The sequence below is a fragment of the Dreissena polymorpha genome, chromosome 4, assembly GCF_020536995.1.
Source record: "Dreissena polymorpha isolate Duluth1 chromosome 4, UMN_Dpol_1.0, whole genome shotgun sequence".
Classification (NCBI taxonomy): Eukaryota; Metazoa; Mollusca; class Bivalvia; order Myida; family Dreissenidae; genus Dreissena; species Dreissena polymorpha.
Window position 1 is genome coordinate 128,674,757 of NC_068358.1, and position 116,400 is coordinate 128,791,156.

At 34.5% G+C, this 116,400-nt stretch overlaps 4 protein-coding genes across 14 annotated transcripts; 1 reads left to right on the forward strand and 3 right to left on the reverse strand.

The window, feature by feature from the left end:
- Positions 1-2,404: 2,404 nt before the first annotated feature.
- Positions 2,405-7,363, reverse strand: LOC127876427 (acetylcholine receptor subunit alpha-like). Its single transcript, XM_052421708.1, has 3 exons — positions 6,856-7,363; positions 4,295-4,389; positions 2,405-3,773 (listed from the first exon to the last, which is right to left on the reverse strand). The coding sequence occupies exons 1-3, from the start codon at positions 7,219-7,221 to the stop codon at positions 2,912-2,914; spliced, it is 1,323 nt and encodes a 440-aa protein (XP_052277668.1). The 5' UTR covers positions 7,222-7,363; the 3' UTR covers positions 2,405-2,911.
- Positions 7,364-14,487: 7,124 nt separating this feature from the next.
- LOC127876428 (protein FAM81A-like) lies at positions 14,488-53,074 on the forward strand. 2 transcript variants are annotated; one of them, XM_052421709.1, is made up of 6 exons: positions 14,488-14,602; positions 39,521-40,121; positions 42,677-42,925; positions 45,949-46,191; positions 46,816-46,926; positions 48,142-53,074. In XM_052421709.1, exons 2-6 carry the CDS (start codon positions 39,738-39,740, stop codon positions 48,355-48,357), a joined length of 1,203 nt encoding a protein of 400 aa, XP_052277669.1. In that variant the 5' UTR covers positions 14,488-14,602; positions 39,521-39,737; the 3' UTR covers positions 48,358-53,074. The 2 variants fall into 2 exon arrangements, with proteins under 2 accessions (XP_052277669.1, XP_052277670.1); XM_052421710.1 differs by having other exon boundaries at positions 14,513-14,602; positions 39,732-40,121.
- Positions 14,938-34,384, reverse strand: LOC127876426 (protein FAM81A-like). 4 transcript variants are annotated; one of them, XM_052421706.1, is made up of 8 exons: positions 34,316-34,384; positions 28,661-28,932; positions 27,997-28,149; positions 26,592-26,684; positions 21,283-21,531; positions 19,292-19,534; positions 18,486-18,596; positions 14,938-16,397 (listed from the first exon to the last, which is right to left on the reverse strand). In XM_052421706.1, the coding sequence occupies exons 2-8, from the start codon at positions 28,919-28,921 to the stop codon at positions 16,119-16,121; spliced, it is 1,389 nt and encodes a 462-aa protein (XP_052277666.1). In that variant the 5' UTR covers positions 28,922-28,932; positions 34,316-34,384; the 3' UTR covers positions 14,938-16,118. The 4 variants fall into 4 exon arrangements, with proteins under 4 accessions (XP_052277666.1, XP_052277664.1, XP_052277665.1 ...); XM_052421704.1 differs by having other exon boundaries at positions 34,183-34,331; XM_052421705.1 differs by lacking the exon at positions 34,316-34,384 and adding an exon at positions 33,571-33,686.
- Positions 53,075-55,325: 2,251 nt separating the features above from the next.
- On the reverse strand, positions 55,326-106,320 carry LOC127877598 (heterogeneous nuclear ribonucleoprotein K-like). 7 transcript variants are annotated; one of them, XR_008048494.1, is made up of 18 exons: positions 106,225-106,320; positions 91,190-91,270; positions 74,220-74,335; positions 73,591-73,647; positions 72,762-72,805; positions 69,487-69,568; positions 68,051-68,164; positions 66,537-66,665; positions 65,581-65,813; positions 65,036-65,268; positions 64,253-64,388; positions 63,672-63,798; positions 62,280-62,357; positions 61,265-61,434; positions 59,598-59,644; positions 59,362-59,401; positions 56,515-56,555; positions 55,326-56,120 (listed from the first exon to the last, which is right to left on the reverse strand). XR_008048494.1 is itself a non-coding variant. In XM_052423621.1 (17 exons), the coding sequence occupies exons 2-15, from the start codon at positions 91,203-91,205 to the stop codon at positions 59,602-59,604; spliced, it is 1,578 nt and encodes a 525-aa protein (XP_052279581.1). In that variant the 5' UTR covers positions 91,206-91,270; positions 106,225-106,320; the 3' UTR covers positions 55,326-56,120; positions 56,515-56,555; positions 59,598-59,601. The 7 variants fall into 7 exon arrangements, 6 of the variants coding, with proteins under 6 accessions (XP_052279581.1, XP_052279582.1, XP_052279583.1 ...); XM_052423621.1 differs by lacking the exon at positions 59,362-59,401; XM_052423622.1 differs by lacking the exons at positions 59,362-59,401; positions 59,598-59,644 and having other exon boundaries at positions 69,496-69,568.
- Between the last annotated feature and the right edge of the window lie 10,080 nt (positions 106,321-116,400).

Below are 116,400 nucleotides of genomic sequence, written 5' to 3' on the forward strand. Positions count from 1 at the left end.
TTCGTAGTTTCACAAAATTTAACGACAAAAACAGAACTCTCCAAATTATTAAATCGTTTCGCGTTGCAACGCTTTATAATTTTTAGGTTTTAAAATCGTCAAAAGATGCATATAATGGCTATATTAGACCATGGTAAATGTTCAGTATTACTGTTTCCTCACAAATATCATAACTAAAACGAAAATTTACGAATCTGAAACAACTTTTTTCAATTTTGTCAATTTACCAAAGCGTGAAAAGATCCCTTTAAGGCCTTTGTATAGTGGTCACATGCAATGTATCAATTTTATGAATCTTAAATGACATTTTTACAGTACATTGTATATGATGGGACTAAATAATCTCAACTTGCTTCCTATCACATTTGAATGTTAATGAAGGAAAGATGACTCTGCAGGGCTTAAAAGTAGATAATTAAATGATAAGGTCGAAGGAGTTTCTTCCCTTCAGTCTGAAATAGAGCAATTGTCTTCAGTCTGATAACTGATTGCAAGTTTGTACTAGGTTAGAAGTATGTATTATCACCACTAATCAGCTTATCATGGTATGCCTTGATGGTGGAATGTTTTCTCTTGGTGGCTAACTATTTGTGAAATAATGGCACAATTTACAGTGTTGGATATTTTTCGGCAACAAATTTAAATGACAAATAGTAAGATTGGTGGTGGCAATATAGCTTTTAACATGCATACTGATTGTCATGTAAAGTACATTGATAAGCAGTAAAAGTCTCTTATAACTCATTTTATGAGTGGCCAATGATTTATCTTATTGTTTTATATGTGCAAAACTGTGATAAATGTAAATATTGGATGAGACTATAATAAATAAATAAACTACTAATTGATTCCAATTAATTCGCTTATTTTTTTTTTAAGTAAAATTATTGCAAATCTGGGTTTTTAACCTATATCCGGCGTTGGTTGAAATCATTCGCCATACACGTTCCGTATTGTTTTCTCACGTCGATTGATGAAATGTATCACAACTTATCTCATTAAAAAGACATCCGTGAACACGTGATTTCAAACTTTTTATTTCAGCATTTCAAAATCAATTGAAATCAATTAGTGCATGTTTGATGTGTTTATTGCGAACGGGTTTATTGCAAAACGGATTGTTATTAAAAGATCAAATTCCAATAAGACACTTCATCCCGTTTTGCAATAAAAGTATCGCATTTCTTGGTTTCCTTCAAGTATGCAATTTGTCTTTTTATATGCACATTATGTGTTTTTTCGCTCACATTTACACATGAAATTGATCACTTTCCATGTATGTCATTTTTTGAACGAATCTTACACCTCTGTCTTGTTTGAAAAAGTAAATCCGTAAATACAACATTTGAGACATTCGTTTGAATGGCGTACCACTCGCCATTCTGAAAATCCACCCGGAAGATATGCGTTGTATCATCAACGGTAGTAGCTTTCGTTGAATTTCCAAACCTTTGCATGTGAAAGCGTTTCTCTACTATGCTTCGATCTTTCACAAAAAATATATAATGTAATTACATAACAACTCCATACTGCACATTTTGACGAAATAGAATATCAGAAAGGATTCAAATGTGTGAAACGTCTTCTTTGATACGTAAAACGGTTTTGGGCTGAACTTTTAAATTTGTTTATTTTTTTCATTTACCTAATGAGGTCATTTACGCTCGTTGAAGACGCATACAGCCTTTCGGTAAGGGTGGTCAGTTAAGGGTGCACAAAGTTATGAACAAGGGGACGAAAAAAAACGAAATTTGTTAACACTAGTTCTAAATTTGAACGAATGGTAACTTTTGACAGGAATAGTTGCGTTCCGTTAGCGGATCATATCCGTTCGAAGGGATGTAAGGCGATGGCTTTATCTTGTAAACTTAGTTGCGAAAAAAAAGCCTTATGGTTATGGAGGAACGAAGTGGGAGTCGCACATTGAAAGAACCCTTCAATTGTTGTCAATCAATGTAATTATTATAGTAAAACTTGACAGCGTTTGCTGATCAACATCTGTATACATTTAGTTGAACATTTTATAGATCCAAACACTGTCTTAAAAACGTTGTAGGAACGGAAAATGGAACGGATGGCGTCGTTAAACCATATTAATTAATTTATTTTCGGAACAAAGTAGGTTATACTTAATAATGACACCGTTTATTAAAAATACGTCATAATCAAGTGTTATCAACGAAATATTTTGATTTCAACTATTTTTTAATAAATGAATGGCTTAAGTCAACATTCATGTACAGATTGCTTAATAGTACGAACTTTAAAAATATTTATACGCTTTAAGCTTATTGGTATTTAAGAAATTTTGTATCGGCCCCAGCTTGTTCTCGAATAACCCACAATCAGGTATAGCTGCGAATTAATAAAATCACGAGTGCGAACAATCGTGATACATCGGCTATCTCGGATTCCTCCGTAAAAATAATATGGAATAAATCGTCTGCTGATACAGAGTGGAGTGCGGAGACAACAATTTATGACAGTTAATATCTTAGTTTAATTCCAAATAGCATTCAACAATAAAACATAGTTTGATAACTTATACGTTTTGTGTAAATTAAACAAATATATTTTATCACAATATAATCTTTTTTGTTACAAATATTAAAACAGAAAAGTTAAGTTTGTCGCGATGCAACATGTTGAGTTTATGCACGTGCATTATTTTCCCGTAATTTCAAAGGATTACGCTTCGCCCACAATTACTGTAGATGAATCCACACTTAACACTTCGTCGATGCAAAACAAAGGGCGTGTCGAATTAGAATCTTCGAATAGGCACACATAGATTGAATAATAAATTATAACATAAAAAAGCAACAGCAAACTATAAAAAAAGTATTAAAGTAAAATACTGCACGTGCAAATCGCTACGTAAATATTGTAAAGTGTATATTGTAAATTTAAATCAAAAGGTCGCCAACGTTGTTGCGGGAGGAACCGGATCTAGTTCAAGGCCGCCGGCGCTCTTCGAAGCATGACGCAACAAAATCGTGAAGAACACGGCGGTCGTTGCACAGATGAGAATGAAGAAGACGACGAACAGATAGATATCCAGCTTCTCTAGAAACATGGCCCATGTATACGGCACGTCGTCTGCTGCAGCGGACACATCATTCGAAAACTCAGACTTCTCGGTTTTCTCTGTTGTTTCACATTTTCCAGTTTTCTTGCCATGCGCGTTTGGATCTTCGAATTTTCGGACGGAGTTGTCGCATTTCTTCCTCGGTTTGAAGCAGGTCCAGGTACATTCCTTCTCGCCGATGGAGGCGACGAGTTTCGCCTGCATGATTGTGTAGAAGACTGAGATGACGCTCAGCACGAGCAGGATGACGATGAAGAGGACGAAGAAGGAGACCTGCAGGGAGTTGTGGGGAAGAGTGTCGCTGATGATCGTCACAAAGATGCCATATGAGAGGAAAATTGTAATTGAGAAGGAACCCTTCTCGCCGGAACCAATCGGAACCAGGAATATGCAGATATTAAGAAAGGCGAGCATCAGAAGCGGCATGATGAGTGTGAAGGTCGTAAAGTTCGCGCGGCGCTGCAGTCGGAACTCGATGTCGATATTGAAGGTGTTGTATAGAAGGTACTTTCGGCGCATGGCGGAAACAATGGTCCAGGCGGAGTTCTCGGAGTACTCATCGAGATCTACGGCGAGATAGTGGTCGAGCTGCACGGTTCGAACGGTCTCGTCTGACACGTAGTAGGTCAACGTGCACGTCTGCTCGTCGAACGGATAGTACTGGATGTCCACGTTGCAGACGATACTGCAAACGATAAACGAGCCGGCAGCGATTAACAGAAACAACTGCGTAATAAACACGGTATACCTCTCAACCAAACTTTCTCGATTAAAATGATGTCAAATGTTGAGGGAGTTCTGGGTAAGAAGGGGTTTTCCTGAATTTAATATAAAGGGACACGAACAAGGATAAGTGCATATGGACTTCGTAACCGCTAAGAGGGCATTTGTTTAAGAGGGTTTTATCTGTGCAAAATTAATAGTGTTTTATTATTTTTACACTCTACAGGTACATATTATTTAATAACTTAAATGCTTTGATTTTGGAAATGGCTGTCTAACCAAACCTTTTGATATTAGTAAATGACTATTTACATTTAAACTAAAAATATAAATATTAAAATTAAATAAATAAATAAACTTCTAACAACAGTCTAATTTGAAAAAGTTTGAAAAAAAAAAAACTACTAAAAGAAATCTGGACAGTTTAAAGATTAATTCAACGTCTGCTTCTAATATTAAGATATCTTCGTTTTCCAAAGTAACCTGTATATCCCCTCGGGTACCCAGGACACACGCCCGTCGTTCAAAACAGTCGCCTGGTCTGTAGACTGCCCCACCACACCATGGCCGTCGTAGGCCTGAAACGAGCGGCGCGCATTTAGATTAAAATATGAGTCGCGTTCTGACGAAACTGGGCATAATGCATGTGTGTAAAGAGTCGTCCCAGATTAGCCTGTGCAGTCTGCAGTCAGGGACGAAACTTTTCGCTTTTATGACTTTTTTCGTTTAAATGAAGTCTCTTCTTAGCAAAAATCCAATTTAGGCGGAAAGTGTCGTCCCTGATTAGCCTGTGCGAACTGCAAAGGCTATTCTGGGACGACACTTTACGCACATGTATGCATTATGCCCAGTTTTCTCAGAACACGACTCAAATTGTAATAATTTGAAATATATTACATATACATGCATTACATATATAATATCTACAATGACTCCTTGGGAATCCTCGATGTACACACAATTAACTCTTACATTACATTTACTTAACATAACCATATCTATATGATAAAGACCAAAAGCTTAGTCTTCGTAAAATGTTGCGCCTAGTAAACATTATTTTCTTTTATTTTATGCTTTCCGATGGTTTATAGAGAAATATTAGTGAATTAAATCTGGTATTTCACTGTTTCAAACAGTGAAAAATAACAGTGAAAATTATAGATAACTTTCATTGTTTTAGCGGAAGGGTTAGCGTTCAGTTAAAATACATGGGGGCGCCCAACGGGGAATTATATTGTCCGGAATGGCAAAAATATAAAATAATCATTTGTAAGCATCAAATAAAAATTACAGTTGTTGGATTTGGTGGAATATCAATTTTAGCTCACTCGATATCATAGAAAAAATATTATTTTCCATGATCACTCGTGAATTAGAATCGACATTCCACCAAATCAAATATGCTCTATATATGATATATCTTTTGATATTTTTTTTACTCTTTATGATATTAAAGAATGTAGTAATTTTCCAAGTTGTACAATTGAAAAATTGAAAATGCTATATGTTTTTATGATGTTATTTACTATTGATATTGCATGATAAACTACTAACCCAGTGAGCCATCAGAACCAACTTAAGGGGCTACCTTTATTCTTCTAAATGGGTGTTTTCAACAAATGTAAATAAAACGAAAATTTGCATATTTGAAAAACGAAAAAGCAGGCGCAACTATTTATCTTTAATAAATATTGAGTTTATTGAAATAATTGTCTGTCTCTGGGTGTAAAGTTCCACTATACAGGAAATATGTCAAATACTGTAAACGTAATAAATGAACAAGCACTTACACTAAGCAGATCATCATCTTGAATATATTTCAGCCTTGTCAAATTAGATGTCAAAACGAAACTAGCACTGTTTAATTCATTAGTAGCGCCAATCATACTATATAGTTCAGAAGTGTGCGGCATGTATTACATTTATGACAACTCTGATATTGATAAATTGCATTACAAATTTTGCAAACAAATATGTGTAATCAATCTTCATCTAACTATGCTGTACTAAGTGAATTAGGTAGATGCCCTTTAACCGGTATATGTAAACTTAAGGCATCTCGTTATTGGATGAAGATTGTAACTTTGTAAGTAACCAAAATTGAATACTTTATCAAGCGTTTATGGAACAGATGAATATTTTCATCAATTTAAACATTACGAAAAATAATCGATGGTGCCAAGCTTTGACAGACTTAGCTTTTGATATATGCCTAATACACCTGAATTAACATGCGACATTGAAGGTAACTCAAAGACTGATTTTTTTTTTTTACAAGAATGGAATGATACCTTTGCTTCACAAATTAAATGGAATTCTAATTTAAAAAATATATAAAAAGATTCTAATATAAAAACTGTATTTATTGCGTTTCATGATTGCAATTCAATAATTTAAATTAGCAGATTTCGATTAAGTTGCGATTGTCTTGAAATAGAAGTTGGCAGATATAATAGGATATCCCGAGAAGATCGGACGTGTAAACTTCGTAACCAAAATGGATGTAAATAAGAATATCACTTGTACTGGGTTGTCCATTAAATAATGCATTGCGTATAAAATACAATATCAGAACATTCTGGCCTACCATAAGTAAAAACATATCAATGATGTCTTGTACAAATGTTTTACAGTTTATAACTTTCGCCAACGCTTTGGTTTACCCCGGTAAATTTTTCAAACTAAGATTTGAGAAAGTGAATCGTTTTGATACTGTATAATGGCATGTTTACACACTTAAATGCATTAAATAGTCTTACATATTATTCGTTATTATGCAAGCATTTCTTTATTGCTATCTAGGTTTATCTGGAAATATGTGATATTATATGATTCTCTGTATTAACATTATTTCGTTTGTATATATATAATAATTATATTAAATACTTGGCCAAAGGCGGGATGCCGCATCGCCATTAAACTATGAACTATTGATTTGAACAATCTGCATTCAACAAGAGAATATAGCATTAAAGATGCCAACACAGCATCCGGTATTAAGTTACCAACTAAACACAAACGCACGCAAATAAACAATCACTAACTTTAAGAATAATGATGCTGGGTTTCCACATCTGTTCGATTGGCACATTCAAAACGCGGATGCCCGTGTAGTTGTCGGGGTTCCAGATGAGCACCTCGTCCCGCCAGGCGATCCTGAAGTATCCGAGCATTGAAAACTTTTGCTCCGAGGTATCGAACTCCAGTAGACTCTGAGGTACGAACTTCGTGTTGATGTAGATGGCCGCTGATTGGTTCTTCAACGGCCGAATGCGCGTGTCGTAATCATCGAGCTTGTCTCTGTACAGAGACTTGAGTGTCTGAATGTCGGCGCTCGAACTTGCCGCGTCCGGGAAACATACTAGCAGGCAAGCCAGCGAGCTCGCGAGACATAAATGTTTGTATGACATTCTGAATAGTGGAACGAGAAGCAAAACACTAGGCTGTTTAAATCATGGTGACATAACAACGGAGTTTTATATCTCTGGAAATGCTATACTGGTCAAAATAAAAAACGTTCATTTAAAGTTTTTGTTAGAAAACGTTTGAAATTTCCAAACATCACTGAGAAACTCATTTTTTGTTTTAAAGATAAAACAGCAAAAAGTCACATCTTTCATACAATAAATTTACGAAATCCTTGGCTCGTCAGGGTTATTGGCAAGATTTGATATTTTCAATATTAATGGAAGATCCACGACGCATGTTTCTGACATATTCATAACACAAGTATCGCGGCAATAACGCAATAAGCGGTGGGGAGTTACGTTTTATTATTAAAAGGGACCTTTTCACGTTTTGGTAAATTGACAAAATCTACAAAAAAATCGGATTTGCATATTTTCGTTGTAGTTATGGTATTTGCGAGGAAACAGTAACACAGAATATTTACCATGCTCTACAATATCCATTATATTCATCTTTTGATGTTTTAAAAACCTGAACATTATAAAACGTTGCAAACGCGAAATGATTTAATAATGTGGAGAGTTATGTTGCTATCGTTATATTTTGTGACATAACGAGGATTGCGTATATAAAGTATAAAATACACTATTTACTGTGTGAGCTCGCATGGCCGAGTGGTTTATGTGCTAGAATTTTTACTCCCAGGGTCAGTGGTATGAGCCCAGTTGATGATTACTTTTTGTAATTTTCTTCTGTTTTTTTACTGGAGCTATTTAGTTCCTATGTTTACATTGATCAATTTAAAGAATTTAATGACAAAGTTCAAAACATGTCGAAATCTTTGTAAAGGTCCCTTTAATCATGTTGTTACTTGTTTTTGTTGTTTTTGAATCCTTTCGCTCATATATAATGCATGGTTCAACGGACACACGGAAGATATTCGTAAGTTGTTCTTCCGGACTGCATGTCGACAGGATGTTTTTTTTACTTTGTGCCCATTATTAAGAACGGTTACCTTTTTTACAAACTGTCATATGTTAAATGATACGAATTACACATTAAATTGATACTCGAGGTTTCGACTACATTTATGATTTGATAACTTGTGTTGTCATAGACAGGTTTGGGGCAGTCGTTTTGGGTTAAAATATCTTTGAAAAACAGTGTAGAACGTTCCATTAGTTGATCGAACCTAAATGTTTGCATTTGAAATTGAGTGACGTCTTTGTTTATACAGACCGGTTAATAAGACATTTATTCACAATGTTAGTTTATATCTAATATTGCATCTCCCACTGTGAGTCGTATGAGATGTTTGTCCATCTTTTGTATGCTTTGGTGACCTTATTTAATTAAAAATATAGAATTTATTTAAGATATAAATTCTCAACATCCTGGAGCGATGGTGACATTATAATTCGGATTGTATTGTATTATTTGTATTGACACCAATACCGCATGCCGTCACAAACGACAGAGTTAACAAACATGTTCGTTTAATTGGTTATGCATACTATTTAAAATCCATAACTTTGGTCCCAATACAACTGTTTTCGATTAAATGCCTTAAATCCGTCGATTGAAAAAGCAAACACTTCAATGTGTCGCCATTGCTGTTCGCACTACGGTCCTAAATACCCGTGAAATAGGTCAGTCAGCCGGACACACTATCGCATCGTTAGTTGGGATTGCAAGAAAACTATTAGTATCGCAAAATGCTAAAATAAGTTTTATACCGCGAACCTCTGACTCGTCTACGCGAAATAGTTAAAATTTTGGGTAGTATTCGTGTTTGTTTAATTTTATTAATACATTTAAATATAAATTGTTAAGATCTTAATTCGAGACCCCTGTACCATAAGTGCAATTTAATTACCGCTTTCAACTGTTGATGCCAATTGGAATAAAAGAAATGTATTAATTTAAGTATTTCATTTAATTACCGGGACCATTCGCATTGAAATACATTTCAACCTGCACCTCCCCCCTACCCGCCTCGAATGTGTCGGTACAAAAGCAGTTTTAACATTTGGTCTTTCTATATTAATCACCGTCCGTCTGTTATCTTCAGAAATACGCCTTCCTAAATGTTCTGGGACCCAGTATGTTCCAGTTGTCAGAACGAAAGAAAAATAATCACAAATATATTAGTATTTGATATAATCTTTTCGTACATTTTGAACCGTTGGACGCACTTGTTATTTACTTGACAAACGCTCACACGGGATAGATTTTGTCTTTTGTTATAGATTTGAGACCAATGTAGGAATAAATCTGTTAAATAGCTGTGTTTTAAAGTACCGGTAAATAAAATAAAAAATGTTTCTACCTGTTCGATGTACTTCGTTCATTAATTGCGAAAAGCTAGGTCATTTTGACAGTTGTCTTTATTCTTCTGACATCGATACCAATCTGGAGTTCAGTCCATTTTTACCCATCACGTAAGTAGGGCTACTTAATTCAATCGTTTTGTTGTTTGAGCAGCCCATGGTGGCACTAAGGTGACATCACCGCTCCAAAAAAAGAAGTCGGAAACACAGAAGTTCTGTTTTCCCGTCTCAAAAAAAAAACAAACTCGGGGAAACACAAAATAAGTCTGTTTTCACAAAGACCTATTCTATATGTCTTTGGTTTTCACAAGTTAAAAATTTTTTTCGAAGGAAAAAAAGGTTATTACATTGTTGAATGTCGGCGGGCGGGCGTGCGGGCGGGCGGGCGGGCGGGCGTGCGGGCGGCGGGCGGGCGGAACGAGCTTGTCCGCGCTATAACAATGGCGTTTATTGTGAGATTTTAAAGTCATTTTTATTTTATTTTATTTTTTTTTATTATAAATTATATTATTACTAATAGACTGTTGTATCAGCAATGATCCATCTTTGTATTATGTATTATGTAATATTATGTATTATTACCTGATGTCTTATATAAATGATAATTAATTATTTTTTGCTATTTCCTCGTAGAAAAAGAAATTTGCAATGTTTTAAACTGTTACCGGTGAATATCGAACAGTTGCCCGCTGGAATAATGACGTCATTTTGTTGAAAAAATGACGTCATTCTACAGTTAAACAGTCAAAATTATTTATTTTATCGATTACTGTTGTGTGTAAATAAAAATTTAGTTTGCTGTTATTTGTATGTTGGAAATTTGATCAGGTAATAAAACACTTATTTCATGGATGCTTGGTGAACAGTCAAAACTGTTGTCCCTCGGTATCAGGGCTGACATTTGGAACAGTATACACTTATTTCATGGATGCGCGGTGAACAGTATACACTTATTTCATGGATGCGCGGTGAACAGTCAAAACTGTTTCCCAAGGTATCAGGAATGACTTTGGTACTGTTGCCCGAGGCCGAAAGGCCGAGGGCAACAGTTCCAAATGTCAGCCCTGATACCGAGGGACAACAGTTTTGACTGTTCACCAAGCATGCATGAAATAAGTGTTTTATTACCTGATCAAATTTCCAACATAGAAATAACAGCAAACTAAATTTTGATTTACACACAACAGTTATCGATAAAATAAATAATTTTGACTGTTTAACTGTAAAATGACGTCATTTTTTGGACGAAATGACGTCATTTTTTGGACGAAATGACGTCATTATTCCAGCGGGCAACAGTTCAAACTGTTGACCGGTCAACAGTTCGATATTCACGGGTAACATTTTAAAACATTGCAAATTTCTTTTTCTACGAGGAAATAGCGAAAAATAATTAATAATCATTTATATAAGACATCAGGTAATAATTTTGACTGTTCACCGCGCATCCATGAAATAAGTGTATACTATATATTTTTCCGCCAAACGACGTTACGTTATTGTATGACGTTGACGTCACTTCCTTTGTATTTGTTTATATTAATGTACTACTGATGAAGGCTACGGCCGAAACATGTTTAGTACCAGAAACATTTAAATAATCAGTGACGTGTTTGTACGATTTATTCAATTTTATTAAAGTCATTTGGCACATTTGTTTACCATCATCGGACGGTGTGCCATGCGAAAGAATTACGCCGATATCTCCAATGCCAAGGTCACACTTCGAGTTCAAAGGTCAAAAATAGCCATAAATGATCTTGTCAGGGCCATTACTATGTCATTCATTGTGAGATTTTAAAAATACTCGGTACATATGTTCACAATCATTGGACGGTGTGTCATGCGAAAGAATTACTTCGATATCCCCAAAGTCAAGGTCGCCTAGACTAAAATAGATTTAATTTGACATAACGGGGGTAACTAGGAACTATCAGTAACAATGCACATTTCGAATTGTTTCCTTTATCAGACTTTTTTTTCAAATTGAAAACCTGGTTTTGTGACAATTTCGTCCCTTGTTTTTTCTGACTCAGGAAATCTGTTTTCCCGATTTATTTTATTAAGTCTGGGAAACACAATCGCTATATAATGCGCACAAGATAATCGGCCAATCACAGACGCGGATTATATGGAGGAATCAAGATACTAAATTTAGAAGTAGTGTTGTCCTTGGTATAGTTGTCCTTGACCGCTGCTTAAACTTCTGGATACTTTGGACGTTTTCATTGGCTGATTATTTTGAGGGAACAAGATAGTATGCTGTTCCCTCAATATAATCCGCGTCTGTGATTGGCCGATTATCTTGTGCGCACAATATAGCGATTGTGTTCCCCGAGTCCCAAAAAAAAGAAGTCGGGAAAACACATGTTCTCTTTTTCCGCCTCCAAAAAAAAATTAACTCCTGAAAACAGACTGATTTTGTGTTTCCCCGAGTTATTTTTTTTGGAGACAGGAAAACAGAACTTGTGTTTTCCCGACTTCTTTTTTATGAGCGGCGATGTCACCTTAGTGCCACCGTAGCAGCCTATCGTAATACAGACCGACTTAAATTCATTTGATTCAAAACATATATCGTGCTTTGTTATCAGATTTCACACGCACTACATTTATACTTCAAGGCTGTGCATACGAATGAACAAATCGGTACACATAGCATATCTTTTTATCGGCTTACTACAATGCAATTAAAATGCACCTACTGCCATTAGGGGTTTCGATTATACAAGATCTCATTGAAAATCTTACTTCAAATGAAATGTCTAATTTGCATATAAAATGAAAGTGTACTGATAATCATATTAACAAGAGTTGTTTTGTGAAACACAATGGCCCCATACTGCGTTTTAAGCCATATATTTGACCTTTGACCTTAAAGGATGACCTTGACCTTTCACCACTCAAAATGTACAGCTTCATGAGATGCACATGCATGCCAAATATCTAGTTGCTATCTACAATATTGCAAACGTTATGACCAAGGTTTAAGTTTTGGGACAGACAGACACACACATACAATGACAGAAACACACATACAATGACAGACAGACAGGCCAAAACAATATCCCCGCGATCATTCGATCCGGGACATAAAAATGAGATTTTAAATAGCCTAGTCAAACGTATAATGAACCTCAGTGATTTCTTAAATGTACAGAAATACAGCTGGTGTATTCATTAAAATACATATATTTATATTGCTATGCATTGAAACGTAAATGCGTGCCATTTAAATTAAACTATACATAATGCTTACACATGCATACATAGTCTTCGGGAAAGAGCTTATACATACATGTTAGCAAAAAGACATACTTATTTGTAGTACATTACTCAGGGTAGTTAGCTGAAATACTCAGTACACCAGAGGCGTTGATATATTATTATACCCACTAAACAGTTACATATTTAACAGTTAAATAATTAATTATAATGTATTGGAACAAAATTTGGTCCGTTCGGAATATTCATGTATGCATATTATATGATATAGAAAGATATCGAAACGGGATACGTTGACTGGTGACATTTTGACCTGATAAGTGTACAAGTATTTGACTCGGTTTCAACGCAGATCGAACAAAGCCTGGTTTCGTACGAAAGGGCATTAATTGGGAAACATAAATAAAGCATATTATGACAGATCAACATGTTATGTTATAATAAATCGTTAAAAAGAACGCACAGACGGCTGCGTAAAAACACAATTGCGCAATATCCTGATTACGTTTCAACACAGTGTTGTTGCTACGAGATAAAATTATGCAAGAAAGAGAACGACTCTGTATTGTTTAATACATGTCCATGTTAGTCTTAATTACGACAAAAGACACTTGCATAAAGCATCCCGCCTCGATGACAAACGTTCTCCTAAAAATAATTGTATATAATTGCCATAGAAGACTGCTACAGGTTTTCGAATCTTGCAAATAGTCACAAAAGTAATGCTCAAACAATACTGTATTATTTGGACTAGCATGTCTATCCGTAGTATCGGCCTTCTTAATGAATACATTAGAATTTTGGACGTGAAAAATACAAAAACACAAATGTGTTATATGCAAATCTATAGTTAAACGTATATTCTTGGACATAACAACGAAAACTTCATTTAAATCGGGGTTGGTTTGACAAAGTACTGGCTATACTTGTAGTAATCTGTATCACATACAATGGTTCTCATAATATCGGCCCTTCTGATCTGTAGCTAAAGTTTATTACTATTCGCATGTGATTTTTCTAAAAATGTATCTAAATGGAAAAACGAAACTCTTGCTCATGTTGTTCTTAAAATATTTTTACATTTTATTAATAAATATTAAAACGATTGATAAAGCAACTACTAATCCATAAACAAACTGACATAATTGTATGCTACGTAATTTAAAAATCATAGCATCACCCTGGAATAAACATGACTAACTTTCAGATGAACAGCGGAAATCATGAGGGTGATCGTCGTAATAGTCATGGATAGCCATCAAATAAATTACAAAAAAATACAATTGCAAAAGCATTAACTTTTCAGTCCTCTTTTTCGTTTAAGTCACAAGGACCGATACTATGAGAATATGGGATACTTTAAAAATAATTACAATTACAATGTTAAAGAATAATATTTGCGGGGATCCTAGGGGCTTGAACCCAGGACCTCAATGAAAAAACAGCTAATGCTCTACCACTTAATATCACCGACTTAAACGAACCGATGCTCTAAACATTGATTTAAATCAGGAGTACTTTTTTGATTTATGAAGTTTTATACATAGAATCCTCGACGATTTGTTTGAAAATGTTTACTCTGCCAAACTAGTCCCTATAAAACCGTGGTCGTTTATTATCATAGCTGTGTGTAACCTTATTCGGGTTTTCGGACAGGATATAGACTGTATCGTGAAAATTTTACTTTAAATTTAATAATCTATTGATCAATAGCATGTCCAGTCAAGCACTGACATTGTTTACAAAACATGGCGGCGATCAATTAGTAACATCGATATAGGAAACGATTTGTCAGTATTTGTATAATCATTGTTTCCGTTTGAGTTAGCAGGTAAAAAGCTAATTACTTTATTTACTAATTCACACATAGTCATACAATTTTATCTTCCAAAATAAATAAACACCATATTTTAACGCGTGTTTTCTGTGCAAATTTGTAGTGGTTCGTTGCCAAGAAAAAAAGGAATCTCACTGAGTGAATCTTACGAGTACAATGTTGTATTCATTTCATTATTAAATTGTTTGTGATATATTGCTGTATATAAATGATTAATGCAAAATTAATTATATAAACAAATATATGTGTTAAGTTTAAATTTCTGCATAAGTGACTGAAGATATTTTGCAATGATGTGTAGTTGGCTGGACATAAGTCTTAACACAAAATTGTTATTTTCGAATCACTTTTAATGCTTTCGAAATGTAGGCAATATAAAGTTATGTGAAAAAAGAAGTAAAAAGCATTTGACAGTTGATAGACAGTAATGTAGTGATTTAAGGTCACTTCTAAAAGCCTTGCTGTTGGTCTAGCTCTTTTGCGACGCGGTTAGAGTGTCTGAAATACCACTCTGGATGTCCTGGGTTCAATCTCCCGCTTGAGCTCCATATTTTCAAAGCAATGGTGACAAGGATTAGGACCCCCCTCTTAATGTTTCAAGGCCCCAGACACTTCTTCTACAAGTGTCGACCGCTACAGAAGCAGCTCCGTTTAAATCATTACACAAAGCTCATACCCATTTGCATGTTCACAGTTTGTGTTTGCCTCATCACTAATATTGTGAAATTATGGAGCTCAAGCAATTGTGAACCCACAATTTCCAGAGTGGTAGTCAGACACTTAAACTGCGAGGCTAAAGAGCTAGCACAACAGCAAGGCTGTTGTAAGTGACCTTAAATCACTACAGTAAACATAAATGAATTTTGTCATTCATTCATAATGTCTGAATATACAAGATTTTGGGCGGCATCATTGTGGCACATTTTTAGACTTTCCAGTCAGATTACCTTATGAAATCAACATTTTAGAAAAACAAGGATTTCCAGATTACTTTATCACTAAACCGGTAATTACTACAAAGCAAGGCACATAGTCTTACTGCTTGAAGTCCTTGTAGAATTGTCTGACTTTTCCCAGATTCACTCTTATATTTTTGAATGCAGATATATCTCTTACTGTACCAGATAGATTAAACCTGTGTGCACCAAGTGCTTGAACTCATGATTTCAGTATTATCACAGCGTCACTTAAACTGAGTGGACTGACATTGTTTTGTAAAATAAAAGTGGTATTTGTGGTTTAAACAATATAATAATATTCATTGTAAAAATTGAATCACAGGTAAAAAATCACATAAGAGTTTCAAAGATAATTAGTCAGCAAACAAACTATCAATATAACAGCATAATAACAAAGCTATAGCATGGGAATTATTCAGAAACATAAATTGAAATATTGACATATATTACATATTTCAAAATGAATGTACAGCTTTTACACACAAATACATAATGTTAATTAAATAAGTCACCAGTATAACAGAAAAACCTAGACTTCCTCTGACCTTCAATCACCACTCCATTGACCTATCAACATTTTTTACGACCACTGTTGTGCCTTGTTCTTGCGGTGGCATCTCCATAAACAGTGCTTTCCTGATTGTACCCAGATCTCGTTTGATCTGGTGACCCATCAGTTTCCTTCTACCTTCAACAACCCGTTTAAGGTTGGCTAGGCTCTCCTGTAGCTCTGTGAAGCCATTTCTGAACTCCAGTTTTGCCTTTGCTAGTTCAGCATTGTTGTAGGAGAGTGAGTCTTGGATTGTTGCTAGGACCTGGGTCTCAATGTTCTGTAAAAAACATGGAGTATAAGCTGTGTGTTTTCATAATATGAAAGGAATTGTATTAATTATTTCATCTTCTATAATGTATATGGGCATTCTGTGTCAAACATTGTGATTTTCAATTGAAAGTGAACAAGTTTTCTTTAGATTTTCCAGAGTTTAATGGTTTTCAAATACAGTTGTAACAAAATTAAGAAACATAATTATATGTGAATCTCCTCTAATACTTTTTAATTGCTCTTTACCAAACAGAAAAACAAATGCCATATCATTAAAGTAATTCTAGGCAAACATAATTACATGTTTATTTACCTCTTTATTGTTAATTACATTTTATACTTGTTTTATATTTAATGTGATTTATATTCAATAACACATATATATTTTGGTTTGAATACAGTGAACAGCAACACATAATAGGAGTGAATGCATTAAATACATAATACTACATGTATAAGTAAATGTGAGAATCATGAAGTAGACATATTTTCTATAGGCTTAGAGTAATACAAAGATGTATAAAAATATGATATCTAAATACATGTAGCTACAATGATTACTACCGGAGAATGATAAACAACCTGAAAACAGAAGTGGTTACTTTGAATTGAAATTGGCATATAACCTTTCTGTGCAATCATTGAAAGGGATCTTTCATCTTCTGAACTATCAAGTGTATATAAGAAATGTAAAGTAGTACTTAAATAAACATTAGATGTATAGTTATATATTTAAATGTGAAAACAATTTTTATGTCCCCCACCACTATAGTGGGGGAAATATTGTTTTTGCCCTGTCTGTTGGTCTGTCTGTCTGTTTGCGCCAACTTTAACATTTTGCAATAACGTTTGCTATACTGAAGATAGCAACTTCATAGTTGGCATGCATGTGTATCTCATGGTGCTGCACATTTTGAGTGGTAAAAGGTCAAGGTCATCCTTCAAGGTCAAAGGTCAAAAAAAATAAATCAAAGTGGCACAGAAGGAGACATAGTGTTTCTGACAAACACATTTCTTGTTATTTATGTTATAATAGTTTGTCAAAAGAGAAGAACAAAAAGGTACAACTGAATTAACAAAAATCACACAGAAAATAATAAACAGCATGAAACAAGGGCATTTAAATGTGTTTTTTGCCTCCATTTGGACTTTAGTTAATACCCACTAGTCTTTCTTTTATTTTAAATATTTTGTTCAAATTTTACTGGTCAATGCATCAAGCTTGGCAAACTTTGGGATACATTTCACAACCCCACATTGTCAGATATTTACACACGTATCCTTGTATGACATTATTGTTATCCGTTTGTTTGTTAGGTAATGTGTTAATGTATTATATATAGCAAATTCTGGCAACTTTTTTTAAATCAATTCGAGTCCAGAGACAAGCTGGGATTTTCTGTACCATGATCTTGCTTGTGCTTGTTACTATGCTTTTTTTCCAAGTTTCATACGTATATACACTATAATAATACGATAATACACTCTTTTAAAGGGACCTTTTTTAAGTTTTGGTAAATTGACAAAATAAAAAAAATTGTTTCAGATTTGCAAATTTTCTTTGTAGTTATGATATTTGTGAGGAAACAGTAATACTGAACATTTACCATGCCCTAAAATATCCATTATATGCATCTTTTGACGATTTAAAAACCTGAAAATTATAAAGCGTTGCAAACGCGAAACAATTGAATAATTTGGAGATTTCTGTTGTTGTTGTTTTGTGACACTACAAGAATTGCTTATATACATAGAAGTGTATAAAATACATTAGTCATTGTATGAGCACGGATGGCTGAGTGGCTTAGAGGTCTAAGCGTTAGGCTTTTACTCCAGGGGTCAGTTGTTTGAGCCCTGTTAAGGGTTACTTTTTTTTCTTTCTTTCTTTTATTCTAGTGTTTTTTAAATCCAATGTTTACATTTATCAATATTAAACATTTAATGACAAACTTCAATACATGCCTAAATCTGTGCAAAGGCCTCTTAAAAGTGTCTGCATTTATGATACATAATCAGTCATCAATTACATTTGGCTGCAGTGAAAATATAATTTATCAGATCATCCCCCCACAATGCCTCCCCCCCCCCTCCTTACTTGGTGCAGTTGTTTGGAAGTCTGTCTTTCCTTGGCCATCTGCTCTTCAAGCCTGTTGAGGCGTGACAGAATGGCCACCATGTTCTTGTCAATCTGCACATCCACTTGGCCCTTGAAGGAAAATTAAAAAATCAATATATGAGCCATGCTGTGTGAAAAGAGTGTTTAATGCAGATAAGCATGTGGTGCAAATCACACAGGCTAATCAGGAACGACTCGGCTTTTATAGCAATTTTTGTTTAAAGGAAGTTTTAAGTGAAATTGGAGTATAGGCAGAAAGTGTTGTCCCTGATTAGCCTGTACGGACTTCACAGGCTAATCAGGGACAACACTATATGCACATGAATTAAGCTCCCTTTTCCCAGATCTAGGCTCATGTTATGTTGATGTTTATTGGCCAATCAGTTTGATGTTCTGGAGGGTACAAATTAAACCTTGAGACTGTTAGTCAAAGTTTTTTTTCATCAAAACATCATTGATTCAAAATATAACTGATAATTACATGATCGGACAAATATTTTTGAACTTTTGATGAAAACTGTTTTTTGTAATGCTGCATCTTTGGGTGGGGATTTCTTTTTGCTTTCTGTATTTGGTTGTTGTAACAACAATTCTTTGACTAACGGAGCATGCTTAAGAGGAATGAAAATTAATTTTGTTTTAAGATCTCTACATCAAACTACACAATATTAAAAAGAAAATAAGTTTGATAATTGGTTGACACAGGCTAATTAGAGACAATTTTTTTCTCATATTTATTAAACCTTATTTTACCAGAGAAAGGATCAGTTTATTAAAAAACTTGCCATTAAGTTTCCCCAGCCTGCGGTTGCCTTGTCAATCATGGCTTTAAACTTGGCATCCATCTTGTCAAGGTAATGCTCGATGTTTGACCGGTTCCCGTCAAGGGATTCACGCCATTCGGCCATGTTATGTTGCTGCCGATCCTCCAACATTTGTATTCGATGGAGAGTTTCCTTGTGGAGACTGCCCACCTCAGATCGCTGCACCCCGTGTTGTCGCTCAAGTTCTGCTGTGATTGACATCATCTGGAAGATTGATTCCTTGTTTATATTTAACCCTTGCCAGCTCAGAAGCAAAGTGAAAAGGTCTTAATGAGATTCTTTAAGGGACTACAAACATGTCAAAGTGCGAATGTGAGTGGTAAAGGGTCAACATTTAAATCATAGTGCATGATCTCACCCATGAAACCATGTGATTCATTATTTGTCAGTCGTTATATTTGAAGACATTAATTATTAAGTTTCTACAAATCTCAGGTGAGCGATCTATGGGCCTTTAGATTCTCTTGTAGTGTGATATTACCTTTTTGGGGTAAAACTGGAAGAAATAAGGTCGGTATGTTTTTTGGATGTGTCAGTCATCAAAATTAGCAGTTCGAGCAAGGTACCCCTAGTTCTTGTATAACTCAAGACCAACAAAATGTTACAATTCCGCGTATGTGAAATAAATCATCTGAGCAAGCTCCGTTTACCATGTTATGTTACCATGCGGAACTTGCTGGCTTGTGTTAATTTGATCACTATTGTGTTATGTCATTTATAAAGTTTTATATTTAGGTACAGTTGCTTTATAACGTGCACAAACAAAGGCCAGTAACATTAAAATGAAATGGCACTCTGTGCCTGTTCTTAAATAGTTATAAAGAAGCCTTGAATCATTTGAAAAATATATCCATGCATTCATAAAATTGAAAATTGTGTTAAGCCATTACCTTATGTGAAATTTCTATAATTTAATTACTCAATAATCAACAGCATATTTTCAGTGTTTTTTTTCGACTATAGGGGAATGGTTGCAGGGCCCATCCAAAGGGGAAAAACACGTCGTTTTTTAGGAAAAGGGGAAAATTAAAAATTTACTCTTTTATATTTAATGATATTTATTATATGAATACACATGTATGCATGAATGTAATATTCACTGCTGAATGTTTTTGTCCTATTTCTTAAATATATACCAATGATTTTTTTCAGCATGTGTTTCAGACAGTTTTTTAAATCGATAAAATGGACAATGTGAGCATTTTTTATCAATAAAATGGACCAAATTGGAATTTTTTTATCAACGAATATTGACACAATATACCTAGATACATCAGGCCTTTCCCTGGCCATTTTGGGAAAAAATGCAATTTATGTTAAATTAACTGATTTATGAAAAACTAACATAATATAACTCTTTATAATAATTCAAGATCATATTAATTATAGTTATATACTTTATTAGTTGTTTATGAAATAAATTTGAGATATATCAGGGCTCAACATTAACCGAAAAACCAACTTGCCCTACCAGGCCAGTACTTCCAAAATCTACTCGCACTGAACGTAAAGCAACTTGCCCAAACAAGAAATATCACATCAACTGTAAACCTCATATTGTTTGATAAACCAAAATGATACACCACAAAACCTTTTTTATTTTTGAACATTTAACAAAATGATTACAGCAATTTAAGTCTAAATTAAATGCTCTTTGTTCTTTTTTGCACTTTTCTGGGAAGACAACTAGATTATAAAATAACTTGCCCAGACCCAACTTTTACTTGCCAGGGGCAATAGGACAACCATAAATGTTGAGCCCTGTATATTTATCACAAGACAGTTATTTCAGAAAAAAAAACAAAAAAAAATTTTTTTTTTTACTTTTGGAGGGGATTTTTTCTACAAAATAGGGGAAAAATATATACTCTTTTTTGAGGGGAATGGGGCCGAATATCGGCCCCGAAATTGCCATAAAAAACCCCCTGATTTGCACCCCTTGAAATTGTTACCTCTGCTTCAAGCCTGTGGATGTCACCATTCATTTTCTCCCGCAGTCCGTATATCATTGCCTCAAGACGACGAATCTCACCCAACAGTAAACCAATGTCCTTGGAGTGTTTTCCAATGGCGGTGTCACATCTCACAATACGTCCACGAAGGTCATGCAACATAGTCACATGATGGACCTCTAGTTTGTTCACCGCTGCATTTGTGCCTATCACTGCTATGTCACGTCCCTTTAGCTCAGCTTCCAGACCCTTGAAATACATTTAAGCCTCTCTCTGGTAAATCTTGTGAGTGTGCAAAGTGTTGACCCAGAACAGCATGTGCAGTCCACAGGCTGATTAAGAACACTTTTGGCCTCTTTGGAATTTTTTGCTTCAAAGAAGTCTTAATGAAAATCTAGTTTAGTTGGAAAGTGGTGTCCCTGATTAGCCTGAGTGCACTGTACATCCTAACCTTGGACGTCATATTGCGCACATGCATTAAGCTCAGTTTTCCCAGGACAAGTCGCATTTTAACTTCTGGTTGAATTACATAAATTTTCCTTTGGAATGTAAGATATCTACTATATATGACAAAAATGTTTTTGATGGCACAGTCATCTTATATGTTCATTGGCCAGCACAGTCTCCAATGAAGCCTTGTTTTTTCAGAGCATCACATGGCGCATGCGTTCTAGTTGTTAGTGCACATTTTGGTGTTTGTGCTACTAATTTTTCCAATCAACTTGTCTGGAGACAACCATTTTAATAAAACAAATACTTGCAGTAAAATTATAAATAAAATTACCATTTCCAATTTCGCAAAACGCTGTATTGACACTATTGAAAATTTTCCAAGTATGCTAATTTGTTAAAAGCTCTTTCTGGAGTGCTTTATTTATTCAGGTACGTTAGTATTGATTTGCACATTATTCAACAGTTATGCAATATAATTTTGTTATGCAGTTACAGCTAGATATTGCCCCAGATGCTACAGTCCCTTCAAAGACTCTTTTGTTCCCACCAAAATCATTGCTAAAGCTTGCAGAGTCTAGAGTCATTGGTAATAATGTAATGTATCTAATGTGTTATGGTCAATAATTGTGTTTTAACTGTTAAAAAAAGCGTTTAATAGAATAAATAAAACGCAAATAAAATCTTAAAAAATATATACATATATATTAACATAAATGACTGAAAAATGAGTGTTATATTGTGTAATGCAATGGTGCCAAATTTCTGTCGTCAGATCTAAAATGAAAAATGTTCAAAGAGCATGGTCAGTTGTTAATTGTAATTTGTATTTTAATATGGTTTGCTCACAAATCTGTGTAATTGTGTACAGTAAGCTTTTGTAATTTAAAATCAAATGTTCCAGAAAAATAGCAACAAAAGCATAAATGTGTACAATGTTGTCTTCGATAGTCAAATAGCGCTACCGGTAATTGTTTATAATATTTGCAAACAGTAACACGTATATTCTTTATAAAATTGATCAAATTTACAAATTTACTGATACATGAGCAGTGCACCACATCCAAAGACCTATAGATTACACAGATTGGAAACTTCGCGCCTTATCGGGCTATCTCTCGGCGGGGTCACGTGGTCGAGAAACTGATAAGAACACTTGGGATCAGCAGACGATTTATTCCATGAATCAATCGGAGTAGTCCGGAGATAGCCGGTGTATCACGATTGCGATAAGATAGCGACGCGTCAGTAGCAACGGCTACGATTATCGAGAAAAGTTATGCGAAAATGTTACGGCGCTGTAGAAAGGCGGCTGTAACTTGGTAAAAAATGATCCGATTTTCATAAAATTAAGTTTCATAGAAACATGAGTAATTATGTTTTTATAAAATCTCGATTTTATTTACCTACAATAAGAATTCATAATGCCGCGATCATTGAAGCAATTGCGCTAAGAACTTCCAAATCGCGGCGAGAATGCTGTTGAATAGTTTATTTGAAAGGCTTTTGCTGATAAAATATTCTTGTATAATTTGGTATTTCAGACAGTTAAAACCTTATAAAATATTATTATTTCAAAAAGGATAGATATATGTGGACACATAGATCTAGGTCTCTGATTAAAACAACATTACAGTATAATAAATGCTATGATCGTTCGATCCAAAAACGGTTTTAGTTCGACTTATTTCAATATTGATTGTGTAGATTTTTTTCAATTGTTTAATTCTCTTTTTATTGAGATTTAATTCATGAGTTATAGGTTATTAAAGTTTTGTTTGTAATCCAGTTTTTTTCTTTTGGTAATTAAATTAAGCTTTCAGTATCGTGGGCTAGGATTTCGCGAAAAGAAAAAAACAAAAACATTTCACGCGCGTGTTAATCGTCGGATCAATTAGCGAACTGAAGATGCTTTGTGTGTTTTTTCTTTACTCTTGAGAATTAATTAAAGGAAGGGATTCTTACTTCAATTATCAGTTTGCGTTGTTGATTGATTTTAATTGTGTGATCAGTGGCCGCGGCCGGCGAATTCATTCTTTATATGTCATTGTGATGTCCAATTAAGGTAAGTCTTTGTTGTGAATGTGTTAGATTTTAATATACTTGTTTATAATAGTACGTTATAAACACAATGAAATGCTGTATAAAACTGTTTAAAAAAAGGCTGTTCTCGATTGTGTATCTTATAAGTTGGACATACTAGTACATATTTTGGATTTTACATTTTTAAATTCTGTATCATTTGTGCAATCATGTCGCGTAACAGAGACCCTGATTTTTTCGCTTGGAGTGATAGTGATTTAGACCTTGATGAGCTTTTTGAAGGGGACTATACTGACAATGACTCTGTTTGTACTGATAAACATAGTGTTAGTGTTGATAAGAAAGATATATATGTGTGTCCAATTTGTTCACGAGAATACAAGACTATATATATTTCTTACTGTAAGAGGTTTTGCAATTACAAAACTAATAAATAAGAAAACTGAGAAAAGTGCAAAAAATGAAAAGAAAACATCCGCCAGCCTGAGAGATGCTTTAAAGTCACTGAATACCGGTAATTTGAAATAAACTGGGACTATAGGTCTGTACCAGAAGTTTAACATCAGGACTATCAGTATGGGAATATTGAAACTAATAACGTGTGCTCTGCTATTGCTTACGCTTTTAACAATGACAATTTGTGGTTTTTATAGTCATCTCACAGCTTTTGTGTTTTAATAGTAAGCTCACAGCTATCTGTTAAAATATGTTTGTATATTAACTTGCATGTGTAACATTGACAGGAAAACTGGTAATACTAATAAAATAAGATATTAAATGAGAATCTAAACCCATACATTGTACTTTCATCTAGTTCTTTTATTCATACCAAGATAAACATATTACCCAGAATAAAAATCTAAAAATCTTATTTCTTCAATTTGAGGTGAATAATGACAAAGTTTTTCACAATGAACCAAAGCACGTTTGACAACATGTGTGTATAATAGGGTAAAAGAGCTTAAAATTGTACCATCTTTGTACAAGGCCAAAATCCTTTAAAATGAACATTATCCTACAGTTTAATTAATTCATACCAAGATTAACATATCACCAAGCATAAAAATCTGACTTAATCTATTTGTGATGAAAAATGAAAAAGTTTATCAAAAAGAACAAAAACACGTTTGACAGCTATCTTGTACAACAGAAGAAAAGAGCTTAAAATTGTACCAACATTGTATAAGGCCAAATCCTTTAAATTGAATATTTTCTTGTAGTTTGTTTAAATCTATACTTAGATTAACATATTGCATAAAAATCTTACTTCAACGATATGGGATGAGAAATGGAAAAGTTTTCACAAAGAAACAAACCACTTTGGCGACAGGTGTGAAAAATTATTGAATGAAATAACAGTATAAAATTGTACAAAATGTACAAAGGCAAAATCCTTTAAAATGACTTATTTTCGTCTACTTTTTATTAATCATACCTAGAATTACATATCACCAAGCATAAAAATCTGACTTTATCGATTTGGGATGAAAAATGAAAAAGTTTATCAATAAGAACAAAAACACGTTTGACAGCAATATTGTACAACAGAAGAAAAGAGCTTAAAATTGTACCAACATTGTATAAGGCCAAATCCTTTAAATTGAATATTTTCTTGTAGTTTGTTTAAATCTATACTTAGATTAACATCTTGCCTAGCATAAAAATCTTACTTCAAATATATGGGATGAGAAATAAAATAGAAAAGTGTTTCAACAAAATACAAACCACTTGATTGAATGAAATAACAGTATAAATAGTACAAATTGTACAAAGGCAAAATCCTTTAAAATACCTCATTTTCCTCTACTTTGTATAAATCATACATAGATTAACATCTCACCTAGCATAAAAATCTTACGTTATCAATATGTGATGCTTAATGAAGAAGTTTATAGAAAAATGCTTCGGGCCTTTCAATTTTTAAAAAATTATCGAAAATGAACGAATCCAGTGTTCTCTTTCAAATTCCGATAAATTAATAATTAATTAGAATAATAACTACCAAAACCTAAAGAATTATCAAGACAGAAAATAAATACTTATTTCTTATCACACAAAAAATATTCAATATGTCTTTTTTCGGAGACCGACTTTGCTCACTACGTAAAGTTCGTAACGTTGCGCTTTCAGGCATTCATTGCTCTGCAAACTGACAACCGAGCGCTAAAAACACTAATTAACACATTAATATTGTTAATAACAATATCAAAATAATATAAACTAACCAGATCATGCTCAGAATACCCTACGACATCAAATATTAACGACTAATTACGAAGAATAATTGTTTGCTTTATAAGAAAATGGCCGACAGCAGCTGGAACAGGGAATAATCTACAGGTACACCGGCATCTCCAAAATCAATGTCACGTGACCCGCGTCCGCCGATAGATATTATCGCATATCGCTATAGCGGAGACGAGAGATTCCAATCTGTGTAATCTATAGGTCTTTGCCACATCTAAGCATTAAACAATGATTGGTCTTGTTAAAGTATTTGTCAAATATTTTAATTCATAAATGCATTTTGTTCTAAAGTATTAAAAGACAAGTGAGTTAACGCTATGGACAAGTTATTTTTCGTATTTAGTTGGCCCTTGACAAGTTATTTTTTTTTAGATATTACTACCCGTGAGCGCTAGGGACAAGTATATTAGACAATGTCCATATCTTGTCATACGGATGAATGTTACAGTTTTGTTTCTCCAGCAGAGACTGTTGACAGCTCTATCATTTTCTTCTATCATGAAGAAAGAGGTGGCAAACCATTTATGACACTAAGTAAACATTCTCTCAATGCCCATATCCTTCCTTACCTCAATGTCTGCGTTAAGTCTCCTGATAATAGCCACCATGTACTTAATGTGCTGCTGTAGCAATTCTCGACCGTGGTCATCTAGTTCTGCAGCCTGCAATGATCATATTGATGGTTTATGATTATATTGATGGTTAATGATCACATTGATGGTTAATGATCATATTGATGGTCAATTATCACACTGATTGTTAATGATCACTTGACTTTTAATGGTCACAATTATGGTTAATGATCATATTGATGGTTTATTATCACATTGATGGTTAATGATCATATTGATAGTTATTGCTCATATTGATGATTAAGGATCATATTGATGTTTAAGGATCATATTTATGGTTGATGAGCAGGTTGATGGTTAATTATCACATTGATGATTAATGATCATATTATTACTTATCGTAATATTAATTGTAAATTTTCATAATGATGATTAATGATCATGTTGATGGTTAAGGATTATATTTATGCTTAATGAGCAGGTTGATGGTTAATTGCCACATCAATGGATTATGATCATATTAATGTTATTGGTCATTTTTATGGTGAATTATCATGATGATGGTTAATAATCATATTGATGGTTATGATCATATTGATGGTTGATTATTATTTTGTTGGATATGATTATATTGATGATTAACAATCATATTGATGGTTATGATCATATAATATTTATGATCATATTGATGGTATCTTATCATATTGGTGGCTGTGATCATGATGATGGTTATGGAGCCATTGATGGTATGATCTTTGTAATGTTTACTGATCATATTGATGGTTATTATCATATTAATGGTTAATGATAATATTAATGGTTAATGATCATATAGATGGTTAATAATCACATTGCTTGTTATGATCATTTTAATTGTTAATTTTCATTTTGATGGTTATTGTCATGTCAATTGTGAATGATACTATATATTTTAAATGATTATATTGATAGTTAATGATTATAATTAATGTTTAATGATTACATGGATAGTTAATGATTGCATTGATGGTTTATGGTCAAATTGATAGTTATGGTAATGTTAATGGTTAATAATCATAATGATGTTTGTTTTCATATTAATGGTTAGTGATTCTATTTGTGGTTAATGATCATATTAATTGTTAAGTGTGAAATTATTATTATGAATTTACAACAGAAATGATACAAGAGTGCCAAAAAAAGCATGGTTTTCATCATACAGTATCTCAAACAAACTTTTTGAGAATTTCTACAACATAATAATTTAGCTATGTTTTGAAATCAACCTCATTGTCCATGGGACTTAAGATTTATTGCCCTTGTCTTTTCAGTTTCCACTTGTTCTCTTAAAACTTTGTTACTGCTTTTTATAGAGACTAATAGATATAGGGGACATAACTGCCTTACAATAAGCTCTCGTTACCTGTTGGTTGGCTAGGCTGGCTATCATACTGTCTTTGTTGGCAAGGATCTGTTTTAAGAGTGCCTCGTTCATAGATTGGTTTTGGTTTCGAAGGTGATCAGCTATTTCGGTTTGACGGCTAGAAACTTGCATTTGATGGTTTAACAATTGGTCCTGAAATTTTTTACAAAATTGGGACAGTATAAAATGATTTCTGTAAAATGAAAGTTTAACCAGTATTGAATTGCGTAGGTATGTTATGAAGAATGAGATGCTAGTTATGAAATGACACTATACGGTGAAATTTTTGCAGGGTTACCTTACCAAATCAGCTAATTAAAAACAAAATACCGAATTAACTTGATTCAAATGTTGGGAATAACTGCAAAACAGCTAAATGGTAAATAATTCACTATTCACACTATTATAACACTATTAATTTTAATATTCATTATTAAATTTCCTCTCAAAAATCATAAAAAATTTGCTAATATCCGTTATCAAAACTGTTACTTCTCCAGGAATTGTTTAACCCTTTCCGGCTCAAAAGCGAAGATAAAATGGCATAAAACCGGAACAGCCTGTGAGTCCCTCGCAGGGACTACAAATTGGTCAAAATGTGTTTCTGAGTGGGAAACAGTTAAAAAACAAAATATCACACTCAGAACTTGTTTCTGTTTCATACTTGTCTGGAAAGAAGGTCATCCAGTCGAGATTTGGTCTCATTATCACGATTTCGGTCGCTGGTTGGGGAGCGGCGCCGTGGTGGTGTTCCACCTCGCATCTGTAGCATTAGGGTTTCCTCCTCAGTGTGGGGATCCCCAACTTGAATTGCCGTGAACTCCTGTTTCATGCGGGACCTCTTCTGTTGGTACTGCTGATTTTGTTGTTGTCCATACCCCTCTACTGGAGGGAAAACTTGGCTAGATGATGTTTTGTGACTCATTTTGGGTCAGCCTGTAAAAACATATTTGGGTAATATACTTGACTAAAATGACTTTTAAATTTATGAAATGAAAATTGTGAAGACAAAAGTTTTGTTTTGATAGTTGATTGTGACATTGATGACATAACTATGTGCTCCAATAAATATTCTATCTGATGAAAAGTATCAAAGGTATCAAAGGTGTCTACCGGTAGGTTAGGGCTTGAATTCAAGACCATAATTATATTTCACATAAGAAATTGAGAATGTTAAAAGCCCATGAAGCCCAACAATTGCAAACAGCTTCAACAACTGATACAGTAGTGCGGTTGTGCTATAGTGACATTTTAAGTGATATGTCATGTTTATGATGTGTAAACAGTGACATCACCTTTGTATGTGTACAAGCAACGCAATAGTGAAAAGGCATTTTATATACTACATAGTAAGTGTCAAATTCTTGCCAGAAAGGTAATTGGCACTTCAAACCTGCATTATCACTCAGACATAATTAGCCATTTACCACACGTCCTTACTGTTTAAATATGTCCTTAAGAACAAGGAAATTACTAAATAATATGCATATAAGGTGTAACGAACGTGTATTAGAATCAGAAATCTTTAGTTGGTAAGGTGTGTTTTTGCCCTCTACTAATACCTCTTATCATTGTACAAGTTTCTAAATGAAAAGGATTTTCTGTAAATCTGAAATTTGCTTCTAGTAACTTATAGTGCAGGCTGCTTTCTGGTTACCGTCTTTATCCTAATAAACGCTCCCGCCCTAATAAACGCGCCCCTATTGTACAACAAAATGAAGGAGTGATCAAAATAATAGCGCCCCCCATTTTGCGGCTGCTAAGGGGTAAAGTAATTGCATTTTATTGACGGCAAATTCTTTTTTTATCGACAAGGTACAGTACAGCTCAGGCAAAACCAACAAATTTCGCGATCCGCGGAGTTTGACGACAGGTGTTCGCGGAGTCAACTCGATCAACCATCGGTTCGCTGAGTCGCCAAGACACGCCTCGGCATGATGCCGAGGAAATTGTTGGTGACGTGAAGCCGAGTCACTCCGCAAACACTTTTATAAACTATAATTTACCTTGGATAGAAACTGATTACAAGTTCCGAATAATAAAGTTTATTAAATGTAGATTAACTTCCTTCGGACATAAACTATCAAAGCCAATCCCCTCCCCAAAAAATAAAATTAATTTGTATGTAGAACAATATGGGATTGTTAGCGTTGTTGTTTTCAAATTTCAACATGTATATCACACCGTGACATTTTTTATGTCCCCCACCCACTATAGTTTGCTCCAACTTTAACATTTGCAATAACTTTTTCAATATTCAAGATAGCAACTTGATATTTGGTATGCATGTGCATCTCATGGAGTTGCACATTTTGAATGGTGAAAGGTCATGGTCAAGGTCATACTTCAAGGTCAGAGGTCAAATATATGTGGCCAAAATTGCTCATTTTATGAATACTTTTGCAATATTGAAGATAGTAACTTGATATTTAGCATGCATGTGTATCTCATGGAGCCGCACATTTTGATTGTTGAAAGGTCAAGGTCATCATTCAAGGTCAAAGGTAAAAAAAAAAATCAAAGCGGCGCAGAAAGGGACAAAGTGTTTCTGACAAACACATTTCTTGTTTTTCTGTTTTTTTTAAAGCAGCATATAAAACAAAACCGTGTTCGCACCTAGCTGTAGGATACCGCACCTGGAGGAGTGATAATTGCGTGTTTGATAAGGCAATTAACAGTTTGAAGCCATGGATAACTCAGAACTGATTTTAATAATCGTATTCTCCCGAGTCTCTTGATTCCACGATACATATGTTTCAATTGTCTCAATCGCATACATGCAACTTCTCACGTCTTTATCCGTTAGTCGATAATCCCGAAATTCCGATTAATATTGACGATAAAAGTGCTCAAAAATGTCATATACACAAACGTTTGCATTTTTGAAAGTATCAAATGAATTTCGGCATATGCTATTTAAAGATTTGATGAAATCAGCGCCCAATCAGGACAGTTGACTATTCCAACATGTGTAAATCACATGACATGGTTTGCACTCTTCGTGTACAGCTATTTTCGGCTATAAATTCTAGCCACATAAACATAGTGCATGTGAAATAAATGAATTTCCTGATAAAAAGCTCTTGACAATTGGTGTGTATTTATTTGTATATAAACATTTCATAGCGGGTACAACATTGAGATCATTAATTTTAATTCCCATTAAAAAGTTTCGTTGTGAATTTCAACTAAATTACCAGGGAATCTCGCCAATTACTTGGCATTGACATTTCCTCTTAATAAAATATCATTCAAACACGCTGCATTGTTACCATTGCGCTGTTTCAGTTCCTTCATCAGTGAAACAATTGTCGAATTATATACTGACTGCACACAAGTGTCATGTACAGTTCATATTTGTCTGCAACGACCAATAAACAACGTAAAGGGGCCTTTTCACAGATTTTGGCATTTTTTTAACTTATTCATTAAATGCTTTATATTGATAAATGTAAACATTGGATCATAAAAGCTCCAGTAAAAAATCAAGAAAAAAATTTAAAAAAGGAAAAGAACATTGCCCGGAGCAGGTTTCGAACCAGTGACCCCTGGAGTCCTGCCAGAGTCCTGAAGTAAAAACGCTTTAGCCTACTGAGCTATTCTGCCGAGTACACTTTTTGGCGTATTTTATACCTTATATAAGCAATCTTCGTAGTTTCACAAAATTTAACGACAAAAACATAACTCTCCAAATTATTCAATCGTTTTGCGTTGCAACGCTTTATAATTTTTAGGTTTTAAAATCGTCAAAAGATGCATATAATGGCTATATTAGAGCATGGTTAATGTTCAGTATTACTGTTTCCTCACAAATATCATAACTAAAACGAAAACTTACGAATCTGAAACAACTTTTTTCAATTTTGTCAATTTACCAAAGCGTGAAAAGATCCCTTTAAATAGCAGCCCAATCAGGACGGCGGTATTCCCACTTAATACGCCTACATCACCTGAAGCAATGTGTAAATTTAAATTTAGATGCACATGTACACAAGTCATTTTCTGAAAATCGGGACGAAGTGAAAGTTATCATTTAAAAAATAAACCAACATTTGATTTTATACAAATTGTCAACATGATTTATATTTGTGTTGTCTTTGTATTTTAGCAACTCTTATGCAAATAGATATCATTTTTTCAATGCTTAAAGCAAGTCTCGTTTCCGAGATTAAACTGAGTATGTAAATTTTTTCGATATGGTTACTGACCTACAAAATAATTGTTTTGATAGAAGACATCTGATGGTAACTGTATGAAGTATGCAGAAAAGCTGAAGAAATGTTAAAACAATCGCGTATAAATAAGAATATCAGGGTATTATCTGTATCTGTTTCTTCTATTCGTTAATTTGAAATTCTTTTAATTCTTTATTTGAAAATTATTTAACATTTGTTATAGTATACAATCAAATTTGTACATATTTCTCCTCAGCGAATCACCGCGTGTCAAGACGCGGCGTGATTCAGCGGATCAATGCTGAGGCAGAAACAGAATGATAATGGGGTGCAGTATTCTGGTAAAACTAATTGTGATATGTTTACGATTGCTTAATGAACTTTGAACTTTTCCCAAATACCGGTTAACACATTTTAGGTGTCGGCCCATATTATACCTAAAGGGGGGTGAAATAAACGCCCCCCTTTGTGATTTGCATCGCGCCCGGGCGCGTTTATTAGGATAAAGACGGTATTTTAAATTGTAACTCTTGCTGTGTAAGCCTGTGTTGCAGTAATGGTGGTTTGTTTTGGGTTTATTATCACTCTTGATTTTCTTTACCCCTACCCACCAACAGGGCATTAAAAGGAAATGAAGAGCACCATACGGACAGTATCTAATGCTCCACAGTGTTTTTTGGTTAAATTTGAGGCCAAACTTCCCAGTCTCAGAAGGTATATATTTTTTCCTAAATGACTGCACAGAATTCCTTATTGAAGGTTTCCAAAAAGATTTATATAAACTAAGTGCAAAATTAAGTTTTTCTCCTGCTACATGAGTTAAACTATAAAAAATATCATGTTGAAGATACCTTTTGATACCTTTTTTCTCAAATGTATAGTATTTTAGAGCAAATAAACACAACTACATTGCCAAGTTTGTGTCAAAATAAAGCAATTTTTCCCAAAAGGCCTTGGCCCCACCCCCAAACTTGTTAAAAAAACAAACACTGCTCCAATATGACTACATTTCTGATACTTCTGTTGTTTTGGATTAACCTTCAATGTCTTTGTGCTTTGTTGTTTTTGTGGGTTTGTAACAACCAGGCACAACTCTCGAAGATGAGACTTTTGGTTCAAAACAAAAAAATTGGCTTTTTTAATTTGTGTGTGGTCCTCAACAAGACAGAACAACCATGGAACACATTATAACAGCCACAGTGACTTATTGATTTTAAATTACACTCATGATTCAAAGAAGAATTATCAAAATAACAATTTGCAACGTTTTCTTCAAATTTGCTCATGAATGGCACTTATACATACAATATTCAAATTTCTGGTGCAGAGACAAATTTAAAAGGTGTATTGTATTTGGAATCAATGACAAATAAAGTATAGAATCAATATTTGTAGGTACCAGTATCTGAAGTGCCTTTTTAGTTGTTGAGATTTCACATGTAAATTGGAAGTGAGAAGTCTTTTATGATTCACTTTCGAGACTATTCGATGACGTGAGAAATAACTTGCCGAAATCTGATAGCAAAGCAAACAAGCATAAAGTGCAAATCAGTAAAACCAGCTATTATATTTCTTACACATAACATTATTTGACTATCAATTCCACAATCATTGAATTTGTTTATGGAGCCATTGCCTTCAAGATTTCACATTAAAATATGATAATAAATAAATATATTGTAACAATTTAATTTCATAATTAATTTCCTAGATGAAGCTAAGTACGCTGGATCTTTAAGTTTAATGATTTCTTTTATATTTTAACTATATATATTTTCTTGTTATACTTAATTTCTTTTTTTCCGAAGTATATATTTGTCAAACCATTCAACTATATAATATAGTAATATAAGTGTATCCCAATCTTTACATGTATATAATAGACATTATCTGCAAAGCTATATCATTACATAATGTAAAAGTAATCATACATATACATTTAGAAATAAGTTTAAATTAGATTAAACTATTATATTATAATATCTGAAAATAATAAATAATTTCAACTTACTGTTTCAATTTTATAAATTCCTGTCAATTTATTTTTTGTTAAAATAATAAAATTCCATTATTTTTTTTAAAGATGAGCATCAGTTTTCACACTGTCAACTAAAATACTTAAAATGTTCAGTATCTCCTCATACATCGGACAAGGTGCTGTATTTCGCTGTTTTGGCCATTATTTATTGATGTTGACAGGTTGCTGGTAAAGGCTTTTCAGAACTTTTTGATAACCCATTGCAGGGGATTGAATGACATTTGGAAATCAATAAATATACTTCAATATACCATTTAATGTGGATAAATAAAATGAAATTGATATTTGTGATGCTTTCATTGAGCATTATTGTGATTGTGTAGATAAGCATAAACTGTTCATATCTAGATGTACTTTCCATTCAATCAGTGAGCTAATTAATATACTCCCCTTTGCACTATATTGAATAGTTTAGATCTTTACTATGTCTAAAAAAGGACATGTTTTCTGAATGTGCAATAAAGCATTTGTTGTTTATGTAAGAACATGTGAACATTTTGAAAGTTTACCCTTGTGGTTAAGAAAAACAAGTTTCCAGGAACACACAATCAATATTTCAATTGTTTAGGGGTTCCCTGGTCAATTGTTTGAGCCTTGAATAGAGCTTTTTCTGATAATTGCCTGTCAAAATAGTTTTCTGGTAAATATAAAGATGTATTTGAACAAAACATATCCCCACATTATATTCATAATATGGCAATTAAATACTGATCTTATATTTTACAATGCCAACATTTGTTTTCTGTAACACAGTTCCAGTTGGATTCAAACTCACACCTACAGAAATAACACTTTTTAATATTTAAGGATGATCTACAAATCCATTACCAGACATTTTATCTAACAACACAACTTTTTGCAATTTTTTATATTGTTCTTCAAGGACTTTACCTAAGTTTGGAAAATATGTACAGACTTACATTATATCAATGATTTTAAGTGATCAGGGACATACAGACTTATATAAACCCATTATGAGTTAGGGCTTCACTTTTTAAAACGGGATACATTTTGGCCATGCTCTGTGAAAAGGGGGTTTAATGCATGTGCCTAAAGTGTCGTCCCAGATCATTTTCCGCTTTTATGATATTTTTCATTTCAAGAAAGTCTCTTCTTAGCAAAAATCCAGTTTCGGAGGAAAGTGTCGTCCCTGATTAGCCTGCATGGACTTCACAGGCTAATCTGGGACAACACTTTACACACATCCATTAAACCCCATTTTCACAGAGCACGACTCATTTGTCAAATCCATTCAGTTTTGTCAATATTGAGCTAATAAAGTTTGAGATGAGTTTTGTCAATATTGAGCTTATAAAAGATTATAGCTGTTAATAGGTGACAGAAAAACTGCATTACAGCTTATCATTTAAAGTACAGATAATGGTTATCATGTCGTTGGTGATTGAACACTTGGTCATCAAAATCAGTTGGACATGACCATATTTGGAAATCATAACATTTTTCTCAATTAGATTACATAATTCAAAACCTTTGCATATTGGTTAGGGACCCATCACACTAATAGATGAAATGTTGTATTGTGAAATCGAGTTGCAGAAACAACTGTGAATGAAATTTAATTTATAAATTAATATTTGGCATCTTGTATTGACATTCTATGATTACATATTCAGGGTTGTGTCATGCGTAAATTTAAAAGCATAACAGCTGGGGTGAAGACCCTGGCAAACATGTACACATGCATCTTTTTTATATACAAAGTGGGGGAAAAAGATAATTTTTGACAAATATTTTGTGCCTATTTTGAACAAGTTCTTCTGCTACTTGGATTTAACTTTATATTCAGATTAATTAGTATGTGTCCAATTGGATACTTTAGTTGATGTTTTCTCTTTGAGACAAAAGTTGAACACATTTCTTGTTTAATCTTCAATATAATGTACTTTCTCTGAATTAAATTTATAATACTTACATAATCTTTTTATTGAGGTTCATTCTTTCATGGGACTGTTTTAGCTTTGTTATTGATTCAATTATTTATGTTGAAATAATTGATATCTTGTATAATAATAAGGTAATACCCTTTAAAAATAAAATAAAAAATGCAATTATTATTTTTTTCATTAATACTGTAAGTGTTGTATTTTTAACTGGCATAATCATTAAGGGCACAAAGCAGGAGTTTATTTTTATCGAGACAGGAAAGCGACAATTCAGTTTTTTAAATAAAACTTTATTAATAAATAATTAAATCATTTATTGACAACTTAATATAGCATTTATAATACATGTAGATCCATGCATTTGCAAGGTCTTTAATAAATTAGATGGATTCATGGTTTTGTCATTTTGCAATATAAATGGATGTTAAATTGACAAAACATGAAAGGTAGTAATGGTCTGTGAGTGTCAAATTTATGCCCCATAAGTCTCTGCCTTTGTTAACTGCTTTTTTATTAGGATCTTTGTAAATAACATTGCTCAAATTAAATCTAATGATCAAGTTTGTAGAAACCGTTGTTCAGTTGAAAGAAAGCTCTTTGTTGGTGCGAAACAAGGATGAATTTGTATTGAAGATAAAAGCAGATATATTGAAAGCATATGTTTCAAAGTTTTGTTCTAAAAACAATTGATTTGGACAGATTATATAATTACATTTCTGTATAATTTTCCATGCCAAAGTAGCTTTTTTTAAAAACATGAATTGAATTTGTCATCACTGCACATTTTTTAGCACAATATTTAGATCACTCCTTTTTTATGCCCCCGAAGGAGAGCATATAGTGATCGGACTGTCCGTCTGCCCGTTCGTCTGTTTGTCTGTCCGTCACACTTTGCGTTTAGGGTTCGAAAAATGCTTATAACTTCTATGTCGCTTCAGATAGCAACTTGATATTTGGCATGCATGTGTATCTCATGGAGCTGCACATTTTAAGTGGTGAAAGGTGAAGGTGAAGGTCATCCTTCAAGGTCAAAGGTAAAAAAACAAATCCAAGGGAAGTAATAAGCTTTAACGGGAGATAATTTTCTGTACAACAACATAGCGACGCAGTAGGAGGCATTGTGTTTCTGACAAACACATCTCTTGTTTTATTATAAGACTACAATGTTTCAAATTTTTAACATATCTGGATTAATAAACAGCAAATTGCTGGAGGATAGGTTTGAATTGCATAGTAAACCAATTAAAAAAAATGCTATACATGTGCCAAAATTATTAAGCAATTAAAGGAACAGTTCAATGTCTCAAGTATATGTTTCAGAATTCACAATTGTGTGTTGCTTGTATTTTCTCGATTCAAGCAACACTCTTCATGACAAAAAACAAACAAAATATAAAACACAGTTCTTGTAATAGTTTTGAGTTTTATAACCAGTATTCCTTATACTTGATAGCTATATGCTCCTTCTGTATATAAAAAATTTGCTGTATTGTCTGCTGAATGTAATAAAGCGACAAACCAGTTTAGGGTTCACTGAAAATAGGAGGACTCATGTTGTTCTGTGCATACACCCTGCAATTAAGAAATTTGTAAACATGCTACATGTGTGTGATTTATGACCATACTGCAAGTCTGTGATTTATAAACATGCTGTTATTTTTGTGTTGCCTGATTATGGTCAGGGGACATATAGGTGTTACTTGCTTTGTTGGTGTCATCGGTGGCGGCCACGGCATCATATTTTTCAAAAAAGGCTCATAACTCTGTGTCCCTTCAGATATTGCTTTCATATTTGGTATGCATGTGTATATGGACAACACCTTTCCATGCGCAAACAATTTTTTACCCCTGTGACCTTGACCTTGAACTTGAGGTCAGCGTTCAGGTTTCGAAATCTGCGACCGCGATTCGAAAAAGTCTCATACCTACGGTGTCCCTTCAGATATTGCTTTCATATTTGGTACGCATGTGTATCTGCACAACACATTCCATGGGCATGAAATTTTTGAACTTGGGGTCTGCGTTCAGGTTTCAAAATGTGCGACTGCGATTCAAAAAAAGCTAATAATGTCTGTGTCCCTTCAGATATTGCTTTCATATTTGGTACACATGTGTATCTGGACAAGACCTTTTCATGCGCATAAAAGTTTTGACCCCTGTGACCTTGACCTTGAACTTAGGGTTTGCGTTTAGATTTCGAAATCTTCGACCGCAACCCATTATTTTGTTTATGCCCCCGGCATCTATGATTTAATTTAATTTAATTTTTTTTTTTTTTTTTTTTTTCATTACTATTTTATTATTATTATTAATTAAGAATTAATATCTCATCCCCGATATAATAGTAAACATTTAACACAGGTATCTTACCATCAGGCAACACATCCAACTTGCGGAGTTCTAGTGTTTTATGAACATGGTGCCAATGTGTGATTTATAAACATACTGCAAGTCTGTGATTTATAAACATGCTGCATTAGTGTGGTTTATAGACATGCTGCAGTAGTGTGATTTATAAACATGCTGCATTAGTGTGATTTATAAACATGCTGCATAAGTGTGATTTATAAAAATGCTGCATTACTGTGATTTATAAACATGCTGCATTAGTGTGTGATTTATAAACATGCTGCATTAGTGTGTGATTTATAAACATGCTGCATTATTGTGTGATTTATAAACATGCTTCAATTGTGTGATTTATAAACATGCTGTGTGATGTATCTATTGTCTGATTTACCTGCATGGAACATCCATGTTAATATATTTGCATTTTTACGGATTTAAGTTGTCCACAATTTGGTGGGATAAAAACAAGCATTCACTTGTAACGAAACAAACATTTTATTAGATAATTGTGAAGATTCAGAGGCAAACTGAAAAAGCTAATGATGGAAGTTATATCAAATTATAAAAAAAAACTCATTTTGTGAATTTAGACCAATGGTGTAAGTAAATCCAATGTATTTGTTCATGCTTATTTCTCATCAATTCACAGAGAATTTGAGAATACTTAAGTACCATTAGTACACAAATCTCTTAATCATCTTGATTGAATAAGTTCTTTATTGCTGCAATATATATGTCACTTCACAGTAATTACTGAAATACAGATTAGAAATCGATGATGAAAAGCCAGCCATTATTAATGTTGTCATGATAGTTGATAAAAAGAAAATTTGAATGGTTACAATCATCATACTGATTTTTAAGATATTATTTTATGATAATGCAATATTATGAGAAGCTTTATTTGCCATTTGTTCAACATATTTACTTGATGTCTGCACTGAATAATGGTATTCTCCTTATGGTACTTGAAGAGTTTGAACAGTGATTGAACATTGGTAAAATATTGTGTTTACTTTATTTGGAGATGTGAACATTTCTTTTCATTTCCTTTTCAGGTGCCTAAATTAATACCATCTAATCATTGTGTGTATTGGTATGACAATTCGAGCTGAACAAGTGAAACAACTTTGAAAGGCTTACATTGGAATAAACTCAACATATTTCTGATTCATTGAGTACCAGTGCATGTATAAAAAGTAGTTTCAAGTGAAAAATTATAAAATAAAAGAAAAGAATACAACTTTTATTGCTACTGTATTAATGTAGGCAGTTATGGCGGGAAGGAAACGTTCACAGTTACGTGCCCCTTACGACACAGACGAAGGTTACGAGACATTCCCCCCACCGCAGAGGCCTCAGAATGGAATTCCAGAGTACGACAATCGCTTTAGCTCACCTCGGGTACAGGAAAACCCGCGATCTCGAGCAACATCAAGAAATCCGTCGCGTTTGGATCTTCTCGAGGATAGGATTGCACAACAGGAGAAGAATACACAATCTGTGATAGAGAGGGCGTTCAAAACAAAGGAGGATGTGATAGAGAGCTTGAACTTTACGCACGGGACATGGCAGGAAGAGAAGCACGCGCGCAACATGCTTCAAGAACACATTCGGACAATCACTGCGGTGGTCAACCGGCTTAACAACGATATCGCTGTGAGTTGGTTTTGATTGATTTTTTTACTTTGATTGTTATAAACAGAACATGGGGTGCATAAGGTAGAACTGGTTGGATTTATAGACATATTAGAACTACTGCCCAAGTATGTAACTTTTTAAATAAAAGCCTGATTGAAATCTGATATTAAAATATTAACCAATCAGAATTCGTGCTACATATGAGCTTAATGATTTCCTATTGGTGAATGCTTAGACTCTGTCTAAAATTGACCCTATGCATGTTTGGGATCATTTGGCCTGATATTATGTACAGATAATTATAATATTATTGTTCAGCTTAGAGAAAATAAGTAGTATGAATCTGGCTCAGTCAAGTGTGTCCAAAAACTAGGTTACCAGATAGAATCTTAGATAAACCTTGTAACGAATGTAGATTCAAAATTCATTTAGTTCTCAATTTTTATGAAAACTGTTCAGAATGTATTTATCTTGACTATATCTAGGCCAACTTCGAAATCTGGGTTGAGTGCATGCTCAGTAACCTAGTCAAATATTAGAAAAAAACATTGTTACTAGTCTAGATGCCACTTTGGGGAACTAGTCTTGATCAAACTTGGTCACAATGTTTACTTTTTACAATATCTAATCTGAGTTTGGAATTTGGGTCACATGCATTCAAAAACTAGGTCACCAGGTCAAATCTGCTTACTAGTTTCTTCTATTTAATTTTTCAATATTTACTCTATTTTATGCATTTACTCCAATATAAACTTGTGTTAAATCCAATCATTTTTCAGTTGTAACTACTACATGTTGATAGTATATCTAAACAAGAAATGGGGTGGCCGCAGCCCCCGCGCTGCAGCTTTTGACCCAGGGGTCAGATCAAAATTCCAAATAGTGCACTGTCGCACATATGCTCATAGCTGCCATGTGTGCAAGTTTCAAGGTTCTAGTGCTTATAGTGTAGGAGGGCCAGGACGGACGGACAGACGGCGGATAAAACCACATGATCCCCCCGCTCCAATTTGGAGCAAGGGAATAATAAGAGTTTCATTTAATGCCCAAAATTAGTGAAACATGGTCAGAATATTATTGTGTTATTGTTATCTTCCAAAGCGTCTTTGAAAATTTATATTTCAAAATCCATTAAAAAAAGAAACAATTATTAGTAAAATAATGGTGTTAATGTTTATTACAAAAGTAAAAAAAAAAAATGTATTTAATCATATTCTAAGAATGTGGCTTTAAAGGGATCTTTTCACGCTTTGGTAAATTGACAAAATTGAAAAAAGTTGTTTCAGATTCGCAAATTTTCGTTTTAGTTATGATATTTGTGAGGAAACAGTAATACTGAACATTTACCATGGTATAATATAGCCATTATATGCATCTTTTGACGATTTTAAAACCTAAAAAGTATAAAGCGTTGCAACGCGAAACGATTGAATAATTTGGAGAGTTCTGTTTTTGTCGTTAAATTTTGTGAAACTACGAAGATTGCTTATATAAGGTATAAAATACGTAAAGTCTGTGTACTCGGCGGAATAGCTCAGTAGGCTAAAGCGTTTTTACTTCAGGACTCTGGCAGGACACCAGGGGTCACTGGTTCGAAACCTGCTCCGGGCAATGTTCTTTTCCTTTTTTTAATTTTATTCTTGATTTTTTACTGGAGCTTTTACGATCCAATGTTTACATTTATCAATATAAAGCATTTAATGAATAAGTTAAAAAAATGCCAAAATCTGTGAAAAGGCACCTTTAAGTTATCTGTCTTGTTTATTAACAAAAGTGAGAAACACTTTTACCCTTTCCCGCTCAGAAGCAAAGTGAAAATTGCTACCTGCAACCAGCATAAAACCAGTACAGCCTGCGAGTAACTCACAGTCTGTTCATGTTTTATGCTGTTTGCTCCTCATCACTCTCTTTGGGTTTGTTTTAAACTGTCACTTTTCTACGGCTCAAAAACCAGTTCAAAACAATCACTTCATGACCTGCACTGGCTGCCAATCAAGGCTAGAATCGAGTTCAAAATTCTTATATGCATGTTTAACTGTTCAATTGGTAATGCCCCTGCCTATTTGACCAAACTTCTATCCACTCCGATTTCTAAACGTAATCTTAGATCATTAGCATCATCAATAGGCTGTTATAATGTACCTTTCAACAAGAAAAGATCATTCAGTGATAGAAGCTTCAGTACTGTAGGTCCAAAACTATGGAACAACCTACATTTGAGTTTAAGACAATGTACTTCAATAGACACTTTCAAAAAACGACTTAAGACATACTTTTTCGGTGATTTTTTTACATATTTTTAAGGTAAACCGTGATGTACCTTTGTATGTTTTTAATTTGTGTTTAGATTTTTTTTTTATTGTACAACACCATTGAAAATGTTTTATACGTAGAAATAGGCGTTCAAGCAAATGCTCAAGTTTCAAGTTTGGGTTTGAAATGAGGCTTTTAAAGTGGAATCTAGTAAAAAAAGGTCTTTACTTTACAATGATTTTGAAAGGGACTACAAATGGGTCAAAATGTGTATTTTTAAGAGGTAAATTTTTAAATGTTTAGTCCTATTTTGTTGTTAGAGCTTGGAGGAAACCATTAGAGCGAGAGACAGTGCAGCTGTTGGAACCAACACAGCAGTAAAGAATCTGGAGGTACATCATGTGGCTACACTGACCGACCTTCGCGGCAGAATTGTGCGCTGCGACACCTCCATCGGGAAATTGTCACAGGAGATACGACAGTGCTTTGAAGCCGTCAAACAAGTGGGCCAGGGGCAGTCAGATCAACAAAACAGACTCCTGGACAGAATACACGAGATGGAATCCAAGGTCAATATTAATTATATCAATTTGTTGCATAACAGTGGGTGTTAATAAGATTCAAAAGAGAACATTATTGAGTTTATATTACTTAATATTGATTATTTCAAAATCTTAGAATATAAATTTTGTAGGTTAGTAGCTTTCAAACAAATTTTTAAAGGTCTTTTATGTTTCTATTGTCCCCTTCGAAGAAAGCGGCTAAGATTGATATTTTCAATAATATGGTACAAAGTCACAATGATGACGTGTAATGTGTAACACCCGCCTTTCTACCTAAAAGGTCAAGGTTGCATTAGAGGTCAAAGTTTTTTTTTCTCTATAAAACAGCTTTTATGAACTGCAGCTTTGTCATTCATCATCGATACAATAACTTAACCACAAATTATCATCATCAGGAGTTGATATAGTAGTAGTAATAGTAAGTTTATTGTAAAGAAAGGCCTCAGCCCATAATACAACATGAATACATAATATATATACAGATAATACAAAGAGTTGTCCATACGTATATATTGACAATGATATTTGACTTGAAAAAAAACCAACAAAATATAACTACAAAAAAATACACGATATTCATCCTCTATTACAGATTCATTTTCCGATTGACAATGTGCACATATTCAAAGATTTCTAGGTATTTCTAGTTGTCTACCTAACTCTATTTGAAACCTATGGCTCGAATAACAAAATCTTGTTGACACTGGCCTGCAATGATATGGCATTTCAATGTTTAAATATCGTTCACTGTTTAACAAACTTTTAACCCTTTGCATGCTGGGAAATTTGTCGTCTGCTAAAATGTTGTCTGCTGAATTTCTAAAATTAGCATTTTCTTCGATTTTTTTCAAAGAATATTATCAGAATAGCAAACAGTTTGGATCCTGATGAGACGCCACGTTCTGTGGCATCTCATCTGGATCCAAACTGTTTGCAACGGCCTTCAAAATTCGGTTCCCGCACTGAAAGGGTTAAATTGCCTGTAAGTGTCACATCTAGAAGAGTCATTTATGTTTTTGTGCCAGGTTTGATTTGCAATATCATTCAGAGGTTGTTTAAAAAGGAGCATGAATAGATCAATATCATTAACATCCTGGGAGATCCAAATAAAGCCAAACCCATATTTAAAAAGAAGCTCATTTACCTCCGTAGCCCAATTTTGCCTTCCAATATCATCAAATGACTTTAACATTTTATAACAGTTTTTTGGATATCTTCTATCAGGCATCTAGAGAAGTTTACACCAGTGTTTTATACATTTTGAGTGATAAATGACGTAGATCGGTAAACGGCCACATTCTCCTAAAGCTACACAGTTATTGATCCCAGTTTTAACGCCCAAGAAGTACTTGCAAGCTTCTATTTGTGCATGCTCTATTAAATCACTATATGCAAACCCCTAGATTTCTGATACGAATGTGAGTATTGGTGTAACCATTGCATCAAATAATTTAAAGAATTCTGTACAGCAGAAATATCCAAACTGACTTTGGTATTCTTTAATGGCAAAGAATGCTGTGTTGTCTGTGACACAATATCCTTACCTGAAAGGTAAAGGTCACAATTAGTGGTCAAATGTTAAATTTGGTTCTGAAACAGCTTGTTCAGACTGTAACTTTGTCATGCATTATGTTACAGTTTACTAACTACAATGACCATCATTAGAAGAAAATGTTTTTTTTTGTGTGACAGGCATATTCTTACTTAAAGGGGCCTTTTCACATATTTTGGCATGTTTTGAAGTTTGTCATAAAATGCTTTATATTGATAAATGTTAACATTAGATATAAAAAGCTCCAGTAAAAAATCAAGAATAAAATTTAAAAAAAGAAAAAAAAGGTAACCCTCACTAGGGCTCGAACCACTGACCCCTTGAGTCCTGGAGTAAAAGTAGTACCCACTTAGACCACTCGGCCATCCTTATGGATACAATGACTGATGTATTTTATACTGTATATAAGCAACCCTCGTAGTTTCACACAATATAACGACAAAAACAGAACTCTCTAAATTATTAATTCATTTCGCGTTGCAACGCTTTATAATTTTCGGGTTGTTAAATCGTCACAAGATGCATATAATGAATATTTTAGAGCATGGTTAATGATCAGTATTACTGTTTCCTCACAAATATCATAACTAAAACGAAAATTTGCAAATCTGAAACAACTTTTTTCAATTTTGTTAATTTACCCAAACGTGAAAAGGCCCCTTTAAAGGTCGAGGTCCAAATTCAAATTTGGCTATGAAACAGCTTGTTCAAATGATTTATGAAGCATAACTTGATAACATGAGAGGTAAAAAATTTAAACTAAATCATAAAGTACATCTCATTGAGGTATAGCGTGCAGTGCTTAAGAATAATAATCCTGACTGCCATATTTTTAGAGTTATTGGCCTTTCTTAATTTATAATATTAACATTTTGAATGGGAATTTCTAATCTTATCAGGTATCAACTTTAAATTGCATATGTTGATAGATCCTAATGATGGGAAGTGCATTGGACGGGAACCTTAACTCCTTCATTTGTCATTTCACAATAATTATCTTTGTTAATATGTATGCTAAAATGTTGTCCAGAGCATATCTCAACTATAATAAGAGTAAGCAAGAAGAAAATAGGTATGAAGCTTGCAACAACTTGTTGGAAAACAAGACCTTCAAACTGATCTAGCCTCTGAAAAGCAGCATGATTTCCAGGCATGACAGATACACTTCTAAGTAAAGCACAACACTGCTTACTCATACACACCTCTCTGAAAACCATGTACTTTGGAAGCACATGTTACGTCCTGTGACAGGCCTTATTTGCCCTTTAAAAACAACATTAATGAGTCAATAAAAATTGCATTATTTTTTAGATTACAAATCAATTGTAAATTTCTCTAGTATAAAAAAACAAACTTATTGATGATGTCTTAGTTTTGTTTGAAAGAGCTTCAAACCTCTTGCTCGTGCAATGCATTTTTTGCATATACAATGATTTTAATTGTACAAAAAAGTTTAATATATTATGATATGTTTCAGATTGTTTCCCTGTCTGGAAATGTAGAGCGAAATTCCAGTGAACAGAAGATGAAAGTGCAGCACCTGGAGAGTGATTCGAGCCAGCAGATGGCCCAGCTTGACTCTCGCACTCGACAAATCATTGACGACCTCAAAAACAGCATCACAACATATCAGCAACATGCAGATGTGGAACGGGAGAAGTTGGAGGAGAAACTGTTTTCCTTGGTAGAAAACCAGGCTCAGATTCGCGACCAAATAGTGGTATGTAGCCTTTGGCAGGTCATTAGTCAGTATATTTATTGTCAGTAATTTATTTCTGCGCATTTTGCTGTTTAAGAATTGTTCAAAATATTTTGTTGCTTGTATTCAATATGTTTATTTATTTGCTCGCAAGCAAAGATAAATGTTATTTGAATGTTTGATCAAATTTTTATAGTTGTTTTGTAAAAAAAAGATTTTTGCTCAGATCCAGTATTGTTAAAATATTGCCCTGTGACATTTTCCCAAGAGGCCAAGACATAACCATAATTTCTCAGGCTTGGGATGCCCCTTGTATCAGAAAAACCTAAATGGTACACCACAACTTAAGTTGTATCATATATGCCTTGTTGTGGGAAAACTGGGCGTAATACATATGCTTAAACTATCGTCACAGGTTAGCCACTGCAGTCTGCACAGGTTATCTTAAACAAAACTTTCCACCCAAACTGGATTTTTGCTAAGAAGAGACTTATTTTATACAAAAAATACATTAAAAACTGACAGTGTCGTCCCTTGTTAGTATGTGCAGACTGCACAGGCTAAACCGAGATGACACTTTATGCACATGCATTAAGCCAAAATTTCCCAGACACGGCTCAGTAATATTATCACTGTGTTTGTCAGGACAAAGTGGAGCGCAAGGTGGATGAGCTGCAGTTTGTGATGGAGGAGAGGATGAAGAAGATGGAGCAGCAGATCCTGCTGGAGAGCCAGAGACTGACGGAGATGCAGCAGGTAGGCAGTGAGAGTGGAGTTGGATATGTATGGGAATTAAGTGTTTAATAAAGTATGAAAGTATTTGGGGAGTGTAGTGGAGAAAATAGAGATAATGGCATGGGGAATAGAGTGGAGACTATATGTAGATGGAGGAGGGAATGAAGAGTGAACTATAGTTAGATAAGTGAATGACTCACTCGGATACAGGTTCATAGTGGGAAATTTAGTGAGAATGCAGTGGTAAGCATAGGAAGAGTATTGTGATAAAAGAGTATGCAGTATAATGAGAATAGAGTGGGTGAGTATAGAGTGAATGAGTATAAGAAGAATAAAGTAGTAAATGTTGTTAAAAGTGGGTTTTTAAATATCACAATAATGGAGTGATGGAATTGAGTGGAGAATGAACATCATGATGAAAAGACAGATGCTGATAGATATGTTGGTAAAGTTGATGAGATCAGGTAGGTATGGAAGACAGGATGTGTAATCAGCTCGGATTGGCTAGGAAATTGGGGTAGAACAGGGTATTGAAATGCATGCACTGAAGTGTGTACAATAATGAATGATGAACAATACAAGTTATTTGTTTACCTTATGGTTACATGTAGCATTTGTTTGCTTGCAATAATAGAGCAAAACATCCCAAAACGTTTTGTTATTTAACGAAAGTATAATATTATACCTTGGAACAGTATCATGAATATCCTTAATTTTTGAGCTCAACTCAGAAGTTATGAGTTTCCCCTCAGCTGATTACTAAGAATGTCAGTCAGCTCATGACTACCCTTTCGCCCATAAGAAGCAAAGTGAAAATGGCTTTTGCAACCAGCATAAAACCAGAACAGCCTGCGAGTAACTCGCAGTATGTTCAGGTTTTATGCTGTTTGATGCTCATTAGTTACTAAGGGTTGGAAATGAAACCTTTAAAACTTGACTTTAGGAAGAAAGGTATTTAGTTAAATTTAACTTTCTAAGGGACTACAAAGGCGTACAAATTTGTATCTAAGTGGAAAATGGTACTCTCAACCCTTACTATAGGCCAACTCACATATTCATGCTCAAACTCAGAGTCAGACTCAAAACCCCTGTGAACAACAAGCTGAGCATAATAATCAACTTCACCGCAAAGAAATCAACAAACCCTCAAAGTTGAGAATAGTGAATTAAAAATGTATTCCATACCAAGCCAATAATACGCAATGATGCTCATGTTATCAATATTCATTTGCCCAGGAAATGCAGAACAAGGTGGTCTCACGACTTGAAGGGTTGATACGTCAGCAGCATGACGAGGTTGCCAAGGTGAAGCGTGATCAGCGCGAGGGATTCTCTACAGTGCAAGAGAGCATTACGAACATGAAGACAGTGATGGAGGGCAAACGGAAACTGTTGGAGGATCAGCTACGCAAGGAGATCAGCCAGATCAGGAAGATGGTCGTGCTTGTGTGATAGTTGTCAAGGATTTCTGGTGATGTCGAAACGATGTTTATCCCACTTTTACAGCGAATTTGGTTGATTAAAGCCCCGTTGATTAAATATCATCTATAATCAACGGCAGGAAATGACGTCAATATTTCGACAAAATGACGTCATAAATCCAGCAAAATTATCCAGTCAAACTAATTCTGTTTAAATAAAAAGGTTTACTAAATAAAAAGTGGGATAAATATAATAATAGATGAGTGTTGATTATAGATCAGGTTCATCATGCTCGGCACGAAAACGAAAAAGCACTCGCCAAGGCTCGTGCTTTTTGTTTTCTAAGCCTCGGATGATAAACCTGATCTATAATCAACACTAACCTATTATTCTCTATATCTTATTTCTTGTAAATATATATTCTTGGTCTGGGGAAAACAGGACTTAATGCATGTGCGTAAAGTCTTGTCCCAGACAAGCATGACTGTGCTCCTCACAGGCTAATCAGGGCTGACACTTTCCGCTTTCATGGTATTTTTCGTTTAAAGAGGGTTTAGGTGGAACGTTTGCAGGCTAATCAGGGATGACATTTTAAGCACATGCATAAATCTCTTTTTACAAAGCGAGTTCAAATGAAAAGAAGATGCAACCATTTCACCCTAAACATACAAATTGCCTTGGGAGCTTTATGGATAAGACCCCAGGATTTAAAAGTTGTAAATCTAGGCATTGATAACTTATTTTGATTATATGTAGTCAAGTGTTTCCAAGCATGCTCTTTTGTTTAAAAAAGGATATTGTTTAACATGATTTAAGAAAACCAGTATACATCTAGCAGTCTGCTAACTTGTGACACTAGGTTACACAATTAAAAATAGATTATTCTATTCTTAGGACCAATAGCAGCCAAAACAAGTTACGTTTTGAATACAGTACACATAATGAGAAAATGGTATGTGCTTAAACTTTACATATTTTCACTTGCACAAGTGTTTGTAAAAGTATTTGTTATCTCAATTTTCTTAGAAAAATAATTGATTGTATATCCCCAAAAAGAAACAAATATTCTTAATTTATAACTTTTAAATCACTCTAGCAGATATCAGCAATCTGACTGCCTAAGCTTAGCTGCAAAGCAACATTTGAAACATTTTCACAGAGTAGATCATTAAAAATTATGTATCTTTGTTTCTTAGAACATTTCTAATGCTAGCCTTTATTCTTTTTTTTATAAAAAGGAGACCTTTTTCATCATGTCTTAATCTGTTTTGAATGTAAAAGGTGTATGTTCATAACTGAGCAGAATCAAACTGGGCCACACTCTGGGAATAATGGGCTTAACCCTTTGCATGCTGGGAAATTTGTCGTCTGCTAAAATGTTGTCTGCTGAATTTCTAAAATTAGCATTTTCTTCGATTTTTTTTCAAAAAATACTATCAGAATAGCAAACAGTTTGGATCCTGATGAGACGCCACGTTCTGTGGCGTCTCATCTGGATCCAAACTGTTTGCAAATTCCTTCACAATTCGGTTCCAGCACTGAAAGAGTTAATGCATGTGCATAAAATGCCGTCCCCGATTAGCTTGACTAGCAGTCTGCACAGGCTAATCAAAGATGACCCTTTCCGCTTGTAAGAAATTCTTGGTTTTACAGAAGTCTCATCTATTGTCCTTGATAAGCATGTGTGGTCTGGGCAGGTTAATCTGGGACGACACTTTATGCACATGCATCATGCACAGTTTTCCCACAGTGCTGCTCAACTATTTCAGATTAGGTGTGCAGCTCTACATTAAATGAAGTTGTATTATTATGTATTTGTGCTCTATGTTGGGGATTTTAAATAGTAGTAGTCTGTGATACATTTTAGATGTTTTGTTCTGTTTAATATCATACAGCATTGATAACTTTTACTGTTACAAAAGCTTTATGTTTTATTGAAATGTGTATTTTAATACATACAGTATGTTTCATTTTCATTGAATCAGACATAATCACAGCACAGTGTTCTTTTATGTACTTCAACACAAATATAAAATTATATATTTTTTAGAAAGTCTTAAATAATAGCTTTGTCATTGTATGTATTAATATATGTATAGAAAAATGAAAAAACATTTTGTACAACTGTTGTAAAACTAAGATGTTTTATGCAATATGGCTTTGTATGCTTACAAGAGGAAAGTCATTTTTACCATCAAATGAGTTGATGCAGCCAAATTTTGCCAGAACTAATAAGCAGATCTTGTATTTCTTATTGACAAATAAAACTGCATTGTTTTATTTTTGCGAATATATAATTGATGTGATGATTGTTCTATTGTCGGTGATGCAGTTACACTTATGGGTTATAATTTGTTGCATACTTTTAAGTACTGTTAGATGTCGATAATAAGGTAATTTAGTTCATGCATTGGATAATGCAGGTTGTCTGTGCTATTCAGCAAATATATTTTGTTCAAAAACATGTGATTGAAATGAGATGAACGTGTATTTGTTGTATAAAGATTATTGAAAGCACATTCTTGTCTAGACTGTAGATCAGTTAAGAATGGAAACTTGAAATTATTTAACCCTTTCCCACTCCGAAGCAGTGGAAATGATTTTTGCAACCAGCATAAAACCAGAACAGCATGCGAGTAACTCGCAGGCTGTTTAAGTTTTATGATGTTTGGTGCTCATCAGTATCTTAGGGTTGGATATGAAGCCTTTAAATTTTGAATCTAGTAAGAAAGGTTTTTAGTTAAGTTCAACTTTCTAAGGGACCACAAATGCATCAAAATATGTACCGGTATCTAAGTGGTAAAGGGTTAAAGACTATCATTGATTTTGTTTATGATGAGAAGTCCGCAACTTCCTGCAAGGTATGCAGGATAATCAGATATTTTAATATTATCTTTTAGTCCAAAACAATAGCTGTATATAGTTAAAGTTCAGTTTGTAATTGACTCATTTTATCTTGTAAACGTTGCACAATCATGGTTTGTGTATTGGCAGGCACATTGTCTTCCATGTCCCGCGTGGTGTGCCAAGGTGAAGGTGGCACCACAGTGTTCTTGTGCTGTGTACTGCAGCCACTATTCTGTGTTATTGTTTGAAATTGCCATCACATTTTTATTGTCTCATTCCTCATCCAACGAATGTTAAAACAACAAAAAATGAAAATTGTTGCAAGTGTGTATAGTTACCTGTGTTTAAAAAAAGTTTATTAGAGATTCTTGTATTGGCTTAACATTTTGCCAATTTTTTTTTCTTTGTTATTCAATATGAAGTTCTGAATTAACCTTCCTAGTTAAAAAAAGCTTCATTCATGTTTTATCAATTGACTTCTTTTGTTAAAATGCAACTATTTAAATTATGTGTTTGTATATAAAAGGTTTGTATTTAAATATTGACAGACAGCAAAGGTTATTTGACACACAATCTGTCAATAGAAATGTGTTTTACCATCACATTAATTTCATCAGTATTCATTTGTTTGCGTTGTTAGAGAATATTTCTATAGTTTAATTTTGATATTTTAAAGGATGAATTTATTTTTATATATGTAAGTCAGGAGTATATTTCATGAACAAAAGGATGACTTTTAAAAGATCATAATCGTTCATGTATTGTTGATGAATTTAATTTCGTTGACATGAAATTTTGTAGATTCATCAAATTGGATTAATTGGATCTTACATTTGTGGATTTGTATTATGCAGTATAAAAGAATAAGCATTACACATTTGATTTTATGGTTGAGCTTAGAAAAAATAGTGTCTAAAGAATTTTATTGGTTTTCCAGTGCTTAAAAAACTCCATATATATCGTTCAGAGTGAGTGTGTTCCGACATAATTTACAGTTAAAAGTATCACATGTCTATGTTCATTCAGTATAAATTATCGATGTTACTCATAATGGACAAACATACAGCAAAAGAGGTTTGAAAGGTTAGCAGATTTTTTTATATTTAATTTATTTATGTTGTAGATTATTACTTATGCCCCCTTTTTTGTTTGCTGAAACATTCCACGCAACTGATACATTCCAACATGAACATTATGAATAGTTTAGTCTTGCAAACAACGGGACAAAATTGGTCTCCTTTGCATTTTGTTAATTTTTTTAGGTATTATCAAAATTATTATTGATATGAAAATTGTCAGATATTTTCTAATTTATATATCAATGTATTTGCAAATGATAATTGCCATCATTTAGTTTTCAATACATTGCAACAATGTTTGCCTATTAGTGTGTAGCCACTTTTTTGTATTGCACTTGTTTTGCCATAAAATGAACTAAAACATTACTCTTTATGCACAGTTTTTTACCATGTTTCACACCAGCATCCAAAATTTTGTATACTTATGTCCAGTAATTTATATTATTTCGCGTTTTTTTTTTCACTTGTATGGAACTACTACTAGTGTTAGTTTATACAAAAATCTGTCACATCGGTGCAGAATATGGTTTTATTATGAAATTGTTCTATGTTCTCAACATTTGACACCAGATATCTTGATCATGGTTTATTTTATGCTTTCCTGTGAATTAAAGTTAAATACGTGGCAAATACCTGTTTTTCAAAATCAAAATAATCACCAAAGAACCAACATGAATATCCTCATAGTTGTAACTTTTTGTTACTGCCTTTGTTCCATGATGTTGATCCATTTCTGCAGTCTCTTGTTGTACATATCTTTTTGTCGTTTGGCTAATTAACAGTTCATTGTAGATAGATTAGTCAATAAACCATCCATCAGTGGTTGTGTTTGTGTAATTTTTTTTATAGGATTCTTTTTTTACAAGCACTTGCCAAAAAAATTTAAATGTTCCTATTATCAAAGCAGGAAAAAAAGTACAAAATGCATTGGAGGTTTTAAAAAGCCAAGATAAAAGCATTTTCACTGTGATCTATGAAATTCTTTTTTAATTACACTTCTTGTTTTAACTAAATGCAGAAATGACTGATGGCCAGTGTTTACGCAGCCATTAAAAGCTAGAATTGTTAATTAGTGAAGATGTAAAAAAGTGAGATATTTTCATTATAATAAGTCAGTTTTGAATCAGGCACAGTTGTTGGGTCGGTTTAATTTAATCCAGGCACCACAATGCATTGAAACCAAACTTTGTTCTGTTTATCTCAAATCAGCATAAAAGTAACACCACAGCATGGTATCACATACACAAATGTACATTTTAAATTCATCCCGATATTTTTAGTTTTTCACTCAATGGAATACAGAAATATCTCATTAAATAAAATAATTCATGTAAACTTTGTCTCCACATCTACTTTGTCTCGAAATCTTCATCAGTTATGAAACACAAGTCTTAAATGGACTGATAAAGGTTTTGTGTGTGGTGTAACAATGCAGACTGTCCTGATCACTAGGCAAACATTTGGACAGGATTTTGTCTAGTGCCCACATTGTCCAGGATTGGTTGGCTACTCGAAGAGTGTTCTCAAGATCTTCTAGAAGAATCGGATACTGGTTCAAATACTGGTTCTTTCCAGAAAACTGATTCAAGAAAGACTTGTAAGTCTAATGCTTTAGGATAGTGTTTTTCCCAGGAGGGCAAAGGGGCATGGCGCATTACTTTCAAAAAGGGCATTTTAGCGCGCAGTTTAGGCAAAACAGGGCAAAAACGTTCCCTGAATACCTGAATTACGGGGAAACATGTAATCGCATCAGAAGCAGTTGTGGAAAAAATAACATATAAACAAGCACATTTAATGGTAATAGATGTATTTAACTTACTATGATTTATATTAATATATTTACCTTGCAATGTACATTTAAGTTCCATGCTGTTTCAATAAACTGTACAGCACGACAAACATAATAAAGCAATATATGCATATGGATCTGATTATACACAGATCCACTAACATATAAATGAAACCATGTTTGTCTTATCCCATTTTCTAACAATAATCTCGACAGATGTTTAAAATAACATTGCGAGTAAATTGATCGCTAACACTCGTTTCCGTGACATACATCAACCGAGTAGATTACAAAAAATAAATAAATAATGTTGTTGCTATCTAAAACATTTTTATGTATCGTTGATTATCACAGACATTTCATAAATTCCTTCTCAATGTATAATCTCCATCGTTAATTCGATCGTTTACGACGTTATTTGCCATTTTTGCCGAGTCACAATTTAATTCTGTATAGTCCGCCATGTTGATAAAATGTCAAATGATGTAAGCGACAGGTGCGCATAGCAACGTGTAATCATATACACGATTCGCATTTTGTTAAATTGGTATACGTCTCAGTATAAATTATTTCAATAATTAGATCCAATTATCTTAAAGACGAAAACGATAAAGAATAAATTTGTTTGTGAAATTAAATGTAATTATGCGTAAAAATATATGTTTTTATATAACTGAATAATGCATGCAAAGCACAATTGCCACGTGAATAACATCGAGTTTTTCATCAAAAGTCTCCGAAGTAATGATTATATCGTGGAGTACACATTGCCAAGCGAAAAGTGCTCTTGGTATAACATAGCGTCCTGCATTATCGATGATACTGACACGGGGTTATTCATGCATGACTAATTCACAGCTTTGGAGCAGTCAGTAAGACCTACCTATAAATCGAGCACTGTTATAGATTAAATATGCTCATTAAATATAGTCAATTAGACGTTGACGTCTCTCGAGTAAATCAAGCACAGTCGGAGCGTCACAGTTAATCAAGGAAGCTGATTTTACGGACCAAGTTAGATCGTAAGGCAATAAAGATGTTATCGATAAGGGCGCGTGGCAAAATTTGCCTTTGAAAAAAAGGGCACGTGGCGAAATTTGTCTTTGAAAAGGGCAGCGTGGCGATCCGGGAGGGCGGCGTGGCTTTTCGCCACGCTAAAATGGCCTGGGAAAAACACTATAGGAGCAATGGAAATGAATGAGTTTGCACAAACCAAATGAGTTTGCACAAACCAATATTAAATCAGCATAATAACATGGATAAATAAACTACAACTTTCACCATGATGAGCTACTTTTATTGTAGACATAATGACATGATCTGTACAAAGTTATTTTTTCAACAATAAGTAACACCCATGATTAAATTCTACCGTTTCACTAAAAATAGATTGGCTTAGTAATATTTAACTTGATTCTAGAGTAATGTTATGTAACAGAAACAAACACCTTTGATAGGTAGGTTGAAGCGTTCAATCAAATATGGTATAAATAATATACCTGGGTAACACCATGAAAAAAACTTGTGCAAACATATGACCACTGGTCTCAAATAGTTCACGCTCGGATTTAACGACACAGTCTTCACTTGGCCTTGTGGTGTTGGAAAAAATATGGAATGCCTGAGGTTGAACCTTATCGTTACCAAGTTGAGTGCCAAGTGGCAAGTTGTAAACCTGATATTGTTACCTTATATAGTGTCAACATATCTATTAATAAAAAACAAGGATCAACTCTAAACATCAGGTTAATTACAAACATACAACAAATCCATACTTCTGCAGAAATTCACGGACGCAAAACAAAACAGATTGTTCTAAGAATTACAAATCTTCGACATTAAAATATATTCAAAATCAATCTTATAAAACAATGATTTGTGTTATGAAATAGTGAATAAAAATGAAGCACATCAGAACAATGAAACACTTTTGACAGGTGATAAAATGACTATATATACAATCAAAGTTTTGGGTCCTATGGTCGATGCAAATTGAAGTTGCTCCAATGAGAACTATAGGAAAACGGATACAGCTGCCCTTCTTGCCACTCTGTCATCATCCAACCACCCTGCCTAAACTGGAAAAAGAAAACAAGTGAACTTGCCAGTTAGTTAGTAATAAATGTTGACCAAAACCTTACTTTTAAACAAGTGATAATGGCAATGCGAAAACACGATTAGAAACTCAATAATTTAAATGTCAAAACTGACATGTTTGCAAGATATATAAATAATAATCGGCTTACTTTTTGTAAAATTGTAATTTTTACAAGCAACAGTCAGTGAGATCTGAAGACTTGAAACTTTTGTTTGTTTCCTTAATGCATGTTTCATTTAAAAGTTTCAATTCAAGTGTTTTTAGTACTTGTACTATTACCAGAAGGTGCATATCAACATAAATTCATGAAGGCACACATGCAATATATCACAAGTTGTTTCAAAGTTTATAACGCCCGATTTCATATCCCATACCTTGCAAGTTTTGAAGTTTGTTTGGAGCAAATTTCTTCACGCTGAAATAAGACAAAAACATAACAAAATTACTCAACAACTGGTACTAAAGAAAGAAGCACAAATTACAAGGGCAAAAACCGCTTTTCACGATGGATCAACATTAAAACAATGATGAAATAGTAGCACAGCATATTGTTTCATCAAAGCAATATTTCCTGTCATAAAGATTTCTGATCTCAAACATTTCCTATTCTGGTGGCATCCCACAGGCTAGAAATCATTTCAAAATGGCGACTCCTTATTCCTCCTCATCTTTATTTTCATGTCTCCATTGCAATCCTGTGTTTACCGACTTCAGATTGATCCCTCAACAGTCGTTAACTCTCCCAGGTCCACACAAAGTCCACCAAGAGTAGCGAATAATTTGTAGAATCCTTATTTTTCTTTCCATGTAGCATGTAACTCCAAATCCTTCCTTCTATGTCAGAAACTTCCAACTAATGTTTTCCAAGAAAATCCACAATCAGATGCAAATACTATGAACTGAATGTTTGCTTTTCATGTAGCATGTAGAGTTCTTAGAATCAGGAACACCCGAAGACTGATTTCAAATGTAATATTCACAAACAAATGATCATGTTTTTGAACATTATTTCAACAGTTCATTTTCAGTTGAAATTGGTATTTTTGACAAATTTGTAGTCCCTAAGAAAATTGAATTTAATTAAAGACTTTTCGTACTAGATTCAACTTTAAAGGCTTTATTTCCAACCCTTAGATACTGATGAGCAGCAAACAGTATAAAACCTGAGCAGCATGCAAGTTACTTGCAGGCTGTTCTGGTTTTATGCTGTTTGCACATAGCCATTTTCAGTTTGCTTCTAAGTGGGAAAGGGTTAAATAAATTAATAAAGATCATTTCAAAATCAAAATATTTAAAATTAAAATCATAAGGGCATGTTACCTATAACTACCGCAGACATGGTTTTGGTATCCTATACATACATCTGTGCTTCAAAATTTAATAATTAGAAGTGTTAAAATTTACCCCGCCAAATGTAAACTTCAAATTTACCCTGCACATTTTTTAACTAGGGTATAAAAAAGCCATGTTTCCAACAAAACAAACTCCACATCAATATCAATTAAGCCCAACGTTCCCTGCATATCAATTTATTATCCCTTCCAACTTGTTGCTGTCCTCCATTCCTACAGTCCCTTCATCTCTCTCTTATTTAAAGTGCATTTATGCATTTTCACATTTTCATGTACATGTACTAGTCAGTATGAAGAAAAATATATTTGAAGACATGCATCCTCTTTTTCATAAAAAAACCCAATTTTTTTGTTTTAGTAATACAATACTGTTTAGAAAAGTTATCATGCTGTTAGCTATTCACAGATGGCAATGTGGAGGCATAATCTTTATATACAGATCAAAGCATTAATTTAAGCCTCACTTTGGGAAAACAGGTTTTAATACATGTGAGTAAAGTGTCGGTCCAGATTAGCCTGTGCAGTCCGCATAATCTAATCAGAGAAGACACTTTTTGCAAAGAAGAATTTTACTGAGAAGAGATTTCATTACAACAAAAAATAAAATAAAAGCATCGAAAGTTGTCCCTGTTCAGCCTGAGTGGACTCAGCAGGCTAATCTGGGATGACACTTTAAGGACATGCATTAAGCACTGATTTTGCAGAGCAAAGCTCTCATTTATTATGAAGCTATCAGTCTTCACGGTAAAATATTTAAACCACTATCCCGAATTATGATGCTTTATTGGAAACAGACAAAAAATCCAATAGCCAGACTATATAAATTATTAATTTCTAGTAGCCCGATTAACATTTAACCAGTCCCGGGCTGTCGGGATTATAGTTAGCGTGAAGACTGAGCTATTTACATACATATAAGAAGTAGCTCACATAATGGTTTATTCTCAGACTCTATAGAGTATGCTGAATTAAACAAATTAAAATCTTGCATATTAATATGTTAACAAGTCTAACTAGCAAAACTGACCTACAGTTAGTGTATTATGAGCAGGTTGTGTAAATAATGCGTGTTAAATGCACTTGGCAGCCAGCCAGAAATGTATCCCATGGTCTAGCCAGGATTGCAGCCCTTGGTCCAGGTTACATGCTCTGACATTCTTATCCAGGATAAATGCGCTAGGAGGTTAGTACAAGCTGCAAACGACCACAGCCCCATGGAAGCCTGTATTTTGTTGCTAGTTCAACTGCACAACAACAAAATCACAAGTCTTCCACGGGGTTGGGGACCAGGGGGTTACAAAGCAGGCAATGATCCCATAGCACCATGCTGAGAATGAAGAGTAGCTGGATGTTAGCCTCTCCAAGGGGTTACAAAGCACGCAATTATCCCATAGCACCATGCTGAGAACGCAGAGTAGTTTTATGTTAGCCTCCACCTGTCCTGAGAGTCATTGTAATGAGCCATCCGAATATAAAATGTGTAGCAGAGTTAAAAACCTTTAACGAAATAGAAAATCATTAATGAAAGTCTTTGAAGACGATGGATGAAATGACTCTGTGCATGTAGTCTTCGTAATCTGATGCTCTCAATTTCTCAGACAATAATCTTTTTCAGATAAGACCTAGTTCAATCAATATGCCTTCACAGCTCCCTGTTTTTACTGCCAGAGAATTTCTTTAGAACTCCGGATATTAAAAAAATTCAGGAGTTTAAATATAACCAGATCATAAATGTTCATTTGCAAATGTGACACTATGTATTTAAAAATGTCCATTGCACAGAACCACAATCAATTTTGCAAGAACATGCAGAAGAAAATAAAATAAAGCTTACTTAGTTCCCACATGCAATCAGCAAGAAGAAAATACCTTTAATATTGGATTTTAACTAGCACTTTCTTTGAACTGTCTGAGTACAGAAAATGAATCTTGTAATGTAATGAGTTTTCTAAAATGTTACAAGTTAACAATAAAATAAAAAAAATAATTTAAATGTTTATGAACTATGTTTAATTTCATGTTCATTTTAGTAGCAAAACAGAATGCAACAGTATTTGCAGCAAGTGATTATGCGGTTAGATTAAGACTTTTAGTAAGTTACTTACTTCTCTAATGGTTTTTGGCCCTTGCCCCAGCCTGAAGTTCCCTTGCGCTAGAAGGAAATATCATATAGCTACAGAATTGGAAAGCACAGTTTTAACCAGTTTATGCCTAGTGGACCCTCCCATCCTTCTAAATTGGATCAATTTATTTCCAAAATTAGGTATGTCTAGTATATTTATTTCTATTTTTAGAATATTTCTTACAGAAATTCCTTTAAGCAAACAGTGCAGACCCTGATGAGACGCTGCATCATGCGGCATCTCATCAGGGTCTACGCTGTTTGCCAAGGCCTTTTTTCTAGACACTAAGCATAAATGGGTTAATCATTCTAACATTTATAAAGCTTTTTTTTTAAATATCTCTAGTCAATAGCCAAATGAAGTACAAATAGGCCAGACTTTCATCAGCCAACCACTCTTCTCCAGTTTGTTAGAAAAGGTGTTGTTTTACATGATCTGTTTTCAATTAAATGTCTGCTCAGATTTTTTACACAGTGTAAAGAAAGTGCTAGCTGACAGTGTTATATCTGCTATATGAACACATCACCATTGTAGAAAATGTTTGTTAGATACGTTCTTGTATTTAATTTCATACATATAAGAAATATTAAACCTCCCACCAGCAGTGAGAAGAATACCACTGCTAAGTTGCAGGATAAAACAGTGGTGTGAATTTCACTTTGAAATGAACAAAATGTGACTTGTCATTGTTAATAAGCATTTTATAAACAAGGATTTTGCTGTGTCTTTTAGAATAAATGGCATCATGTAGAAATGAGAGGAACAAAAAATAATTATCTCTAACACCTTGAATGAAAAAAAGCAAACCCATTTGCCAGTTACTAGACTGGTCCATATACCAGAATGTGAAATGTTAAAATGATTAACAAGAGCTATCACAAGACATCATGCTCGACTATTCTCGTTTTGATAGTAGGGCTTGATTCTGCTAAATTGCAGGTAAAGGTTATGGAACATGGTAAGTGATCTCACACAATGACCCCAAACACATAGCAAAGTTTTAATAGAATGCCTGTTTTATAAACTGTGATATGGAATAGCGGCATTTTAAAATAGCAAATTTTCTAATAACAAAGAGAGACATTATTCTGCTTAAATGCAGGTCACAGGAATACATAAAGACGCATAATTCTGTTTGAATGCAGGTCAGAGTAAAAGACTTTGGTTAGTAACCTCAGATAAACACATGTTAGAAGTTTAAATTGAATAACTGTATTAGAATTTGTAAGATGTTGGACATTTATCTTACAAGAGTGTTACCCAGACATAAACATTTAGATAAGTAGTATAGCTGTTCAGTGAACGGTAAAGCAAAAATAATACTGCATCAAATGAAACAAACTCTTTTGCCATATTCCTATACTTGGGCTAGTATTCAACAATAATTCTAAGACTTAAGTGTAAGAAAAAAGAATACTTTTTAAATTTGAATATTAAAAAAATGCTATAATTTTGAGTCAAACTCAGCATTAACTGCCTCAATCTACATCGTATTTCATGTAAAACATTCTGTTAAGGACATTATCACAAGCAGCAGCATGTATGTATTAAATGGTAGAAGTATTTTTGGGGTTCTAAGTCTACTCTTTATTCTTAAGTCTAAGTAAGGTTAGGTGAATATGGCCCCTTAACAAAATCTAGGCCCCCACCTCATCTGCAGCAGGTACTGGGCATTCTGTATCTGTTCCTCTGTGCCCGTGATGGTGATGATGCGGTCATTGGAGCCCGGCAGAGCCTCGTCTATCACAATCTGGGCGTCAGACTGACGACGGATCTCCATGATACGGGAACCACCCTTGCCAATAATGGCGCCCGCCATCTGCCACAGAGAATGCATACATGTTAAATTGAAAGAAGTTTGAAATTGGAATCATGTTGAAAAAACATATTAAAAGCCTTGCTCTTTGACAACTGTGCTTAATGCACGTGTGTAGTGTTTTCCCAGACTAGCCTGTGCAGTCCACACAGGCTGATCAGGGACAACACTTAAGGCACATGCATTAGCCCAGTTTTCCAAGAATAAGCTCATAATGTTGTGGTCTGATCTTAACAAGGTTTTAATCGAGTATCGGTAGATTTTAACTAAATGATTGAACACTGGTTTTGAGTGGGGTTTATGTATACAGGAGAACAAGTTATATGGCTGTTCACGATAAGGTACATATTTAGAATGAATATTTCAGACAGGGTTTTATGTGGATTATTTTAAACTAAATCTATTCTAGGCAACTTTTATGTGGATTATTTTAAACTAAATCAATTCTAGGCAACTATTAGATACCGAAGTCCAGCTGTACAATCATATTACTTCTATCAGACAATGTTCTTTGTAGGGTGGTATAGTTACACTTTAGGCTTAATACTGCTGATGATTAATTATTAGAACATGTCAACTATTATATAAGCCTTGCTCTGGATAACCAGCCTTGTGCATGTGGGCAAAGTTTCTTCCCAGATTAGCCTGCGCAGTTCTCACCAACTAATCTGGGACAACCATTGCCACTTTTAATATTTTATATTTTTAGTTTAAAGAAAGTCTCTTCTAAGCAAAAGTTCAGTTTATGCTGAAAGTGTCTTCTGAAATTAGCCTGTGCAAAATCTGCGACAACACTTAAAGCACATGCATTGAGCCCAGTTTTCCCAGAACGGGACTCGTATACTTACATCCTTAGGGATGGTGACCTGGGTGCTGGTTACGGGGTCATTGCCTCCAAACATCATGCCCTGGTTACCCATGCCTCCCTGCAAACACAGGCCATGAAAATGTAACCCAGCTGATCACAAAGCAAATTTGTGTCCAAGAGGAAATATCCATAATTCTGAATAGAGGATCAGAACCCATCCAAAACAAAGATATATCATTCTTTTACCTTGCATTAACAGAACAGGATCTTTTTATTAGAGCACACAATTAACAATTTTGCAAAATTCTGTTTAACTCTCATGACTTCTAAACTCAAAATACTATCACCAACTGTTCAAATTACTGTCACTATTCTCTGATTATCACCAACTGTGATTTCTTGATACCATGCTTCTTTATTTAGTTCTTCTCCAATGTTTGATCTTGATATTAACATGTCCTCTCAATTCCTGATAAAGCATTATAGTTCTCCGTCATACAATACTATGAGCAAAGAAATAGATTGACCTAATGCACAGACTTTTCATTATTGTACTTAGTAATACAAGGCAATGACCTATTTCATTAAAAGACATAACAGAACAAAGTTTGCGTTTAAATACTTAATGAAGAAAGGAAATACATTTTACAAAACAGTCCATGTTTAGAAGTAATCAACATTATGCGTCACAAACTATGTACTTCATTCTCAATAGAACGATCTACACTACAATAAGACTAGTTTACAACCAGCTGTCTTAGACATAATGTTTTTACATCATGCACGTTTGTAACTATTAACAAGGCAAAACATCATGAATGTAACTAACGAGGTAAAACCACACACCCAGTAATGACTCAAGTGGCATTAACTTCTTTTATTGGTCACAATTTTCCTGATCCATGTTCTTCCAAGACAACATTTGTTTTGCGTATACAAGACAATTTGCGCACAATAAGGTCCAATTTCAGCCTCTCATAATTTTTATGCTTTCACATTACTCAATTAAAATATAATCATTACAAGGAAAAAATAAATTAATATTTGTCAGAAGAAAATTCCCAGGAAAAAACAAAAGCAAATGGACATTTAGTAGTTTTATTTTACATTAAGTTTAAAATGTAAAATGCAACAATTTTTGCAAGCAATATGGTGACATAATAAAGACTAAGCAGACTTTTATCTATGCCTCGTCAATTCTAGTAATAATGTTAAATATATGTATCATGTAGGGCTTTCCCTGGCTCTAAATTTCCTAACCTATTTTTACCGAACAACAAATCACTGTTATTTTTGGCTTTTGTATGAGTTAATGAAGAAAACGTTGTAGCCAAATATAATGTTCTTAAGCCAATTTTGCTTATTTGTAGCCATTGGCAATCGGCAACGCAAGACCTGATCATGTTGTTGGTACCCGTTCTCTAAGACTTGCCTTCCTTACCATGTTGTCATCCTGGAAGCCGCCTCCCCCCATGTCACCTCCGAAGCCCCCCTCTCCGAAGCCCCCCTGGTTACCACCACCGAAGCCGCCTTGGTTACCCATGTTACCACCACCTCTACTGCAACGATACAACAACATGGATTTGCAGAAATTGTATCCTCATAATTTGCTGTTAAGCAGTTTTCTAATGTCAAAATAAATTGTGACTTAAAATATTTTACAACCATTATTTCTTATAAAAACAAAAAAGCATATGCATCCTCAGGACCAATCTTTTTTAATCCTAACAATATCGCTGGACAAGTTATGATATGGGCTGATAAGGGAATGTTCAATATAAAAACAATAATGTAAGTTTAAATTTTTTTGTAAAAAAGGTTGTTGGTGCTAACCAAATGGTTATCAATTTGGTGACTGATATACTCGGCAATCACAATTCATTTTGCTACTTGCATCAAATACAGCTTATGTTTCACATTAACGGAAAAATTCACATTAACGGAAAAACACATAAACAGACAAATTGCAAAGAAAGAATAAACTCCGAGACAGTGCCCTTGTCTGACACCTACCCCATGTTTCCGCCCATTCCTCCACGGACGCCTCCCATTCCGCCTCCTCGACCTCCGAAGTTGCCACCCATCCCACCTCTGCCAGGCGGCCCTCCCATTCCTCCGCCTAGGTTTCCTCCCATGTTACCTCCCATGCCTGTGAAAGAAACAAGAGATCTGAGCCCATATTCACTAACCCATTCTTAGACTTAAGAATATAAAAAAAAATCGAGACACAAAGATCTTAGTTTAATTTCACTCAGAAGAAAAGTTGAAACTGATAAGTCAATAAATATCCTTGATAAAAGTCAATAATGCATAATTTGCTTACCAAAGTTTCAAGATCCCAAACACTGATTTTTTGTGGAATGCATGCTTCTTTCATTATTTCTTTTTAAAGAAGTTTCACAAACTAATGATAACGTAACAGCATTTCTGTTTCAATAAAAGAATTAATCTATTTTACTTGATTGAAGTAGGAAAACTGTTAATTTTTCCTCATAACCGAATTTAACACATTAATCGATTAAGGTCAGTGCCCAGCTAATTCCTATTAAAACCAATGAGCCTTGTTCTAAGAATAGGGGGCTTAATGCATTCCCCTTAAACAAGATTTTGTATTTAAAAGAGACTTCCAATCAACATTTTTTCATATAACAGCTGAAAGTGTCATAACTGATTAGCCTGTGCGGAGCAGCTGATCTACAAGGACGCTTCACGCAAATTTATTAAACCCTATTTTCACGGACCCAGACCCATATCAAAACAAATGAACTGAAACCAACCCTATCCCCTTGTACTCACCTCCTCCCATCCCACCTCCCATGCCGCCACCAAGGCTGGCCATCTGGCCGCCGCCGAAGTTTCCCCCACCTCCTCCCATCGCCCCACCGCCTCCCATCACACCACCACCGCCCATCGCACCACCGCCAAGGTTGCCTCCGCCTCGCCCACCAAACCCTCCGCCGCCCATCCCACCACGACCTCCACCTCGCCCGCCCATGTCTCCCATACCTCCACGGGGAGCACCTCCGCGCCTGCAAACAAACATGTCCAATCTGGTCAGAGTTTACAAAGTAAAGAAATCGGCATCAATACTTTGCAGCCATATTTTCTGAGGGGCCTGGACCATTTTCAACTTCAAACTTAAAATTACAAATGTGACAAAACTTAGCATTCAACAGGGTTGTGATTTTATCAACTCTCCTGGAAAGTATACAATAACTCATAAAGGCTTTGACAAGTTAAATCAGCTGAAAGTAGGACTAGACACAGATTGTTTATTTGTTGTTTTAAAATACAAATACTAAACACAAGACAAGATTATAATTCTGAAGTTGAGCACATACCCGCCCCGACCTCCCATTCCACCGCCACCTCTAGGGCCGTCAAATCCCCCGCCACGTCCACCACCACCAAAGCCTCCACCGCCACGTGGCCCCCCTCTACCACCACCACCACCACCACGGCCGCCCTTTGCTCCACGGAGACCATCAGCCATTGAGTAGCCCCCATACTCGTTGCAGAACATCTCATCAAAGTTGTTGGGGTCGTAAAACTGGTTTGGGCCTTTTGGTGGTGCCTGACGTAGAAATCAAACTCATATATTGTTTGAACTTCTATTTTTTTTTTTTTTTTAAATCACATGTACAAGTTTAACCTGCCTATAGTCTGTTATCATGATACAACTTTGGATAAACAATTTCAATGATTTACCTGATTAGTTGGTTCGTGAGTTATTTTACTGATTTAGAAGAAAGGGCCAGGCCTCTTTGGATTGGAACAAATAGTGTTGTTTTGAATAAAATTGCCTACAAATACTATAAAATTGAGAAATTGTGAACGTTTTTTAACATTATAATTGATAAGGTTCAACTGATAGAGCTGGCTATGGAGATGAACCGAACTATTTATAACATGTTTCTCAACACATTTTTTTAAAGCTTAATTAAGGACATTAAGGCAGTCATTTGGAAACAAAACTTTTGAGCTTTGGATTGTTCCAAATTTTGGCAAAATAATTGACCAAAAATAAAACAACTCAATGCAATAGGTAAATGGTATGTGTCTGAGTTCAAGACAATTTGACATTGAAACACTCCTAGAAACACTTATAAGACTTTTTATTTAGATGTCTAGAGGATTTTTTTTTGAAACCGTGTGTACCTTCTGATACGAATTTTAGGCTATCATTTGGAAAAATATACGTTTTGATATTTTGACCCAGAATCAGAGCAAAACAAAAACACCACTACTCATGATTATTTTCATCTATGCCCACAGGGCTTTCCTAAGTGCCACTCACTGTCTCTAGCAGTTCATAGATGGTGTCAATGCAGTTGACGACAGACTTTGGTTTGCCGCCTATGGCTACGACACGCTCAGTGGAGCCAGGACAGCACTGGGAGTACACCTTGATGTTCGTACCTGTTTGCTGTAATACAACACATGTACCAAAGTGTGACAATTCATCTCTGAAAACAGGGCTTAATGCATGTACAAAAGTGCACAGGCTAATCGGAGACAAACTTTTCCGCATTAACTGGATATTTACTGAGAAGACTTTTTTTATATAAAGATACCAATCAAGCAAACAGTGCAGTCCCAACACTTAACGCACATGGATCAAACCCTATTTTACCAGAGCAAGATTATTTGTCTGAAAAGGTAGTTTGTGTATGTAACACTTATTGTTGTCTTTATAGGCTTCCATCTTGCTATTGTTTTATCAGCTCAATCTTGTGAAAGTTAATAATCTGTACATGTTGATTAGCTAGATTAACAATAAACAAGTGTTTTTCAAGTTTTTCAACTATAGAAATATGGCAATCACCATGTTGCATATACACTTAGTGACACAAACCAGTACATTATGTCCATATGATTGCACATACATATAGTTTCCATGCTGATATAAACATCCAAATCCAGGGTAACACATTTTTACCATGACTACACATCAGCGCTTCCACTAGCTTTAAAAAGTTGCAATTCCTGACTTCCAAGCCTTCAGTTTTAGACGTACCAGATGCTAAGTCCCAATTTTATTTCCATGAATATTTTAGTAAACTACACTATGTGTTAATTGCTGGATACATACATGTTCCAACTCTATCCATTACCCTGTAATCCAGTAAAATTACCATTTCTATGTTCAAAACCAAACTATGACCAATATTGACACCGTCTTTAAGAATTTTATAAACACAAACGTTCTCCATTTTACGCAAGTGCATATGCAAACTTAATGTGGGATGGGTGAATTCCCATTTAATATGTGTAAATCAGGTGAGGCGATGTGCGAGCATCAATCACTGTTCATATTTTGTTATAACGACCAATAAACAAGTGACTTTAATTTAATTTATTTATTGTAAATTTACGTAATTTTTCTTAAGTTTCAATGGGTCAATACTTTCTCATTGTGTGCATCAATTACGCATTCTCTTTACTTACTGTACGCTTAACATCACATTTTAATGACTGGAAAAATAACTGAGAAATTCTCGTGATGCATCTGTGTCATCATAGATGATTATGTAATGTGACTTAATTATTAGACATGCATGTCATGCTATCTCTTATCAGTGGATTATCTATTACCCCATGTGGCGTTTTTGGCATAACACCCGGAGATAACAGAGTGAATGACCAGATTTACTGGTGTGACTTGTAAAATCTGTGTATTAGAAAACAGTAATTATGCCGATTATTGGACGTCCAAGTGACTTCCACCATTTGCAAAACCGACGTTTGACTGCTGATTTTTAAGCATAATTTACGCCCGGACGACCATTAACAGAAGCGCTTTACACATACCTCCCTGAGCTCCTTGATCTTGAAGCCTGCGCGTCCGATCACACAGCCAGCCTGGCTCTGATGGACCAACATGCGAATCTCACATTGAAAGTCATTCCCCTGCATGTTCTGGTACTGTGGACAACAAATTCATTATGAAAATTGGGTAGCATTAAAAGATGAATATAGCCTCGTTCTGGGAAAACTGGGCTTAATGCATTTGCTTAAAGTTTAGACAGAAAATGTCATCCCTGTTAAGCCTGTGCACGCTGCACAGGCTCATGTGGAAGGACACTTTATGCACATGCATTAAACCCAGTTTTCCCAGGACGGGGCTCAATTTATTGAAGCTTCCTTCTGTACTTGGTGACTTTGGAGTTTGAGAATGCTCCCAGGTGAAAATCCAAACCCCAACATAGGCACAATATCTATTGAACAACTTAGGCATAGGGAATCCTTAATTTGAACACATAAAATACATCTATTAGTATTGCGACAATTAGAAATATTGCAACAATTCCTTATTTTTGTATTTCGAAATGTGTAAACACTGGACTATGCTTGTGAAGATTTTGTGAAGAAGGCTAGCAGCATTTTCAGACTTATAAAAAAGTTTATTTCAATAATAATATGCTTTATGCTGGAAGTTCAGCACGAAACATTTGTATGTAATATAGGAACAGTAAGCAGATAGAGCCTTGTTTTATGGTCAAAATTTTGCGCCTTTCCCAATCTCAAAATGTTATTTTTCCCCCCAAATTACAAAACTGGCTTAAGTTAGCAATTTTAGCGTTTTTTTCTTCTTTTTTTTTTAAATTCGAAATAACTGTTCATCTATGATTTGAATCTTAGAAAGTATGATATTGAAAGCACTATTATTCTCAATTGTATAGTGTCTTGCAAAAAAATCCCAATTTTAGTTCAAACAATGCAATTTACTCAATCCTAAAAGGCCTTGCCTTATTCCAAAATTTGTGGTAAGAAACAGTATGATAATTAGTTTCCCACTTACCCCTAAAATGAGCCTCGTTCTGAATAATCTGTGTTTAATGCATGTGCCTGAAGTGTTATCGCAGATAAGCCTGTGCAGTTTTCACATGCTAATCATGGACAATACTTTCTGTTTGTATTTTTTTGTTTAATGCAATTCTCTCCTTAAAGAAAATTCAGTTAGGGCAGATATTGCGCATACTTAACCCTTTGCATGCTGGGAAATTTGTCGTCTGCTGAATTTCTAAAATTAGCATTTTCTTCGATTTTTTTCAAAGAATACTATCAGAATAGCAAACAGTTTGGATCCTGATGAGACGCCACGTTCTGTGGCGTCTCATCTGGATCCAAACTGTTTGCAAAGGCCTTTAAAATTCGGTTCCCGCACTGAAAGGGTTAACGCACATGCATTAAGCCCAGTTTTCCCAGAACGGGGCCCCAAGTATTTATTGTGTCTAGTTGCGTACATCCGTTACCTCCTCCAGTGTGGGGATCACGTCCTCCAAGCAATCCAGCGCTGTACCCAGCTCAGCGCTGATCGTCAGAATCCTAGAAATCAACCAGAGGTCAAAGGTCAAACTGTGGTCAACATGGCTAGGGGCTGGACAAGGGTCAAGAGAGCTGGGTGTCATGGCAAACAAAAAAAGGTATTTTTACCCACATGAAATACGGTGCGGCTGCGGGCATAAGAGAATGGAGTTTTAAAATTTGGTCAAAAGCAATTAACTAAATAAATGTTAAATTCAATTCATACACAATGTATTATTATTTATTGCTCTGATTTCTTTTTAATAACAATTGACTTGTAATATTTTGAAACGGGTCAATAAGACGTATGAGAGCATTTTGGAGAATATTACATAACAAAATCTAAAACGAATTAAGCGGCAACAAACATTACTGGTTACATATGTTCAATTGAAGAATGGCACCATATTGGCAGTATACTGGATATTGGGTTTGTGTTGAAGCATTTTCTGCCTTGAGAACTGGGCAATACATATTGCGTTCCATACCCCACCCCCATCTTCCAAATACATGCATATTTGAATTGGAAATGCATAAAGCGATAGAGGTTCATATTAATGAACAGGTTTTCGGAGGTTCGGAACACGAAACGGTTTGTTGGAGATTCAAAAAACTAACAGGTTTTCTGGATATTTGGAACCCAAAAAAGGTTTTTCGGAGATTGGGAACCCAAAAATGGTTTTCTAACATAAGGAACCCAAAATTTGTTTTTTTGAGATTTAGAACCCCATAATGGTTTTTGGAAATTCAGAACCTGAAAATGTTTTTGTGAGTGTCTGAACGTGAAATTTGGAGATTCAAAACCTGAAAATGGTTCTTGGAGATTGGGAACCAAACAAAAATTTAACATGGCCAACATGGAATTTCTGGCCCAAATGGAATATTATGTTTTTGGAGTATTTGGGTATGTAGAGTTTCCCCCCTAAAATCAGTGCTCCAGAGAGGATTAAATTGCAAATGACAATGAAAATTGTGGTTAACAGGCATTGGTTGGAAGAGTTTGGATATGCTTCCTAGTTCAAATATCCATTATTATTAGGGATGGCAAAATTATTCGAATAATCGAATATTCGATTGAATGGTCAGCATTCGAATAATAAAAATGATATTCGCGTATTCGCATTTGTTTCCAAGCGTAATTTCACCAATCTTTAATGACCTTCAAACCGCTTACTAAAAAGCAGCCGAAATCACTTGGGAGTAACATGTTTGACGTGACGTTCTTCGTGTCAAACTGATAACGCGGCCCGTATAAGTGTTGATTGCGCTATGCAATATACACGCTCTAAGAATGGCCCCCGACTGTTGTTTGCCAATGGGGTGCCAATTAACGGTTTCAATTGACTGGCGAATAATAATTCAGTTTTGTGATCACAATATGTACAGCCATTAAAATGTGTGAATTACTCAAATCGCGCAATGCAATATACTTACTATAAAAAAGGGCCCGAACTGTTGTTTGTCAATTAGGTACCAACTAAGGGCTTCAATTTACTTGCGAATAATTAATTGAGTTTTTGTGATCACGATTTGAACAGACATTTAAATATTTGAATTACTCAAAAGAAACAGATGATATAAATAATACAATCATCAAGGAATCATAATTCAAATCTGAAAATGCCACCAGCCCCTTCTGCAGTATGGAATACTTTACACGGTCTGTGGATAAGAAGACCGCAACGTGTAATGTGTGTAAACTTAGTTTTACATATGCGCGGTCTGCTACAAATCTGTGGAATCATTAAAAAATAAAATTCTATGACACGATGTTTTTCATTCTATTTGTGCCCGATAACAGTATCGGTCATAGTATTTGTCGACAGCGATACAATTATTCGATAGCAACGTTAATAAACAGCCTCGTATTTAGCAAACGGATATAACTTACAAACCAATGGAAATAAAAAAATAACATGGTAAAATCAACACAGCCGTTGTATGCGAATATTCGAATACTCGATTGAATGAATTTGCGAACATTCGAATACCGATATTGGTATTCGATGCCATCCCTAATTATTATAGCATAAAGCAAGTAATTGATGACAAATAAGCTCAGAAATAATATATAGGAATTAAAAAAGCATTTTCTGTTTGTTTTAATGAATTACTTTGAAAAGTCTATTTTTAATGATTTTTTTGGCAACAATGGGTTATGAACTTTGGGTTATGAATTTTAATAAAAAACTGGTGCTATGATAAAACAGACATGCTCAACTTTTCTAAAACATTTATAGTTGTGTTGTTTATTCTGCTGAAATGGTCCAAGTAGTTATGGAAATTACAGATAGTTGGTTACTGAAAATAAGATGTTGTGGTTTCCTGCAAAATAGATGGTTGCGCCCAAAGATTTTGGTGTAACTGAATATTACTGGTCTATAAATGCATAATTCTAATTCTCATTTGATTAACTGATGATTTCAAGGCTGATAAACTTGAAATCTGAGAGCTATTCTGTCCTTTGGCATATGTGTGTCAATACATCTGTGCGATTGGTAATTTCCTCAACCACTTGTAAAATTGCAGCAGATACAAGTTTTAATCAAAATTCTTGTTTTCCACAAATATTCTACCACTTTCTTGTTGAATACCAATTCATAAATGATTTATAAGTAATATTTCATTGATTTCAGCCAGGAACACTGTCTATATAAAAAAGATATTCCAAACGTTGGGTTTACAATTTTTTTTCTCTAAATAGGTTGCATAAAACATGGCATTGAATGTTCTGAAAGAATAGTGTCTGGACTTTCTTAATTGGATGATTTCGGACTTTTTATCTATGTAAAGCGAGATAATAAAGTGCGACTTTTTGTTTACTGCCCATTTGTAGTGTCACAGGTTGCCTCTCTTGTTGGTTCATGCCAATTATTATTGATGTCAACATATTTTCCAAAACAGGAATACGCTTTTCTAATTCGATAGCTTCATTAGTTCTGGTTAATTATTACTCAGAATTCTGCAAGCATGCTTGTAGCAGGGAGATTTAGGATTGTACATTTAAATTTTCTTGGTCATGAAGATTATCTGGAGCACTGAGGCAAGGCAATCAAGTGTTTGCTTTGTAACTAATCAAGTAATTCCCTTCAGATTGTGCTCATCTTTTTGACTCTCTCAGTATACTGTGGGAATGAGCAAGTCAAATAGCACAGAGAGAGATTGATAGGCAAGAGAAGTGAAATCATATTACTCTAGGAATGGGATTGTTTACCGTTCTGGACCATCGGAATCGGGTACTGTTACGCTCGCTTTGTACTGCATCGTGGATCGTGGGTGGACATCCGTGGACAGGGAGTATAAAGGCCGTTTCCATAGAATTTTCATTCAAGGTCAAGGCCGTTTTTAAGGTGTCGGGACATGGGCATATGGGGAAGGAAAATTCAAGAAACAATTTAGCATTTAGTAACACAATGTCATGGCAATGATTCACAAAACAATGGTCATATATATTGTGCAATGTCTTGAAACAACAGTGATTTGTTTGTCTTGAAATTCTCTTAAAGGACGAAATTAAGTTATTTATCTTAATGCATTCATAGAGGCATACAGACCAAAGAATTAGGAATTATACCGACCAAAAAATAAAAAAAATCAGTTACCTTACGCTGATTTCCTAAGGCAATGCACCATGAAAGATATTTTGAGTATTTTTCAAAGTAACAAGGATATCTTCAATATCACTGTTAGACTTAATTTCTATGACAAGTGTACCAGTCTATAGGTAACAAAGAAACACTCATTAAAAAAATGTTGATAAGTGAAATATTACCAGGAGACCATTTCAGACCGAGGAAGGTACCTATAGGACCTGGACCCAAGACTGGGAATCAATAATACAACATTGACTAACAGTGTGTGTTTTCATTTTTTAAAATAAAAACTTATGACAGTTTATTGGTCTTTTTCAAGCAATTAAAAAAGTTTCAATCCAAAAATCAAGCTTGTAATACATATTTTTGAACAGATTGTTCTGGTAGCTTATTTTATTGTTTAAGTAGAAATTATATATTCTGTTTGACATATGCCTTCAAAATACTTACATCTGCACGCAGGCGTTTTATATTGCTGCCTGCCTTCCCAATAATAGCACCTGCATTCTACAAAACAGAAGAAACTGCAATTGTTTAATGTGTCATTATAGCCATATTTTTGATACACAATACCAGGCAAAGATTATGAAAATATTAAATCAATAAACACACAACTTTAAACAAGGTTTAAATATCAACTTTTGAGTTCTATTTATTTAAATAAGTTTAACACCTAAACGCTTGACAATTTTCATTCATTCAATCATGCAAAAACCATTGGCAAAATGTATCCAAGATTTCATTGTGTTGTATCTAGTCCCATGTTTGAATTTAGGCTATTAAATTGAGAACCTAGTATACAGTTTGGCTTTGAGAATGATACCTATTGACACAAAAAGAGGCAAAATCATTACTGGAGCCTAGCTTTAGGAGAACATGGCAAAATGTAGTCCACGCAGGCTTATCATGGACAACACTTTGCGCTTTTATGGAATGTTTTGTTTAAAGTAGGGCTCTTGTAAGCAAAATTTAAGCTGAGGAAGAAAGTTTTGTCCTGGATTAGCCTGTGCAGACTTCACAGGCTAATCTGGGATGATTCTTTACGCACATTCCCTGAGCCACACTCACTGGACCCTCACCTTGCTCTGCAGCAGCACGCGCAGGTCTACGCGGTACCCCTCCCCACGTTGCCTCTTCCTGCCCATGTTGCCCCCCTCATCTCCATAGTCCTCCTCCAATTCGCGTTTTGTTCCATCTAAAAAAGGCCGCATTGTTATTGTTTTTGGCTTACATTACTTAAACATTAAGAATAAAGGTGTTTTGAATATTTATACTGACTAAGGTTGCAGAGATGGATAAAGAGATGGACTAAATGTTGTGATTTATTTACAGTCAATCTTGTGCTTGCGACCACTTGCATTAAGCGACTTTTGTCTTATGCCACCACTTTGAATTCCCCCCCGAGAGTTTTCACTATATTTTCATATTGTATTAAGCGACTTTTGTCTTACGCGACCAACGACCGCTGATTTTCGTGTATTTTGATGTCCAAATCTTTAATTAAGCGACCACTTTGAGGTTAAAGTTGTAAATCTGTTGACCGTTCAGGTACAAATCCGTGTTAATTGTTTATCAAGCCGATAAGATGTAAGATTGCACCTTTGTTTTGTGTTCACACCAGCCATTTTCCTTTGTATGGATGACCGGTTCTGACCGGTGTTGATGCAGACTGCGTATCATTTTTTTGTGTTGAATAATACAGTGAGGTATTGATGCATAGTCTACTGTTTAAAGAGTTTACAATCTGGGACGTTAAATAACAAACTTAATCGCCTATTTTATTGGAAAAAAAAATGCGCCCATGCGACAAACATTTTCAGTGTTCCCGAGGTGTAAAAAATAAACTATTAATCTGTAACGTGTGTTGATATCCGTTCTCTAAAAAAATAATTGTAATTATGCTAATTAGTTTGTGTTAGCAAATTTTTCAAATCAGGCCTTTTTATTTAGTTTTCAATCGACGTGTTTTATTTATTTCCCTATGCACCATAATCGAGTCAGATTTCCAAAAGCTTACATGCAGAAATTAAAAAGTCAAAACAGAAAGTGTTAACGTTTAATGAACAAATTCGGGTATTGGAATTGTCTTAAAGTATAAGTGCACGTAACATCGCGAAAGAATAAGAGAAAACAAATAAAACACATTTTGATAAAACATTATTTGTTTATTTTATTTTTATTTAGATTTATTTGATTACAAAAGTGGAAATAATTGTGTCAAAAGGTGATAATCCTACATCTAGATTTAAAATGGAAGGTCCGCATATTCTTCCCAAATGGCCTTTTTTATTTAAAGACCATTTTATTAAGAGACCACTTTTGGTAACTCCTTTAAGTGGTCTCTAAATACAAGATTGACTGTATATAAATAAATATATATATATATATATTATTTGTAACCTTTGATTGGGTATTTCAGGCAGTTATTTGGTGGAAATATATTTTTGTTGACATTCCGGAGTCGCACTTTATTCCATCTCAAACATGCGCCATGTGTGGCAGACATTTATAGAGGTTTAAGCCTTTCCCGCTCAGATGCCGAGTGAAAATTGCTATATAGGACCAGCATAATACAGCTACCAGAAAAACGTGCAAGTAATACGCAGTCTGTTCAGATTTTATGCTGCTTGCTCATCTGTATCTTAAGGTTTGAAATGAAGGCTTTAAAACATGAATCTAGTAATAAGAAAGGTCTTAAATTTGAGTTTCTAAGGGCCTACAAAAGTGAGTATCAGAGAAATAAGGGTATAGGCATTGAGGCTAGTTCGCACTTGCTGTTATAGTAAACTCCCAACTGAGTTTGCTAAGATGTTCATATTCTATAACTTGCTTGGTTGAAACAGTATTAATTGCATCATGTTAATTAAGATCAAAATGATGATGATACTCATAACTGTCATATTGTGTTGTATAGTTAAATTCTTTCAGTTAAATTGTTTAGTTAAAATCTTCCAGTTTGATTCCACATTTAAAGGGGCCTTTTCACAGATTTTGGCATTTTTTTAACTTATTCATTAAATGCTTTATATTGATAAATGTAAACATTGGATCATTAAAGCTCCAGTAAAAAATCAAGAAAAAAATTTAAAAAAGGAAAAGAACATTGCCCGGAGCAGGTTTCGAACCAGTGACCCCTGGAGTCTTGCCAGAGTCCTGAAGTAAAAACGCTTTAGCCTACTGAGCTATTCCGCCGTGAACACATTGTTGACGTATTTTATACCTTATATAAGCAATCTTCGTAGTTTCACAAAATTTAACGACAAAAACAGAACTCTCCAAATTATTCAATCGTTTCGCGTTGCAACGCTTTATAATTTTTAGGTTTTAAAATCGTCAAAAGATGCATATAATGGCTATATTAGAGCATGGTTAATGTTCAGTATAACTGTTTCCTCACAAATATCATAACTAAAACGAAAACTTACGAATCTGAAACAACTTTTTTCAATTTTGTCAATTTACCAAAGCGTGAAAAGATCCCTTTAAGACTTACGCATTTGAAGTTAATTTGCAATTTTAAATGTGCTAATTGTAGCTTTATAATGTCACAAGCCAAATTTGTAGAGATTCTTTGGAATAAAATTACTGAGTACTGAGTTAAAATGTTTCTTCTCTGTGCAAGGATTACACTTTATATTAACCTCCCACAGCAAAGTTGATACAACATCTGATATATTAGTAATTTCATTATTATTATAACTTTGATCATTCAGATAAAGAATTCATGGAAACTTATTTTAGGTTTTAAAAGCAAAGTTTAGATTTAAAGATAATGATTGTTAGATAACTAATCAAACTTAATAAAATGGATGATGTAATGTTATGCACAGCATCAAGGGCTTTTATTTTTCTATTTTTAACAGTAAAAAACTATTTAAAAGGCTTAACATGTTTATGTTCCCTCACAACAAAAATATAGCAGGAAACAACTACTTAGTATCAAAAGTCCAGTTACTATATTAGAGCATCCATGTTGGCAAGTCAATTTAAACTAGGCAACAATCCACTCATATTTTAAAGAGCATTGGCTCTGGAAATTTACACTAAAGTCCTTTACTGTTAATTTGTTTTCCTGATATTAACTTAGAAATCATCTGCCTCTAAGAATGTGCATGATGTGAGTGATTTTAAACAGAGAAAGAGCTTATTTCATAACTATGAATAGGCAAAAGCCCAAAAAGCAGCAAGCATAAATCAAACAGAATGCCCATAAAATTACCAAGTTTGTGCCATCATAAAAGAGCCCAAAAATGACCAACAAAAAAAAACCCACTATAGAATGGGCTCTATTTAAACAAGAAGGAAACAGAAAAGAATGGCTGACATACTGAAATTTTACAAAGTCTAACAAAATATGATACTTCTTGATCACCAGACAACAAAGCATACCTAACTCACGGTTGAATGTGCTCTTTTTTTATTACAGATATAAAATCTTTACTCTGAAACAGTCTAATATAAGTGCAGTGTAACCTAAAACCCACAATTAAAAAAACAAACTGGTATACATGAACAAACAAAACATGAAATTCCGACCAGAAAATCGTGCTGAATGGATCAAATAGGCCGTTTAAGAAGAAAGTATACATCTTTTTCCAAGAAATATTATTACTTAAACTGCTTTGTCAAACTGGAAAATTTACTTTTGAAATATCTGTAAAATTGAGACATGGAAAATACAGTTGTGAGAATCAAAACCAAGAATAGTGATGCAAGAGGCCTGTTGTCTGTATAAACATTATAAGAGTTATCAAACAATTATTTCTTCAGAATTTCTTTAAGCAGCATGTGTGTACATTTAAATGCATTCAACACACTACTTCTCATTAAAGGGCAGTTCTTAAATATTAAACATTTAACAAAGTATATAACTAAAACTTTTTTGCGCAAATTGCATCTATTTCCCCAAATGGCCAGAAAAAGGCCTGATAGGTCAAATTTGTTGATAAAAAAAATCCCAAATTGGTTCATTTTGTTGCTATAAAGTACCCAACTTATCCCTATTTGACCATGAGACTCCTTTTCCCAAAATGGCTAAAAAAAACCCTGATATAATCAAACAATTATTTTTTAATTCTGCAATAATAATTCTCATTTAAATGTTCATCAATAAAACCATGAAAATGTATGAGTACTAAAAAATACTTAGTTTGAATGAAACTTCTTTGCATCATAAATTTAAACTAACATGAATCTGACACAAACACTCAAAACATGATTATAAATAAAAATACATATATAAAAAATAATTACCACAATGCTCTCCATTCCAGCTCTGATTGTAAAATGCAAGTCCATATATTTCAACAACAAATTTAACTATGCACCAACAACTACTTTGGTAGCAGCCACCTGTCTTTGTTTGCCTCATGCATTATTAACTGACCACATTGACAGGTTTTCACAAAGCATCCCTGGCTCCCACACATGGGAGCAAAAAATCAATTAAAGGGGAGAGGACACAAAACATTTTCATTGTACAACATAGCCAGGTATTGAATTGTATAAATTCTGGTTCCAAGATACTGAAAACGGCAGGTGCTTATGAGAATTGGGAACCAGAAAAATCAATAATGGAACACTCTGTTCAATACATTGGCTAATTTGATTACACCTTGCCAGCTGCCATATAAACACAATTCAAATAAGCTAATATCCTGTGTCACCTTTGTGACAATATGTAACCATATTTGGAACAAGTATTCAAGTAAACATTATCCATCTGTCAAACAGAAATTAATGCATGAAACTGAATCCAACAGCTTTCAAAATAAGCCTGATCCAGCTGCAACAAACTTGACAACTGATGCTTACTAACCCTTTGCATGCTGGGAAATTTGTCGTCTGCTAAAAAGTTGTCTGCTGAATTTCTAAAATTAGCATTTTCTTCGATTTTTTTCAAAGAATACTATAAAAATAGCAAACAGTTTGGATCCTGATGAGACGCCACATTCTGTGGCGTCTCATTTGGATCCAAACTGTTTGCAAAGGCCTTCAAAATTTGGTTCCAGCACTGAAAGAGCTAGTCAGAAAATATTGCATGTATACATATAGTTAGACAACTACTACAATAACAGCCATCAATGGCTCAAAACACACTGCATGCTTACATGTATGCAAGTGAAATTTTGTTTCAGTAGTTTCACAATACTATTAATTTTTGTATTACATGTGTCATAGGCATTAAATTGCATCAATAATAAAATATAAACATTCAATTATACATTTGAAAATACTTACATATTAATACATTGAATTACTTATTTGAGATATTTTTATAATAAGTTCTTACATTTTTACAAGCCTTCTGCAAGCTTTACAAAGTGTTAGTGCATATTTTTCGTAGTAAGTTACAGCCTCAATAGTAAACACTAACAAATAATTAAATCTTCCAACATCAAAAAACAGCATTGAAAAACTTTCATTAACAGGTAATTAAATGTTAAAGAAGAGTGTATGCCCAACAAATAAATGTAGCTCCTTTGTTCCTCCATGATTCCTGCCCAGGTTGATCGGGAGCTACACTGGCATAAGGCCCATTTTCACACGCTGTGACTCATATTATATGGAGAGGCATATAACAAAATATCCTCAAGCATTTCTATTACACATAAAAAATCCCTGTTGCAAGAAAATGTTCAATTATCATAATTGCTTAAGTGGTTCTAAAAGCATGGTGTCTAATCCAGTACAACATGGTATCAGTAATCTACCACACACAGGTGAACATGTTGTACCATAATACTTTACAATAAATAATCTGCCAATAATAGTTGATTGTCTATCAGGATCAATGGCAATTTTCTTTAAAATTCCAGACACAGTGTGTTTGTACTATCTCAGATGCATCTTTTCATGATTCTCAATAGGTTGGCAACTACAGTTAATTTTTTAAATCTTTTTCATAGAGTATGGTAATAACATTTAAAACTATATTGAATTCAACAATTGTGTTTATCAATATACTGAAAATATCAATTTCTCAGAGGTTTGACTATCATGATAATATGTAAGGAAATGTCTAAAATATTATCTTCAGAAAAAAATAAATTTCCTCAAAGGGTTAACAATATTGCCCCCTGCTCTTTAATAAATCACTACCTACCCACTGAGCTATCAGATTAATATTGGTAAATATCACACCATAAGTGCCTTTTCTAGAAATCCCTAATTAAATATCACACATTTGTTTGTATAGATTCTTAAAATATACAAAGCAAAACCACCAAGGACTGCACTGAAGATTATTTTGTCTAATTATGGCAGTACTTATTTCTCCACCAAACCGAGCTGAGAATCACCATGATTAACACTATGAAGGCCTGCAATATTAAATCCATGGTTTTTAATAATAAGATACAATAATGAGATATCATATTTCTGATAATTTCATACAAACCCTCTAATGACTGGCGCATACCGACAAATAGCTGCAAAATGAAGTTATTTACGAGAGACAAAATAATGACAGATGCTAGCATCTCTATATGCTCACCAACAGTGATTGCAATAACTGTCATAGTGTACTATAATGGAACCAATTAGCAGATCTGTAGTTTGTACAAAGTTCAATTGGTCACTCCCTAGATGACAGTGACTAAATCATCAATGTTTGAGTTAAAGTAGGTATTATTATAGATATTATTTAAAACAACAAAAAAACATCATTAAATTTTTTATATTTAAGATCATTTTTGAAAATAAGATGACTAGAGACCATGATTGTTCCGATTTTACTTTTGGAGGTAAAAAAGCTCTACCCATTCACTATGTTCAGATTTTTTTTTAAATAATTTTTTTGTGAAAGATCAGATAAGAAATTGCAAAGGACAATCTTTTATAATTAATGGGCAATAACGCTTCAGTTGTTGGTTAATATGAACTACTGCACAACAAGCCATGGAAATGTTGTTTTTTTCCATTTATTCACTGTAATTTATAGTTTAGTGCAGTTTTTGCAGAAACAGATAACATTCCTACATTTTTGTAAATTGATAGTAACCAACAATAATTTTCGCAATTGACAGGTACATTTGTGTACCAGTACCATTCCCAAAGTCCAGCTCGGCCTTAAACGAAGGGCGCCCTGCCCTTCCCCTTCCGAACCTCCGCCCTGCCGTTCCAAGGGCACCCCTGACTTAAAAAAAAAATATATTTTTTTACATATGATTATTTATCAATCTCTTATTACCTTGTATTTCATTTATTCCTCATTGTAGACATAATATTTGAATGGTTTAATAATGGTTTAATAATAATGGAAATAATAATTATATTTAAAAATGCCTGCACGCTCGAAAGTGCCCTTTTGACAAAATACTGCGCGTTGAAAGTGACCTTTTGACAGAAAAGCCCCCCCCCCTCCCCGCCCTTTTCAAATCCTAGCTGGAGCACTGAGTACTGATGAAAAACACTGGCATCAACCAATACTTACAAACCCAAATTACTGTGAATTTTGAGTTGTGGAGTGGGGTGGTAAATCAACACAACTTAAACATTTTATTATACTGAAGTTCAAACAATTGCCATAATAAGTCTGTAATTGTAGTTATATATTCTATATTCCTGGGTAACATGACTGAATGCAACGAGTATCATATTTTAGTTCGTTCTTTGGATATAAGTACTGTTTGTGCTCTCATTGGATATAAGTACTGTTAATGCTCTCTTTGGATATAAGTACTGTTTGTGCTCTCATTGGATATAAGTACTGTTTGTGCTCTCATTGGATATAAGTACTGTTAATGCTCTCTTTGGATATAAGTACTGTTTGTGCTCTCATTGGATATAAGTACTGTTTGTGCTCTCATTGGATATAAGTACTGTTTGTGCTCTCATTGGATATAAGTACTGTTTGTGCTCTCATTGGATATAAGTACTGTTTGTGCTCTCATTGGATATAAGTACTGTTAATGCTCTCATTGGATATAAGTACTGTTTGTGCTCTCATTGGATATAAGTACTGTTTGTGCTCTCATTGGATATAAGTACTGTTTGTGCTCTCATTGGATATAAGTACTGTTTGTTCTCTTGTACAAATTGATGAGCATAATGTGTTAAGAACTGCTACAGCATCTTTTAGAAACACACCTTAGTTTCTTTAAGATCTACAAGATAATCCAAAAACAGATCACATATAAATAGGGCTGCAACAGGTACCCGAAATATCCAATGATATCGGATTCACGAGTATTGTTTTTTTATACAGACTGGTTCTGTTTAAAAGATAAAAGATACGTATAATAGTCGATATTTATTAACGTGTGAAAGACAAATAGCAGATCATTCGAGCTTCTTCGTCTTTGGTGCGTCTAAAATGCGTATATGACTCATATCCGCGGATATGAACGAAAAGTGCGAATATGAACGAATATAGGCAATATTTATGCGTGTTTTTTTTTTTAATAAACAAATTACTGTTGAATGAAAAAATCACAATGTGATAAATCTGTTAACATTGCCTCAAAATATAGAGAACCCTAATAGCAGTGCTTCGACTGCTTGTTTATATTCACGGATATGAATTTGGAGTTACTGAAATTAAACTGCCAATGAAAAACACATTAAAATTCATTCGATCGTACCATTACACATGAACGGACCGTATTTTTCTTCATAAAACGATTTTCATATAAAAGTAAAGAAAAATAATACATTTTAAAAGTCGTTATGTGTTCATATCCGCGGATATGAGTCATATACGCAATTTAGTTGAACCCGCTTTTATTGTATAAGAGTGTCATTGGACATTACGTAATGAGCGCCGAAAGCAAAACTAATTCAAAATAATGGAGGATTTACACATTACAAATGCAATTCCTAATGGCAATAAGTAAGTTTTCAATCCTTATTGTCTTTCTGAGTTGTATTAAAAACAACGGTAGTGGATCCAGTGTGGCTGGAATGTTATTCAGGTAAATTTTGCATAATTTCGCGACCTGTCAAATTGTGTTCCTGCATAATGTATTATCTTGAAAGCATATTTCGTCATATTCTAATGTTAAATCTTGTGATGCAAGGAACCTAAGTGCCCAGTGAGAGAATCTTTTCCACAGCAGGAGACCTTGTCAGTGCTTATAGGGCTTGCCTCGACCCGGACAATGTTGATATGTTAATTTTTGTTAAAACAAACATCAAACTGTATGAACAGTGAAAAGTATATGTTAACTGGAGCTGTAACGATTCACCCATCATTCGATTCGATTCGATTTCGATACCAAGTGGTCCGATTCGATTATTTTCGATTCGATTCAAATTAAACTATACGCTGCTTATTTTGCAAACTAGTTCATATTTGGTTTGAACAGAGCATGAATTAATATGTCTTGTATTTGTTAATAACTTATTATGTTGTGAATTTAAAGGGCTTATTTCTTTAAATAAAATTTAAAAACGCAACATTTATAAGTAACAAATTTATTGAACAAAACTTTCTGTTGAGTTATTCTTAAATAACATAAAATGCACAATGTATCACATGTGTTTAACAGAAAACAAACACAAAAACAAAAACATGTAAGTATATAAACCAGTTGACTTCTTAACAGAATGCACACAGTTTAGTAAACAGACCAATTGGGTAACTTATGTCAACAACACACGTTTTTCAAGTTGCTTTTGCATCAGAACCTTCGCAAAACCCGAAATGTTCCCATACTTTAAATGTTAATTTTGACGGTGCGTCTTTCGGCGTGGTTGAAGAAGCCATTTTACCGGCTGATTTAATGCTCAGCATGTTATTCATTCATTCATTGGATGCCATATTGGCTATTGACCAATCATAAGATGCATAACAAATGACAAGAACGTTTAGACGACGGATTTGGAAAGTAAGGTTTAAAATGCGGATCAAACGGGAGTGCAGTGAATCGAATCGAATTTGCCATATTGGTATGGAAATCGAATCGGCGGCGCTGAACCGGTTTTTCGATGCATCGAACCGAATCGTTACAGCTCTAATGTTAACAAGCAAACTATTAAGTGAATAAGTGCCATGGTTTCATTTTATTTTGACATTGCTACAATGTTAAGTGAGAAATTTGTTATGCTTTTTGTTAATAAATGTTAAATGTTTTTTAGTCAAATTATACTTCTAAAACATTGATTTCTTTAATTTAGAAAGAAAATTCTAATTTTCTCTTATATGAGGGATCCGAAAAAACTGTAAGAAACCATATTTGGATCCGGATTCGAACACATTTTTTGGATTCGTTGCAGCCCTATATATAAATCTGTTTCATCCTGACTGAGCTGCGAAAATACTTGTTCAAACTCTATTAACATTAGTAAAAAGTTTTTCTTTTACAAGAATGTTAAAATAAGCCTTTAAAAGTAGACCAAAAAACAGTCATATAACTGCAACATTGATATTTTTTCATTTTCTATAATAATATATGGAACACTATCATGAAAACTAAAAAACCTTTTATGCTATTTAAAACTGATATGTACTAACACTAGAAACACACAAAAATAGCAATACAATTAGTGATATACTCAGCTCAAACCTCTAGCCAACCATTTGTAAAGGTATCACATTCAGAAAAACAAAACATCTTTCACTTAAAAAAAATAAGTATGGAAAATTAATTCAGAAGAACAAGATACCAATGCCACCAAATTCCAACAAATCACCACATACCTTTAAGATCAATGTTCCCACAAATGACATCGTCTTTTTCCTGCCATTATCAGGTAAAGTTTCTACTTCTATTTCCCATCGCATGGCCATCAATAGATTCAAGGATATATGATTATATATAGATCACACAACAGGAAATCAGATAAGGCCTACACCCATTTTCATATAAGCTAATAGAAGACTATCACAGTATCTATCATGTGCTACGTGTCAGAGGCCCTCCTGTTGACAGATGGTTGCCAAGAAACCACAAACCGACCAATCAAAACATGCCAGCAGCTCTTCTATCAGTTTTGAGGCTGATATTCCTCTTTTTAGAGGCTCTTGTCAGGCTCAAACAAGATGCTGACATTTGCAGGTAGTTTTTCCAATGGAATGAATTTTGAATACAGGTATATCGACGGAAAGCCAATGTGACAACATATTGAGACTTCCTCAGTAAATATTCAACATTATGGCTTTAGAGACCTCAAACAAAATGCAAGCTTTCAAAGGGCCTTGCAATCACTAATACAAGGTTGAACACTTTAAAAATTAACTATAATCAATAATTCAATACCTGAACCATGAACCATATTGTTAGAAGTTCTAACACATTCAGGAAAGATGAATAATTTATCAGGGAACACAGTTTCATAATAATGCAGACAGCTCTAAAAAGGAATGTCTTTGAATTGTTGGTACAAAAATGTTGTAAATATTTATTACCAACCAAGTGTTGTTTTTCTAACCTTAATGTACAGGGTATTTTTACATAGAAGAACCTAAACCAACATTATTATTTTCCTAATTTGGAGTAAAGTCCAAAAAATGAAGCAAAAAACTCTGAAGAGTGCTTTTTTTTGTTCAAATTTGTGGCCATTTTACGGCCCTAATCCAAATGAAACAAGAGTGCCAAACTGTCACAAGATATGCCCGTTCGAAGGTTTTGGACACCATGCTCAATGCTTGAAATGCTTTAAGTGACCTCAAGACCTAGTTATTGACCCTACGTGACCCATATTTGAACTTGACCTAGATATATCATTTAGATGTAACATCTGACTAAATTTGGTAAAGATCAGATGAAAACTACTTCAATTAGAGAGCGGACACCATGCTTAATGCTTGAAATGCACCATGTGACCTCGTGACCTTGTTTTTGACCCGGCATGACCCATATTTGAACTTGACCTACATATCATCTAGACACAACTTCTGACCAAATTTGGTGAAGATCGGGTGAAAACTACTTCAATTAGAGAGCGGACACCATGCTTAATCCTTGAAATGCACTAAGCGATACCATGACCTAGTTTTTGACCCGGCATGACCCATATTCGAACTTGACCTAGATATTGTCTAGACACAACTTCTGACCAAGTTTGGTGAAGATCCGATGAAAACTATTTGAATTAGAGAGTGGACACTGCTGTGGACGCTGCCCGCCCGCAAAGGGTGAAACTATAATACGTCCCGTTTAAAAAAAACAGGCGCATAAAAAGTATCTTTTTTTCTAATGGGACCTAACAATTCCCAATAAAAGATTTAAAATAATAATAAGAATAATAATATACAAATATAACAAGGGACAAAATTGTCACAAAACCAGGTTTTCATTGTGAAAAAAAAATCTGATAAAGGGAGAAAACTCAAACTGAACTTTTGAAATGAACAAACAAAATAAACCCCCTTTGTAAATTTGTTTTTAAAAAATATATATTTTTAGTCGTGGCGACCTTGACATTGGAGTTATTGACGTGATTCTTTCGTGCGACACACCGTCCCATGATGGTGAACAAATGTGCCAAATGATTTTAAAATCTCACAATGAATGACATAGTTATGGCCAGGACAAGCTCATTTATGACCATTTTTGACCTTTGAACTCAAAGTGTGACCTTGACTTTGGAGATATCGACTTAATTATTTCGCGCGACACACCGTCCAATGATGGTGAACAAATGTGCCAAATGATTTATAATTCTGACAATGAACGACATAGTTATGGCCCGGACAAGCTTGTTCCGCGCGCCCGCCAGCCAGCCAGCCAGCCAGCCCGCCCGCATTCGCCAATCTAATAACCAGTTTTTTCCTTCGGAAAACCTGGTTTATAATAATATATAAATATATACTAAAGCACTGCGTAACGGGTGCCACGCGCGGCTGCGAAAGCTTGTCAGCATTTTTTTTTAGAGGTCACAGTGACCTTGACCTTTGACCTAGTGACCCAACAAGAGATGTGTTTGTCAGAAACACAATGCCCCCTACTGCGCTGCATTGAAATAACTTTTCTATTTATCATTTGGCAGGTATAGAAATCCATCTCCCTTTGAAGGTTATTACTGCCCTTGAATTTTGTCCAATCCAACCGGGGGGGGGGGGGGGGGGGGGGGGTCTCACAGTCAATTATGACCATGTTAGACATCACTGACAACCAGGGCCTGTGGTTTAAAAGAGATCATATCATAGCCAGTGTTGATTATGTATCTATGGACATAAGTCCACAGGTATGTAATGAACATCAAAGAAATTATATCATTTAAAAAAAAAAATTTGACAAATCAATCATTTGGGTTATAAATAATCAAAATAATAAATCTGTACAGTAACTGTGAAAAGAACTTCAAATCTTGGTAAGGAAATAATATAATGAGATTTATAATTATATAAATTACTTTCCTTGAAAATAATTGTCTGTAACAAATGTCTATTTTTAGTAGCAAATAATTAAAAGCCACTACCGTGACTGTAGATTCACCACTGAAAATGTGCAGCTCCATGAGACACACATGCATGCCAAATATATGAAGTGGCTTTGTTCAATATTGAATAATTTCCTCTCTTTTTAAAGCTTATTACTTCCCTTAAATCTGTATTTTTTACCGAAGACCGTAAACGATGACCTTGACCTTTTACCACAATGTGTTTGACAGAAACACAATGCCGCCTACTGCGCCGCTTTGATTTATTTAACAAAATTATATAAGTGGGCAGGTCAGATAACTATGTCCATTTAAAGCTTATTACTTCCCTTGACTTTGTTTTTTCGACCCTAGACCTTGAAGGATGATGTTCACCTTGAAATTTTACAACTTAAAATGTGCAGCTCCATGAGATACACATGCATGCTAAATATCAAGGTGCTATCTTCAATATTTAAAAAGTTATGGCCAATGTTAAGGTTTTAGCATGATGCCTACGGCGGACGACGAGCTGGCTATGACAATAGCTCGGGTTTTCTCCGAAAACAGCCTCGTTAATAAATAAATAAATAAACTTAACTCTATAGGTTTAAAACCTTTTTAGCAACATTCCAAAGTAATGAAAAAACACTGCTATATAAATTTACATTAAAGTATTGTTTTGTCAAAGTATGAATCAAATCTGATCATAAATAAAGAAGTTATGGCAATTTAATTAAAATTTATTAATTTGACCTTGAGAGTCAAGGTCATTCAAAGGTCAAGGTCAAAGTCAACTAGCCAGGTACAGTACCCTCATGATAGTAAGAATGTATTTGAAGTTTGAAAGCAATAGCCTTGATACTTTAGAAAGAAAGTGGACCTAAACACAAAATCTAACAAAATATTCAAAGTTACTAAGACAAACAAGAAACCGTCGGAGACGGGTGATGCTCCACAAAGGTTTTTTTGTCACAATATTGCACTATATATTCAGATAGAAGGAAACGTCTTAAGGGGCATAACTTTGTACAAAATAATACGATGGATGGTTTAGCAACTTAAACATTTTAAAGGGCCATAACTCTCTAAATAAATCATCTAACCAGAACCCACAAATAACATGCGCATCTCCTCAAAGAAGTTAAGCTTCCCATAAAGCTTCATTGAATTCCAGTCAGTAGTTGGGGGGACAAGAATTGCACTATATGTACAGTTATTGGAAAATTTCAAAGGGCCATAACTCTGTGAAAAATCATCTGACCAGAACCCGCTGATAAAATGCACATCTCCTCTTGGTAGTGAAGCTTCCCATAAAGTTTCATTGAACTCTGGTCATAAGTTGCTGAGAAATAGCCCGGACAAAAAATGTGCACGGACAGAAGGACACACTGACAGATGAAGCGGCGACTAAATGCTCCCCCCAAAAAATTTGGGGGAGCATTAAAAGGGCCATTATTCCGTTAAAATGCCAACCAGAGTTATGCAACTTGCCCTGTACAGTCCCCTTATGATAGTGAGTTTTCCAAGTCTGAAAGCAACAGCTATGATACTTTAGGAGTAAAATGGACCAAAACACAAAACTTAACCAAATGTTAAAATATCTAAGTATAAAAGGGACCATAAATATGTCAAAATGCCAGTCAGAGTAACATAACTTTGCCTGCACTGTCCCCTTATGATAGTGATTGTTGCCAGTATAAAAGCAATAGCTTTGATATTTTAGGAATAAAGTGAACCTAAACACAAAACTTCACAAAATTTTCAATTTTCTAAGTATAAAAAGGGAACATAATTCTTACAAAATGCTTGATACAGTTGTCTGCTCTTGTTTATAGATTGGGGTTGTGTTGGTAAAGAAGTATGCAAAATATCAAAGCAATATGACAACTTAGGTACATAGAAAATATTTGAGGTGGTAAGCAAACTTTAACGTAGATTTATCAATAATATGCATATTCCAAGTGGAAAAAGGGCCATAATTCTTACAAAATGCTTGGTACAGTTGTCTGCTCTTGTTTATAGATTGGGGTCATGTTGGTAAAGAAGTATGCAAGATATGAAAGCAATATGTCAAGGAAAATATTTGAGGTGGTACGCAAACTAACATTCCAAGGCTCACGCGGACACAGATGCTCATGCAGATGCCGACGCCTGGGTGAGTAGGATAGCTCCACTATATATATTTCATATATAATAGTCGAGCTAACAAGTTTGTGTGTGTGTGTGTGTTTTGTTGTTATTGAAATTTTCAATGGGGAATTTTTAGATCTCATTTGGGAAAAACATATACTTTTTTCCAAGGGGAACAAATACCGGTCCTGAACAAAAAACACACACTGTGTACAATAGTTTTTATGATTATGGATAAAAAGTCAAGTTAAATCACTATAATACTTGTTAAGGTAACTAATTAATTTCAATCTTACACATTTCTCTATTGCAAAGTTTAACAAGCAAATTTGTTGAATTGATATCCCCCGCCAATATGCTTCTGGAGACAAAAGTATTATATTTGACACTCAAAAAAGCATTTTTTACAAGATACAAAGAGCCGTAACTGCGTTATTAACAGATGGTGTACAATGCCATTTGGTGTGCATCATCCTAGTATCCATATATATACCAGGCCTTTTCCACTCCATTTTGGGGAAACGCCACACTGGAATTTTGGGAATTTCGCGTCGTGAAAAACTCCATTTTGGGAAAAAAAATAATCGCAAAACTGGCTCAATTGGGTCAATAATCACATGAAAATAGTGTTTCTTATATTTCAGCGAAGCCGTTAACTGGTAAATAACGACCATTTTGATAACATATTATTTAATTTTTTACAAAATATTATGAGCATGTGTAATAAGTGCAGTTTTTTAAATCTGATTTGGATGAAAGGGCCTGGCCTATTTGGAGGGGAAAAAAATTGCGCGAAACGCCGGGGAAAACAAGGAAAGTGTTAAATAATCAATTTAACATTTTTTACTGTTTTTAAAACAAATTCAAGGCAACATATAATTTAATTATGCAATATTTTTCTATTTTCTACACTGGATCAGGTTAGCTTATATATTTAAAGGTTAAAAAAAAAAAAATGACTTTTTTTTTTTGGAATTGGGAATTTTTTTTCAATTGGGAAAAAAACAACCAGATTTGCATTGGGAATAGGACTGAAATTCGGACCCGTGGCAAAGTGGGGAAAAGGCCTTTATACTCATACCAAGTTTTAATGAAATCCGTCAAAGCACTTCCAAGATATGGCTCCGGACGGACGGAAAGACGGACGGAAGGACGAGAGACAACGCAAGAACAATATCCCTCCGCCGATGGTGGGGGATAAAAAGTGAAATGCCAATTTTCAAAGATAGAAAATACAAGACTGACCAATCTATTGCAAAAGCTGTAAAAACTAGCAACACAGGCTTTCCCCCACACCTTCCACTATGAAACACCAAAACGAGAATTGTTACCCAAAATACTCAAATCATGTATTTTTTTGTGTTAAAAACATTGTTTAAAATTAAAGTCTTGGTTTTATTCACACACGTCATAATTTTTTAAGACAAAGTTAAAAAGTTTCATAACAATTGCCAGGACATATCTGACCTGGTGGCATCATGACCTTAAATGATAAAATATTTTATTCGGCCAATAAAAGGTTCATTACAATCAACTTGTGTACTAGTTCATTTATTACATTCATAATATTTATCTGCTACAATAAAATCACTACAAAATATTTATCACTCACAGCCTCCGTCAGACATATTGGTTGAAGAGTTATCAGTTTTTGGGAAGAACTGGTTCTGTTGTGGCTTACGATAGTCACCTTCTGAAAGAGATCAAAATAGATAATATGAATACAATTATTATAAATGTGTAAATTAACTTGAATTTATTGTTTGTGTTTCATGTACAATATTACACAATTCACTTGCTAGTTGCATGATAAAGCTAACTTACACTTTTAAACCGAGGAAGGACTTGTCAGAAAATTTCCTGATAAGTTTCAACATTTTTTGTACTTTTGGTCAACTTGTCATACAGTCATGCTTGTCAATTGGGAACTTTTCACATTTGGGCAGATATTGTGTGTGACCGCCCCCAATTGTTTGTCATTTATTGTCATTGTTAATGATTGGTGATTATAATATCCTGCACACATTTAGCAATTCAAACAGAGGAATAAGTTTGCACAACTTAACACAAAAGATGACAAACTCCAGAGTCATGTACATTCACTCACAACAGTTCAACATATACAAAGTTCCAAAAAAACATGACACAATTGACACTTCTCAATTAAGTTTTACAAATGTAACTGTTTTTTCCCCACAAAACTACTAATTAAAGGGGCCTTTTCACAGATTTTTGCATTTTTTTAACTTATTCATTAAATGCTTTATATTGATAAATGTAAACATTGGATCGTAAAAGCTCCATTAAAAAATCAAGAAAAAAATTAAAAAAAGGAAAAGAACATTGCCCTGAGCAGGTTTCGAACCAGTGACCCCTGGAGTCCTGCCAGAGTCCTGAAGTAAAAACGCTTTAGCCTACTGAGCTATTCCGCCGAGTACACTTTTTGACGTATTTTATACCTTATATAAGCAATCTTCGTAGTTTCACAAAATTTAACGACAAAAACAGAACTCTCAAAATTATTCAATCGTTTCGCGTTGCAACGCTTTATAATTTTTAGGTTTTAAAATCGTCAAAAGATGCATATAATGGCTATATTAGAGCATGGTTAATGTTCAGTATAACTGTTTCCTCACAAATATCATAACTAAAACGAAAACTTACGAATCTGAAACAACTTTTTTCAATTTTGTCAATTTACCAAAACGTGAAAAGATCCCTTTAATGAGAATTTTAAAAACTAACCAAACAAGCATGTCAAACCTGAATAGTTCTCAACAACAAAAATACAAAGATGTAATTTTGTGAGCACTAGATGATAGAGATGAGGGATTTGCTGAAACTTATGTGTGTATATATATTTTTTTTGTTAATTATGCAACATTTGAACTCTGAAGCAATAATCTAAGTTTGAAGTTAAGCAAGCAATTTTATTCAAAAGTGGAAAAATGTAAACATGCAGAAGGCCCAAAGACCTGGATAGAGGAATAGATCGTATTTCAAACTATTAATTATTAATAATCTCCTCTTCAGTATTTTGGGGGGCTAATTTCTGTCTGAAATAAATTGAACCCTATTATGCTGCACAAAAGTATATATTTTACCCCTATAATTCCCTTTTTAATATAAGCTTTCTTTTGAAAAAAGAAAAGAATACATTTGGACAAATTTTGAATAAGTGAGAAGCATTTCTGTAAATAATCCAAGAAATTCATCAAACTAACTAAGAGCATAATCTTATTTACCATTTGCACAAGTTGTATGATAAATGTTTAATAAAAAAAGGAGAATGAATTTTTTTTTTTTTTTTTGCATTTTCACCTGGCTAATTGTATCTACTAGTCAGGTTGTGTCTATGTATTGATGAACATGTGCCAATGGGCTGTCAATTCCCAGTGAACAAAGAAATCAATAGCCTATAATAGCAGCATACCTGACTTGAGAACTATTGATTTCTGCCTGCTTCAGGCTCCTGTTACTAAGCAATCTGTGACAGTATTCTCCCCTTCTTTTATCTGCCTGAGCCACAGAGTCACACAGGTAAATTGATAATCAATGAAAGTACATGTCGATAATTTCATTTGAATGTTTTCACTGTTTGATTAGGGATTTCAATATTTATTTTTTTTAAACCATTAGGTCAATAAACTGGCACTTGAAATTTTCAGGGATCAAATGAAATTTTAATTTGTAATAACTGTACATCTGAAGTTATTTCTTTTTTCATATTTGTTAAATAGTCTGCACATGTTGTTACACATAATCTTAAGTAAAATTCAACACAGAAACAGATATTGTATTACGGTAAACAATTTTGCAGTTAGCTTCTTGGTAACATTTGCATCTTAGTGCAAGGCAGATTATTTGTTAAAATTTTGAATGCCTGCATTTACATGTAAATGCAGAATTCTGCTTCAATAAGAATCCCATTTATATATTGGAAGAAATCTGAATATGGTTAACTTAATATGTTTAATTTAAACATGCACATTATTAATCATTATGCATCCTTTTCAACTGTTCATTTATTTGGTAATTTCATGTTATTTAAAAGAATTCTGGAGCTTCAAAAGGGTCCAAATACTTGTGTACCATATTCTAATATACATTTCCCCTGATACCTTCTCTGGAAAAGAATTTTCAATAATTACAGTGTTTTACATCAATATTAAATTTTAGGGGTCCCTAGGAATGGTTTGATAAATATCATAGGACCCTGCATTTTTGCATTCTTTTTCTTCTGCATTAGCATGGTCTGCAGGGATTTCAATAGACACAGAATACTGCGTTTTGACGTGAGAATTTGAAAATGACTCAATTTCGACCCGACCTATTTTTCTGCCATGTGTCAATTTGACGCATCGAAAATTTGACCAATGCATCTGTTTACATCTGGAGTTTCATGGTAATAAATCCCGCTATACTCCTTATTGAGATTCATGTCCAAGTATTAGCAACTCGGTCTGTACATCGAGAGGACCCCCATGCGCAGTTTATCTTATCTCTTTCGATAAACATGTCACTGTCTACAGACTGCGTGCGCACTAACTGGGTCTTGATCAGCGTTCTAGATAAGATGCGTATCAGCGTAATATACCCATTAGAAAAATCAAGATACGTTCAATTTATCATTTCCATGCGTACATTAAAGCAAGCCAATCTGGACTAACGCAAATGATGTAAATTCTCTGCGTACAACGTAAACAAAAAATATAAACAGCTGATTATCTTTCGCCAAAATATGAGACTGGTTATCGTAAAAATTAGAGCAAATTTGTGCGCCGGATTGTAGAAATAGTTAGCCAGTCGGTATATATACTCTGTATCATCTAAATGCATGGTAAATTCAGTATTGCTTTTTTTAACAGACAGTCAATGTGTTTATTTACATGAAGAGTTCAGCATAGCTTCTTCAAAGCCAAAACAAATTACTTCTCAAAGTAAAATTGATTCTTTTTACACAGCAAAAGTTGTATCGATTAAAACATTTTACTGCCAATACGGAATTATTTAATTTCCTCTGTTTTAAACTCAAAAAGGACACACTTAAAAGCTAATAAAACAACGGTTGGCAAACACTTTTTCTGTGGCTCACCTGCCTATAAAGCAAGGACAGTTAAACAACAAAAACACTTTCAGAAACTGTACTATGAAGGAATACACATAGTTAATGGTTTATTGTGTTTTACATGATTAAAGTAGTGTGTCTGTACCCGGCTATATTCTTGTTTTACTTTAAGCAAATTACCCTTTAAGCAAGGCAAAATTTGACCATTTACCCCCATGCTTTGATAAGTGGGGGTATTTACCCCCATGGGTGAAAAATTATCTATAACGCTGCTCGATTGGTCATTGTCGGCTCTGGTACTTACCATACTACTTCTATGAACCCCGGGTACTCTTTAAGTATACTTATATGTACCCTGGGTACGGTAATTATACTTAAACCAGGGCCCTTGCTTCACTTTGGGGGATTGGGGCCCTTAGAGTTGGGAATTTCGCATCGTTTTGGGCGAAAAGGGGAATTTTAGAAGATGTTTTCACCAACCATTCAACACTTAAAATTGCTTCATTTTTTTCATGTAAATTACATAAATATACATTTAATCAAATGTTAATAGCATTATACCAGCTGGCAACATAGGTATAAAAGTAAAACAAGAGGGCCATGATGGTCCTGAATAGCTCACCTGACTAACCAAATACAATCCCAACCCAGATTTCATCAAGATAAACATTCTGACCAAATTTCATAAAGATTAGATGAAAACTGTGACCTCTATTGTCTACACAAGGTTTTTCTATTATTTGACATAGTGACCTAGTTTTTGACCCCAGGTGACCCAAATACAATCCCAACCCAGATTTATCAAGATAAACATTATGATCAAATTTTATAAAGCAGTGGTTTTTTTTACCTATAAGGGAATGGTGGCGGGGCACGTCCAAAGGGGAAAAACGTGTCGTTTTTTTAGGAAAAGGGGAAATTTTAAAATTCACTCTTTTATATGTAATGATATTTGTTATATGAATACACATGTATGTATGAATGTAATAGTCACAGCTGAATGTCTCTGTCCTTTTTCTTAAATAAATATCAATGATTTTTTCAACACTAGTTTCAGACAGTTCAGCCGTCATTCACAGTCTCAGTTTTCCAAGCCAATTTGAGTCTACCCTGGTAATTGGGATTTTTTAAATCGATAAAATGGCAAATTTGAGCATTTTTTTCCAATAAAATGTACCATATTGGAATGTTTTTATCAACAAATATTGACACATAAGGCCTTTTCCAGGCCATTTTGTTAAAAAAAAGCAATCAATGTGAAAAGTCCACTGATTTTGGAAAAACTAACTCTTTATAATAATAGAAAATCATATTAATTATAGTTATATACTTTGTTAGTTGTTTATGAAATAAATTTGAGATATATTTATCATAAGACAGTTGTTTATAATTTTATTTAATTTTTTTACTTTTGGAGGGGATTTTTTCTACAAAAGTAGGGAAAAATATATACTCTTTTTTGAGGGGAACGGGGCCCAATATTGGCCCCGAAATTGCCATAAAAAAACACTGTAAAGATTGGATGAAAACTGTTACCTCTATTGTCTACACAAGTTTTTCTATTATTTGACCTTGTGACCTAGTTTTTGACCACAGGTGACCCAAATACAATCCCAACCAAGATTTCTTCAAGATAAACATTTTGACCAAATTTCATAAATATTGGATGAAAACTGTGACCTTTATTGTCTATACATGGTTTTTCTATTATTTGACCTAGTGACCTAGTTTTTGACCTAGTGACCTAGTTTTTGACCCCAGATGACCCAAATTCAATCATGACCAATATTTCATCAAGATAAACAATCTGACCAAATTTCATAAAGATTGGATGAAAACTGTGACCTGTACTGTCTACACAAATTGTTGACGGTGTTTCTATTATTTGACCTAGTGACCTAGTTTTTTACCTCAGATGACCCAAATACAATCCCAACACAGATTTCATAAAGATAAACATTCTGCCCAAATTTCATAAAGATTGGAAGAAAACTGCTACCTCTATTGTCTACACAAGGTTTTTCTATTATTTGACCTAGTTTTTGACCCCCAGATGACCCAAATACAATTCCAACCCAGACTTTATTAAGATAAACATTCTGACCAAATTTCATAAAGATTGGATGAAAACTGTGACCTCTACTGTCTACACAATGTTTTTCTACTATTTGACCTAGTTTTTGACCTAGTTTTTTACCCCAGATGACCCGATAACAATCCCAACCCAGATTTCATCAAGATAAACATTCTAACCAAATTTCATAAAGATTGGATGAAAACTGTGACCTCTACTGTCGTGTGTGTGTTGTAGTTAATGTCGTTCCCGCGTCTTCACGACTACATTTGGTATCGACCTGCCCCTGTGATGTTTCAGGGGAGACAATCTCCAGATAAATTCTTGTTCTGGACGCCTCTGCCAAGAGAGTGCAAGCACCGCTCTGCCTTTATGGCCCCTCTCGCTGTCACCAGCTGTCGTCTTCATCCCCGAGACGGTTTCCCCAGCGCGTTGAGCGCACTAGGTACCGCGGCCCCGGGGTCCCTCTTTAAAGCCACACCCTCGATGTTCATGGGTTCCCTCCCATAACGAAGGAACCCCGAGTCTGTCCCGTATGTCCTTCAACTGTTGGTCCTGCTGTCCCGCCGTACCCGTCCCTCTACAGACGGGACCTCTGGACCGGTACAGGCAGGCGAGCTCTTGACGATAAACAGCAGATTGGTCAGATCCGCTGCATCCTGGAGAAGACAGCAGTCTCAGCAGTGAAGAAGACGTCCGGCTCGAGGGCGACGGACTCAGCTGGATTTGCTGAGCCATCCGCAGAAGATCAAAGCGCGAGAATCAATCTTCTGCAGGCGGCTCCTGGCCTCGGTCGCAACGAGCACGCTCCAGCTGCTGACCGAGTGACCTCTACTGTCTACACAAGGTTTTTCTATTATTTGACCTAGTTTTTTACCTAGTGACCTAGTTTTTGACCCCAGATGACCCAAATACAATCCCAACCCTAGTGTTTTTCCCAGGAGGGCAAAGGGGCATGGCGCATTACTTTCAAAAAGGGCATTTTAGCGCGCAGTTTAGGCAAAAAAGGGCAACAACGTTCCCGGAATACCTGAATTACGGGGAAACATGTAATCGCATCAGAAGCAGTTGTGGAAAAAATAACATATAAACAAGCACGTTTAATGATAAGAGATGTTTTTAACTTACTATGATTTATATTAATATATTTACCTTGCAATGTACATTTAAGTTCCATGCTGTTTCAATAAACTGTACAGCACGACAAACATAATAAAGCAATATATGCATATGAATCTGATTATACACAGATCCACTAACATATAAATGAAACCATGTTTGTCTTATCCCATTTTCTAACAATAATTTTGACAGATGTTTAAAATAATATTGCGAGTAAATTGATTGCTAACAATATGCAAACACTTGTTTCCGAGCCATACATCCATCGAGTAGATTACAAATAAATAAATAATGTTGTTGCTATCTAAAACATTTTAATGCATCGTTGATTATCACAGACATTTCATCAATTCCTTCTTAATGTATAATCTCCATCGTTAATTCAATCGTTTACGACATTATTTGCCATTTTTGCCGAGTCACAATTTAATTCTGTATGTAAGCGACAGGTGCACATAGCAACATTAAATCGTATACGCATTTCGCATTTTGTAAAATTAGTATACGTCAGAGTAATTATTTTAATAATTAGATCTAATTATCTTACAGACGAAAACGATAAAGAATAAATTTGTTTGTGATTTTAAATGTAATTACCGGGGTATGCGTAAAAATACATGTTTTGATATAACTGAATAATGCATGCAATGCACAATTGCCACGAGAATAACATCGAGTTTTTCATCATAAGTCTCCGAAGTAATGATTTTATCGTGAAGGAGTACACATTGCCGACCAAAAAGTGCGCTTGGTATAACATAGCCTCCGGCATTATCGATTGATACTGACACGGGGTTATTCACGCATGACTAATTCACAGCTTTGGAGCAGTCAGTTTGACTACCTATAATCGAGCACTGTTAAATCTACTCGATTAATGTAGTCGATTAGACGTTGACGTCTCTCCAGTAAATCAAGCACAGTCGGAGCGTCACAGACAATCAAGGAAGCTGATTTTGCGGACCAAGATAGATCGTAAGGCAATAAAGATGTTATCGATAAGGGCGCGTGGCAAAAATTGCCCTTGAAAAGAAGGGCGCGTGGCGAAATTTGCCTTTGAAAAGGGCAGAGTGGCGATCCGGGAGGGCGGCGTGGCTTTTCGCCACGCTAAAATGGCCTGGGAAAAACACTAAACCCAGATTTTATCAAGATAAACATTCTGACCAAATTTCATAAAGATTGGATGAAAACTGCGACCTCTATTGTCTACACAAGGTTTTTCTATTATTTGACCTATTATGTGACCTAGTTTTTGACCCCAGATGAGCCAAATACAATCCCAACCCAGATTTTATCAAGATAAACATTCTGACCAAATTTCATAAAGATTGGATGAAAACTGTGACCTCTACTGTCTACACAAAGTAATTGTTGACAGATACACGCACGCACGCACATACGTACGCCGGACATCACACGGTCACATAACAGGGTTTTTTTTTACTAAGAAAGTGACGTCGATATTCGGCGTCTTCCCCTACCAGAATTTTTCCCCTTAAAATACAATTTCCCCACCAAAAATATCATTTTTCACCAAAATATAATATTTTCTCTCAAAGAATTGTTTATTTTTCCTTGGGGCATTCGACAATTATCCAATTTGCACCATGTACAAGGAATTCGCGCTCTCTCTCTCCAGACGAACACACAACATCTGGGAATCCCAGTTATTCTAAATATAGCTCTTAAATAACGTCATGTAAACTGGGCAACAAATCGTAATAATCATGTGACTATTTTACTGGATACCGGTCTTGCGCGAGAAGGGTGTTTCGTCAATTAATTACCGGAAACCAGTCGAATTTTCATCCGGGCTATGTGCAAGCCGAGGTATAAACGTGAAAACAGAAAAAAATGTCTCACAATTAGCGTTCTTACACAAACAAAATAAAACATTCGAACTCGGAAGATACTGAACGCATCGAGGCATTTTTTAAGAAAGAATCATCGAAAACCGTTATAACCCAGCAGGATTCCGAGGTAATCAACATCGAACATTGTGAAAGTAGACAATCGGCAGCTGCCGCTCCTTTCCCTTCCAATACTGTAGCAAATCAAGATCGTCAACCCATTCATCATGAAATTGAAATCACAAAATTGACATCGTTCCCCGGCCCCAGTACAAAAATATAGTTGAAAACATTTCCCATTATTAGATCTACACCTGCAACTTTATTAAGGACTTTGACTTTAATACCTGTTAAATGTGTTTAAGAACAAAAAGGACAGAGACAAGTCTCTTTTGATGAGTTATAGACATTGAAATGAACAGTTTTTATTTTTTCCCCTAATATCTCTCTTTCGCACTCTTTTTTTCCCCTTTCACCCAGCGTCCAGCGTCTTCCCCTTTCTCTAAAAAAACCCCTGCATAAGCTCACCATGTCACTTTGTGCCAGGTAGGCTAAAATTAATAATAATAAAACAAGAGATGTGTTTGTCAGAAACACAATCAGTGCCCCAGATAAGCTGCGTATCGGCGTTTTTCACCCTATTAAAATGTTTAAATACGCAAAGAAATTCAATATAATGCGTATTGAAAACGCAATCAATTTGACTTTTACGCTAAATCTTTAAATTTGATGCGTACGATACGAGTCTCGATCGAAAATGCTTCGCTCAATTTCGGTAATTTTTAATTGGAATAATTATCGTACGGCGGCAAAGATTTTATTCATTCAACAGTGAGCAAGCGCCTGGATGACGGAGGAGCAAAACAGTCGAAGTTCTTTAAACGCTATGCGGACTAAATTTCAAAACAAATTAAGCGTTCGACCAAAATATTTATGACGTGCATTTGTAAAGCGTCTGTACTTTCAGTTTCTATAGCGATGCGTAATAAAAATGTCAATGCGAGGTCGAAAGACATGCGCGATTGCGCTAAATGTATGTCGATCGCAAACTTTTTCCAACCACGTACAAACAACGCAATCATTTGTGTTATCGATTTTTTAGCCACTGTGTATGCAGCAGTTGAAAGTAGCTAGTTGACATCCAAAAACATGACGGAAAGTCCGACTCCGTGATTGAAAAAAACTGTCAAAAGTGGAAAAAGTCATATACCTGGTTAGAAATGGTTTACGTTGATAGGGCAGAAATAATAGTTGAAATGTGCATACTGCAACCAGTCTGTGCAACAAAAGTAAAGCATACATGAGTTTGAGGTATCAATGTTAATAACATATTTCACCCTTTTAAAAAACTGAAATCACCCTATTTTTCAAAATCAATGAGTGAAAACCCTATTACCCAAATAATTATCTGGGGCACTGACAATGCCCCTTATTTAGCGTTTTTCCTCACCACTTAAGGAATGGTACCGGTACCGGTCAAATTGGGAAAATTAGCGGCATTTTCATCCAAATTGGGAAACTTATTGATTATGCTAGAAACGTTTTAAAACTTGTACAAATAATAAGCATATTGACATCAATGTGGTGAGTGACTTCAAACAGAATCATGTTTCTTTTACCACTCAACAACTAGCTTATTAAACTTAACACTCTTTATAACTGGAACCGCGCTTGATGGTATGATATCAGTCTTAATAGGGACTTGTAGCCTCAGGTTCTGTAGGATAGTCTGCCTCTCATTGAAACCCGTTTGCGTCAGTAGACTTGACCATCGATGAAACGCTGCTATTATCAATATGTGACAACTATGCACTGGACTCGATATTTAATACATATGATATTCCCCAATTTTTAATGCGCTTACCAAAAAGAATTTGATTGACAGCTGGAAAAATCAATATTGGCCACTCGCTGAGAAATTTATTGATAACAGCAGCTCTTAGGCGGAGTTAACGGACTGAATGGCCCGATTTACTGTTGACATTTGTATGTGTTGTGTACTAGTATTAGCAAAAAGCGTACATGCAAATTAATAGTGCTGCAACAATATACCGGTATATCGGTATATATCGCAATACGCATATTGTATTGCGATACGATTTTCATCATACCGGTACGAAAATTTTACAAAAATTCATTCACATTTCGTCCAGAAAAGCCATCCGAAATAATGATAACAAGGTAAACAAAACAAAGCAGTGTAAATATTTTTTTTCGTAAAAATAGCATTCTGAAAAGTATATATTATACGGAGTAACGTTGTTACATCGGAGCATTCGTTCGATGCTTTTGAACAGATTATCGTTGAATTAATTGCGCACAGCTGTAAATGTTTTGTTCGATTCTGAATTGAGCATTATTAAATTTGTAATCCAAATTTCAGAAATACGCTTCAAAATTTTAATGCTAATGCGACAATAAAAAATTATAGTGTCAAATAAAAAGTGCTTTATCCTTTGTCTCAATAAAAAGCGCACGAAAATTATACAGACATGTAGGACGTCGCATGGAAAGTATGGGTGTATTTTGTGTTGTATAAAAATGGGAACATCACGTCAGGTGAATTACGCGTGTTCAGTGGAAAAAAAACGCCCGGGTTGGACGTTATTTCATCACATCTTTAAATAGTAACAAATGCCAAAATGTATTTGATACTTAATTTTTTTTTCGATTGTATGTGTTTCTTGTTATTCTTGAGCACATTTACCGGTATATAGTAAATATTTACCAAAATTTGCTTTAAAACTGGAATATACGGGATTATCGGGTAATTGGCAAGTTATAATTTTGGTACAAGTTAGCAATATATTGCGATATATTGCAATACGGGTTTTTGAACTGACAATATATTGCAATACGGTTTTTGGCGTATTGTTGCAGCACTACAGATTATCGGACGTCAAACATTTGCATAAAGGATTTACAACTGCCGTTTTCGGTCGTAATTTACACCTGGACATCCACTAACGGAAGCGCTGATAAGGCCAAAAAAAAAAAGTAGTTGTGTTTCAGGTCACCTCCTGAAAAAAAGTAGGGCCGGTAGGTAGGAAAAACTTATTATTATTTAAAATTCTTTTTATTTTTCATAAAGGTCATTGACTACATTTAAACTGATCCTCGCTGTTCGTCAGAAATAAAATGATTGTTTTTGTTTATCTCTAAATTACGTGTTGCTACAAATTAGTTGACAGGAGCAGGCCAATCCCGAAGGAAGGCTCATTGTAAGCTCGACTGTCCAACAGACAAAAAAACTCACATTTTCTTCAGCAGCAAACCTACGAACTTTTCGATCGCTTCGACTGTGCTGGGTGGTATCTGTGCCATACATTCTTTAAAGTCATGGAATTTGAACAATAATTCAAAGACTTTGTTCCGGCATGATGAAAACATTTGTTCTAATTGACGGACAAAATGAACGACGCCATGTTTACAATCAAACGGAACGCCGGATATCGATTTTGCGGGAAAAACAGGCTGGTCCCCCGATTGGTCAATGTGTATAATATAAAGCGTTCGCGGCGACGGGATGTTATTTTGCAGGTCACAATACAATAATTCTGGTAATCGCCGAATTCGACCGGACGGAGATGGAAAAAAAAACCGCCGAACTCGGAACTCGACGGGGAAAAATTAACAAAAAAGGCAAATATTGGATAATAAGTTTTTGGGTCGGCCCCAAAAAGATAGGGTCGGTCGGGTGACCGGAAACACAACTATTTTTCTTCTTGGCCTAAACAATAACGTTTTATGGTAATTGGTATTGCTTTTTACATCATCGGATTTGGGCGGGGATACAACTCGAGTACAGCCCAAAGTCGACCGGGTACGTTTAAGTATATTTACCGTACCCGGGGTAATGTAAGTATTCTTAAGAGTAGTACTGAGTACCCCGGGAACCAAGTAGTTCCGAGCCGACAATGACCAATCTAGCCTCCCTGGGCACATGCATATGGGTTAAGAACAGTACCTTAGAATTATGGTTTACAATAAAAAATAAAATAGTTACTGCGGAAACACCTATGATTAATTCAGGGCTTTTTTCCTTCCTTGAGACTGGCCGTGGATAGAGCTGCAATGATTCGATCCGATTCATCGAAAATCGATTCAAAATGCTTCAATTCGATTACGATAGCAAACCTACCAAATTCAATTCGATTCTTTAACATATATACATAGATACGTAAAGCACGCTGTATTCTGACAATTGATACGGGAAGGTGAAGGTTTTATCTTTACCTGTAATTACGACGCGCGCGATTGGTTGCTTATTACTTTAGTCATCCAATCAATAAGTGCGTTACGGTCTACTTTCGGAAAAAGCGTCAAAATGGCTGAACAAGTTGTTGCCAACAAATTGAAATTATCAGAAGCGCCTAAGAAGCTAAAATCAAAAGTGTGGCAGTATTTTGGGTTTCGGGATGGTAGCCCTACCGATAAAGCAAAGTGCAAACTGTGCTTCATGGATGTGCTGTCACTAAGTCCGGCTCAACCACTAATCTGATGCAACATGTCAAATGCAAACATAACGTTGATTTAGCAAGACTAAGAGGTCGCACAAGTGCAACTACTGAAGTCGCGAGTCAGAAAAGTAGTTCTATTTCTGTTGGAATTTTGTTAAGTTTATTAGAGAATGTGATTTGTCCTACTGGTAACAGGTCAGGGCCCTCAATCTGTCAAATCCACGGCCGAAATTCGACCGCATTCTTCCCCCTGAGAAGTATACTTTTTCCCCCTTTTGGGGGGAAAAATTCTCCCCCCCCCCAAAAAATAAATTTTTATTTATAGATAGGTGTCTCATGATTATTATATCTCAATTCTATTTTAATTTAATCTTTTCAAACATACTAAATTATGAAATAAGCAATGAATATAGTGTAAACATGTACAAGCGTAATAATTAGAGAGCAAGTTAAAAATCCCCCAAAAAGGGAAACGCCGCGAAAATTCCCCCTGCTATGGGTAGCGACCCGCTTCGCCTAAAATGGACTGAGGGCCCTGCAGGTGATGCTGTCATGGCACAATGGTAGACATGCTTATAGCGGTTTTGGGTAAAAGTATAATAGTGATAGTACTACCATTCAACTGATGCCAGATACGTTCTTATAATTATTTATTATTTTTTTATATTATTGTGTAATCAACACAATCTTCTAGTGAGAAGTTTTTATATTAAAATTCCTAATTTGCTATTCTTTCTTATATGTTTTATTGAAATCACATTTGAACAGAAATGTTAACTTTGAGGCATAAGAGTGAATATGTGATAAAACTAGGTTTGAAGATGAATCGAATCGAAAAAATCGTTATCGGAGTGTCTGAAATCGAATCGAGCTGTTGGTGAATCGTTGCAGCTCTAGCCTCGGACCAACATTTTGACATTGACAATTCACAAATCTAACACGACCCAGAGTTTTTTTTGCAAAAATGGCTGTTTAAATCTCTAAAAACAAACATTTTGTGATCAAAATTGCCAAAAACTGCCATTTCACAATTTATAAATACGTTTAGTTTCACCGTTTTTCATTCTAAATTTTCACATTTTGTTTACTTATTGTTTAACTGATGTCGCTTGTTTTAATCGATTACAAACGTGAATAGATTACAATTTTGAAACAGCTGCAATCGATGGATAAGCGGCTGATCAACCTCACCATTAAACAGATCAACCCCACCATTAAACAAACAAAATGGCGTCTTGAAACTCGCTTTGCTATGTTAAAAAGACTAAAACAATCAAATAATCCAGATTTATTGCTATTCGAGATTACAATAAAGAAACAAAAGAATTACACAGTGTTTTTACAATGCACTATTAAAACGGACATGAATTAAATTATACGGAGTCATTTAAAAAATTTCTGAAAGCACATCAGTGTATATCAGTCCCTAATTTTTATTTCTTACATAAGTTAATTAAGCCAGAGAAGATATGGACAGGGGTTAGGCTTTTCAATGGTTTTAGATAGAAATTACCATTTGGAATATTGTTGATTGAACTATTAATGATTACAATATGATTTTAAATTTTTAATGCATTATTTACAGACATTTCTATATGATGCAAGGATTTAACATGCTTTAACATAGTATACTAATTCTTAAACAAGGCGATATCACAATTTGTACAAGTTCACAACTTGTTTTTCACAATTTTGAGAAGTTCGCTACTAATTTATTTCACAATTTTGAAAACTTCGCCACTCAATATGATTTTTCAAAGTGAGGGGTCCAGGGCCCCTTCACAAAATCAGGAAAAACGCTCCGAGACAATATCCTGTACATGTAATAATTCATTGGACCTCATGCTATGTACACCTGTTTTGACTTTCGCATTGTTTGTAATATATTTTTTGATTTCGTTCCTCGTGGTCATGCGGCACTGCGTGTGTTTAGATTTGGAGTCGTACTTTCGATTTCCGGGCATGGACATTTTGCCATTGTATAGTCTACTTTAAGGCAATAATCGTGCTTAACGATTGTGTTATAATGCTTTCTATCATTTCGAAAGAACAACACGAAATATATATAAATACCAAATAGTTCTGGGGTGGAGAAGATTTTTCCGTTCGAATCGATTTTTTTACAAAATGGCGGTGGCGTGTTAAAAATGGCTCAAAGTGACAATAACCCCAACGATAATATGAATGGCATTGAATGGCTATTTACCAATGATTCGTGTAAGCTATCCAAAACCAAAGACGACTCTGGAAATAGGTCTGGCCCTGGATGAATACGTCGAAGATATGTCTTTAACTCGACGATGGGGAGTGCGAGATTTAATCTTTTATTACACCGACTTTGAACGTGTTTATTGTCGAAGAAATTACAATATAATCACAGAGTTTCTTCCAGGCAGGCACAGTTTTAACAAAGAAATAATTTGTAAAGATAACAGTTTTTGCTGGTATTATTTGGAAGCACTGGGGGGGGGGGGGGGATAATTTGTCATTTACTTGCTTACACACTTTGTTCTGATGGATATAGTCCTACTTTTATTTAGCCTTAATTGTACGTGGAGGCCTTCGTTGCTAAAAAATGCGTTGATTGGAAATGGCCGGTACGTGCCTTTTCAACACCTTTCACAAGAGCGTCAACACGTGGGTAGGTCGTCTATTTTGGAGTGGGTTTAGGTACATCTAATGTAACATGTCGGTGATACAACCAGGCTGTCTGGATGGGTATTCTCTGGGGATGAACTTTGTGTTTGATCGCTGTCCTATTACTGTCCTAGAACTGTCCATTGAGAAACGCCGGAGCCTACTGGTTTCTCCCCGTCAACAACCACACACATTTCTAGGCGGTTGAATAAGTTTGAGATCAATGAGAGGAACTTACCTCGCATTCCATAGTTCTCGAGTTTCATTAGCAAGCATTGGACCGTGTCGAATGCCCTGCCTTCCACTGTGATGGTTTCGACTTGTTGTTTTTTTATTATAAAAGTTATGAAAATAGTGAGTTTTTACTACAAGTTGTGTTTCACACGAATACCCTGAGCGAAAGCCGTGATTAATTAAGGTGTGAACTTTGTATTTATCGAGATATTTTAGTATGTGATGGCAGAAGATGTGCTCGAGAAGTTTTGAAGAAACACTGGTAAGGGATACAGGGCGTTAATTCTCCGCTGCGTAACCGTCGCCCTTCTTGTAGACGTTGACATCTCTCCAATCTTCCAGAAGTTCTCCCGTGTATTGCTGGAATATAGCGGTAATCGAAGAGCTAGTTGCGTAGCAAATACCCGAAGAACTACTACTATGTTGGTTTCTTCATCAGGAACTACAGTTTTATTGCTGCTGCTGCTTCTACTACTACTACTTCTACAACTACCACACCACCACCACCACCACCACCACCACCACCACCACCACCACCACCACCACCACCACCACCACAACTCACCACCACCACCACCACCGACCAACCACCACCACCACCACCGACTACTTCTACTATTGCTACTTCAACAACGACAACAACAACAACTACACTACTACTACTGACTAGCTACAGCTGACTACTAACTACCTTCTGACTACTACTTAACGACTACTACTACTAACTACTACGACTAACGACTACTATACTAACTGGATACTACTACGACTACTAACTTACTACTACTAACTACTACTACTACTACTACTACTACTGACTACTTCTACTAACGACTACTGACTACTACGACTACTAAACTACGACTACTACTACTAACTAATACTACTACTTACTACTACTACTACTACTACTACGACTACTACGACTACTACTACTACTACGACTACTACTACTACTACTACTACTACTACGACTACTACTACTACTACTACTACTACTGCTACTACTACTACTATTACTACTACTACTACTTCTACTACTACTACTACTACTACTACTACTACTACTACTGCTACTACTACTACAACTACTACTACTACTACTACTACTACTACTACTAAATTTTATTGATTTTATTATTAGAAGCAAAGGCGGCCAAAACAAATAGGTGGCAAGACACACGGATTTACCAAAAAAACATGTTTTGGATGACCTTAATATTGAAAGACGTAATAGAACTTGTAAATAACGTAACCATACTGTTAAATAAGACTTTAAATACAAAACTATAAAGGAAACTTGCTAAGATGTTCAGAAATACTAAATAAGTTGCTTCTTAGATAAAATCGTTTACATTACTCTTTTAGTTACAAAATATACATGAAATGTCTGTATCACAGTAATTGTATGTATCTTAACATGTACTTGTATTATGTTTATTATATCAATGTAGTTGTCTAGTATGCTTTTATGTTTTAAATATGTCTGTATATGCTTCTCTTTTTAATGCGCCAAATAATGATTATATATGATGTGTGTGTGGCCAAGGGTTTTGTACATTGCGATATTCCAAAATACGTGGAAAAAAGCGTGTGCAAAAAGCGGTGTTTTAATTAATCGAGTTTTATAAAATTATAAATGACTATATTGGAATTTAATTTACCAACAGGGACTTTGAATAATCAACACACACGGTAAATTAGGGAAACCTACTGTGTAAAGATGTAATAATTGAACTAGACGAGTTGTCGACCATTGTCAAATATCAAAAGTTGCTATGCATGCGTTGTTGGATCTTACCACTATATTAAGCAATTTGGGAGATCGCCGGCGTTTTCTTGACTGTATTAACATTAGGTATGACCCGCGTCATGCGAAAATAGGCTTTATGCTATATGCACCCATGGCAGCTCCAAACAAGCATGTGAAAGCCCGTAGTCTGCTCAGGAGCTACTCTGTCCGATATAGTCATGAAATGGTTCTGGGTCTCGTTAGGTTTCGTAGGCTGGTCTGGAGATATCCTGACCGCATATGCATAAGAACCATTCTCTAATGACGCATCTCTTATTATATGTATCGTCACAAGTTGTTGTTTTCTTGTCACCAAAACTATAGTCACCAAAACGACCGCTTATCGAAAGGGCTACGATTTATGAATATTCATCCACACAAAACAAATTACAGTTTTGAATAGCCACGATAAGACCATTGTTTCATATACTTTACTAAACTTGCATGGTTAATTTGGCAAATTCGATTGCAACTTTTTTTCCATCAGCATGTTACTTATTGAATACCTCGTTTTAAATTACACTTCTCGGTGAAAGTACTATGCTATTCCAGTGATTTTGCAAATTTGGAGTTTAATAGTTAACTCACTCAGACAACGACAAATGTAAACGATTATCAATAATTATTCCTCAACGTGCATGGTTTCAAACGCAAGCGATTATTTTTTGCAGAATGCAAACATTAATAACATTAATTAATTATTTTTCTTCTATATATTCAATTGACAATCTTTTAGTAAATGTTAGGTTGTAACAATTTGCCTACTGTACATGTCTTGGAATAGCACCTCATGTTCAAAACGATCAGACTCGTGCTCAACTGCATGTAAAAATTGTAAGTTAGATATGATGCGTACTATTGGTGCATTTTTAAAATATTGCATTTATTATACAACTTATTGATTTTTAAATAAGGAATTAAATTGATTATTGATAGTTTTCAACTTTGGAGGTAAAATCCATAAAAAGAACAACACATATGCAAATTTACTGTGTACATTTAACGGTAATTACATTGCCAGGTTCAGTTCTTTGGTAGAATCAGCCAAAACACGTATTTAGCTACATAGTAAACACATATACAAAAAAAACGATAACACAAATGAAATGCTTAACAACAAACATTTCATATACATAGATAACCAACTCAAATAATAATTAGCTATGTGGATTACATCGTTGTGTAATCAAGAAGCAACAAACTAGCTAACTAGCACGGTACTCAATATTTTTTAACATAGCATTTTTAATTAATTTAGAAATATTCCTTAATTGTCGAGTGTTGTTCAGACCCGCGTGTGTTCATCCGTTTGGCTACAACTGAGCACATGTTAAAATAATCCACATCGGATAACTCACCCGATCGGATAAATAAGTTGTTCAAAAACACACAGCTTTTTGTTTATTCCTTATGTTAATCATATATAAATTAGAGTAATTATTAAGCAACTTATTCAGTCATACAGTTTTGTGGCAAAAGATAACCCAAAAGCCTGATAGGGTACCTCCACTGTATGTAAAAATGAATGCATTTTAAAGGGCCCTTTTCACTTTTGGTAAATTGACAAAATAAAAAAAAGTTTCAGATTCGCAAATTTTCGTTGTAGTTATGATATTTGCGAAGAAACAGTAATACTAAACATTTATCATGCTCTAAAATATCCGGTTTGTGCATCTTTTGACTATTTAAAAACCTGAAAGTTATAAAGCGTTGCAACGCGGGTCGATTGAATAATTTGGAGAGTTCTGTTGTTGTCGTAATTTTTTGTGATCCTACGAGGATTGCTCATATAAAGTATAAAATACATCACTCATGGTATGAGCACGGATGGCCGAGTGGTCTACGTGGAGTACTTTTTACTCCAGGACTCCGGGGGTCAGTGGTTCGACCCCTGCTGAGGGTTAATTTTTAATCTTTCTTTAATGTTATTCATGTTTTTTAATGGATATGTTTACATCAAATGTTTGCATTTATTAATATAAAGCATTTAATGACAAACTTCAATACATGCCAAAATCTGTGAAAAGGCCCATTTAAGAAGCTTTATATTTGAACGTAAGGAACACGTACTAAGAAGAATGCACATCGATGGTATCCTTCGTTGAAATGAACTACCTGTAACAGGTTTAAAGCATTTTAACCAACAGTCACTTCATTTGCAAATATAATTGAGTTCATATTATCCTCTTTGATATTGGACTGTAATGATACAAAAACTGCAACAACATCAGTATACGTGAATAAGTTAATGTCACATTTCTTCTTATGTATCTGTAGAAAATGTGTCAGACAGGGGTGGTACAACGGTCGCTTTTTATGTGTGGTACACGGTTCGTTCATAATACTTATTTACCGATTATTTTCTACAGAATGAATATATGGACACTGGCATTGACCAGGAAATGTGTTATTCTCAAAGAGTTATGTGATGTAGGGAGCGCAAAAAGGCAGCTACATGGCCGAAATGCCCCCGAAATGACCGTTACTTGTGGTTAAAGATGCGGGTACCGTGTACTAGTTGCTGTAATATGATGCCACAGTTTTTAAGATTCGTTTTTGAGTAAGTAAAAATTATGTTTATATGTTGCTTTAGAATGAAATAAATTATATCTTAATGGCCACAAAATCAGCACCACAAGGTTTACCAATATAATACTGTTATCATCTATTATTATTGCATGCACAGTTTCTGCAAAATGAATATTTCCGTCTTTGTCGTATTGGATCAAATATTATAGTTAATAAAACATAAAGCTCTTCTTAATATGATAAAACTGATGTCCGACAGCCAATGACGCTGTTTTCGATTGTTATTTCGGTTAGATTATATCTATTAATATGATGCAAATAAATCCCATTTTGCAGTCAAAGAATCATAATAAATCTAACAAGCTGTTGGTTGAGGCCTATACAACCGAGAACAATGGCAAAATGAAATAACACTATTTTTATCAATACGTGAGATTTCCTGGGATGGTCGGTGTGCACATTAGAAATTATGTGTTCTGTCCAATTTGCACATTCAAAACGTTTTCAAACATACATTGGATGCATATGCATTAAGAACGACTGATATGAAATATGCTATAGCTCCAATTTTTGACGTCTTGCGAAGTCAAATGTGCTTTGTTAGTTCCATTAACAAATGTTGTACAATGCCATGAATTGTGCTATGTTCCATAGTGACCAGAATTATGCCAAAAGTGCGCGATTACATTAACACCTTTAATATTGGATGAAATACGGAGCGACATAGAATGGCACTCAAGACAGTCGCGTTATTAATTCCAACGGAGAGGAAACAAAGCATCGGATAAATTGTGCAATCACACACTACACGTTTCCTTAATGCTTTACGTCAACCGTTAAACTACTGAAGTCAATTATTGATAGAAAATTACGATTAAGTTTTATTGCGAGTTCTCGATTAATTTATTTTATTATAATGCGATACGAAGTTCCTTTATTTGAATAGGCTATTGGCATATATCTACAAGTTTAAACAATCAAGAGTTTCCAATTTTTTTCTATACGTCCTGTTTCGTCCCGTTAGTGTTACAATACTTTGTTCTTTAAATATACTAAAGACATATTTCGGAATCAACATATAACACGCATTTGAATTGTATTTATGAATATGGATGTTATACTTTTTTCATATTGAATTCATACAAAATTCAAACAAATACTGATGAGACATTAGCAATATGAATTATCTTTCCGAAGTGTATGTGTTTAATTGAGGTGAGCTAATTACATACAATATAATGCTATATGATATAATTTTATATATAACTGCTGTTCAGTTGTGAATTTCATTCCAGGAACTATTTTATTTAAATATTAATGTCGAAAAGCCATGCTAATGTACATGTTTCATTAACGCTTTAAATCGTGTAAACATGCTCTAATACAAACGCTATCGATTGAACAGAGAATGTTTGATGTCTCAATATAACCAAAGCATCAAATTGTCTAGACGAAGCAATTTCATTTTTACATACAATGTATTAATCAATAATTTCACTTTAGATGATATTATTTACTATTAAGTGCTTGTACATCATTTACGTCAATTCATTGCTTATCAAGTATGTGTTTATATATACTGTGTTATGTGGTCTTATTATATATGTGAGATTTTACACTATTACAATACAAAACATCAATAAATCGTCTCTAGAAAATCATTAAAATATCATTTTCACGGGTATCATGTACCTGTATCGTATCTTAAAATCCAGAAACCAGGTGCCGAGCTCAAAGAAACCAGAATCACTTTGAACACCGTGGAGCTTTCCATAGACACATTTTGAAGAGTGTATTTTCGTGGCAATTAGAGTTATAACGTAATTAGTATATGTATTATTAATGTAGCTAATATTGACGTACTCGAAAATGAGAGATTAGTGCGGCGCGCATGTTATCAAATTAAAACAGTGCTTTATGCATTAAAGTATTTTTTTCTGTCTAACGGTTGAGTTTTAAGATCAACCACATGATTGTGATTATTTGAGGCACTTAAAGCTCCAATACGACGAAATCACAAATGATAACAAGTGCTTGATAATAAAAAACTTAAACCTTTGTTACTCATTACATGTATGAGGAAGCAATATGCTAAATTAAGTACGTACTTTTGACCCCTAAGCCTATCCTTTGACATATTTATGTTGTTAAAGCACTCATACTCAAAAGTTTGAACTCGCATGTCATGAACCAAGTGCATTAAATGTGCAGAGTAATAGATCCATTTAAAATGCCATTAAACAACATACTATTTAAATATTAACGAACATGCATAAAATGGCACAAGAATAAAATGTCCATAACAATATTGCGCTCCAATACAAAAACATGTTTCGGTGGGACTTAAGCCGCCCCAGGAGGAAAGACGCCGCTATTTATATCTTGCGTACATCTGTCTTCATATTGGTTTGGTATTATCATGCACTTTTTATTTGTCATGGTTTTGTTTCTTCTGTTTAAAATATTTGATTTATATTTGGGTTTAATTTCGTAATGCATGTGTTATTTGTATTCGTATTACACTCGGCAGAGTTGGGGCCCGAGTGCCATTATGCGTCTAGGGCCGAAAATAGACGTCCGGCCCTGCTCTGCCGTGTATAATAAAAATAATCGCTCCGAGCAGTCAATACAAACGTTTCCAACAAATAGTGTGGTTTAAAACAAATTTAGATTAAGGGATAGAGGGCAAACAATTGAAGTGCATATCGTTGTTATGTTATTGTATAAGCATGGGTTAAAGTTGTCATATATGTAAGCGTGCCATAAACTTTACATTAAACTTAATTCTGATTATCGATGACATTTGTTAAAGCTCAAAAAGTGTCTTCAGTAACTACAGTTTAGTTTCAGTAGCAATCGATATTTCATTTATCCCAAAACGTCTGCTACGTTTTATTATCATAAGTTTCGAATCGTTCGTTAATTTTTTGCTTAATTTTATTTATCTCCGTTGACTACGACTAGTTAAGACGCCATTTTGTTCAGTTGAAGTCGCGTGATCCGATTCTGTCCAGACAAACCTTCATTCAACACCTCTAAATACACAATACTTCATTTAGATCAATTATGTATGACAAAAACAACAGTTGCATTCTCTATAGTTTAAAGCGCTGAATGTATTTTTAGTATATCCAAGACTTATTATTCCTAAGAGTAAGAATATGTTTGTCAAGCAGTTTGAACTCTATGCTGAAGATTTTGTTTCTAATTAAATCGCGTTTACAACTTATAGCTCTTCCTATTATGATATAACTGATAGGCTTCGTGCGTTGATTTATCATTTCGGTTGATTGATATTGCTAAATATGTGGCAAGTACATCCTATTTTGCATTCAAAGCAACATCATAAATCTAACAAGCTATTGGTTTATGCAACCACGAACAATGCAAAAACGCCATAAATGTATTTTGTTAAATACGAGTAATTTCCCGGGAATGGCCAGTGTGCGTATTAGAAATTATGTGTTCTGCTTTATTTGCATATTGAAAATGTCTTCAAACAGACATTTTATACATACGTATTAAGAACAACTGATATAAAATATGATATATTTCACATTATTATATTCTTATGCAATCATATTGGTTTTGTTAGTGTCGTTTTTGTTTTGTACAATGCCATGCTATTTACTAGATTCCATTGTGACCAGGTTTACGTCTACATTGCGCGATTATGTTAAATCCTTTTCTGTTGCCGACGCATAAAATACGGAGCAACATATAATTGGAACTCAAGACAGTCATGTTTTTCCAAAAGAGATAGGACACAAAGAATGGGATACACAGTTCAATCACACACAAACTCGCTTCCCCGTGCGCTTTATGCGAACCGTAAAACTACTTCAGTAAATGAGAAAATTGCAATTCTGTTTTATTGCCAGTTCTCGGTAGTTTTATTTTTATGCAATGTGATACAAAGTTCGTTCATCTGAATCTTCTAGAACTTTGAATTTCCAAGCCTTTTCTGTGTTTGTTATAAATATCCCACTTAGTCTTGTTTGTGTTACACTACTATTTTTTTTTAATATTACAGACAATATTGCACAATTAAAGTATAACACACATTGTGATAATACTAATCAAGATATGTTTCATTTGAATTTCAAATTGAATTTATAGGTGACTTGAACTACTTTTGTTGAATGTTAGAAAGTCATGTTTACATAACTTTTTCATAAATGGTTTAGCTTGTAAAAATGTTCCATGCAATCCATTTAATGAAGAAAATGTGTTGTCTCTTAATTACCAAAGCAATCTTTAGAATATTTTAACGACAAAATATTAGAGTTCTTTTTAAAAGTTGGTCAATAATGTTTTTATATTTTATATATTTACATGTATTACTAAACTATTTGTACATCGTTTGAGAACACATCTTGGCTATTTAGTATGTGTGTCTATAAACCATGTTATGTTTAATAATAATGTGTCTGAGATTCAACACTTTTACAATACGTTGGTACATCGATCCTAGACATCATTAATGTATCCTTTATACAAGCATCATTATAATAAAAAATGTTTTAAATTCCAGAAACAAGATGCGGAGTTCAAAGAAGCGAGAACAATATCGAGGATATATTTCCATGGCAATTAGAAGAGAACGTAATGATTATATATTTTATTATTGTAGCTCATCTAGAAGATCTAGAAATTTAGAAAAAAAACTGCACATGCTTATAACTTAAAACGTGGTTTATACATAAAGTATTGTAACTGTCAAATGCTTATTTTTTAACCACATCCCTTTTTTGGTAAGGCACTAAATGGTCCAAAATGACGACGAATTCAAAACTAATTTTATTTTGGTATTAATAACTAGATCATATTTTACTAATCATGGTTGAACTATTAACTGAAGTAAGTAGGACCGCTCTGATTATCTCTGTACTGTTTTATGTTACACACAGTATTGTTTAAGCACTCCTTAACAACATACGGTCGAACTTGCTTGTCATTGATACAATTTAGAAAAAGTAGAACGTAAAAAAAACAATTTATTCAAAATGCCACAAAACTCGATAAAATACAAACATACACGTAAAGGCATACACTGG

What these genes read in the sequence shown, in the direction of transcription:
- LOC127876426 (XM_052421706.1), bottom strand. Translation starts at nt 28,921, where the DNA reads ATGAGTCACAAAACATCATCTAGCCAAGTTTTCCCTCCAGTAGAGGGG. An exon ending in ATGACCTTCTTTCCAGACAA is followed by an intron (nt 28,150 to 28,660) that starts GTATGAAACAGA and finishes AAAAAATTTCAG; the next exon opens with GACCAATTGTTAAACCATCA. An exon ending in GACTTAACGCAGACATTGAG is followed by an intron (nt 21,532 to 26,591) that starts GTAAGGAAGGAT and finishes ATGTATTTCAAG; the next exon opens with GGTCTGGAAGCTGAGCTAAA.
- LOC127876428 (XM_052421709.1), top strand. Translation starts at nt 39,738, where the DNA reads ATGGCGGGAAGGAAACGTTCACAGTTACGTGCCCCTTACGACACAGAC. An exon ending in GGCTTAACAACGATATCGCT is followed by an intron (nt 40,122 to 42,676) that starts GTGAGTTGGTTT and finishes TTTTGTTGTTAG; the next exon opens with AGCTTGGAGGAAACCATTAG. An exon ending in GACTGACGGAGATGCAGCAG is followed by an intron (nt 46,927 to 48,141) that starts GTAGGCAGTGAG and finishes TCATTTGCCCAG; the next exon opens with GAAATGCAGAACAAGGTGGT.
- LOC127876427 (XM_052421708.1), bottom strand. Translation starts at nt 7,221, where the DNA reads ATGTCATACAAACATTTATGTCTCGCGAGCTCGCTGGCTTGCCTGCTA. An exon ending in CCAGCATCATTATTCTTAAA is followed by an intron (nt 4,390 to 6,855) that starts GTTAGTGATTGT and finishes CGCTCGTTTCAG; the next exon opens with GCCTACGACGGCCATGGTGT. An exon ending in GTACCCGAGGGGATATACAG is followed by an intron (nt 3,774 to 4,294) that starts GTTACTTTGGAA and finishes TATCGTTTGCAG; the next exon opens with TATCGTCTGCAACGTGGACA.
- LOC127877598 (XM_052423620.1), bottom strand. An exon ending in AGATCAAGGAGCTCAGGGAG is followed by an intron (nt 66,666 to 68,050) that starts GTATGTGTAAAG and finishes GTTGTATTACAG; the next exon opens with CAAACAGGTACGAACATCAA. An exon ending in GGAATGGGCGGAAACATGGG is followed by an intron (nt 63,799 to 64,252) that starts GTAGGTGTCAGA and finishes GTATCGTTGCAG; the next exon opens with TAGAGGTGGTGGTAACATGG.